At 36.9% G+C, this 144,179-nt stretch overlaps 8 protein-coding genes, 1 long non-coding RNA gene and 1 other non-coding gene across 26 annotated transcripts in view; 4 read left to right on the top strand and 6 right to left on the bottom strand.

The window, feature by feature from the left end:
* Positions 1-57,607: 57,607 nt before the first annotated feature.
* LOC121980500 (anthranilate phosphoribosyltransferase, chloroplastic-like) lies at positions 57,608-66,935 on the bottom strand. 4 transcript variants are annotated; one of them, XR_006111568.1, is made up of 10 exons: positions 66,854-66,935; positions 66,475-66,767; positions 66,230-66,373; positions 65,998-66,159; positions 65,828-65,911; positions 65,423-65,611; positions 59,310-59,400; positions 59,115-59,174; positions 58,125-58,940; positions 57,608-58,004 (listed from the first exon to the last, which is right to left on the bottom strand). XR_006111568.1 is itself a non-coding variant. In XM_042532577.1 (10 exons), exons 1-10 carry the CDS (start codon positions 66,685-66,687, stop codon positions 57,993-57,995), a joined length of 1,209 nt encoding a protein of 402 aa, XP_042388511.1. In that variant the 5' UTR covers positions 66,688-66,910; the 3' UTR covers positions 57,608-57,992. The 4 variants fall into 4 exon arrangements, 2 of the variants coding, with proteins under 2 accessions (XP_042388511.1, XP_042388519.1); XM_042532577.1 differs by having other exon boundaries at positions 58,125-58,259; positions 58,822-58,940; positions 66,475-66,910; XR_006111567.1 differs by having other exon boundaries at positions 66,475-66,921.
* Positions 66,936-67,521: 586 nt separating this feature from the next.
* Positions 67,522-73,001, top strand: LOC121980489. Of its 3 annotated transcripts, none has more exons than XR_006111564.1 (4): positions 67,522-67,590; positions 67,684-67,795; positions 68,288-68,346; positions 71,392-71,689. It is a non-coding gene; the product is annotated as an uncharacterized LOC121980489 (long non-coding RNA). The 3 variants fall into 3 exon arrangements; XR_006111563.1 differs by adding an exon at positions 72,125-73,001 and having other exon boundaries at positions 67,540-67,795; positions 71,392-71,475; XR_006111560.1 differs by having other exon boundaries at positions 67,540-67,795.
* On the top strand, positions 67,705-67,807 carry LOC121993266. Its single transcript, XR_006115149.1, has one exon. It is a non-coding gene; the product is annotated as a U6 spliceosomal RNA (small nuclear RNA).
* Positions 73,002-74,636: 1,635 nt separating the features above from the next.
* Positions 74,637-75,633, top strand: LOC122042417. Its single transcript, XM_042602534.1, has 3 exons — positions 74,637-74,717; positions 74,817-75,138; positions 75,296-75,633. The coding sequence occupies exons 1-3, from the start codon at positions 74,637-74,639 to the stop codon at positions 75,631-75,633; spliced, it is 741 nt and encodes a 246-aa protein (XP_042458468.1).
* Positions 75,634-81,445: 5,812 nt separating this feature from the next.
* Positions 81,446-83,347, bottom strand: LOC121980443 (alpha-1,3-arabinosyltransferase XAT3-like). 10 transcript variants are annotated; one of them, XM_042532494.1, is made up of 3 exons: positions 83,116-83,347; positions 82,966-83,013; positions 81,446-82,875 (listed from the first exon to the last, which is right to left on the bottom strand). In XM_042532494.1, the coding sequence occupies exons 1-3, from the start codon at positions 83,330-83,332 to the stop codon at positions 81,653-81,655; spliced, it is 1,488 nt and encodes a 495-aa protein (XP_042388428.1). In that variant the 5' UTR covers positions 83,333-83,347; the 3' UTR covers positions 81,446-81,652. The 10 variants fall into 10 exon arrangements, with proteins under 10 accessions (XP_042388428.1, XP_042388437.1, XP_042388481.1 ...); XM_042532503.1 differs by having other exon boundaries at positions 81,446-82,872; XM_042532547.1 differs by having other exon boundaries at positions 81,446-82,888; positions 83,196-83,322.
* Positions 83,348-90,136: 6,789 nt separating this feature from the next.
* On the bottom strand, positions 90,137-90,568 carry LOC122042410. The gene has a single exon (XM_042602523.1). The coding sequence runs from the start codon at positions 90,566-90,568 to the stop codon at positions 90,137-90,139; it is 432 nt and encodes a 143-aa protein (XP_042458457.1).
* Positions 90,569-91,214: 646 nt separating this feature from the next.
* LOC121980429 (probable LRR receptor-like serine/threonine-protein kinase At2g24230) lies at positions 91,215-94,400 on the bottom strand. Of its 2 annotated transcripts, none has more exons than XM_042532464.1 (2): positions 94,195-94,400; positions 91,215-94,116 (listed from the first exon to the last, which is right to left on the bottom strand). In XM_042532464.1, exon 2 carries the CDS (start codon positions 94,006-94,008, stop codon positions 91,432-91,434), a length of 2,577 nt encoding a protein of 858 aa, XP_042388398.1. In that variant the 5' UTR covers positions 94,009-94,116; positions 94,195-94,400; the 3' UTR covers positions 91,215-91,431. The 2 variants fall into 2 exon arrangements, with proteins under 2 accessions (XP_042388398.1, XP_042388402.1); XM_042532468.1 differs by having other exon boundaries at positions 91,215-94,108.
* A 26,307-nt stretch (positions 94,401-120,707) lies between these two features.
* LOC121980416 (very-long-chain aldehyde decarbonylase GL1-2-like) lies at positions 120,708-124,215 on the bottom strand. Of its 2 annotated transcripts, XM_042532454.1 has the most exons (11): positions 124,070-124,215; positions 123,750-123,967; positions 123,437-123,672; positions 122,971-123,190; positions 122,450-122,571; positions 122,123-122,379; positions 121,941-122,048; positions 121,648-121,854; positions 121,445-121,555; positions 121,188-121,361; positions 120,708-121,085 (listed from the first exon to the last, which is right to left on the bottom strand). In XM_042532454.1, exons 1-11 carry the CDS (start codon positions 124,121-124,123, stop codon positions 120,930-120,932), a joined length of 1,863 nt encoding a protein of 620 aa, XP_042388388.1. In that variant the 5' UTR covers positions 124,124-124,215; the 3' UTR covers positions 120,708-120,929. The 2 variants fall into 2 exon arrangements, with proteins under 2 accessions (XP_042388388.1, XP_042388379.1); XM_042532445.1 differs by having other exon boundaries at positions 123,750-124,200.
* Positions 124,216-133,696: 9,481 nt separating this feature from the next.
* On the bottom strand, positions 133,697-139,946 carry LOC121980408 (ADP-ribosylation factor 1). The gene is made up of 9 exons (XM_042532433.1): positions 139,903-139,946; positions 139,500-139,807; positions 139,384-139,422; positions 139,223-139,285; positions 137,869-137,887; positions 136,838-136,949; positions 134,477-134,524; positions 134,159-134,289; positions 133,697-133,991 (listed from the first exon to the last, which is right to left on the bottom strand). Exons 2-9 carry the CDS (start codon positions 139,600-139,602, stop codon positions 133,964-133,966), a joined length of 543 nt encoding a protein of 180 aa, XP_042388367.1. The 5' UTR covers positions 139,603-139,807; positions 139,903-139,946; the 3' UTR covers positions 133,697-133,963.
* A 587-nt stretch (positions 139,947-140,533) lies between these two features.
* Positions 140,534-144,179, top strand: part of LOC121980400 (CBS domain-containing protein CBSX1, chloroplastic-like) — a 4,854-nt gene continuing 1,208 nt past the window's right edge. Inside the window, exons 1-5 of the mRNA XM_042532422.1 lie at positions 140,534-140,847; positions 141,837-141,924; positions 142,000-142,064; positions 142,995-143,043; positions 143,893-143,945. Of these exons, the coding sequence (XP_042388356.1) occupies positions 140,653-140,847; positions 141,837-141,924; positions 142,000-142,064; positions 142,995-143,043; positions 143,893-143,945 (450 nt within the window). The 5' untranslated portion in view covers positions 140,534-140,652. The remainder of the gene's footprint in view (positions 140,848-141,836; positions 141,925-141,999; positions 142,065-142,994; positions 143,044-143,892; positions 143,946-144,179) is intronic.

Raw genomic sequence — 144,179 nt, 5'->3', positions numbered from 1 at the left:
ATAGTCCACCTAGTTACGGGTGACGTTTGACGAAGCCAAAGTACGTAACTCCTTATGTAGGGAACCATGATGACTTCAGGTTCAAGGACTAGTAGTCATACTAATAGCCAGGGCCTAAGATCAGGCTGAAAGGCATAGTCGATGGACAACAGGTGAATATTCTTGTACTACCCCTTGTTGGTCCCGAGGGACGGAGGAGGCTAGGTTAGCCGAGGATGGTTATCGGTTCAAGGACGCAAGGTGACCTTGCTTTTTCAGGGTAAGAAGGGGTAGAGGAAATGCCTCGAGCCAATGTCCGAGTACGAGGCGCTACGGCGCAGAAGTAACCCATGCCATACTCCCAAGAAAAGCTCGAACGACCTTCAACAAAAGGGTACCTGTACTCGAAACCGAATGACACTCATATAACGATCCATGATACTTTCTCATGGCGGGTCATTCAGTATACATTCTCCAATGCATACCCATGTGCCAACTTGATATCTCCATATCCATGACTTGTGAGATCAAGTCATCGAGTTGACCTACATGCTAGTCTCGTCGCATTAACATTATCCCTGAATGTTAATACTTAACTAGGAATGATTAAGAGTAGTGTTCCCTATATCATCTCACTATCGATTCAACTAACCGATTGATATAGGTAAGAACCTTCTACTCAAGGACGCTATTATACTTAGTTATTTCACACCAATACAAGTAAGCATAATAACTATAAACAAATGCCTTTATTTATATATAAGAATATGATACAATGAGTCCATACAAAAATCATCAAATGATTGGCTCTAGGGCTCTAACTAACAAGCCAGTGGGGATTCATGCAGATGCTCGGGTGATCACGGTCTGCAACGGTGACGGTGACAGCTAAAGCGTTCTGTTGCATCGGCTTCATTCGCAGGCCTGATCTCTTCGAGATCTGCGAACAGAACAATTTTGCCTTAAATCCTAGAAGTATAAGGGAGCGTTTGATTTTAGGGGAATAGGAGTGGGGAATATGTAGGGTTCTTTTGAGAGCATGAAACAAAACGAAATCAAAGCGGTAACCATTCACAGTGATCTCCTAAAGAAATCGTCGAAGAATCGCTGGAGAAGTCACTGCTGCTGTCGCCGAGAAGATCACCACTTGAAACTTCCTCGAACTTTTCTACGAACCAAATCCCAGTCTCTGGACGTTCTCTAGCGCTCTCTGATCACCTCACAACTTCGCTTGCCCCTCTTTGATCACCTTCGCATCAACTTCTGCTGCGCTCTTCTCCGATTGCTTGGACGCTCTTTTTATAGGAAGGTCGAGAAAGACGAAGGGGAAAGGGCGCCCCTTCGTCTCCTTAGCGTTTGCAGCAACGAGACGTTTGCAGCAACGAAAGAGACGACCCTCTTTGTCTCCTGTAACGCCCAACAGAATGGAAATGAGAATCATTGATTGTCATTGTTAATATTTGGATTATAGGAATACGAATACAAATAAGGGAATGAATCCTTGAAATTTGGTAATAACTCATTCCTATGTACCTCCCCTTCAATGAGCCATTACCCTATTTTCATCAATCAAAATATTCCCTTATTCCAAAAATACCCTTGACCTAAAACTAAAATTTTCTCCCTTAATATCAAATATCAAAATATATTTAGAGGGTGTTTGGTTCTTTCCTAGGAATAGGAATTAGAATGAGAATCATTGTATTGTGGAATGAGAATAGGTATGAGCATGAATATCACTCTTAAAAGTAATGTTTGGTTAGTTGCATATTTTATATCGGAAGAAATCAAAATTTTCTTTTTTACCCTTAAAGGAAAATAAGAGAAAAAATTAGATGTGAGAGAAAGATGAATGTGAGAGAAAAATATGATGAAAAAGAATGATGAGAGAGAAAGTGTGATGAGAGAAAATGAGAAAAGAAAGTGTGATAGGAGAGAGCATGATTAGAGAAGATGAGAGAGAAAATATGATGTGAGAAAATATGATGGAGGCGGATGAAGAAAGATAAAATGTAATGGGAAAAAAAAGAGGAGAGAGAATGTGATGAGAGAGATTGAGGAGAGAGAGAAAGTATGGTGAGAGAGAAAGTGTGATGAGAGAGAAAGTGTGATGAGAAAAAAAGAGAATAGTGAGTGTGATGGGAGAGATTGAAGAGAGAAAAAATATAATGAGGGAGAAAATATGATGAAAGAGAAAGTGTGTTGAGGAAAAAAATGAGGAAGTGTGATAAGAGAGATTGAGAAGAGAGAAAGTGTGATGAGAATAAAAGTGTGATAAAAAAAAAAGGAAAAGAGAGTGTGATGAGAGAGACTGAGAGAGAAATTATGATGAGAAAAAAAAGAAGGAAGAGAGTGTGATGGAAGAGATTGAGGAGAGATAAAGTATGATGAGAGAAAAAATATAATAAGAAAAAGAATGTGATAGAAGAGATTAAGGAGAGAGAAAGTGTGTGATAAAATGATGAGAAAGAAAATATGATAAAAAAATATGATGAGAAAGATTAAAAAAAATAATATGAAAAAAAAATAAATGAATGTTCATAGACGACCGAACATCATGAAGAATTGAACACCACAAACGTCTAAGATACCCACGTGAAATTGAACCCTCTTAGAAAACTCGTCCCAGCGCTCTGAGTCTTAGAGCATTAAATTGTAATAATCGGGAGAGTCATGTGTGTCTAATCTTGCCTTAAATTTAGGTTTAAATGAAATTAAAAAGAAAAACACATTTATAAATGAGCAAGCATTTTTTTTTTGCCAAAACGTCATACGGACGCGTTTTTTTTTAAAAAAAATAATAAATCAATCAATTGGACGGCCATTTAAAATGAATTGATCAAAATACCCCTCTCTAAAAATTAAAAAGAGTCAATTGGACACTCTATTTAAAATGAATTGTCTGAAATACACCTTGCTATATTTTAAGGTTACAGCTTACTGTTGGTGCAGCGGAGACCGGCAAGAAGGGGGTGAATTGCTGAAAACAAAAAGTAACTATACCCTCCTCGTACTTTCAACTCAGTTAGTGCAATAGTTAACAAAATAATAAAACAGTAAAAGAAAGACACAGAAGAATTAACCTGGTTACAACCAAGGAGGTTGTTAATCCAGGGCAATAGAAGCGCACTAAAAGAAACTCTTCTTTGCTGAAGGCGGAGAAGCCTTTTACACTTTCAAAAGCTCAGAACTATTGCTAGGAAACACTACAGATTGAATGCTTGAGTTGTTGTTGAATTCCTAGCTCCAGGGGCCTTTATATAGGCCCTGGAAATCTTATCTCGAGAGTCCAAGGCGCCTCCAGCTTGGCGCCAACTCGATCTGCGGATAAAACTTTATCCAGTCAAACTCAATTTGACCTGTTGAAGGCGCCTTCATGATGGAGACGCCTCCAAGCCTGCTGGAGGCGCCTCCAAGCTGGCAGCACAAATTCCAGCTCGATTTTTCCAGCTTCCGACGCTCCGTTCTTTTGGGTGATTTCGGCCAACCGGAATAGGGCTCACCCGAACCCAATTCCCGGCCTTCTCCTCGAGCAGCCTTCCGTCCTGGCTTAACGTCCCTTGAACGCCGCGCACGCTCTTCACGCCCACCGGAGTACTCCTCCGCAGCTCTCTCGTCCTTCGGACGCACCGAGCCCGTCGGCTCCTTTCCCGTGCCGTCCTTCTCGCTAGCTGCGTCTTCCGCTCGACTTCCTGTGCTCCTAAGCTCCTGCACACTCAGACACAGGGATCAAACACAGCAGGACCTAACCAACTTGGTTGATCACATCAAAACTACCACGGGGGTCCAACAATCTCTCCCTTTTTTATGTGCATAAACCCAAGTTCAAGTTAGGGTTAAAAATAGATAAAAAATAGTAATTTTAAAGAAAAATTACTAAACTAACAAGTTAAGAATAATTTTTACAATTAGTAAAATTGCAACACTTTTTTAAAAAAAATAAATTTTAAGTTTTCTCTAACTCCCCCTAAACTTGTACTTTTCTCTCCCCCTTTGATCATAGCAAAAATGGGGTCTTAAGAATATTCAAGTAAGATTGAGGTTTTTTGAAAATTTTCTAAGTTAAAAATGAATTTTTGAAAAAAAATTGCTAAGTTAAAATAAATTTTCAAAAAAAAAATTCTAAGTATAAAAAATCCTAAGTAAATATTCAAATGTTCCCAAAAAAAATTTCTAAGTCAAGTGAATGAACTTTTAGAATTTTCCAGAAGAAAATTTCTAACCCAAAAAATTAAGTTAGAATTTTAAAAAAAAATTCTAAGGAATTTTTTTAAAAAAAAATCTAAGGAATTTTTTTTAAAAAAAAATCTAAGGAATTTTTTAAAAAAAAATTCTAAGGAATTTTTGTTTATTTTAACAAATATTTGATAAACTTTCAAAGCATTATTTAATTTTTGTTTAATGCATTTTCAGAAAGTTAATTAAACATTTTCTTTCAATATTTTAGCTTCCAGGTCGTGGCGAGGCACTAGGCCTTCTTGGTTATTGGAGCAACAACCACTTCCTTAGACAAAGCTTCCATAAAGAATTTCAATGTTTAATTTTCTCATTGTAGGCTTTTAATTTTTGAAAAATTAATTAAGCACAAATTTTGGAACCCAATAGAGGTTCCTACCTACAGGGTTATTCAGATACTTAGGGGGTACATAATTTTTGGGTATTCTTCTAAGTTGACCCTGATGGTTTCTAATGTACCAGTTCAATTTTCCATAAACTTTAATTTTTGAATTTGGAAATCTATTTAAACATGTATTATTTCTTAACTTCTCAATTTCTAATTTTAGATTTTTATTTTCAGATTTTAAATTTTCATTTTCTTTTTCTAATTGATCTAATTCTTTAGACAAAGCTTTAATAAACTCAAAAGACTGTTTAGAGTTTAGGGAACGTACCTTACTTACCTCATCTTGCGATGCTCCCCCTTCATCATTGCTTTCTCCTTCTGATGTTCCTCCCCCTTCATCTATGCTCATTTCTGAACTGGATGTTTCTTCTAGCTGATGGTTCGCCAATAGCGCTAACCCTGAGAATTCTTCGATGTCCGACTCAGAGGTTGACGAATCTGACCAAGTAGCCTTCAGATTCTTGTGCTTGGAGGGTTCTGGTTTCTTGTATTTTGGCTTTGCCCTTTCTTTCTCCTTTCTCTTTAGCTTTGGGTAGTCATCTTTGATGTGTCCCTCTTCGTTGCAGTTGTAGCAGCTAACCGTCCTCTTCTTTCGATGATGCCTCTGCGATTTAAATTTATTAGTACTAAAAAACTTATTGAAGCGTCTTACCAGTAGTGCCGCTTCGGATTCGTCGACTGAGGCTTCAGAGTCAGAACTGTTCATGTTTGCCTTTAAGGCAATGTTCTGACTTGTCTTCTCTGCTCCATTGGGTTCTAAAACTCGAGATTCGTGAAGTTCAAAAGTTGAAAATAATTGTTCTAACGTACTTACCTCGAGGTCCTTAGAGATGTAATACACATCTACTAAGGAGGCCCACTCTGGAGTTCTCGGAAAGGCATTGAGCGCGTATTGGATAGAATCCTGGTTGGTTACCTCTTCTCCAAGGTTCGTTAGTTGCATTATCAGCTCCTTGATTCTCGCCTGGAGTTGCGCTACCTTCTCGCCTTGGTTCATCCGGAGGTTCGTTAACTGGTTCCGGAGGATGTCGCGCTCCGCTAGCTTCGCTTCGGAAGTACCTTCGTGAAGCTCCAGGAATTTCTCCCAGAGATCTTTCGCTGAGTCGTAGCTTCCGATCTGATTTACCTCCTGCGGCGGCAGCACACTGAGCAGGTGGAACTCTGCCTTTCCGTTGGCGACGAAATCGGCTTGCTCCTTCTTGCTCCATGTGTTTTCTTCTTTGTCTTTCGGCGCTGCAAAACCATATTTCATTGTAATAAGAATATCAAAATCCGTTTTAAAAAATACCTCCATTTTGCGCTTCCAAGTGGCGAAGTCTCCGTCGAACTTCGGGGGATGGATGTTCGCTCCGGCCATCGTCTTGATCGTAGTGCTTCAGTTGGCGGTTAGTCCTTCTGAGGCGATCAGGCTCTGATACCACTTGTTGGTGCAGCGGAGGCCGGCAAGAGGGGGGTGAATTGCTGAAAACAAAAATTAAACTATACCCTCCTCGTACTTTCAACTCAGTTAGTGCAATAGTTAACAAAATAATAAAACAGTAAAAGAAAGACACAGAAGAATTAACCTGGTTACAACCAAGGAGGTTGTTAATCCAGGGCAGTAGAAGCGCACTAAAAGAAACTCTCCTTTGCTGAAGGCGGAGAAGCCTTTTACACTTTCAAAAGCTCAGAACTATTGCTAGGAAACACTACAGATTGAATGCTTGAGTTGTTGTTGAATTCCTAGCTCCAGGGGCCTTTATATAGGCCCTGGAAATCTTATCCCGAGAGTCCAAGGCGCCTCCAACAGGGTTCAAGGCGCCTCCAACTCGATCTGCGGATAAAACTTTATTCGCAGCGCAAACGGTCAAGCTGGCCTGCTCAAGGCGCCTTGAACAGGCTTGAAGGCGCCTTCAAGCTACAGTAACTTCTGCTACAGTAACTTTCTGCTACAGTAATTTCCAGCTTCTTTTGACTCCTTTTCTTCTTCGCTTTGGCTTCCGAAGCTCCGTTCTTTTGGGTGATTGCGGCCAACCGGAATAGGGCTCACCCGAACCCAATTCCCGGCCTTCTCCTTGAGCAGCCTTCCGTCCCGGCTTAACGTCCCTCGAACGCCGTGCACGCTCTTCACGCCCACCGGAGTACTCTTCTGCAGCTCTCTCGTCCTTCGGACGCGCCGAGCCCGTCGGCTCCTTTCTCGTGCCGTCCTTCTCGCTAGCTGCGTCTTCCGCTCGACTTCCTGTGCTCCTAAGCTCCTGCACACTCAGACACAGGGATCAAACACAGCAGGACCTAACCAACTTGGTTAATCACATCAAAACTACCACGGGGTCCAACACTTATCACGTGTAACAACTAACTTTGATGGTGATACAATAATATTTATTTGAAATATAATAAATGTGATGAAGTTCGCTCACTATAAAATAATTTTTTTTTGATGAATTTTTTTAAAAAATGTTACTAAAAATAATTTGTGATGAAATATTTGACAAAAAATATTTATCATAGAAAAGTCGTTCCCAAATATTTGTGACGAAAACTATGAAATTTATCACAAAATTAGTTGGAAACATCGTAAAATTTAGAAATATAGATCTGTTATGAATTTTGTTCGTCACAAATTTTGCAACAATTTTTAAAATTTATTGTTGATTTTTGCGACTAAAATAAGAATTCGTCGCAAACTTAGTTGGAACATCGTAAAATTTAGAAATTCATATCTGAATGAATTTTGATTTTTGCGACGAATCTTGAAATTCGTCACAGAAATCTATAACGAATCTGAAAATTCGTCGCATAATCTGCGACGAATCTAAAAATTCGTCGCATAATTTACGATGAATTTTCAAATTCGTTGCAGAATCTACGATGAATTTTCATATTCGTCATAGATTTCTGCGACGGATTTCTAGATTCATTGCAATATGTGACGAATTTCGAGATTCATAGTAGAATCTGCAACGAATTTTAAGATTTATTGTAGAAATCTACAATGGATTTAAAAATTCGTCATAGAATGTAGCACTATTTTTTCAATACATTACGATATGTTTGTGATAAAAAAAAATTTCATCATAAAATTTGTCACAAAACGTAATAAAAAATATCCATAATTAATTAATTTCTACATTTAATCTGGTTAATAAAAAATATCTATCAAATTATACATCAAATTCATATATATCATATTTAACACATCATATCTAACAAAATAAAACTATACATTAAATCAAATCACAATTCATACATCAAACCCAAACATCACAAAATATTCATACAATCCAAACATTTCATACATCAAAATGCAAACATAGTAAAAGATATAATATCCGTACAATCCAAACATCATAAAAATCATTCATACATCAACAAATATCCAAACATCACTAAATCTTCTCCATCTTATTCCAATATCCTTTTTTCCTGTATCAAAATAAAAATATAAAAAATAGTAATGATTACAAGAAAGAAAAAACTATATATGAATATAAAAAATAATTTTTACTTACTCTGACATTAATATTCATTGTGTTTGACCAATCCTATTTCAAATAAATTAACAGTATTAACAAAAAAGAAACGTTCACAATCAAATAATTAATGTTCAAAAATACCAGTATGAGATAAATAATATTTATGCAAGAAGATTCATCACCACAGTCATCATCATCATTGGCGCCATCGCCATCGCCATCGCCACCATTGTCACAGAAACTAGAAGGAGCAGAACTTAAAGCTGTCTCATAATTAAATCTTGTTGTTGGCGTATAGATCTAATTTCTCCATCTCTAGCTCTCATTTCTACATCTCTAGCTCTTCTTTCTTTATCTCTTTCTAATATTATGCCCTTTAAATGTGCAACCTCTTTAGTCAAGGTATTGATATGAGTCGTGACTATGTAAACGAATCGAGCCGGTTCGAAAAATATTCGATTCGTATTTAAATTTATCGAAATTCGAGCCGAACTCGAGCCCAAATTATATTGTTCGATAGTTTGCGAGTTGCTCGTGAGCCTTAATATTTTATTAATATAAGTTAGATATATATTAAATAAATAAATTTTGAGTCTTTCGAGTACCTATTTTCGAGCAATAATTCGAATAGTTCTCGAACATGTTCGAATCTTTCGAGCCGAACTCGAACTCGAGCCCTAATTCAAACCGAACTCGAACACAAAATTTTAAATTTTTCAGGCTTCGAATCGGGCTTGAACTCGAATATACATATTTCAAGCCGAATTCGAGCCTTAAATTTTTTAGCATATTCGGCTCGATTCGGTTCGTTTACACCCCCTAGTCATGACTACTGTTAGGGAGGAAAAGGATTACTGACAGATGACTCAGTTTCCTCACTAGTATATGATTTTTGCTTAAAGAATTTATTCCCAATATCCTTTCCCCTTTCCATCCTCCACTAGCCTCCAGCCATAAGTCTAAATTATTACTGACAGTTTCCTCACTAGCACATGAACTTCTATATGCCCTCTCAAGCTCATCAGGTTTTTCTTGTATTATAATGATAAAATTAAAATAAATTTATTGTAACAATAATTTATAAACACATATATTTTTAATTAATCTAAACCTTTATTGCTTTTGCTCTAGTCCCGCTCCAAGACTTTCCCTTTTTATATATAATTTAAACTTTTGGAAGCTGGTTAAGGTCTTAGAGAGCTCAGAATGATATGAAATTAGTTCCAATGAGTTTCTATAAATCCCCTAATTCTATAAATCTCCTCAAACATTAATTTTCCCCAACCGATGATTTTTTTGAACGTGAAGGTGTCTAAAAATTTTAATCACCTTTAAAAAAATCACTGATCTCAATATATTAGATAAACTTAATATTTGAGTGCATTTATATGATCATGTGATTTATATTAACTCATAGGAACTGGTTTTTATCTCATTCTGAGCTCTCTAAGTAACCTCAATCGATTTCAGAAAGTTTATTTTTTAAAAAAAATATTAACATTTTGCGACGAATTTAGAATTCATTGCAAATTCTGCGATAAATTTCTAAATTCGTTGTAAATCTGTGATAAATTTAGAAATTCGTTGCAGATTTTTCAAATATGTTTCTATATAATTTTAAACTTTCTGAAGCCAGTTGATGTACTTAAAGATTCGGAATGACATGAAAGTAGTTCGTATGAGTTTCTATAAATCCCCTACTTTTATAAATTTCCTCAAACACTAAGTTTACCCAACCGATAATTTTTTTTATGCGAAATTGTTTTAAAACTATTAATTTCTTTCAAAAAACCACCGATCTCAATATATTAAGTAAAATTAATATTTAAGTGAATTTATATGATCAGGAGATTTATAGAAGTCAATAGAAACTGATTTCATCTTATTCTGAGCTCTCCAGATACCTCAACCTACTTTGGATATTTCAAAATAAGTGTAACCTGTTAAATTTATAACTTCTCATAGAAATTTTACTAAGTCTTAAGTGCATGTAATTGATTTAGCAAAGGAAGAAAAAATATATTTGGTCAAATTATTTTTTAAGGACACTAATATAATCAGGGGATTTATAGGAACCCATAGGAACTTGTTTCATATCATTCCAAGTTCTCTAGATACCTCAACCGACTTCGAAAAGTTTTTTTTTAAAAAAAAACATAATGTTTTACGACGAATTTAGAATTCATCGCAGATTCTATGACAAATTTCTAAATTCATCGCAGATTCTATGATGAATTTCTAAATTCGTCGTAAATCTGCGACGAATTTAAAATTTTATTGCAGATTAGCCAAATAATTTTATATATAATTTTAAATTTTCTGAAGTCGGTTGAGGTACGTAGAGAGCTCGAAATGACATGAAACCTGATTTTATAAATCTCCTCAAACACTAATTTTACCCCACCAGTGATTTTTTTGACATCAAAGTATTTAAAAAATATTAATTTCCTTCAAAAAGTCACTAATCTCAATATACTGGGTAAAATTAATATTTGAATGCATTTATATGATTAAGAGATTTATAAAAACTCATAGGAACTAGTTTCATCTCATTTTGAGCTATGTGCTTTGGATATTTTAAAATAAGTGTAACATCTTAAATTCATAAATTATTATAGATATTTTACTAAGTCTTAGGTACACGTAATTGATTTAACAATGGAAAAAAAAATTATTTGGTCAGATTATTTTTTAACGGTATTAATATAATCAAGAGATTTATAAGAACTCATAGGAACTTATTTTATATCATTCTGAGCTCTCTAGTACCTCAATGGATTTCGGATTTTTTTTTAAATAACATTCTGCGATGAATTTAGAATTTGTAGCATATTCTGCGACAAATTTCTAAATTTGTCACAGGTTTACCAAATATTTTTATATATAAATTTAAAATTTTTCAAAGCCGGTTGAGGTACTTAGGGAGCTCGGAATGACATGAAATTAGTTTCTATGGGTTCCTATAAATCCCCTAATTTTAGAAATCTTCTCAAATACTTATTTTACCCCACCGATGATTTTTTTGATGCAAACCTATTCAAACAATGTTAATTTCCTTCAAAAAATTATTGATCTCGATATATTAGGTAAATTAATATTTGAATGAATTTATATGATTAGGAAATTTAGGAATTGGTCTATCTCATTCTGAGCTTTCTAGTACCTCAATCGGTTTTGGAAAGTTTATTTAAAAAAATTAACATTCTACGACAAATTTAGAATTCGTCACAGATTCTGCGACAAATTTCTAAATTTGTCGTAGATCTGCGATGAATTTAGAAATTCGTCACATATTTGCCAGATATATATAAAAATTTAAACTTTTTAAAGTCGGTTGAGGTATTTAGAGAACTCAGAATGATATAAAACTAATTCTTATATGTTCCTATAAATTCTCTAATTTTATAAATCTCCTCAAATACTATTTTACCCAACCGGTAATTTTTTTTTTTATGCGATGGTATTTGAAAAATATTAATTACCTTAAAAAATCACCGATCTCAATATATTAGGTAAAATTAATATTTGAGTGCATTTATATAATGAGGAGATTTATAGAAACTAGTTTCATCTCATTCCGAGCACTCTACATACCTTAACTGTCATCGGAATATTTTTTTTTTAAAAAAAATTAACCTTCTGTGATAAATTTAGAATTCATCATAGATTCTGCAACAAATTTCTAAATTTGTCACAAATTTATAAATTTGTCACAATTTTACGACGAATTTAGAAATTCATCGCAGATTTATCAAATATTTTTATATATAAATTTAAACCTTCCTAAGCAGGTTGAGGTACTTAGAGAGCTCGGAATAATATGAAATCAGTTCCTATAGGTTCCTATAAATCCCCTGATTTTATAAGTATCCTCAGACATAAATTTTATCAAATCAATGATTTTTTGAACATGAAGGTCTCCGAAAATATTAATCTCCTTCAAAAAAATTCACCGACCTCAATATATTAGGTAAAAATAACATTTGAGTGCATTTATATGATTAGGGGATTTATAGGAACTCATAGGAACTGATTTTATCTCATTCTGAGCTTTCTAGATACCTCAACCAGCTTCAAAGAGTCTAAATCTATATAATTTTTTTTTTTGAATTATGTGGTGAATCCTAAATTCATTTCAAATTTTGCAACGAATCCATTATTTCTCACAGAATGTGTGACGGATCCATTTTTTGTCACTGAATTTGTGATGAATTTAGGATTCGTCGCAAGATATACGATGAATATGGAAGTTTGCCGCTAATTTCCAATGAGTTTTTTGACGAATCATAGTTTGTTGCTAATTTGCGAGGAAAATATTTTTGTCACAAAATTTTTTGCTAAATTGCCATAATTTATATTTTTGTGTCGAGAATATAGATTATTTAGGAAAGCTATGAGGTGTAAATTATGCTAGCTAGCTGTCTTGATTATTCTTAGCAAACTTTAATTAGCTTTAATTATTCTTAATTGCTGTAAATCATTGAGCTGTAATTATATTGTAAATTATTATAAATACAATCTCAATAGGAGAGATCATTATGCCCTCAAGTCATCTCTTTCAAGTGCCCTCAAGTCATCTCTTTCAAGTTGGTATCAGAGCCATCATTCCCTGTCCAGAAATGTCTAACACTCCAGCGAATCCACCACCATTCCTCAGTCCTCCTCACATCCCGTCCAGATAACCACCATCAAGCTGAACGGCGACAACTTCTTACGATGGCGCAATCAGTGAAGATGTATATTCGGGGCCGAGGAATGATGGGCTATTTAACGGGTGAAAAGAAAACTCCATCGGAAAAAGACCCAATGTATGCTACATGGGATGACGAAAATTCCATGGTAATGACATGGCTCGTAAATTCCATGGAAGAGGAGATTAGCGCAAATTATATGTGTTTCCCTACGGCATATGAATTATGGGAAAACATAAATCAGATGTACTCTGATTTGGGGAATCAGTCCCAAATCTTTGAGTTGACTCTCAAACTTGGTGAATTGCGGCAAGGAGAAGAACCGGTCACCAAGTATTTCAACTCCTTGAAGAGGATCTGGCAGGACCTTGATCTTTTTGATGCATATGAGTGGAAGAATGTTGAAGATGGACAGTACCACAAGAAAACAGTGGAAGACAGTCGTATCTTCAAATTTTTGGTTGGCCTCAATGTTGAGTTCGATGAGGTAAGAGGAAGAATCATTGGTAGAAGACCACTACCATCCCTCGGTGAAGTCTTCTCCGAAGTTAGAAGGGAGGAGAGCCGGAGGAATGTTATGCTTGGCAAAAAAAGGACCTACGACTATCATTGAAGGTTCAGCCCTTACCTCTACAGGCTCAAACATACGCAGAGGCACTGCCAATCTACGTAAACCAGAAGAAAAGTCAGTTCTGTGGTGCGACTTTTGCAACAAGCCACGTCACACCCGAGAAACCTGCTGGAAAATTCATGGCAAACCTACCAACTTTAAAAGCAAATCAGGTGAGAAAAATGGACGTATCTTTCCCACTACGAATGAGGCAATGACTACTGCCAGGACCATCACAAAATAACATATGGAGCAACTTCTAGCACTGTTAACTTCAAACCCATCATCCAGTACTCCTAATGCTTCTGTGGCGCATACAGGTAACGAAATAATTACCTTTCCATGTGGTTTCGGAATTTCTGCTCCATGGATAATTGATTCTGGAGCATCTGATCATATGACCAATTCCTTGAAATTGTTAAAATTATACTTACCCTGTCCTGAAAATAAAAAGGTTAAGATTGCAGATGGAAGTTTTTCACCTATTGTCGGAAAAGGTTCAGTCCAAATTTCTGAGAATATAGATCTTAAGTCTGTTCTCTATGTACCTAAACTTACATGCAATCTTCTTTCAGTCAGTAAATTATCCAAAGACTCTAACTGTCGTGTAGTTTTTTGTGACTCTCATTGTACCTTTCAGGACCGGAGCTCGGGGAAGACGATTAGCAGTGCTAAAATGGTGAATGGTCTTTACTACTTTGAGGACATTTTACCTAGTAAGGAAATTGTGCAAGGACTTAGTAGTATTAGTTCTCTTTCTGTTTATGATCAAATAATGGTTTGACATTGCCGTTTAGGTCACCCTAGTTTTTTATATATGAAACATTTATTTCCTGATTTGTTTAAAAATATGAACCCCTTAGATTTTCAATGCGAAAGTTGTATTCTTGCAAAAAGTCCTCGTAAAACATATGTCTCTAGACTTTACCTTGAATCAAAAAATTTTTACTTATTCCACAGTGATGTGTGGGGACCCTCAAAGGTAACTACATCATCAGGACAAAAATGGTTTGTAAGCTTTACCGATCACCATACTCGACTATGTTGGGTATTTTTGATGAGAAACAAGAATGAGGTTGAGAAAATTTTTAAAGAATTCTACAATTTGATTGAAAACCAATTTCAAACAAAAATAAGTATTTTGAGAACAGATAATGGTATAGAATATTTCAATCAATCTGTAGAAACTTTTTTGAGAACAAAAGGCATCTTACATCAATCAACCTGTCCTGATACTCCAGAACAAAATGGAGTATCTGAAAGAAAAAATAGACACTTACTTGAAGTTGCTAGGGCCATAATGTTTTACATGAATATTCCAAAGTACTTGTGGGGAGATGAAATTCTAACAGCAACTTATTTAATTAATAGGATGCCTACTAGAGTTTTAAACTACATCACGCCGTTGCAATGTCTGAAAAAATACTTCCCTGAATCTCGCATCAATTCTGATTTACCCCTTAAAGTATTTGGTTGCACTGCTTATGTACACATACCTAAGAGATCACGGTCAAAATTAGATCCTAGGGTAGAAAAATGTGTTTTTATAGGCTATGCTGCAAATCGCAAAGGCTATAAATTTTTTTGTCCTCTAAAAAAATGGTTCTTTGTAACAATGGATGCCACTTTCATGGAAACCAAACCATATTTTACCAAAAATTTGATTCAGGGGGAGAATCTAAGGGAACCAAATTTTTGGGAGATAACTAGAACTCTTCCAAATTTGGTTATTGACCAACCTCAAAAATCTCAAAATGAAAATAATGGGGAGTCCGAACCCATAATTGTCAACCATGAAATTGGTCTATCAGAAAAGGAAATACTTCGAATGGAAGAAAACCAAAATATCCTTGAACCTTTGGTTTATTCTAGGAGAAATGTCCTTGGAAGAAGTAGAGATGAATTAACCATTCCAGCACAAGCCTCATTAGAAGCCCCGGGCGAAGGAACACTGAATACTCCAGGTACCTCTTTTTCCCCTAACTCACATGAAAACTCCACTTTACCTATTATTCTTGAGTCTACTAGTCCAACCTCAATTGTTCCGCAAGAAAATGACCTTGACAACCTTGACCTCCCCATTGCTTTTCGAAAAGGTACCCGAACCTGTACCAAACATCCCATTGCCAGATACATAACCCATGACCATTTATTCGAATCACATAAGGCATTTACTATTAAATTTCAAAACTTGTTGTACCTAGAAACATTCAGGAAGCACTGGAGGACAAGGATTGGAGATTAGCAGTGTTTGAAGAAATGAATGCCTTACAGAAAAATGGTACTTGGGAAATTGTTGAAGCACCTAAGGATCAAAAGATAGTAGGGTGCAGATGACTCTTCACTATAAAGAGTAAACCAGATGGGAGTGTAGAGAGATATAAGGCAAGGCTTGTAGCAAAAGGCTTTATGCAGACATATGGAATAGATTACCAAGAAACATTTGCTCCTGTCGCAAAAATTAACTCAATTCGAGTTCTTCTGTCACTTGCGGTCAATCTCAAATGGCCCTTATATCAGCTGGATGTTAAAAATGTCTTCCTAAATAGAGATCTAGATGAAGAAGTACTTATGAGCCTCCCTCCAGGTTTTGAAAGAAAGTTCAGAGTCGGAAAGGTGTGTAAACTGAAGAAGGCCTTGTATGGTCTAAAGCAATCCCCAAGGGCATGGTTTGAACGCTTTGGCAAAGTTGTGAAGCGACTTGGTTATGTTCAAAGTCAAGCTGATCACACCATGTTTTACAAACACTCAAAGGAAGGTAAAACAGCTGTGCTTATTGTATATGTTGATGATATTATCCTAACAAGGAGTGACTACAAGGAACTTGAAGAACTTAAAGGAAAGCTTGCAAAAGAGTTTGAAATCAAGGACTTGGGAGTGTTAAAATACTTTCTTGGCATGAAGTTTGCAAGGTCCAAAGAAGGTATATTTTGTTGGTGCGGGAAGCATCTAACGATCGAACCTGAGTTTTGATAATGGCAAAGGATTCAAAGTTAAGGTGTGTTGTGATCTAACATGTTGAATAAGTATTTCAGAAAAAGTCCTAGCTGCTGTTAGGTAAAGGTAAAAACCCTAGGGGGTGATAACCCTAGGTCATAGGGGGTGGTAACCCTATGCGGAAAGTCTTGGCAGGTCGATGGCTTCAGGCAAAAGTCCTAGGGGGTGGTAACCCTAGGTGGAAAGTCCTGGTGTCGCGAACTAGGTGAAAGACTGGACTAGCCGGGAAGCGGATGTCCAGCAGAAAGTCCGGAAGCGTCGAGTGCTGAGCAAAAGTCCAGTCGATCTGGAGGATCGAACTGGCAACAGGTAAATCTCCTGAGTGGAGTAGGTGAGGACGTGTTCCCCATAGAGGGAAACCTGAAGTCAGACCCGGACAGTTCGAATGCTGTCAAAACTTTTATTATTATCATTCATTATGTTTCTGTGCTAACTTTGTTTTGCAGGGTATGTGTTTGGGACTAACACATTTTGCAGGAACAAAGGAGCAAGTTACAACTCGGATGAACAGTGTCCGAGGCGCCTCCATGGAGCTTGGAGGCGCCTCGGGTGCGAACCAGGAAAAGCCAACGCAGAAGGTTGGAGGCGCCTTAGATGAAGTTCAAGGCGCCTTGGGTCGAAGGTTGAAGGCGCCTTGGGTAGGCTGAAGGCGCCTTGAACTGGATGAAGTTCGACCAAGTCTGTGCTGATCTCCGCGGGTGACTCGGCCTGTTTAAGGCGCCTTGAAGGGCTTCAAGGCGCCTTGAACACCCTTTATAAGGGGTCTCGAGCAGCAGCACCAGTACAACGAATTCCAAGTCTTCTCTCTTCAACGTGCTGCTCCGAAAGACGCCCGGAAGTGCTGCAACAAGTCTCCGACGACCCGAAGCTTCAATATTCTACTGTTGTCGTCGGTATAACTAGTTTTTCCAGTTACTTGTACTTCATCTTGTAATCATTTTATCGAGCTTATAGTTGTTGCCCACCGGAAGCGATCAAGGATCGCGGGCCTTCGAGTAGGAGTCGATCAAGGCTCCGAATGAAGTAAAAATCCTCCTGTCTCTGTGTGTTTGTTTTGTTTTATTCCGCTGCTTAATTATTCCGATAATTCTTACGTTTCCGATAATCGAAAAACGATTTAGCCACGAGTGCTATTCACCCCCCCCTCTAGCACGTCTCGATCCAACAATTGGTATCAGAGCGGGGTTGTTTTAATTTGGTGTAACCACCATTTAAAACATTTTTTTTCGTGGTATTTTGTTCGGAGTCAATTAGAATTTAGTCTCATAGCTATATTCTAATTTCTTTTTACGAATCAATTTTTTGCCCGAAGTTGGTGCAACACCACTCGAGCTCGTAATTATTACTATTCTCTTCCCACACTACTAATCCAAGACTCAGTCTTGGAATAGATCTTGTTGTTTTTTGTTCTTTTAGATCTAAATGGCCCAACAAGAAGGATATAGCACCGTTCGCCCCCCACTATTTTCCAGAGAAGACTTCGGATATTGGAAGGGGCGAATGGAAATATATCTAAAGATCCAGTTCGACACCTGGATGATCGTCAGAACAGGATTACAACTACCAACTGGTACCGACGGTAAGCCTACACCCTGTGAAAATTGGGAGCCAGCATTTATCAAAAAGGTGGAAGCTGACGCAAAAGCCACCTGCACCATCCAATGTGGTCTTACCAAAGAAGAGCTCAACAGAGTCGGTCCATTCTCCTCCGCAAAAGAACTATGGGAGAAACTAATCGAACTACACGAGGGCACCTCGGAAACCAAGGTAAGTAAGCGTGATTTGTTATTAAATAAACTATACAATTTGAAAATGCAGGAAGGCGAGACGGCAAGCTCCTTGCACGCCCGAATTCAAGATATCCTGAATTCTCTACATGGAATCGGGCAGAAGGTAGAAAACAGAGATATAATAAGGTATGCCCTTAACTCATTCCCTAAGAGTACACTATGGGCATCAATGGTAGATGCCTATAAAGTCTCTAAGGATTTGTCTTCCTTAAAATTAGATGAATTGTTCAGTGAATTCGAACTCCATGAACAGACTAATGCACGGCCATCCGAGAAAGGGATTGCTTTGGTTGCAGGAACGAGTCGAACACGGGAATCAAGAGGACGACGAAAAGTTGAATCGGAATTAGAAGACGAATCCGATTCAGAAGATGAACTGGCCGGCGAATTTGTGAATCTTGTAAAGAAACTCTACAAGAAGAAGAAGGGATTCAACAAAAAGGATCTGAAGAAGGCAGTTCAGTCCAAGGAGGCCCAATCAAAGACAAAATTTGAAGTCACATGTTACGGGTGCAACCAGAAGGGCCATATCAAGACCAACTGCCCCAATCAAAAGGAAGCCAAGAAGCAAAGAAGAAAGAAGGCTCTAAAGGCAACCTGGGACGAATCTTCTTCGGAGGACGAAGACGATGAACTCAACCAAACAAGTTTACTCGCATTGATGGCCCGGGACCAGATCAGCGAATCCGAGAGCAAGTCAGAAGCCGACTCTGAGGAAAGCCACGGATCCGCATCCGTTTCCGAAGGACCAAACTCCGCTGTAAGTATTCCTAGACTCAATAATTTAGTCAATTATTTACTTCGCAAATTAGCTAAGTCAAATTTGAAAATTAAGTCACTTTTAAGAGAAATAACCACTCTTAAAGGAGTAACTAACTCAAAATCTTTAACTGAAGATTCAACTCAAGTACAACGACTTGAGAAAGAAAATTCAAATCTGAAAAATCAGTTAAACAAGTTAAAAATTACTCTAGAAAAGTTCTCTCTGGGTTCCAAGAATTTGGATCTAATTCTTGGGACACAAAGAGCTGTCTACAATAGAACTGGGCTAGGATACAAAAGTAAAAAGAAATATAAATCCTATTTATCTTTAATAAACAAACAAAGTAGTAAATCAGTCCAAGCATGGGTCCCCAAGTCCAAATTGATCAATCAAGTTGGATTTGGTCATTACTGGGTCCCGAAGGATCAAATATACTACCTCGATAGACCACATCGAGGTCGTGATCCAGGGGGAGCAAAAAGAAAAACGATACTAAAAATAAATTAAATTTAAATTACAAAATCTAAATTTAAAATTCAAAATTAAAAAATACAAAATTAAATTACAAAATCTAAATTTAAAATTAAATTCAAAAATTCAAAAGTCAATAGAAGAAGGATCCAGAATAGCTGGCACCCCCAACTAAATTACCCGACTGGGTAACCAAACGTAATCTACCCGGAATGGGTAAACAAGAGTAGACTACCCGGCAGGGTAATTAAGGTTAGATAAATGGGCGAGGTTTAACTTGACCCACGGTACTGGTGAAGTTTTTGGATGATAGTACGTTAGGGAAACTTGGGCATCGCATGTCTAGGAAGATATGGCTTCGACCTGGTGTATTTGGCCAAGTGGAACTGACCGAAGCTACCCTTAAATGGATCCTAACTAGTTAGACCAGGGTTTAGTATTAAGTTTAATGGGTAGGACTATTTGGGAAACCTCGAAGGCATTGTTACTTTAATGAGTTCCTTGTGACTCACCATCGCCCAGAAGTTTATCCAAAGAATGCTTACTTGTTGAACCCAAAGCTAAACCTGAATCTAACACAAAGTTAAACCTTACCTCAAAATTCAACCATAGTTCATCTCACAACAATTATAGGGTTCCCTGATTGACAATTTAGATCGAGTGAGATGACTAAGGAATTAAAAGTTCAAATTCAAAATCTTTTAAAAATCTATTTCAAAAATCTTTCAAAATTATTTCAAAATCTGTTAAAAATTTATTTCAAAAATCTTTCAAAATTATTTCAAAATCTTTGAAAATTATTTCAAAATCTGTTAAAAATTTATTTCAAAAATCTTTCAAAATTATTTCAAAATCTTTGAAAATTATTTCAAAATCTTTTAAAAATTTATTTCAAAAATCTTTTAAAATTATTTCAAAATCTGTTAAAAATTTATTTCAAAAATCTTTCAAAATTATTTCAAAATCTTTTAAAATTATTTCAAAATCTTTTAAAAATTTATTTCAAAAATCTTTTAAAATTATTTCAAAATCTTTTAAAAAATTTATTTCAAAAATCTTTTAAAATTATTTCAAAATCTGGTAAAAATCTATTTAAAAAATCTTTCAAAATTATTTCAAAATCTGTTAAAAATTTATTTCAAAAATCTTTCAAAATTATTTCAAAATCTTTTAAAATTATTTCAAAATCTTTTAAAATTATTTCAAAATCTTTTAAAAATTTATTTCAAAAATCTTTTAAAATTATTTCAAAATCTGTTAAAAATTTATTTCAAATTTATTTCAAAATCTTTTAAAAGTCTATTTCAAAAATTTTCAAATTTATTTCAAAATCATTTTAAAATTATTTCAAATTTTTTTTTAAAAAAAAAAAATTATTTCAAAAATCTTTCAAATTATTATCAAAATGAATTTAAAAAAAAAAGGCGCTTTTTGGAGGCGCCTCCCACACTGGAAGGCGCCTCATAAAGCGGCGGGAAAGTTCCCACCACATTACCTTTAGGCGCCTCAGATTAATCCGAGGCGCCTCCTAAACCAACTCAAGGCGCCTTAAACAATTTTAAGGCGCCTTCAACACCGAGCTTTAGAAAACGAACAGATTCTTTCTGTTCGTCCTTCTGCCGACGCCGAAAACCTCTTCCGCGTCTGATTTCAAGCATCCAAGGCGCCTTTAACCTGTTTAATCTTCCCTCATCACGTGGCAATGCCTCCTAGGTATAATCCCAATCCTTTCCGATCAAGTTTTACTTGGAATTTTTGCTTATTTCTGTCAATTTTTGCTAAAATCGTCAAAAATAGGAAGCGCTGACACATTGATCCTAATCCAGCTAGAATTCCATCAGCAGATATCAGATTCCCAACTATATATCTTAGGGATACCTTTGCTAGCTACATCTTTGAACCTATCAAACCTAGATATGTAAATAAGACTTTTTATACCCAGTATTGTCAACCAACTATCCAAATGATAGAGCATTATCAACTAGACCAATTGGTTTACTGCACTGATACAGTAAACCAGGAATTATGTGCACAGTTTTATCACAACCTTGAGAGGGTTGATGATAATAGGTACAGCACCAGAGTTGCTGGCGTTGACATTGAGCTTACTCCCACTTTGCTACGCACCACCCTAGGACTTAGGGTTTCAGAGTCTGCCTTTTTATGCTACCCCAGTAGGGATCTGCCATTTGGCGATCCTTACTCCCACGTTACGTTAGATACTATCTATACGTATTTCTTTGGGGGAGTGAGACCTGCTGGCTTGACTGAGTTCAGGTCAGTTACTCTTCGGGTTCAGGACTACGTGATGTATAGGGTCCTGACAGCATGTATTCTGCCGATCTCGTCTCGGGATGTTCCGAAGATGAGGTCTTCCCACTCATTTTTCTTGTACGCCCTGTGTCATCGATTAGATATCGATATAGCCCTGCATATGTTCCAGAACATTATCTGTGCATCTGGGACAGTCACCTCCAAGATAGTTGGTGTCGGCCTTTTTGCATGTCACAAGGCGCTCCAAATTAATAAAGATTGGAACCCATTTAAGCTAAAGAAAATGCGTGTAGTAAGGAGTCCCAAGTCGTATTTTTCCAAGGTTAACTAGTGAATGTGTGTGTATCCTAGAATTAGTTCCAATCCAATTCCTACATCAACAAGATCAATTTAACTTTTCATTTAATTAACACTTCAAACTGAATCCTTACACAATCACAAATAGATCAAAGAATGTCCATTCTCACCTCAACATGATTAAACTTCTCCTCATCAAATTAACAACAATTAAACTCAAATTCTTAAGTATCAGCTCATCAAATAAATCAATTGAATTCCCTTCCATTCAAGTTCACAGAAATAGAGCCTTCAAGTATTTAACATTGACACTCTTAGTAGCCATAACTCAACTCAAATTCTCATCAAAGTTACAAGAACCGAAAATAACAATGCATTCTCTATCACAATCAAATTCAACACTTACTTGATCACCAAATCTTGAATTCACTCCACAATCAACAAGGTTAACAGAATTTATAATGAAACTAAACTCAAGAATTGAAACTAAACTCTAACTTGTTGAAACCAAAACATGACTTAAAAACTAGAAATAAGTTGAAAACTAAGTTAGTAACTGAACAAGATTTGGATTGCCAAAAACTCAACAAATCCAGAATGCAAGTAAGAAACTCAGAAATGAAATTGCATAAACATCAAGTAAGTAAATCGGGGCTTAAATTGCTGAAATCTAAAGAAATCAAAGATGCAAGCAAGAAATGAGAAATGAAATTGCAAGCTAAGTTAATCAGATCTTCAGATCTGAGCCAAATTATGAACAATTAAAAGACAAGAACAAGAAATATAAATCCTAACATTCCACAGTCCCAAACCCGTAGCAACCTTCTTCAATCTGCCAGGAAACCTCCAAAACAGAAGTGCTCTCGGAAACCTCCTTTCAAGCACCCAACAAACAATTCCCGAGCTTCCAGCTATTACCAGATGATGATCACAGCATCTTGGAAACCTCCCTTCTGCTTACATTTCTCTGATAACCTCACCAGCCGAAGAACAGAGCTCAGGATCTGTGAAGTTGCAAACCAGATCAACCGGCCAAATTGACCCAGGTTTGCTGCGGCATGGCAATCGGAACAGGATCAGAAGCATCCGAGAAACCTCTCTTCAACTCTGGTGGATGCGAAAAACGCCGATCGGGAAACCTCCCTTCAATCAGGTACGCGGCGGTGGAACAGACCCCAAAACGCAATCTGGAAACCTCCTCGATCGCTCTCTGCCCTCGGAAGATGAACGCCGGAGCTCAGTGGTCGTCGTCGGTGAAGAAGAAGAAGCCACCGGATTGGGAAATTGGAATGGGAACTGCGGCGCCGCAAGGAAGAAGAAGATGGCACTGTAGCAAAATCGCGAACACGCTGAGCCCAGCTACTGTAGCTTCTCACGCAGGTTTTTAAACCTCCTCAGTTCAGATCCAACGGCTGAGATTCATTTGGGCTAGATCAACGGTGGAAAGTCATCCAAAATCCGATCTGAATGTACTGATGTTGATCTAGGGTCTGGATCTACTCTCCTGTAGGTCGGATCGATCATATCATCTCTGGATGGTCCAGATCAGCCCAGTCTTCAATGAACGGTCCAGATTAACCCGGCTGGATCAATGGCTGGATGAACTCAGATCTGGATCAAAACTTCTGGATCTTCATAAATGGCTCAGATCTGCTCCCCTTTAAGTTGGATCGGCCAGATCTTCAACGGATGGCTCAGATCTACTCAATCTTGGATGAACGGCCTATAATGCTCCGAGGCTTGATCTTCTTGTTTAGCCCTTGATTTGAGCCCAAATGCAGCCTGATCTGATCGGGTCCATGACCCTTTTGATGCCTACAAAATAATAAGCAAATATTAGCATCAAATACCATGAAAATAGACTAATTTGCAATTAGGTCCAAAATTGATACAAAGTATAAAAATGTAGTGTAAATGTGGATTCTATATATGAAAACTACATCAAACCATGATTGTGTGAATGAGAATAGTATAGTAAAATCATGGTTATCAAATTCCCCCACACTTACTCTTGAACGTCCCGTGAAAGTAAAGAAAACTAAAAATCATCTCCATAGAAAATTCCCTAGCAATACCTAAAAGATAGTAAAAAGAATTTAACTAAGACCATATTAAAGATCACAACAATCATGAATACAATCCAAACAATATTCAGTAGGTATGGTAGTTTCAATCCAATTAAAAAATTAAGCAAGTTGCAATCTCACAAGGGATTTACCTAATCTATCTCTCACACTCAAGCATGTGTATAAGTGGAGCTCACTCAATGCAACTCACAACATTTCACTACCATAAGCTTGCTTATATTCTACTTCTCCACCACTATAAAACATAGCATACATGAATCAAAAGGATAATATCATGAAGAATTGAAATTGAAGTAAAAAGAACAATTGAAATGGATGAAATAGGCAAAAGAAAAGGTATTAATGAAGAAAATGAGAAGATGAGAGTATTGGAGGAGTATACTTGATCAGTTGACCAATTTTGATGTATAAAATGATGAATACCATTTGTTATTACCACTTCAAAGTATCAAGCTAACCTCTCCTTCAATTTGAATGCAACCATAGAATCTTGATACTCTATCTCCAACTTTGATACTCTTTTGATACTCAATCAAGCTAACCTCTTCTCTTTTGTCTCCCCCACACTTAAAGCATTGGTCGTCTCGAGCAATAAAATACATCACATGTTATCCATTTGATACATTTTAAAACCACTATTACCTTGTCCTCATTTTTGCAGATTCTTCTTTCTATTTCTCTGTTTCTATCTTTGGCAGAATCAAACATCAAACTTTTGTTTTAATTCTTCTATACACAGTATCTCCATCCAATGTCAATCAAGATGCAATTCCGATTCAAAACACTTCACGTAGTCAAAATCATTAGAAGTGATGCATCACACAATTCCACAAAAAAAAACGTCTTCAACAGCAACAAACTTCCTACAACTCAGAATGTAGCTGAACTGCATTCAGCTTTGATCCCAAAGTACTCATTTAAGGATTTCAGAATTGATATCAAAGTACTCTATAGATGAAACTCATTTCTATACTAATGCCCACAACAGAATTCTCAATTAACTTCTGGTACTTCTAATCAAGATTTGAAGGATAAAAAATAGGAGAGAATATCGCTTGGCAATGCAGCAATTTTGAAGATCAGCAGAAACCAGAATCAGAGTACTGTTTGCAGAACACAGCTTCAAGTACCAGGAAATTCATCTTAAAAGCAAATTCTCAAGTTCAGCAGATCATTATTTAGTTGCTCCTGATCAGCAACTAAATTGAAAAGTTTGTACCATAAAAAGAGCACACATATTTGGCACAAAATCTGAAATGAAAAACCAAATTCAAGGAACAAATCTAGCTTGATACAACACTAATATTTTTCTGCATTTCCAAGTTCAGTCTTCAATTTTCAGAACTCATCCCATTCGAGATTCCCAATTCATGGAAAATGGTAGATAATTTACACTGAGAACACAACAACTCTACTTGAATTTCTTACTAATTTAAGAATCACATGGAAAAATTAGCACGCCATTGGCACATTGATTCCAATTCAATTTCTGGTTTCAATAAAAGAGTTTCAATTCCAGAATTCTGTTTCCTGTTTTTGCTCCAGTTTTGCACTGCAATTTTCAAATGCAGATTGAGGATCATTCAGTTTTACACAAATTCCGGCCACCAAAATTCCAGCATCAATACCAAATCTGTAACGTTCCAGCTCCTGAGTTCAGCACATGCAGATTCTGCAACTTTGATTTTAAGTTTCAGAAATGAAACTTCAATATAACTTCAACTCAGCTTATTCTTAAATCCAGCAAAAAAAACAGATCATTACAGCTCTTCCTGATCAACAAATGAATCTCTTGAATGCTGAAAAACGTGGTTCACAGACTCAAACAGTTCGCAACTCTATTTACAGCAGCAACTAATTATCTCAGAACCATAGAATTCAATTTCCAAAAAAATTTCTGCAAACACAAATTTTAAACCATTGAAGCCAGTTCCTGAATTCTATAACTATAGTCTTCAATTTCAGAATTAGACTTTACTGTAACTTCAGCTCAGTGCATTACAATTTCAGTTTGCAACTGAAGTGACAGTAGCTAGACATCAGTACATTTCTGATCAGAAACAGCTTGAAGGATTGACACAAACTTGCACATCTCTTGTTTATTTGTTGTTTGCAGAAATTCTGTAATTTGCCTTGCTTTCATTTCCCTGCAGATTCACGTTCTGCACCAAGTTTTGTTGTTGAATTTGTTTCCCTTTCTGTTTCTGCCATCTTCAATTTCCTTTTGCTTCTATACCCTTGAATCTTGATACAAACTTGATACACAATCAGATTTCCTGGACAACTTTTAGTCATGAAGAAATAAGCTTCATAGAGCCACATGATATTATTATCATCAACCCTTGTAATTAGAATTTATGCTACACAACAACTTAATTCTGCAACCCACACTGCATGTTCCACCTAAGTGTTTAACTAGTCAAAAATTTGCAGCAAGAAATTGGCACAGCAAACCGAGATTGATACCTTCATTTCACCACTTCATAATTTCATTGATTCAGCTTCAGCAAACTACAGCTAGTTGGAAAGACTTCAATTGGAATTTAAATGATCACACTGTGAAGAAAACTTTGCACACAAAATCTCCAAATTGCTGCAAATTTACAGATAAAGAACAAGCTTCACAGAATTCTGATTCAGCTTCTAGTTTCAGAAAATAACACTTGAAGAAATTGAAGTTCGACTCATGTAGAGTTAAATTAAAGAGAACATTTCATTTGACACTCAACTGATTAGAACTCAAATCCTTAACAATGCTAATCCGAAATAACATCAGGATTTGGCACACAACATGTATCAAACATGTCATTAATGAAACTTTAATTCCAAATTTTTGGTTCTGCATTGTATAAAATTCCAGCAACAAAATCTAAATCCAGCAGCAACTTTTCCTCTGCCTTCTCATGTTTTTTTTTTTTATAACTGAAAGCCATTAGATTTCCCTTCAGTTATTTTCCCAACACTAGCAAAGAAAATTCTGAGCCAAAACTACTCTATACAATGAATGAATTTCGAAAATCACATGAAGCTCAATTTTGAATTCTGAAATCAGCAGCAGATTTCAGAACAGAGTTTCAAAAATAACAGCCATTTTCTATATCAATTTCCTATCTAGAACTCCACAGCCAACATCCAATTCTTTCTCACTAATTAACAGCTATCAGCTGAAACTTTCAGAGAATCATTTGGCACAGCATCAGCCTCTCGGAAACTCAGTTTAAGAAACTCAAATCTGTGCAGTTTTATTGCTGTCCAAATTGTGTACCAGTGCAGATTTTTAATCAGCTCCATACTTTGCAACAAGTTGTTTAGATAAAGAAATCACCATTTCTTACTTTTCTTTTCAAACAACACCTGATTTCTACATTTCAGTTCCTAAAATCAAATTTCATTTTGATTGCTCAGTGCAGAAGCAGTAAGTATTAATTCTCTGGATTTAACAGGTTTTGGTGGCACAAAACTAATTGTAACTTATACAACAATTCCCGATTCCTTAATGACTTAAAAGTGCCATCTCAACTTCCATAATCTTCCAGAATTCAGTGTAGACTTTACTGGCATCAATCAGAATACAAATTCATAACTAGTTTTAAAGTATCAACTTCGACTTAAATCCAAGAAAACTTCTATCAGATTTAAAGAAGCAATAACTAATTCCAGAACTAGATGCAGAATAAAATCATTTTGCATTGAGATGATAGGAGCTTGAGTTACATTCATTTCCTGATCATGGATAACATAATAATTTGGCACAAAACAGGGCTTCTCAGATTTCAATAAAACTGAAACAAGTAATGAAAACCTTGCCCAAACCTGTTCAGCATCATTGAACCCCAAGTAATTGCAACCGTCAACTTAAATTCGCAAGTTCAAGAACTTCCAAACAATTAAATTCCTCCATGAACCTCTAGCATATGCAATTCTCCCCCACACTTAACCTTTATCCACATCTTGGTCGAATTGACTCATCAAGAAATTAATCCATAACTCTCAACGAAAGAATGACAAGCAAAGTTATCAAGAGTTAGTATGCTGGATGAAAATGTTTTTAGAAAATTGTGGGGAAAGAATTAGAATTAATGAGGGAATAAGAATGAAAACAATCCTTCGTTTCCATGCATACATATGCTATTGTGACTTCGAAAAGAAACTAAGCAAGTTCTAGAGTTCAATTGCTATGAATGCATGTCACACAAAGATAAATTAATGTTTAGGCTTAAAGTGGTCCTCTCTAGGTAATATCCATGGAATCATGCCTAATCAATCAAATTGGAATCCACCACCAAATCAACCAATATCATGTAAGAAAAACATCCAATCATGTCACATGACCTAAAATTGATGATCAAATTTAAGAAGCTTTTACCATCTTAAAAATATTACTTAGAAAATTTCCATGAAGACTTTTATTCAAAATAAAATGCTATGTATTAAACAAAATGCAAAGTATGGAAGTAAATGTGCAAATGTAAGTATGAAACTAAGGAAAGTAGCACAAAAAGAATTTATTAACAAAGAATGAATTAAAATGCATAAGAAAACAAAATTGGAAACAACTCCCCTTAAATTCCGGTGGTCGAAGAAGATTAAGCCACAAAATCCACACCGGTAATGGAGTACTTTTGGTTGCAATCAATTCCTTTTTATTCATCATTTTTCCTTTCAAAGCTTTTTCTGGAGGACGGAGGCGGTTTAGTTCAAGCATCCACTCCGGAAGCTTATGTTCTCCTACAACATCAATCAAAGAAAACGTCTCCCACACGCATGTGAGGTAAAAAGAAGATAGGAGAATATTAGTGTGGTTATAAAATTTATCAAGACTTGAATCACAACTAATGAAATCAACAATTGGTACCTTAATTAAATTTTCTGATAAATCACAAGAAATACTCACCTTGTCATTTTGAACGGTACCTGGAGTGGTGATTGTTTCCTCCTCTTCATCATGATATTGTGGCTCAAGCTCTTGTTCAGGTGATGGTTCAGGTGAATGTACATCCTCATATAGTGATTCTTGGGTGCTTGGCTCCATAGCACAAGTCCCTACACTTACATCTTCAACTTCATCACATCCAGGTGATTCTTGAGGTAATGCTTCCAGTAAGCATTCCCCTACACTTAAATCATCTTCAAAAACATGTTCAGAACCTGATTCACTAACAACATCTTCAACAACAATATCAGTAGGATCAGAAATTTGCATAATCACATAATCATCACAAAAAATATTAGAAAAATCATGTGAATTAATGGAAGTAGGGTCAGGCCTGACAGAATCGCTACTTTCCATCTCTCCACTGGAGTTTTGTGCTTGCGGCTGATTAGTAGATGATGCAATTTGATCTAATTGAATCTGTATGTTTTGAATCCTTGAAAATTGTTGCTCTTGATGTTCGATCATTTGTTGCATCATCTCTCTGAGTTTCCATGTTGATTCATCCATCTGAGGTTCGTTTTGTTGAAAAGGTTGTGGGATAAAATTTGTTGAAACTTCTTGAAATCCATATGAACTCTGGTAGGTAGGATATGGCTCAACCAATGGTCCTTGTGCACTTTCATACTCGGGCTGAAAACACTGATAACTCTCTATTCCACCTCCAAAATTCTGAAAATATGGATCCATGCTAAAGAAATCTCCTGTTCTTACAAAACAACACTACAAATCAATGTTAGAAGATTCTAGAACATAAAGTTTCAATCTCATGAAAATAGGAACAGTAAAAGCAATTAATAATTCAAGAACAACCCAACATGAAAATTCAAAAGAGAAATAAGCAATCAAATCAATCAACATGCTAACAAATAAAATCAATCAATACACAATATAAAATAAACACACACTACTAGTTAGTTGCTCCCCGGCAACGGCGCCAAAATTTGGTGTCGGCCTTTTTGCATGTCACAAGGCGCTCCAAATTAATAAAGATTGGAACCCATTTAAGCTAAAGAAAATGCGTGTAGTAAGGAGTCCCAAGTCGTATTTTTCCAAGGTTAACTAGTGAATGTGTGTGTATCCTAGAATTAGTTCCAATCCAATTCCTACATCAACAAGATCAATTTAACTTTTCATTTAATTAACACTTCAAACTGAATCCTTACACAATCACAAATAGATCAAAGAATGTCCATTCTCACCTCAACATGATTAAACTTCTCCTCATCAAATTAACAACAATTAAACTCAAATTCTTAAGTATCAGCTCATCAAATAAATCAATTGAATTCCCTTCCATTCAAGTTCACAGAAATAGAGCCTTCAAGTATTTAACATTGACACTCTTAGTAGCCATAACTCAACTCAAATTCTCATCAAAGTTACAAGAACCGAAAATAACAATGCATTCTCTATCACAATCAAATTCAACACTTACTTGATCACCAAATCTTGAATTCACTCCACAATCAACAAGGTTAACAGAATTTATAATGAAACTAAACTCAAGAATTGAAACTAAACTCTAACTTGTTGAAACCAAAACATGACTTAAAAACTAGAAATAAGTTGAAAACTAAGTTAGTAACTGAACAAGATTTGGATTGCCAAAAACTCAACAAATCCAGAATGCAAGTAAGAAACTCAGAAATGAAATTGCATAAACATCAAGTAAGTAAATCGGGGCTTAAATTGCTGAAATCTAAAGAAATCAAAGATGCAAGCAAGAAATGAGAAATGAAATTGCAAGCTAAGTTAATCAGATCTTCAGATCTGAGCCAAATTATGAACAATTAAAAGACAAGAACAAGAAATATAAATCCTAACATTCCACAGTCCCAAACCCGTAGCAACCTTCTTCAATCTGCCAGGAAACCTCCAAAACAGAAGTGCTCTCGGAAACCTCCTTTCAAGCACCCAACAAACAATTCCCGAGCTTCCAGCTATTACCAGATGATGATCACAGCATCTTGGAAACCTCCCTTCTGCTTACATTTCTCTGATAACCTCACCAGCCGAAGAACAGAGCTCAGGATCTGTGAAGTTGCAAACCAGATCAACCGGCCAAATTGACCCAGGTTTGCTGCGGCATGGCAATCGGAACAGGATCAGAAGCATCCGAGAAACCTCTCTTCAACTCTGGTGGATGCGAAAAACGCCGATCGGGAAACCTCCCTTCAATCAGGTACGCGGCGGTGGAACAGACCCCAAAACGCAATCTGGAAACCTCCTCGATCGCTCTCTGCCCTCGGAAGATGAACGCCGGAGCTCAGTGGTCGTCGTCGGTGAAGAAGAAGAAGCCACCGGATTGGGAAATTGGAATGGGAACTGCGGCGCCGCAAGGAAGAAGAAGATGGCACTGTAGCAAAATCGCGAACACGCTGAGCCCAGCTACTGTAGCTTCTCACGCAGGTTTTTAAACCTCCTCAGTTCAGATCCAACGGCTGAGATTCATTTGGGCTAGATCAACGGTGGAAAGTCATCCAAAATCCGATCTGAATGTACTGATGTTGATCTAGGGTCTGGATCTACTCTCCTGTAGGTCGGATCGATCAGATCATCTCTGGATGGTCCAGATCAGCCCAGTCTTCAATGAACGGTCCAGATTAATCCGGCTGGATCAATGGCTGGATGAACTCAGATCTGGATCAAAACTTCTGGATCTTCATAAATGGCTCAGATCTGCTCCCCTTTAAGTTGGATCGGCCAGATCTTCAACGGATGGCTCAGATCTACTCAATCTTGGATGAACGGCCTATAATGCTCCGAGGCTTGATCTTCTTGTTTAGCCCTTGATTTGAGCCCAAATGCAGCCTGATCTGATCGGGTCCATGACCCTTTTGATGCCTACAAAATAATAAGCAAATATTAGCATCAAATACCATGAAAATAGACTAATTTGTAATTAGGTCCAAAATTGATACAAAGTATAAAAATGTAGTGTAAATGTGGATTCTATATATGAAAACTACATCAAACCATGATTGTGTGAATGAGAATAGTATAGTAAAATCATGGTTATCAATAGTCCACATGCCCTATTGTCATATTCTGACACGATTCTTTTCGACCATAAAGGGTATAGATGTGACCAGAGGAACAGTCATTCCACTTACTATATATGATGAGCTAGGATCCCGTAGTTGTAGACTAGCCAGTGCCGATATCACAGCTGATGGAGTTCTAGCGTGGATAGGACGACCACAGCAGGCAGCTGCCCCTATCGCTCCGGCAGCCGAGGATATACCAGGCGAGGGAGAGGAGTGGGCTGATTTCTTAGCTGAGGATCTTTTCGCGGATCCCTCCCCGTCTGCCAGACCATCCACCTCAGCTGGACCTTCGACCTCTTCCTCACTCTCCGTCGAGGACAGACTTGCTCGACTCGAGGTTGAGTCCATCCAGACACGACGAATAGTTCTCTCTATTCGATCCGAGATGGCTGCCAGATTTACGTCTCTTCGTGACGAGATACGACGTCTAGGTCAGCCAGCACCTGAGCAGCCCCATGATCCTCCAGCTGATTCTCCTCGAGCAGATGATCCTGCTATTTGATATGACCCTGTTATGCATTGTACTGTGGATTGTTGTTTCACTTCACCACCTATTTTTGTTTAGACTTCCTTGAAGTAATAGAGACTTCTGTGCATGTTTAGTCAGTTTCATAAAATCTGAGTTTACTTCAAATTCCAAAAAAAAAAAAAAAAAAAATTGTCAAAATTCCTACTTTTCTAGAATTTCAAAAATTGGACTTAGCCTAGGATTTTTCCCTAGAAATCATGTTCCCCTAGGACTCAGCCAGAGCATCTCACAAACACCTAGGTTTACCTTGATTGTGTTTGTAAAACATAGAACGGCGTGAGATGCATAGGGTACAGCCTGGACTCAAGAATGCTTATATCTGTGCATCGATATGAGTCTGGGCGTTAAATATGCAATAAACATTAATCAAGTTAAGTTCTCCAGCTCTAGTCAAGTCTATCTGGACCAAATTAACTTAACTTGACTAACCAAGTAAAAGTTATTGTCCTGTAGACAATCAGCAAGTAACTCAAGGTTAGACAGTTGGTAAAGGATACTCAATCTTTTAGTTAAAAACGCCTATACTTTAGGGCTCTGATACTTGATCAACACCAATTACATTTCAACTTGACTCATGCTTGGACTTAAGGACCAACTGAATAAATAACCTAAATTAAATCTTTTAGCTACTCTCTCTCTACAACTTAAAAATTAACAAGTTTTTTCATTAAGCTAAGTCACTTTTCACTTAAGATAAACCTTCAAAGTTCAATGTTTGCAAAAGGCTTAGCTAAGTGGTTCATAGAGCAACTTTCAAATTTTTTTCAAACTTAGCCAACCTTGAAACCTAACGTTATATATTATTGCTAAGATATTTTCTAGGTTACCTTTCAGATAGTGTTGCAAAATTTTAACTCAGTACTGTCAAAATTTTAGGTGAAAAGTTATTTTTCAACTTAGCACTTATCCTGTTGTTTTGTCTAATTGATTTTTCAAAAATAAAAATTGAAACTGGCTTATTTTTTGATAAGGCAAAGGGTTGAGAATGAGAAAATTCAAAAGTAAAAATTTTAATAGAAAATTCAAAAGTAAACTTTAAAAAGTAAAAAATTTAAAAAGGAAACCCTGCATTAAGGGGGAGCTTCACAAAAGTTTAAGTGTTAGCTTAAGTTAGGCGTTGATTTGATTTTATATACTTAAGCCTGCTCACTTAAAACCGGTTTATGCATTTGTTTTTACTTAACTTTGAATTTGGGTTGCCATAATCAAAAAGGGGGAGATTGTTGGTGCGGGAAGCATCTAACGATCGAACCTGAGTTTTGATAATGGCAAAGGATTCAAAGTTAAGGTGTGTTGTGATCTAACATGTTGAATAAGTATTTCAGGAAAAGTCCTAGCTGCGGTTAGGCAAAGGGAAAAACCCTAGGGGGTGGTAACCCTAGGTCATAGGGGGTGGTAACCCTATGCGGAAAGTCTTGGCAGGTCGATGGCTTCAGGCAAAAGTCCTAGGGGGTGGTAACCCTAGGTGGAAAGTCCTGGTGTCGCGAACCAGGTGAAAGACTGGACTAGCCGGGAAGCGGATGTCCAGCAGAAAGTCCGGAAGCGTCGAGTGCTGAGCAAAAGTCCAGTCGATCTGGAGGATCGAACTGGCAACAGGTAAATCTCCTGAGTGGAGTAGGTGAGGACGTGTTCCCCATAGAGGGAACAGTAGGCGTCGGGTCGACCTAGGGTTTCCGGGGGGAAACCTGAAGTCAGACCCGGACAGTTCGAATGCTGTCAAAACTTTCATTATTATCATTCATTATGTTTCTGTGCTAACTTTGTTTTGCAGGGTATGTGTTTGGGACTAACACATTTTGCAGGAACAAGTTACAACTCGGATGAACAGTGTCCGAGGCGCCTCCATGGAGCTTGGAGGCGCCTCGGGTGCGAACCAGGAAAAGCCAGCGCAGAAGGTTGGAGGCGCCTTAGATGAAGTTCAAGGCGCCTTGGGTCGAAGGTTGAAGGCGCCTTGGGTAGGCTGAAGGCGCCTTGAACTGGATGAAGTTCGACCAAGTCTGTGCTGATCTCCGCGGGTGACTCGGCCTGTTTAAGGCGCCTTGAAGGGCTTCAAGGCGCCTTGAACACCCTTTATAAGGGGTCTCGAGCAGCAGCACCAGAACAACGAATTCCAAGTCTTCTCTCTTCAACGTGCTGCTCCGAAAGACGCCCGGAAGTGCTGCAACAAGTCTCCGACGACCCGAAGCTTCAATATTCTACTGTTGTCGTCGGTATAACTAGTTTTTCCAGTTACTTGTACTTCATCTTGTAATCATTTTATCGAGCTTATAGTTGTTGCCCACCGGAAGCGATCAAGGATCGCGGGCCTTCGAGTAGGAGTCGATCAAGGCTCCGAATGAAGTAAAAATCCTCCTGTCTCTGTGTGTTTGTTTTGTTTTATTCCGCTGCTTAATTACTCCGATAATTCTTACGTTTCCGATAATCGAAAAACGATTTAGCCACGAGTGCTATTCACCACCCCCCCCCTCTAGCACGTCTCGATCCAACATATTTGTCAACCAACGAAAATATGTCCTTGACTTGCTGACTGAAACTGGTATGCTGGGATGTAAGCCAGCTGAGACGCCTATGGAGCCTTACGTCAAACTACAACCAGCAGCGGCAGAATCAGTAAAGGAAAGGTAGCGCTATCAAAGACTTGTCGGGAGACTGATTTATCTATCACACACTCGACCTGATATAGCATTTCCAGTAAGTGTAGTTAGCCAATTCATGCACTCGCTTGGGTCTGAACACTTCGATGCTGTGTATCGGATCCTAAGGTATCTAAAGAGAACACCCGGTAAAGGACTTCTGTTTAAAACCCGGGGACATCTACAAGTTGAAGCTTACACTGACGCTGACTGGGCAGGAAGTCTAACTGATAGAAGGTCTACTTCAGGATATTGCTCGTTTGTGGGTGGTAATTTGGTCACTTGGCGTAGCAAGAAACAAAATGTGGTAGCTCGAAGCAGCGCAGAGGCTGAGTTTAGAGCCTTAGCTCATGGAATATGTGAAGTTTTGTGGATCAAGAGACTATTATTGGAATTGAAGATATCATAGTTGGCGCCAATAAAGATGCACTGTGACTGTTGGTTGCTACTCGGAAAGCCTAGAGGTTCCACTGTACAAAAATTTTGTACAAAGGTCTGAACCTTTTCCTAGCTACCATGTGTTCTTTTAAATTAAATTTTGGATCGCCTGCGGAACTTAACACGTTTGATCCAAAACTTAATCTATTCGTTCTTTTAGGTTTTGACTTGGGTCTCCTGCGGAACTTAACACGTTCGACCCAAATCACCTTAAGTTATTAATTCCATTAAATATTAATTTCCATAATTGGTTCCCAGTACTGACGTGGCGAGGCACATGGCCTTCTTGGATATGGGAGCAACCACCACCGACTAGACAAAACCTTTTATAGAAATCTAATATTTAATTTCCTAAAATAACTTTAGGTTAACCGAAAAGAACAATCAAATCACAAGGAAAAAATAAAACAAAAGAACACAACTTCGAAAAACATATTCGAAATACTAGAATCGTAAGTCTCTTGTATTTGGTATTATTTCCAAAAATAACTAGTATGATGCGGAAAGAAAAATTACTAGTTATACCTTTTTGAAAGACCTCTTGATCTTCTACCATATTCCTCTTCTAACCTCGGACGTTGTGTGGGCAACGATCTTCCGAGATGAGAAACCACCAAAGCACCTTCTTCTCCTTTCTTCAAGTTTCGGCCAAGCACTATGCTTCCAAGAGATGAAGATCTTTTTCCACCAATCAAGCTCCAAGGGATGTAAGCTTTCTCTCCTTCTTCTCCAAGCTAAAATCCGGCCACCACTTGATCTTCAAGGAGGAAGAGAGGTCCGGCCACAAGATGGAGAGAAGAGAAAGGAAGGAGGCCGGCCACACCAAGGAAGAAAAGAGGGAGAAAATAATAGAGGTTGTTCACACATGAAGGCTCCTCTACCTCCTCTTTTATAATCCTTGGTCTTGGCAAATAAGGAAATTTTAATAAAAACTTCCTTAATTCTTTTGCCATGAAAAGGAAAAATTTATTTTAATTAAAATAATTTTTCTTCTCACTAAAACATGGTCGGCCACTTATTTCCTCAAATCAAGGAGAGTTTTAATTAAACAAGAATTAAAACTTCCTAATTTGTTTCCGGAAATTTATAAAAATTTCTCCAATAATTTTATCCCTTCATGATTGGTTTATAAAAAGGAAATTTAATAAATTAAAATCTTTCTTTTAAACATGTGGATAAAAGAAAGTTATCTCTAAAAATTAAAATCTCTTTCAATCTACAAATAAGGAAAGATATCAAATCTTTTCTTAATCTTTTTAGAAACTTATAAAAGAGAATATTTAATTTTAAACTCTCTTTTAAATCATGAACATGTTTAAAAGGAAAGTTTTCTTAAAATTTAAAATCCTCCTTTAATCAACAAATAAGGAAAGATTTCAAATTTTAAACTCTCTTTAATCATGTAGATGATTTACAAATAAGGAAAGTTTACCAAAAATTAAAACCATCCTTTTAAACTACAAATAAGGAAAAGATTAATCTCTTCTCTTAATCTTTTGTAGAAAGTTATAAAAGGAAATTTTTAATTTTTAAACTCTCCTTTAAAATCATGATATCCACATTAGAAATAATTTTAATAAAAATCCTTTTTAATATTCTAGTGGTCGGCCACCTAAGCTTGGGACCCAAGCTTTGGCCGGCCACCTACATGGCTCATCCACTTGGTCTTGGCCGGCCCTAGCTTGGGTTCCAAGCTAGCTTGGCCGGCCCCATTGGATGGGTAAGAAGGTGGGTATGCGGTGGGTATAAATCTCTATATACTAGAGGCTACGATAGGGACCGAGAGGAGGAATTGGTTTTGGTCTCCCGATAAAATTAAGCATCCCGTGCTCGCCCCGAACACACAACTTAATTTTATCAATAATAATTCATTCCACTAGAGAACTATTATTGAACTACCGCACCAATCCCAAATTACATTTTGGGCTCCTTCTCATTATGAGTGTGTTAGTCTCCCTGTGTTTAAGATAACAAATGTCCACTAATTAAGTAAGTTACTGACAACTCACTTAATTAATATCTAGCTCCAAGAGTAGTACCACTCAACTTCATCGTCATGTCGGACTAAGTCCACCTGCAGGGTTTAACATGACAATCCTTATGAGCTCCTCTTGGGGACATTCTCAACCTAGATCACTAGGACACAGTTTCCTTCTATAATCAACAACACACACTATAAGTGATATCATTTCCCAACTTATCGGGCTTATTGATTCATCGAACTAAATCTCACCCATTGATAAATTAAAGAAATAAATATCAAATATATGTGCTTGTTATTATATTAGGATTAAGAGCACACACTTCCATAATAACTGAGGTCTTTGTTTCTTTATAAAGTCAGTATAAAAGAAACGACCTCTAATGGTCCTACTCAATACACTCTAAGTGTACTAGTGTAATTATATAGTTAAGATAAACTAATACCTAATTACACTACGACCTTTCAATGGTTTGTTCCTTTCCATTATGGTCGTGAGCTACTGTTTATAATTTATAAGGTACTGATAACATGATCTTCTGTGTGTGACACCACACACCATGTTATCTACAATATAAATTAATTGAACAACTACATTTATCATAAATGTAGACATTTGACCAATGTGATTCTTATTTCTAGATAAATATTTATACCAAAAGCTAGGCTTTTAGTATACACTCTAACAATCTCCCACTTATACTAAAAGACTAAGCTGCCATATCTGCTGCCATTCATCTGATTCCCAACCCTTCAACATGTCCATCAAAAGCTCTCGCCTTAAGGACCTTAGTGAAAAGATCTATAGATCATCATCTGATGCATTCTAGGCAGCAACAACTTCTCCTCGTTTATACGATTTCTCGTATTGGGTGGTACTTGCGCTCTATTGTGTTTACTTGCCTTTATAGACTTATGATTTCTTCGAGTTTGCTACTGCACCAATATTATTACAATAAATTGTAATAATCTTTGGACAAACCAGAAATCATATCTAAGTCTATCTTGAGGTTATTGAGTCATTCAGCTTTTATGACTACCTCAGAGGCTTGCCATATACTAAACTTCTATGGTGGAGTCCAGAAAAACACCTATGCTTATCACTCTTCCATAGTTATGACTTTACCTCCTAAAGTAAACACAAAACCCCGATGTTGACTTATTATTGTCCCTATCCGATTGGAAGTCAAAATCCATGCAACCCACAAGGACCAAATTAACTGCCTTGTAAGCTAGCATATATTCTCTAGTACCTCTAAGGTACTTCAATATATGCTTTGCTGTAATCCACTGTCCTTGTCTAGGGTTATTTTGATATCTGCTAACTATGCCCTTGGCAAAACAGATTTCTGATCTCGTGCATAGCATACATTAGGCTTCCGACAGTCGAAGCATAAAGAACTGCCTTTATTTCCTTTATCTCTTTTGATGTCTAAAGTTACTCCATCCTGAAAAGTTAAGATACCTTTCTTGGAGTTTTGCATGCTTAAAACGAGCAAGGATTTTTCTGATATATGAAGCTTGGGATAAGTAAAATATTCTTTTCTTGCGATCACTTATTACTTTGATCTCAAGAATATATACATTCTCCCAAGTCCTTTATATCGAATTATTTGGACAACCATACCCTTACTTCTGACAACATTTTGATATTGTTTCCAACTACCAAAAATGTTATCTACGTATAGTACAAGAAATACCACCACGCTTCTATCACACCTTTTGTATACACAAGACTTATCCGGTTACTAAATCCATAGAATTTGATAAACCGGGTGTTCTAAGGCCTTGAAGCTTTGCCTCAGTCCATAGACTGATTGAGCTTGCACACAAGATGCTCTTAGCCCTTTGCAATGAACCCTTCTGGTGGCTTTATATGGATGCTTTCTTCAAGACTTCCATTAAGGAATGCTGTCTTGACATCCACTTGCTAAATAGATAAAAGAATCTGGATAGACTTAAGCATGGCCACCAGCGAAAATGTTTCCTTTTTCATCAAGCCTTGCTTTGAAAGTTACTATCTTCCTGTCTATCCCTCTTTCCCTATTATAGACCTTTTTACACCCAACGGCTTTTACACCATTTGGTGATTCTACAAGCTTCCAGATTTTATTAGAATACAAATATTCTAATTCTGTTATTCATTACTCTTTGCCAAGATGCTGCATCTTTATCTTGGAGTGCTTCATTATATGACCGGAGATCAAGTTCATGTCCTCCAGGGATCGAGTCCAAAAACTCTCCCAAAACATGAACCTATTTAGGTTGCCTAACAACCCTCCCACTACAACAAGGCACTTTCTGTAATTGTGTATCATTTGTGATACGTGTTGCAGTTTCCTTGTGGTATCTCATCTTGTACAGTTGGTACTAGATTAGACATGTCTTTTATTATTTCCTTAAGAACAAATTTTCTTATGGGCACATGGTTTATTACATAGTCCTTTTCTAAAAATCGATCATTGATGCTAACAATGACCTTCTGATTTTTAAGACTATAAATCTACTTTCATTTCACTAGGATAACCCACAAACAAGTGAATTCCTGTCCAACTTATCATTGTCTCTCTTCTGCATATGTGCTGGACTACCCGAATCTGAATATGCTTCGAAATAGGCTTACGCATATTCAGCAATTCTATATGAGTAGAGAGTTCTGACTTTGGAAGGTACTATATTCACTTCCGTTTCCAGAGTATATCCTTAAAATGATTTTGGTAATATTCTAAATAACTCATCAATCTTCTTATTTCCATAAGAGTCCTATACCTTCCTTTTTCTACACCATTCTGTTGGGGTGTACCAGGTGCAGTTAGTTGGGATTGAATCCCTACTTCTGATAAATGACTCCTAAATTCTCCCAAGAGGTATTTGCTACTACAATCTCACCGTAGTGTCTTGATACTTTTACTTTTGATGTTTCTCCACATCAGCCTCGTACTCTTTGAACTAATCAAAGCACTTAGACTTGCGGCACATCAAGTAAATATATCCGTATCTCAAATAGTTGTCTATAAAATAGACGAAATACTTGAAACAACCTCTTGCCTGGATGCTTATAGGATCACACAAATCAGAATGAACCAATTCCAATATATCTTTGATTCCATACCCCTTAGACTTAAAAGCTTCTTGGTTATTTTTCCTTCCAAGTAAGACTCGTAGGTTGGAAAGATTTCCACTACTAATGAACCCAAAATTTCATCAGCTACCAATGAATCCTACTTAAGTTAATATAACCTAGCTTTAGATGCCAAAGATATAATTGGTTCAATTCCGAAGGTTGCAAGATGTGTTAATAATTTCCATTTGTTGCATCGTGGGAGTTATTGGATTATAAATTGTCAACCATCAGAATAGATAACTTCCCTATTTTTCTTGATAACAACTTTGTTATCAAAATAGTCACAATATCTATTCTATAATAGTTTAGAAACTGAAATCAGGTTCTTTCTAAACTTGGTACGTAAAGACAATTACTTATAATCCATATTTTATTCTTATCAAAGGATAAACATCTCCCACTGCAACAGCTACCACTTTTACAGTAGTGCCCATGTGGACGGTGATTTACCTTTCATTTAGTTGTCGGATTTCCTGGAACCCTGCAATGAATTGCGGACATGATTAATGACATCTGTATCTACATTCCAGGTTCTGGTAGATAACACCACTAAACATGTTTCAACTAATGAATTAAATACACCTATGTTGTTCTTAGTTCTAAGAAGACAGTCTACCTTAATGTCCAAGTCCTATTTCCAATCATTACAATTGGGACTACTAAGTCTTTTCTATAGTATAACAACTAGGGGATTGACAAACATTTTAAATCCTAAGAATCACAAAAATATTTGGTCAAGATCAATTCTTTAAACTCCCCATGAATTTTGTATGCCACGATAGTGTGGACGTATACAAAATCAAAGAGGAGATTTTATCCATTAATTTTATTATCTCGTCAACTTTACTTTATGACGAATAAAATTAATAGTTGATCTGTCTTTGATCAAATATTTGGTCAAAACTTTTGAATTTAAAATAAAATATTGATTCCTCAAATAATATTATTTAAATTCACCAACACCTCAAACACCGTGAATTTTGCATGCCACGTTAGTGTGGACGTATACAAATTCAACATTTGTAAAAGGAGGGTTTTACCCATTAACTATCTTGTCAACGTATCTTTATGACAAATAAAATTATCTCAAACACCGTTAATTTTGTATGCCACGTTAGTGTGGACGTATACAAAATCAATCATTTGTAAGAGGGGTTTTAACCCTTTAATTTTATTATCTTGTCAACCTAGTTTTATGACAAATTAATAGTTGGTTTCATTTGGTCACACAAATAATAGCAGTGACTCCGATGGGGAGGATACTATTAGATGTGTCTAAGTGTATACCATTACTTGACACTAAGTCCATTAATAAGATTATGCCCCTTCCGTTGGGGAAGATCACACGCTCTTAATTAACTTCCTATAGTCATCCAAAAATGGAAGTCTGTTCTAGTGATCCACAAACAAGCTCATCCGTTATGGAGGAAGGCACTCAGAGCCAACGCGCAAGCTTGTTTGCATCACTTACAAACCAGTAATGGAGACCATGGGATTTATTTAAAAATCCCTCTCCCACTTAGTTATTTATAAATGAGGAATTTTAACTATGCTAGCCTACTAGTCATGTATACTAACATGCACACATAGCACAATATAAAAGCAATAAATAGAAAATCTAATTTTCAACTATTATGGCTTTTATCTCTAGTTGTCCTCCGTGTGTTGTCATCCCAAGCTGCTGCCATATTTGGCCACCGCCACCGGGTCTCTCTGTCGCATCTATCTTGCTCCTAGTTCCGCTGCGCCTCTGGTCCTTAGAAAGTTCCACGCTTTGCAAGATTCGATCCGCGACATAAATAGAATTTTACATTTTGATCCTATATTCCATAAAAGGAATGTACATGTATCTAGATCAAAAATAAAATCCTAATAAAACTAAATACAGCTCCTGCTGTATTTTAATACAATCATGCACACACAGATAAATGCCCTTGACATGTCCAAGGGTCCAATCACACACATAATAACTAAAAGCCATAATAGTTGGATCCTGCATCCACAAAGTTAGCACATCCTACTATTAACCTGCCTAAATTATGTATGACATGTGCATAATTAAACTAATACCAAATACACAGAGGCAAAACCCTAGCTCTGATACCAATTGTTGGTTGCTACTCGGAAAGCCTAGAGGTTCCACTGTACAAAAATTTTGTACAAAGGTCTGAACCTTTTCCTAGCTACCATGTGTTCTTTTAAATTAAATTTTGGATCGCTTGGAACTTAACACGTTTGATCCAAAACTTAATCTATTCGTTCTTTTAGGTTTTGACTTGGGTCTCCTGCGGAACTTAACACGTTCGACCCAAATCACCTTAAGTTATTAATTCCATTAAATATTAATTTCCATAATTGGTTCCCAGTACTGACGTGGCGAGGCACATGGCCTTCTTGGATATGGGAGCAACCACCACCGACTAGACAAAACCTTTTATAGAAATCTAATATTTAATTTCCTAAAATAACTTTAGGTTAACCGAAAAGAACAATCAAATCACAAGGAAAAATAAAATAAAAGAACACAACTTCGAAAAACATATTCGAAATACTAGAATCGTAAGCCTCTTGTATTTGGTATTATTTCCAAAAATAACTAGTATGATGCGGAAAGAAAAATTACTAGTTATACCTTTTTGAAAGACCTCTTGATCTTCTACCGTATTCCTCTTCTAACCTCGGACGTTGTGTGGGCAACGATCTTCCGAGATGAGAAACCACCAAAGCACCTTCTTCTCCTTTCTTCAAGTTTCGGCCAAGCACTATGCTTCCAAGAGATGAAGATCTTTTTCCACCAATCAAGCTCCAAGGGATGTAAGCTTTCTCTCCTTCTTCTCCAAGCTAAAATCCGGCCACCACTTGATCTTCAAGGAGGAAGAGAGGTCCGGCCACAAGATGGAGAGAAGAGAAAGGAAGGAGGCCGGCCACACCAAGGAAGAAAAGAGGGAGAAAATAATAGAGGTTGTTCACACATGAAGGCTCCTCTACCTCCTCTTTTATAATCCTTGGTCTTGGCAAATAAGGAAATTTTAATAAAAACTTCCTTAATTCTTTTGCCATGAAAAGGAAAAATTTATTTTAATTAAAATAATTTTTCTTCTCACTAAAACATGGCCGGCCACTTATTTCCTCAAATCAAGGAGAGTTTTAATTAAACAAGAATTAAAACTTCCTAATTTGTTTCCGGAAATTTATAAAAATTTCTCCAATAATTTTATCCCTTCATGATTGGTTTATAAAAGGAAATTTAATAAATTAAAATCTTTCTTTTAAACATGTGGATAAAAGAAAGTTATCTCTAAAATTAAAATCTCTTTCAATCTACAAATAAGGAAAGATATCAAATCTTTTCTTAATCTTTTGTAGAAACTTATAAAGAGAATATTTAATTTTAAACTCTCTTTAAATCATGAACATGTTTAAAAGGAAAGTTTTCTTAAAATTTAAAATCCTCCTTTAATCAACAAATAAGGAAAGATTTCAAATTTTAAACTCTCTTTAATCATGTAGATGATTTACAAATAAGGAAAGTTTTACCAAAATTAAAACCATCCTTTTAAACTACAAATAAGGAAAGAGATTAATCTCTTCTCTTAATCTTTTGTAGAAAGTTATAAAAGGAAATTTTTAATTTTTAAACTCTCTTTTAAAATCATGATATCCACATAAGAAATAATTTTAATAAAAATCCTTTTTAATATTCTAGTGGTCGGCCACCTAAGCTTGGGACCCAAGCTTTGGCCGGCCACCTTCATGGCTCATCCACTTGGTCTTGGCCGGCCCTAGCTTGGGTTCCAAGCTAGCTTGGCCGGCCCCATTGGATGGGTAAGAAAGTGGGTATGCGGTGGGTATAAATCTCTATATACTAGAGGCTACGATAGGGACCGAGAGGAGGAATTGGTTTTGGTCTCCCGATAAAATTAAGCATCCCGTGTTCGCCCCGAACACACAACTTAATTTTATCAATAATAATTCATTCCACTAGAGAACTATTATTGAACTACCGCACCAATCCCAAATTACATTTTGGGCTCCTTCTCATTATGAGTGTGTTAGTCTCCCTGTGTTTAAGATAACAAATGTCCACTAATTAAGTAAGTTACTGACAACTCACTTAATTAATATCTAGCTCCAAGAGTAGTACCACTCAACTTCATCGTTATGTCGGACTAAGTCCACCTGCAGGGTTTAACATGACAATCCTTATGAGCTCCTCTTGGGGACATTCTCAACCTAGATCACTAGGACACAGTTTCCTTCTATAATCAACAACACACACTATAAGTGATATCATTTCCCAACTTATTGGGCTTATTGATTCATCGAACTAAATCTCACCCATTGATAAATTAAAGAAATAAATATCAAATATATGTGCTTGTTATTATATTAGGATTAAGAGCACACACTTCCATAATAACTGAGGTCTTTGTTTCTTTATAAAGTCAGTATAAAAGAAACGACATCTAATGGTCCTACTCAATACACTCTAAGTGTACTAGTGTAATTATATAGTTAAGATAAACTAATACCTAATTACACTACGACCTTTCAATGGTTTGTTCCTTTCCATTATGGTCGTGAGCTACTGTTTATAATTTATAAGGTACTGATAACATGATCCTCTGTGTGTGACACCACACACCATGTTATCTACAATATAAATTAATTGAACAACTACATTTATCATAAATGTAGACATTTGACCAATGTGATTCTTATTTCTAGATAAATATTTATACCAAAAGCTAGGTTTTTAGTATACACTCTAACAGTGACAACAGAGCAGAAATTTCAATTGCACACAATCCAGTACTTCATGATCGCACAAAGCATGTGGAAGTCGACAAGCACTTCATCAAAGAAAAAAATAGACAATCATGTGATTAGTGTGGACTATATTCCCACCACTGAACAGGTTGCTGATCTACTTACAAAAGGGCTACACAAGAGACAGTTTGAATGTTTAGTAAGCAAGCTGGGTATGGAAGATTTCTTTAAACCAGCTTGAGGGGGAGTGTCGAGAATATAGATTATTTAGGAAAGCTCTGAGGTGTAAATTATGCTAGCTAGTTGTCTTGATTATTCTTAGCAAGCTTTAATTAGCTTTAATTATTCTTAATTACTGTAAATCATTGAGCTATAATTATGTTGTAAATTATTATAAATACAATCTCAATAGGACAGATCATTATGCCCTCAAGTCATCTCTTTCAAGTGCCCTCAAGTCATCTCTTTCAAGTGTCGCAAATTAGCGACATAAATTTTTGGTCGCAAATATTCATCGCTAAATTATAGTTTTTTTTGTTGTCAGTTAGTTTATTTTGTTTATTGAAATATTATTTTAACCAGACTATCACTCTCCAATAAACAAAATCAACATAAAATAATGATATTATTGTAAAAACTAACAATCAATTGTTACACGTTATAGTATATCAAGTACTTGCTAGCTTCTACACAGCTGATCGTCATCAAAAAATGTTCATTTAAAATATAGTAGGTGTCATAAAATTCCCTCAATTTGTTTGCTCATTGAAATATTATTTTAACCAAGTTATCACTATTAGAATTGTGAGACATCAATAATGAACTAAAGGATGCATCTATAACGTAATCTAGCAATCGTCAATTTCTAAAGTAATATTAAAATTGAAACAATAGCTAGCGAAGATCTGACCTGAATCTATCGCAAGACTATTGCTTCTTACTTATCGTCGAAGATCCTACAAACGCAGCATATATCTTCCATAGGATTGAGCTAGCAACCTAAGGTTATTCTCAATGGGGAAGAAGGAAGAGGAAGAGAACACAATTCAACATGTCTTAAATGAATCGTATCTCTTCCTTTATATAACTAGTCCAACCTATGGGAACTATCCACTATAAAGTCCATCTTCTATTAACAACCCATAAATGTTAATGAATTGGGTTATTGGATCTATATATTGAATATACATCCATTTAATCCAAACCCCCTTTATATACAATCAAGCATTAAATCATTTAATTGGGATTGAGTTTCCTTAGTGATAATTAGTAGTGTGTGTGTTAATCAAGTGTAAACCTACCTTATGCAGACTAAGCTCGTCCATGTGGACTTAATTGGATTTAATCCACCTATGTGGACATAATATTACAATCTCTCACTTGGGAAATCCACATCATATTTACAGCAACCAAATGCAAAACTTTAATAGTAAATATAATATTCATATGTTAGAAAAAATTAAAATCATGTACACATATAGAAAATCTATAATATATGCAATTAGCCAAAACATGTGTTCATGAATATAGAGCATCACATAAAATACATATTCCTACATAATTGGTACTTCATCAAAAGAAAGAATCCTCATATTCAGCACATGCTGATGAAATATCTTAAGTAGCAAACTCTTTATGAGTGGATCCGCTAACATAATATCTTTCCTATTATGCTTTATCATTATTTGACCTTTTTGAATTCTTTTTTTAACTGTCATAAATTTTATATCGATATGTTTAGATTTCGATAAATTCTGGTTGTTCTTGGAATATAATTATGCAGTTTTATTATCACAGTTGATTCTCAATGGTCTGACAATGCCCCTAATGATCTGTAAATCTGCGATAAAGTTCTACATCTATATCTCGTGATTGGAAACTTCATAGCAAACTATAAACTCCGACTCCATAGCGGAAGTGGTTATTAGTGTTTGTTTGATGTTTTTTCATAATACAACTCCTCCTGCCATCATTAAGACATAACCTAAGGTGGATCTCTTACGATCCAAGCATCCAGTAAAATCAGAGCCTGAATATCCCTCTTTACAGTTTTCCAATGCTCTAGTCCAAGATTACTTATCTGCCCAACATCTCCACAATGTCCATAAGATTCGGACGCATACATATGTTGGTGCAACCTTAGGTCAAGGTTGACCTGGTTGACCTGACTCGAGTTGACCTGACTCGAGTTGTATTTTGATGTTTGATGAGAATAGAAAAGTTCTATTCTGATGTTTGACGAGAATAGAAAAGTTCTATTCTGATGTTTGACAGAATACAAACTTGGGAGATTGTGGGTGCAGTCTTTGGTCAAGGTTGACCTGGTTGACCCGAGGTGAGTCGACCTGATTCGGGAAATCCTGGTAAGTGAAGTCAGGTGAAAGTCCTGGTGAGTGAAGCCAGGAAAGTCCCGTGAGTGAAGCGGGCAGTTGGAAAATCCTGTAAGTGAAGCAGGTGAAAGTCAGGTGAAAGTCCCGGTGAGTGAAGCCAGGCAGTTGGAAAGTCCTGGTGAGTGAAGCCAGGCAAGGGAAATCCAGATAGGTCAAGGTTGACCAGACATCTGGTGAAAAGTCCAAGTATGGAGACTTGGCACGGGAAAAGTCCAAGTATGGAGACTTGGCACGGAGAAGTCCAAGCAGGGAGCTTGGCACGGGAGAAGTCCAAGTATGAAAGCTTGGCATGGGAGGTCAGAGAGGGCTCAGTAGCTCGTTCTCAGGACCAGGTAGGGTTTAGGGCTGGGAGCTCTAAACCTGGATCGGTCTGGTGACCGATCCAGTGATACGCTGGTTGACTGATCGGTCTGGTGACCGATCAGTAACCAAACAGTGTGTTTCTGTGAATTACCTGATCGATCTGGTGACCGATCAGTAATCATACAGAAGCGAAGAAGATCGGGAGAAGAAAGAGGGGGATCGGTCTGTGGACCGATCCACCTGAGTCCTTATCGGTCCACAGACCGATCAGAGAGTTGGGCAACTCTCTGTGAAGTGTGTTGATCGATCTGGGGACCGATCAGCATAGGTCCTGATCGGTCCCAAGACCGATCGAGAAGTCCGACCGATCGGTGGAGCTCGATCGGTTCATTCAACCGCTGAGTCACACGCTAGATTTACCGCCTTCCGCCTCTTCGCAGTTCGCAGTTCGAGGATATAAAGGGTCGAGTGCCTCTGAAGCGATTGCTTCTCACACTTCTTCCCGGTTCCTTCGCTTCATCGAGCTTTCGAGCTCATACTTCTTGAAGCTTCGAGTGAGCTTCCTTCGGTTCACTGTTGGGCATCCGTGAAGTTGTTGCTTCATCAACGGACTCCCGTCGATGAGAAGGCAAAGTGTTTTTACATTCGTATTGCTTTTTGTTTCTTGCTTTCTTTCTTGTACTCCTATCTTGCTGTTGCAAGAGATTGTGGCGAGGTTTCTCCACCCAGAAGGAGTTCATATTAGCCGGTTATCCGGGGTCTCATCCACCGACGGATTGATAGGCTTCGTCCACCTTACGGACACGCCGAGGAGTAGGAGTATCATCTCCGTGTTAGAGTGTATACTAAAAGCCTAGCTTTTGGTATAAACATTTATCTAGAAATAAGAATCACATTGGTCAAATATCTACATTTATGATAAATGTAGTTGTTCAATTAATTTATATTGTAGATAACATGGTGTGTGGTGTCACACACAGAGGATCATGTTATCAGTACCTTATAAATTATAAATAGTAGCTCACGACCATAAATGGAAAGGAACAAACCATTGGAAGGTCGTAGTGTAATTAGGTATTAGTTTATCTTAACTATATAATTACACTAGTACACTTAGAGTGTATTGAGTAGGACCATTAGAGGTCGTTTCTTTTATACTGACTTTATAAATAAACAAAGACCTCAGTTATTATGGAAGTGTGTGCTCTTAATCCTAATATAATAACAAGCACATATATTTGATATTTATTTCTTTAATTTATCAATGGGTGAGATTTAGTTCGATGAATCAATAAGCCCGATAAGTTGGGAAATGATATCACTTATAGTGTGTGTTGTTGATTATAGAAGGAAACTGTGTCCTAGTGATCTAGGTTGAGAATGTCCCCAAGAGGAGCTCATAAGGATTGTCATGTTAAACCCTGCAGGTGGACTTAGTCCGACATGACGATGAAGTTGAGTGGTACTACTCTTGGAGCTAGATATTAATTAAGTGAGTTGTCAGTAACTTACTTAATTAGTGGACATTTGTTATCTTAAACACAGGGAGACTAACACACTCATAATAAGAAGGAGCCCAAAATGTAATTTGGGATTGGTGCGGTAGTTCAATAATAGTTCTCTAGTGGAATGAATTATTATTGATAAAATTAAGTTGTGTGTTCGGGGCGAACACGGATGCTTAATTTTATCGGGAGACCAAAACCAATTCCTCCTCTCGGTCCCTATCGTAGCCTCTAGTATATAGAGATTTATACCCACCGCATACCCACCTTCTTACCCATCCAATGGGGCCGGCCAAGCTAGCTTGGAACCCAAGCTAGGGCCGGCCAAGTCCAAGCGGATGAGTCATTTAGGTGGTCGCCAAAAGCTTGGGTCCCAAGCTTAGGTGGCCGGCCACTAGAATATTAAAAAGGATTTTTATTAAAATTATTTCTTATGTGGATATCATGATTTTAAAAGAGAGTTAAAAAAATTAAAATTTCCTTTTATAACTTTCTACAAAAGATTAAGAGAAGAGATTAATCTCTTTCCTTATTTGTAGTTTAAAAGGATGGTTTTAATTTTTGGTAAAAACTTTCCTTATTTGTAAATCATCTACATGATTAAAAGAGAGTTTAAAATTTGAAATCTTTCCTTATTTGTTGATTAAAGGAGGATTTTAAATTTTAAGAAAACTTTCCTTTTTAAACATGTTCATGATTTAAAAGAGAGTTTAAAATTAAATATTCTCTTTTATAAGTTTCTACAAAAGATTAAGAAAAGATTTGATATCTTTCCTTATTTGTAGATTGAAAGAGATTTTAATTTTTAGAGATAACTTTCTTTTTATCCACATGTTTAAAAGAAAGATTTTAATTTATTAAATTTCCTTTTTATAAACCAATCATGAAGGGATAAAATTATTGGAGAAATTTTTATAAATTTCTGGAAACAAATTAGGAAGTTTTAATTCTTGTTTAATTAAAACTCTCCTTGATTTGAGGAAATAAGTGGTCGGCCATGTTTAAGTGAGAAGAAAAATTATTTTAATTAAAATAAAATTTTCCTTTTCATGACAAAAGAATTAAGGAAGTTTTTAATTAAATTTCCTTATTTGCCAAGACCAAGGATTATAAAAGAGGGGGTAGAGAAGGCTTCATGGTGAACAACCTCTATTATTTTCTCCCTCTTTTCTTCCTTGGTGTGGCTGGCCTCCTTCCTTTCTCTTCTCTCCATCTTGTGGCCGGACCTCTCTTCCTCATTGAAGATCAAGTGGTGGCCGGATTTTAGTTTGGAGAAGAAGGAGAGAAAGCTTACATCCCTTGGAGCTTGATTGGTGGAAAAAGATCTTCATCTCTTGGAAGCATAGTGCTTGGCCGAAACTTGAAGAAAGGAGAAGAAGGTGCTTTGGTGGTTTCTCATCTCGGAAGATCGTTGCCCACACAACGTCCGAGGTTAGAAGAGGAATACGGTAGAAGATCAAGAGGTCTTTCTAAAAGGTATAACTAGTAATTTTTCTTTCCGCATCATACTAGTTATTTTTGGAAATAATACCAAATACAAGAGGCATGCGATTCTAGTATTTCGAATATGTTTTTCGATGTTGTGTTCTTTTGTTTTCTTTTTCCTTGTGATTTGATTATTCTTTTCAGTTAACCTAAAGTTATTTTAGGAAATTAAATATTAGCTTTCCATAAAAGGTTTTGTCTAGTCGGTGGTGGTTGCTCCCATATCCAAGAAGGCCATGTGCCTCGCCACGTCAGTACTGGGAACCAATTATGGAAATTAATATTTAATGGAATTAATAACTTAAGGTGATTTGGGTCGAACGTGTTAAGTTCCGCAGGAGACCCAAGTCAAAACCTAAAAGAACGAATAGATTAAGTTTTGGATCAAACATGTTAAGTTCCGCAGGCGATCCAAAATTTAATTTAAAAGAACACATGGTAGCTAGGATAAGGTTCAGACCTTTGTACAAAATTTTTGTACAGTGGAACCTCTAGGCTTTCCGAGTAGCAACCAACACTCCGAACCCCGTTACATCGCTGTGCTTGAGGTTGATATCTCCATTTATGTTTCTGTTGTTATTTTTCCGCTGCGCTAACTTGATTTGTAGAAAGAAACGCGAATTTGAGGTCGGCTATTCACACCCCCCCTCTAGCCATCCGAAGGTCCTAACAAGTGGTATCAGAGCCAGGTTGCTCTTCGTCGGATTAACACCCAAGGGAGCACAAGCTAGAGAATGGATGGACTTGGAGAAGACGTCACGATTCCACCCTTCTACGATCGCGACGACTTCGCGTTTTGGAAGGTAAGAATGAAGTACTTTCTTATGACTAACTTAGTTAATTGGAATTGTGTACAAGTAGGTTTTGTTCCTCCAAGGGATGAAGAAGGAGAAATTCTTGAGAAGAAGAGGTGGACGAAGGAACAAATCCACCAATCCGTAATCAACGACGAGGTAATGAAAATTTTTGAATTCTCATTACCTAACGATATCTTGTGTAAGATAGGTGGATACAACAATGCCAAGGAGTTGTGGAACAACTTGGCTAAGTTCCATGAGGAGAGCTCCACTTCAAGTCATGAAGAGGAGTCAAGTGAGCCAAGTAGCTCACATCATGGAGGAAAGGAATTAGAAGTTGAGGGCTACTCAACATCTAAGGAAGAGGAGGAGGAGAGTTCTTCTTCAAGATTGGAGCAAGAAGAAGAAGCCTCTACTTCCGGAAGGGATGAAGAAGAAAGCATACAACCATCCTCAACCCTAGGTAACTCAAGCAATTTACTTTCAAGTAAATTACATATAATGTGCTTTGAGTGTAGGGAATTTGGGCATTACAAGAGTAAATGTCCAAAGAGGATTAGGAAGACTCCACCGGCGCCAAAGGTCAAGAAAGCCGGAGTCCCGATACGCAAGGGTAAGGAGCACGTGGTGTGCTTCCAATGCAAGCGAAGGGGACACTATAGGAGCCAATGTCCGAGGGGGAGGCAATCTCACAAGGACAAGAGACCGAGCACATCGATAGGGGGAGCTAAGGCAAACCCTAAGGTAACCTTTAAGGCACATTCTTGCAATTTGAATAAGACACATGTTAATAGTAGTTTTGTTGCAATTGTCAATAAAGATAGGCATGACAACAATAGAAATCAATACATGTGCTTAGGTGTCAAACATGTTAGCCTAGGTAAGGACAATTCTAGAAATGCTAACCCTAGAATTACCTCATCTAAGGCTAAGGAGAACCTAGGTAGAAATCCCAAAACAACTAGACATATGCCTAGGAATACCTCAAAGAAAAATGACAAATTAAAACTTGAGGTATTAGAAAAGGAAAATCAAGTCTTGAGGTCAAGACTTGACAATTTAGAAAAGGCCCTTAAGAATTTAGAGAAGTCAACTCAAGGGTCTAAAGGTCAAAAATCAAAGCCCACTTATCATAATGTTCCATTCGATTATGGAACAAGACCTAGGGCTAGAAAGACCATCACCAAGGTCACAAGGGGAGTCACCCCTAGAGTTGATCTTGATGAGTCCCAAATGACCAAGGCTTTAAAGCCTAGGAGGGTCATTAGGAGGGTTGCTAGGGAAGTCATCCCTAGTGAATATTTAGTGAACCCAATGAGCTCCAATAGGTATTGGGTTCCTAAGAGCGTGATTCCATCACGCTAGATGGTTTAGGGTGTGCCAACCTTACTTGAATAGGTAGTTAACCTAATCATGGCAAAAGGTGGCACTTTAGGAATTTTCAAGGTGTAATCAAGCCTTGAAAATGAAATTTAAAATTTTACTTATTCCTAAGGTGATTAGGATGTGCCAACCACACTTGAGGAATTTTCTAAGGTCAATCTAATTGGCACATAGTGATCTAAAAATCTTTAGTATATGATTTTAGATCTATTACACTTAGGAATATAGAATTTATGGAAAAATGATCAAAATTATCAAAAATGGCAACTAAAGCTAGAATTAGGTATTTTCTATACCTTTATATGTTATTTGCCATATATTGTTTGTCATATGCCATGTCATGACATCATATTTAATTTACTATCATTTGAAATGTCATGATAATGCTTAGGTTAGTTATATGTCATGCCTTATTTAAGTTTCATACTTTATGCCATGACATCATGACATTGGCACATGTTTCCACTTATGATATTATTTTATGCCATGTCATCATCTCTTGCATGTATGATCAATTAAATTTATTTAAGGACAAAAACACAATTTGATATGGAAATCAAATTGTTGTTTAGAAAATGCATGAGAACTTAGCTTAAGATGACCTAAACTCATATCTCACATCAAAATTGACTTGGATGTGTTTGATACACCTTAGATGTGTGTGAGATATTAGGATTATGAGTTAGGATCAAGGTGCATAGTTCTTGTACCTAGATGAGCCTAATTCGAAATGGAGGATCATAGGGAAAGCTTGCGTACAAGTCATGTACACTTAGCCCTAAGATTGTGGTCCTAAATTGAATGGTTTAAAATCATTTCAAAATTGATTTGAAAAACCTTGATGAAGCTTTTCTAGTGATAGCATTCATCATTGAGCAAGTTGATACAAAGTTGAGGTAAACTTGAACTATTTCAAAGTTTTTAAACTTTGTATCAAGATTTGAAAATGGAAGTTATTTTCATAGAAAACTATTTTTCCATGATAGTATATGTTATGAGGAATGTATCCTCAAAATTTTATAATTTTTGGAATTTTCTGTAATTTTGTAGGGGTTTCTGAATTTCGGGAGGAAGAATTCAGAAATCAGACATGTGTGACCGATCAGGAGGTTCCCTGATCGGTCCAGATCCTGATCGGTCTGGTGACCGATCGGGCGTGCCAAATTCTGTCTGAAATTTCTGAAATATGTTGTCTGAAATTTCTGAAATTTCAGCTGAAAGTTAAAACACAGTTTGTGTTTTGGATTTCTAAAGGTTTGAAATTCTCCGAGACATTGTTGGTGCAATGGTCAAGGGGGAGTTGACCTTTAGGGGGAGTTTTACCTATTGGTCAGGCGGGAGTTGACTTTTAGGGGAGTTTTTACTCGTCATGATTAGTGATATGGGGATTATCACTAAGTTGATTGTTGACTTTAGTATCAAGGGGGAAATTAAGGGTTTCAATGAAATGTATGGGACTTTCATTAGGAAGAAACTCTTGACCTTGAATCACTCTTTTTGATGTGTGTCAAAAAGGGGGAGAATGGGAGAATGTCCAAAGAATGTTCAAGGAAGAACATTAGAGTTTGGGGAGAATGTTCAAAGAAGAACATTGGAAAACCTAAGTTAGGTTATCGGGTTAACCTAACTTGATTATGGTTTTTGTCAAACATCAAAAAGGGGGAGATTGTTGGTGCAACCTTAGGTCAAGGTTGACCTGGTTGACCTGACTCGAGTTGACCTGACTCGAGTTGTATTTTGATGTTTGACGAGAATAGAAAAGTTCTATTCTGATGTTTGACGAGAATAGAAAAGTTCTATTCTGATGTTTGACGAGAATAGAAAAGTTCTATTCTGATGTTTGACAGAATACAAACTTGGGAGATTGTGGGTGCAATCTTTGGTCAAGGTTGACCTGGTTGACCCGAGGTGGGTCGACCTGATTCGGGAAATCCTGGTAAGTGAAGCCAGGTGAAAGTCCTGGTGAGTGAAGCCAGGCAAGGGAAAGTCCTGGTGAGTGAAGCCAGACAGTTGGAAAATCCTGGTAAGTGAAGCCAGGTGAAAGTCCTGGCGAGTGAAGCCAGGCAAGGGAAAGTCCTGGTGAGTGAAGCCAGGCAGTTGGAAAGTCCTGGTGAGTGAAGCCAGGCAAGGGAAATCCAGATAGGTCAAGGTTGACCAGACATCTGGTGAAAAGTCCAAGTATGGAGACTTGGCACGGGAAAAGTCCAAGTATGGAGACTTGGCACGGAGAAGTCCAAGCAGGGAGCTTGGCACGGGAGAAGTCCAAGTATGAAAGCTTGGCATGGGAGGTCAGAGAGGGCTCGGTAGCTCGTTCTCAGGACCAGGTAGGGTTTAGGGCTCGGAGCTCTAAACCTGGATCGGTCTGGTGACCGATCCAGTGATACGCTGGTTGACTGATCGGTCTGGTGACCGATCAGTAACCAAACAGTGTGTTTCTGTGAATTACCTGATCGGTCTGGTGACCGATCGGTAATCATACAGAAGCGAAGAAGATCGGGAGAAGAAAGAGGGGGATCGGTCTGTGGACCGATCCACCTGAGTCCTGATCGGTCCACAGACCGATCAGAGAGTTGGGCAACTCTCTGTGAAGTGTGCTGATCAGTCTGGGGACCGATCAGCATAGGTCCTGATCGGTCCCAAGACCGATCAGAGAAGGTCTGGACCGATCAGGGTGGAGCCTAATCTGTCCAGCTCTAGCCGTTGAGTCACAACGGCTAGATTTCTGCTGTCTTCTGCCCTCTTCGCAGGTTCGCAGGTTCAGGGATATAAAGGGGTCGAGTGCCTCTACAGTAAGCAGTTGCTTCTCACACTTCTTTCTGGTTCCTTCTGCTCTTACTGAGCTTTGCTGAGCTCATACTTCTTGAAGCTTCGAGTGAGCTTCCTTCGGCTGGTTCAGCTGCTATTGGGCATCCGTGAAGTTGTTGCTTCATCAACGGACTCCCGTCGACGAGAAGGCAAAGTGTTTTTACATTCGTATTGCTTTTTATTTCTTGCTTTCTTTCTTGTACTCCTATCTTGCTGTTGCAAGAGATTGTGGCGAGGTTTCTCCACCCAGAAGGAGTTCATATTAGCCGGTTATCCGGGGTCTCATCCACCGACGGATTGATAGGCTTCGTCCACCTTACGGGCACGTCGAGGAGTAGGAGTATCATCTCCGAAACTCGTTACATCGTTGTGCTTGAGGTTTGATATCTCCATTTACGTTTCTGTTGTTATTTTTCCGCTGCGCTAACTTGATTTGTAGAAAGAAACGCGAATTTGAGGTCGACTATTCACACCCCCCCTCTCTAGCCATCCGAAGATCCTAACAGCATACTGGAACATACATCAAACTTCTTACTATCAATGTATAGGAGAACCTTAGATTTGACAAATACTTTTTTCCTTCGAAAATATCTCTTTCACGTGGCCCAATTCAATCAACAATTAGATGTGATGAATTGAATAATTTTTTTTTTCAAATTCAAGTATCCACTAATCTTGAAAATAATGGATCGTTGCTAAAATTATTTTCATCGGCTATAAAAATTAATTTAGAAAATAAAAATGAATCCTAACAAATGACTCAACGTCACGAGTGATTCAAATACTATGATATATCACGTTAACATCATGAGTGATTCAAGTACTATGATATATCCTACGTGAGAATCGAATCCTTAGTTTGTTACATGAAAGTTAATCCCACCTCTTACTATCGCATCGAGTCCTGGGCATTAAATTGTAATAATGAGGAGATTCATGTGTTTAAATGAAATTATGAAGGAAAAAAACATATGTAGCATTGTTATAAATGGACAAAAATCAAAAGGCAAGTTAAAACGTCATTCAAGCGCCCTGGTTTTCTTTAAAAAAAAAAACTCAAATGAACATCTCCTTTAAAGTGAAGTGTCTAAAATACTCCTGGAAGCAAGTAGTTATTACTTACACAGTTGATACCTATTAGTTTCTATACCATTAGACATTATAACAACTACCTATTAACTTTACACAATTGATCACGTGTGCCAACTATCTGCTAATTTTTACATTGCCAATCAAAATCAAATAATATTCATTTGAATTATAATGAATATCATAAACTCTCCTTAGTTTATTTTGTTCTTTAAAATATTATTTTAATTAGATTATCGTTCTAATAAAAATTAATATAAGATAATGATACTAGATAATAATACTATTTTAGAAACTAGTAACTAATTGTTACACATTATAACAACAACCTACTAACATTTACACAGACGATCATAACCAAATAATATTCATTTAAAATGAAGTAGGTGTCATAAAATCCCTTCAATTTATTTTCCTTAATAAAATATTATTTTAACCGTGTTATAAGCAAAATCAACCAATAATGACACTTATAAATATTAACAACCAATTGTTACACGTTATAGCAGTTAGCAGCTACAACTGTTCTTAAAATTCGATTCAGAGGTATTTCGGGTTGCGTCTGACACCATAATCATGAAAGATCACAAGGTCATCCGTCATAAGATGGAACTTTTATTGCGATGGTAAATATTTCTGGACTTCGAAATCAACCTTCACCTCAGCATGTCGCAACAAGGCGCTCGAGTAATTTATCGCATACCGATCGAGATACTAATCATAGAGACCTCGCAGCTGCTTATCCTGATCTCTGCATACGACAATTGATATCTGAGAATCTTTGGAGGATAAAAATGCACAAAGCAAGGAACAACTTTCTATAAGCAAGCAGAACTAAAGCAGCGAATTCAAAGAGAAACTATGAACTGACGTTGGAGACTGCAATCCAGGAAGTGAGTGTGTCGATGGCCTTCCCAGATTGATGCGTCTCTTGAGCTAGTGCTACACCTTCGCTAAAGTTGCTCACATGACCGGCGACGAGAAGAGCAGCGGCAGCATTAAGAACCTGCATTTGAAGAAATCATAGAAACCAAGTGCAATCAAAAATATGTTCATGGTATACTTCTATTCAAATTGACATGAGTTCAAGGAAACTATAGACCTGGCTATAAACCACTGGAATATTTGGTGTCGAGAAGCTTACAAATTTTACTAAAGAAGGCCCTCGTGTGAGACAATAGATGCGATAAAACCCCTCAAAAGGATAAACTAGCTATGTAGAGAATAGACAGACAGGTTGGCAGAAATAAAATAGAAAGGTGCTAAAACTGATTTGAGTGGACACAGAAAACTTCTATAGCTGCTACAAATTCAAAGTTCCATTATCAAATTGCCACCGGTCAGTTTATTTGCATGCTTACTGTGACTAAAGTTATGTGAAAAATGTAACCACACACTTCTCGAGCAGCACGATGGATAGTCAGACTATAAAAACTAGCCAAGCTAGCCAGTATTTTGTAAGACAAAGCATTTTTACCTATGGAAATTATGATGCTGCTAAGACAATTGAAACATAAGACTGTAATTGCAACCATGTCAGCAAAATTAACAAAAAGGAACTGACTTACGAGAGCATCAGCAATTGGGCCCTTTTCACCAGACAATACTCTTCGAAGAACTTCTGCATTGAACTGTGGGCCGCCTCCTTTAAGATCATCTAGCGTGCAGCGGGGAATACCAGAGTCCACTGCATCGTATGTAATTCATTTACTATGAAATTAAGGGGATGTAAGATTATAGGAATGGAATAACGCATTGTTATTAATAAAAAGTTTTGAGGATTTAGTTCTGATTCTGCCAATATTTAGACTGAATAAATCAAATTACAATGTGGAAAGAGATGCACAAATAAGTTGCCTACATGGATCGAAGTATAGTTTGTTTATTGCTGTGGGCGTGACATCAAGGAAGTATCCAGATCCTGCAGGGAAAAATAGTTTGTAACATAATCAGTTAAAAACTGAAACCAAAGTAGGTGAGAGAAAAAAAAACATGGACAGCTGTCCCAAAATCAATGAAAACTAACAAAGAAGGCACATTAAAAATTGGATCGTACCAAGTGGACTTATCTCATCTAAACCTTTAGAATGAACTACTAATGCTCTCTTCATTCCAAACTTCTGCAATGCATTAGCCATTTTGAGTACCTAACCAAGCAAAGGAAGAATTCAGCATTCATAATTTCTTGTCCATTCTCTAAACACATGGGAATAAACTTATTTAAGGATAAACTATTAGTTGAAAAAAAAAAGTTCTTTGAGACCATTATGGTCTAGACACGAATAAAAATCTTCTGGAACAAGAGTTGAACCAAAGTGCCACTCCTTTTGCTCAAACCCAGGTGATAGAGAAGCAGTTAGGACATGCTGTAAGCTACTGGACTTTCTGACCAGTGACTGATGGACTTCTTGCCCAATTATTCTGACTCAAGTCTGGTTTGCATAAACTAGTTTTCTCAAGAATGTAATATTGTAAAATTCAATCCTCATATAGGCTCGATAATAGGCATTGGACAAGCTCTGCCTAAGGACTAAAATAAAGACACATGTCCATTGGCATTTAATACGTCAACAAGCCAGTCATGACAACATCAGAAGGTTGCTTTTAACTATGGAATTAAGTTGATTAATGTCAACATCAAACAATTCAGCATCAAAAATTCCATTCAGAACTTATTTTCAACAAGCCCAGAGAACGCATTTTGCAGAAAAACATTAAAAATAATTAAGGAAGTGTATCTCATTAAACCATAACAATTCTATGTCATTACTTGTGAGCATGATAATTAAATTAATGGTTGTCCAACCACCAACAACAACAATAACCAAACCTTATCCCAATAAGTGGGGTTGACTATATAGATCCCTTTACGCCATTGAGTTTTATCTCCCACTATATCATCATCATCATCTATACTTAAATAAATTTTATCTTATTTATTATTGTTAACCAAGTTTTTTTTAGTCTTCCTCTTCCTCGTTTGATATGCGTGTTTGTCATAGTTTCACATCACTTAATTGGAGCATTTATGGGTCGTGTAAATATATGCTCGTACCATCTTAAACGTGTCTCTCAGAGTTTTCCCTCAATAAATGCAATTCCGACTTTTTCTCTAATACTCTCATTTCTTATTCTGTCCATTCTCGTATGTCCACATATCCACCTTAACATCCTCATCTCTGCAACTCTCATCTTCTACTCATGTACTCAAGTCATAGCCTAGCATTCAGCTCCATATAACATAGCAAATCTAACTGCGGATTTGTAGATTTTTCCTTTAAGTTTTAAAGGTACTTTATGATCACATAAAACACTCGATGTTCTCTTCCATTTCAATCATCCTGCTTGTATTCTATGTAAGACATTTCTCACAATCCCTCTATCATTTTGCAAAAATGATCCTAAATATCAAAAGCTCTTAGTTCTAGGCAACTCGTCATCTCCTATCTTAACAACTGTCTCATTATATCTAATATTGCTAAACTTAAATTCCATATATTCTGTGTTTATTCTACTAAGCCTAAAACCTTTACCTTCTAGTATTTCCCGCCAAGATTCTAGTTTAGCAATTTTCCTTCACGTGTTTCATCTACCAAAATAATATCATCTGCAAACAACATGCACCACAGTAATGTGTCTTGAATATGTGTAGTGAGTTCATTCATAATTAGTGTAAAAAGATTGGGACTTAGAGCTAATCCTTGATATAACCCTATCTTTATTGAAAATATTTCAATTACTCCGCTTGAATTCTTTACTCTAGTCATTACATCCTTGTACATATCCTTAATTAATTCAACATATATTACGCTAACACCTCTCTTTTCTAGAATTCTCCATATAATTTCTCTTGGAACTCTGTCATAAGCTTTTCTAAGTCAATGAATACCATGTGCAGATATTGTTTTTACTCCCGATATTTTTCAATTAATTGTCTAAGAAGTTGTCAAGACATAAACCCAAATTGATTTTCGGTCATCATGGTCTCCTTCCATAATCTTTTTTCGCTTACTTTTTTCTAAAATTTCATGATATGACTCATTAGTTTAATACCCCTATAGTTTACACAATTTTATACATCTCCCTTGTTCTTATATAAGAGAACTAGAGAACTAGAATACTTATCCTTCATTGATCAGACATTTTTTTCATTTTCAATATCTTGTTAAATAATTTTATAAGTCATTCAATACCTTGTTTCCCTATGCACTTCCATATCTCTATCAGAATATCATCTGGTCCAATGACTTTCCATTGTGCATCCCATTTAAAACTTATTATACTTCTGAAATTTAAATTCTACGATAAAAATTTAAATTTTGATGCACATTTGGCGTACTTAAATTACCTAAGTTAAGTTGGTCACCTAAATCTTCATTAAAAAATTGATGAAAATACCTCTTCCATCGTTTTTTTATTTCTCCATCATTTACTAATACCCTATTGCATTCATCTTTAATACATTTATTTGGATAAGATCTCTTGTCTTCTTTTCTCTCAGTTTAGTTATTTTATAAATGTTTCTTTCCCCTTCTTTTGTATCCAATTTTTGATATAATCATTCAAAAATTTCATTCTTTGCTTCATTCACTACTCTCTTGACTTCTTTCTTGGCTATTGTATATTTTTTCAATTTTCCTCGTTCTTACAAATATATAAATCCTTATAAGCTATTCGTTTTTTCTTCACTTTCTCTTGTACTTTCTCATTCCATCACCAAGATTTTTTACTTAGTAGTGCATGTCTCTTTGACTCACCGAATATATTCTTAGCTACTATTTTCAACTTTAATACCATCTTATCCCATGTCGTATTAGAATCACCGTCTATTTCACCTAATACTTGTACTCCTACCTTCTCTTTAAATATATTTTGCTTCTCATCCTTTAACTTCCACCACTTAATTCTAGGAGTCGTATATATTTTATTTCTATTGATACTATGTTTGAGACGTATATCCAACAATACTAACCTATGTTGGATAGTTAAGCTTTCTCCAGGAATGACCTTGCAATTAAAAAAGTCAATTTGCGATTTATTATAACTATAAGAAAGACAATTTTCTATTGATAATTTGCTTTAAGCTTTCTATCCTTCTTCCTAATCCTAAGAAAGTCAATTTGCGATTTATTATTCTCACTTTTGAACGTGACTAAGTATTCTTCTCTTTAAAAACGTATTAGCTAATATAAGATCAGATGCAATCATAAATCTAATGTAATTTTCTCTTCCTCATTTCTCGTTCTAAACCCATAACCTCCATATATCCTCTCATATTCCTCATTTTTCACTCTGACGTGCCCATTTAGATCACCTCCTATTAAAATCATTTCATTTGGCGGAAAGTTTTATAATATTTCATCTAAGTCGTCTAATCCTACTTTCGATGCATATATGTTAATTATGTTCATAGTTTCTTTCGCCACTATTATCTTAAGGGCTATAATTTTATTCCCTTTTCTAACTACTCCTACAATTTCATCATTTAACGAACTATCTACAACAATACCCACTTCATTTCTTACTTTACTCTACCATAACTTAAAACCCGAGTTCTCTATCAATTTTACCTTCTCGCATACCTAGTTTGTCTCTTGTACACACAAAATATTAATTTTTCTCCTAATCATCGTATCTACTACCTCTATTGATTTACCAGTGTTCCATGTTCCAAATATTAGATTATTAGTTTTTCTATCAGATTTATTCTTATCCAACCTATGGTGTGAGAACTCTTGCCTATTTAACACTAGACCCAAGTTCTCATGGAGATGTAGCGGTCGTTATAGTCAGCTCCTGCAACGCGAACTCTTGTATATTTAGCACTACACCCAAGTTATGGAGATGTCGCGGTCCTTATCGAGACGTTACAGTCAGACCCTGCAACCCGTTCCTTCGGGGAACAACCTAGCATTAGCACAATAGTTTAATAGATTCATTCATTGAATATTTGTTATAGTTTTAATGCTGGCTGGCAACCTAAAGCAACGCTCCTCCTTTATCCGGGTTTGGAACCGGCCATGACTGGTTCATCACGAATTGTCCAACAACCCTTGGTAAAGAAGTGTTTAGGACGGTCAAAACAATTGATTACTTAGATGAACAAGCTTCTACAGTCTATCTGAATGACAAAAGAAATAAAAGAAAAAGAAAATGACAAAAGAAAGAAAAGAAAAAGAAAACGTAGAGCTAAACCACTCACCCTAAAAATCTCTACCACTACAAATATGTCACAGAGAAAGAACAGAGGTCAATGTTCTTTTGCTCAATCAATGTGAAATGTCCAATCAAGAAAAGCCCCAAAAAATAATGCAAAAATATTCAAACAAGAAAAGCCCCAAAAAATAATGCAAAAGAATGACCTACCCATACTCTTATTTCAGTTTCAAAGGGGAATGAATACACACGAAACTAGATGTACAGAACCACCATCTCAGATGTTTCTCCTCTCTTCACATGCTTAGACAATTTTGTCTCGGTATTTTTTTTTTCTGTCATTTGTGTTCAGAGGATATATTCCATGATGAAGTAACACGAAAAATCAGAACATCAGTAAATTCCCCCTTCACCTTTCTTCTCTAAGATGCAGATTCTTTGTTTTCCTCTCCACGGTCTTGAACTTTCCCTAAGACGTTCTGGCATAAGTGTTAGAATGTAACCTCACCAAGCATGTTGCTATTTACAAGACCCCATCTTGCTTGAGTTTGTGATCCTAGTTGATCCTGAACCAATCTCTTATTTGACTCCGATAACATGAAGCAGCATTGTCATTTGTCAATATCCTCATGTTCATCATTGGTTCTAGAGGACTTTCCCAAGAAAAGATAAATCCAAAATATGCCAATGAGGACCTAGTCAGAAAACTCTTGTATGATGAATCCTAAATCAATTCCTGCAACAGCCATAGCTTTGCCAGAACAGAAGGTTCAAACTGTGCCAAGGAGAAAGATCGCTATCTTCTTTCCCTTCTCAGGGGCCTAAAATAGAGAGAACGGAAAAAAGAGCAGATGTCAAGGTAGACAAAAGCATCCTCTTTCTCAGCCAAACTACTCTTGTCAAGTCCATCAAAGCTATCAAAAGGAGAACAAATAAAAAAAAAAAACCATATACTCTGAAATCAATATCTTGCTATCAAAAGGACAACACAAGGCTCAACTAAGCTTCATTTACTAATGATATGAATACAAAGGTAGGAAGGTCAAAAATCAATATTATGGCTATTGAAATACCACCTGTGAGTGAAAGGACCATTTCACAAATTAAATAAATATCTAAACATTCTAAGACTGGGAATTATGTAACTTAAACTGCAAGTAGATGCAAAGCCTGAGAGTCCATCTATTGAGTGCAATTTTGTGGGAGTAAAATGATAGAATCTAATGGGAAGAAAAAGAAATAGAAAAGGGAAAAATGCAATCTGGACATGAATATGTGCTCATATACACACAGAGGGAGGAATAGTTGTGGTATCTGAAGAAATATTGAACAGACATGATATACTCTGAATGAAACTATCATTGTAAAGCATCTCAATCCCAGTAAGTAACAGTATGAAATATATTATTCATCAAAAAGGGGATATTGATGAACATATCATTAATAGAATAAAGAATAAGGGGTCAAAATAGAGAAGAGTTTCTGGAATATTATGTGATCATAGTTCATAGAAAATCACTAAGGTTAAAGGGAAAGTTATATATGAATCTGGTACGACCTGCCATACTACATGGATTGGAGTGTTAAATTGTTAGAAAGCACCATGTATAAAAAGTTAATTTAGTAAATATGAAAATGTTGAAATGGATGTTTAGTGTTACTAGAAAGGATAAAGCAAAACTATACCAGTACTAGAGAGAAATTAAGTGTAGCTTCTGATAGAACAAGACCTTATGAACACCTCTAAAGGTGACTAATAAATTCTGTAGTTACAAGAATTAAATCAGTTAGTCAAAGGTGTAAAAGCGCCGAGCAAGACAAATAAAGCATTGGCTGGTGTATTAAAAAATGATTTGAATTGATCCAAACAGAACTTGTAGTATGGACTTCACTAGATCTCAATGGAAGGATAAAATTCAGGTAGTCAAGTCCAACACAACTTGATGAGGATGATGCTATGTATATCATGAAGCAATTTAAAATCCTATTATCACATATAAAAAAGGCACTTACTATGTCTTCATGGTATACACCAACAACGGTGTATGGAACTCGTGCTGGATTCAACATTGGCCCCAGAATGTTGAAGACAGTCTTCACTTTGAGCTTTTTCCTAACAGGACCAACAATTTTCATTGCTGGGTGATAAAGTGGAGACATCATGAATCCTATACCTGCTTCCTTCACGCAGCATTTTACTTCCTTTTGCAATAAATTAAGACTGATCACTGAACCGATACTCAAAGTTTATACAAGAGAGAAAAAAATTGAACCATTTCTAAACTTATAAATCGTACTTCAATCGCTTATATCACATTAGTAGTTATATCTAAGAGGAACAGGACAAAAAAGACACCAGGTTTTAGGCTAAAGAAGGCCTGGCGTTAATGGAAAATAGTATATCTTCCAGAGTACTACCTCAGGGCCTAACTGGATGTTCACCCCCAACGCTTCCAATACATCAGCACTACCGCAGGCAGAGGAGCTGGATCGATTACCTTGCTGCGACAAATAGGGAAGTATCTTCATTATTATCTCTGCATACTTTTTATGACCTTTACATTGCAAGAATCATGAAGCTTGTCTACCTTGGCGACATTCAGACCAGCTGCTGCAGTAAGTATAGAAGCCCCGGTAGAAATGTTAACCGTATTAGCCCCGTCTCCTCCAGTACCAACAATGTCAACCGCATCACCTATTCCATTGACCTTCACCGCGCATTCTATCATCGCCCTCGCCAATCCAACAATCTGCCTTAAAGTTAGAAAGAAAGCAAAGGATCCGGAATTACAGCATCCAAGGTCTCAGTTTTAAGCATACCTCCTGAAAGGTCTCTCCTTTAGCACGCAAAAGCACGAGGAAGGCGCTAATTAAAGCCTCGTTGGCTTCATTGAGTAGAAGCTTGAGGCACGCTTCCGCCTCTTCTTCCGATAGATCAATTCGATCCACGAGCGACTCAATTACCTGAGCCACACAATCTTTAAGAACCTCAACTAAAAACAAACAAAGACAAGAAAGCGCACGAAAGAAACAAGCCCAGGGCTCAATGACAGCGAGAAAGTCACCTCGTTGAACCGAACCTCCAAAGGGCCGGTCCCCAGAGCGCTTGTGGTGGACAGGGCCCGCAGGGGCCGAACAGCCACAGATCCGTAACTGCGACCGGCAGATGCAAGATTGAAGAAGCAGCGACGAGTTTGCCAATTCAAGTGCCGCCTACGACTCCTGGTCACCGACAAAGAAGAGGCTAGCTGCCCGCAAAATGACGCCGTGGACATCATAAACGAAATCTGCTAACGATTCCACAGCTTTAGGGCGAAATGCAGTGAGAGATTTGGGTCGAAGGCAGCGAGCGCAAAAACTGGAATGGAAATTGACGGCGGTTGCCAAAATTAGAAAGAAAGTCGACTTGAGCGTCAGAGATCTTCCGGTCTCCTGAGAGATCACCTGGAAGGGCATTAGATTTTGGGAAGCCGGCCGGGCGATAAGGCAAAGAAAAGAACGGCAAAATTCTCTTCACCTACACAGAAAAAAAAAAAAAAAAAAAATTTAAAGAAAAATGATATACATAAGAAAAAAAACTTAATAAAAATTCCAACGATAGACACATAAAATAATGGGTAAAAAAAAATGAAATGATGGATCATGATTTTATATATTTATCTTAAGATTTTCATTAAATCTTTTTCCTTATATATCATTGTTCATATTTAAATTTGCAGTTTAATCTCTTTTAGGTTCTGGACTTTTGATGCTTTTTTTCACCCACTCAAAAATTTCTCACGAGAAAAAAAAAACATTTTTCAACAACTAATTCTACATAATCACAAGATTTTTTTTAAAAAAAAAATCCATAGCTTTAATTGCTTTGAAACAAAATTACGTTGAAAATTAACTCAAAAACTTCTAAAATAAACCTCTCGTACTTTGTGGCAAATAAAATACTTTTAGCTTTAATAATTCTGTCGTGTGCAAAAAAAATTCATGACAAATCGATCACAGATAGAGAACCATTAACTGATGACGTGTCAATTTTTAAAAATTAATCACTTGTACAGATCATGTGCCATGTCATCTGCCAAGTGGACAAGCAAGGTATTTCTCTTCGTCTTTTCCGTCTTCTTCGTCTTCTCCGTCTTGTGATTTTCTACTCTCCTCGCATGTTTCGTCGAGCTTGGGAACTGGTGCTACTTCAATACCCAAAGAGGGCAAAATGTCTAATGTGCATTTTTTAGTCCCGCATCTTTAGTTTCTCTAAATTTTTACTGTTTTTATAGAATTGTCGCGAAGCAGGAGTTGTCTCTTCGGAGACATCCGATAAAATTGGAACGATACAGAGAAGATTAGCATGGCCCCTGCTCAAGGATGACACGCATAAATCGAGAAATGGTCCAAATTTTTTTTCTAAGCAGACAATCAATTCTCTTCGTTGGTGTTTTTGCCATTTTCTTTTTGCAAAATCTTCTTTTTCTTCTTCACACTTCTGCATTATGATTTTTGCTTCAATGTCTTATTTCCTGCGTAGTCGTTATTCATCTTTAGTTGATCCATATTTGCCCTTTTTCCTCTTGTAAGGTGTAAATCCTAAACCCTAACTTTAACTCTAATTCCCAAAACATTTTTTCCCCCAATCTTTCGATGTTTTGTTGTTTCTATTTAGTTTTCATGATGTGCTCTCGTGATTCTTTTTCAATGCCCCTTTTTGAGTTCGTTTTAGAACAGCAAACTCTAATTGGAGTTTGGAAGCAGTAGATTGTGTGCTTATGGATCATATTACTTTTCTTAAATCTGAAGCATCAAACTGTTCAAAGACAATTCTTTGTTAGCGTTCATTATTTCTGTTTCAGTAGCAATCTGATTAGATGCTTTGTATGGGCATAGGAATGGAACAACATTGAAGTGCACGGTCTGTGACCCGGTTAAGTAGAATACTTATTGAGGTATGTTGAATAGTTCTTCAACAGATTATTTACTTGCAAAGAGTATTATATTCAGTCTATTTGATTCCAACTTTTTAATAAAGTATGTTGTCTCTATCCAACAAGCTGAATTATATAATGTTAATGTGTTGTTTTTCTTATGGATGATTGTTAAAGATGGTGATCGTTTGTACACAGGATATTAGAGGGTGATTTTTCATTAGGAGATTGAATATCTGGTTTCAGGACTATTGGGCATGACTATTATGTATACTTGCCATGGCCCATGCTACAAAAAATTGTTTTGTTTAGTTCATGCCTGTATATTTAGGCATTGACAAGAAATGATATAAGAAAATGAAACTTCCATGTGAATCTATTTACTACCATTTCATCCAATAATGTTAACATTGATTGCTCATCTACTTCAATTTTGTGCACTTTTGATGCTCAAGGTTGTTTGATTCCATCAAAGCTTACCGGTTTGCCATTAATACTGGATTCTCCTATTAAGTTGCAATTAGCAAGTCGATCTTTATCGTTTTCCTAGTATTTATAGTAATACTGGATTCTTCTATTAATACTGGATTCTTCTATTAGTTCATGCCCTTTATATTTAGGCATTGACAAGAAACGATATAAGAAAAAGAAAACTCCATGTGAATCTATTTATTACCATTTCATCCAATAACATTAACATTGATTGCTCGTCTACTTCAATTTTGTGCACTTTTGATTCTTAAGGTTGTTTGATTCCATCAAGGCTTACTGGTTTGCCATTAATATTGGATTCTTCTATTAAGTTGCAATTAGCAAGTCGATCTTTATCGTTTTCCCAGTACTTTTTAAAGTTGTTATTATCATGGTTAGCAATCTTAATTCTGATTTTGAGGGTTGACATTATGTGATGTACATGAAATTACCTTTGTGAAATTTTTTTATATTGATTTTATGATCTATAGCTGTAACATAACTCTATGGCATAGATTGGATGTTAATAATGTTGGTGTGTGCGAGTCTAGAAACTTAGAACAAACAAACTAGGACTTAAGTATCTGATAGCAGCTTTAATAAATCTCAATAAACTTGGAACAAACTAGGACTCGTTCTCGGGTCCCAGCTCAGCTTTTCCTCAATTACCTATATTCCCCCTTCCATCCATTGTCGGAAACATGGTGTAAATTTTAATCATTCTTAGCACTTTACCACAAGGTTAGGGTTATCTTTAACCTGATAGTGTAACAGTTGCTTGAATTTGTCAACCTTTCAATCTTTATTACCATGGTACTATCATAAGTTCATTAAATTAAGTGCACTTATTAATCCTTTGAATAAACTAGGATGTCAATTTCCCAAATCCCAAGTGGGACTCAGTTCTCTTACATTTTACAATTATTTGATCATTAGCATGTTGTTCATGTTTTACAGATTTTTCAACTTTTTATTTATTCTTTATTGTCAAACCATAAGATAACTGTTTTTCCTCAACTTGATAAAAAATGTGGATGTTGTGCATGGTGATTTTTTGGACATAAATACAAGGGATCCTCTCTTCAAGAGGAATTTTTTCTGAACATAAAAACTATTTTAGTGAACTTGCATAAAGTAATTTGTAGGTTGGAATATGTCCAGATTATTTTCTTTAGGGAAGCAAATTACAAATTTGTGATTGGTGTGTTTAAATAATAATGTTAATGATGTGCCAATGGAATGCTTCATTTATAGGAGTCTCTTATGTTTTTGATGGTTTGTCAGCTTTGTGTCATTCTGTTAGACCCATCATGTTTTGGATTTGGAATTTCAGCAGAAAGATTAGATCATCTCCTTCCATCCTATGGAAAAGGTAGATTTAGTATCATCACGGGGAGTTTAAGTGAATTTGTTTTATTAAAATTCCATGTTTGTTTCTAAAGGGGAAAATTTTGATAAATCATTCAACACAAATGCATGCTTTTTGAATATGTATTCATCTGTTTGTGTCCGCCTACGAGGTTTGGGAGTATAAATGCTTCCTTGTTTGAAGTTTGTTGTTGTCACAAGGTCTCGTGATTCTTACTTTCTCAACTCAGAGCACCTTATAGTTTGTTTCTTATGTATTTAATGAAGTTTGATATTGTCACAAGTCTTTGCAATTTTGTAGTTCTTACTGTGCGAACTTGGAAGAACTTGTTTTCAATATAAATTAGGAGTCAAACAAATAGTAATAAAATTTTAGTCTTTTGATTGTGTAAGCATTCAATATGATATTTGCATGATTCTCTTCCTTATGTGGTTTAATGTATACAACATGCGCCTTAAGGCAATTCATGCATTGCACTGTTGAAAAAGTTCTTTTAGCTTAAAACCCCACCTTGAGGCTTTATCATTTATTATCTTCTGTTGTTGGGTGTTTCTCTATTAAAATTCATTATTGTAGCAGGACAAAGGATAGTCTAATGTGGCCAGTGCATTGTTTATGACATCGAGAGTTAGATCCATAACATGCTTTCAGGGAGAATCACCTATGGCAATGCTAATTGACTTGTATATATCATTAGAAAAATACTAATCAAGGAAATAAGTACTATTGCTCAAGTAAGGAAAGCTACAAAAGGTGGCGATCATAGCAGAGGTACTCAGTGATGCAGAATCCAGAGTGGAATGCGTTTGGTTTGCACCGTTTTCATTTTCATTTTCTGGAAAACGAGCGTTTTCTAGAAAACAGAAAACGACATTTTGTCATTCTCTGTTTTTCTAGAAAACGATAGCCAATTTTTTAGAAAACGCGCACGGAAAACGCAAACCAAACACCATTTTCCAGAAAACGCGCGTTTTCCAGAAAATGAAAATGGAAAACGCGCGTACCAAACGCCCCCTTAAGAGTTTTAGCAGATTGTTCATGTGTCCCCTAAGTTATGAAAGCCAGCAGTCTTGGAGAGAGAATACTTGTTCTTCCATTTAAATATATGCGAAAATCCCATGTTTTCATCTTGAATTTTATGTGACAGCAAGGAATGGAAACCAAGATAATCTTTTGTTCAGAGTGATCGATTTATTATGTTTCTGGGCTAAATCGTGTTTGAATAGGTGAGGATGCTGATGCTTGCAAGAGTGACAGAGTAAAGAAGCTTGCTGCTTTTCAAACAAAAGCTAATCTGCATGCACTCTCATGTAAGTTGCTCCAGTGAAACACGCACTCAAGCTGACTTATTTTCTTTATTGCATTATAGCTTCCTATTATATTAATTTTCAGGTGCTTGTTTATATTTTGATATATTTTATTAAGATATTGTAATTATAGATGATGACTGATGCTGTTCGTAGTAGCATTCCTGCTCTTTTAATTGTTCACAAACTCACACGTGTGTGCACGCCAACGTTTAAAACTCGAGTTGTGCTGGAAATTTGGCAACCGGAATGATACATTTTTTTTAAGTGTGTCCATCGTAGTGTTGACACATGGTGTTGCTTCCAAATTAGAGAAGAAGAAGAAAAGAATGCAACTATATACCTAGGGGCAAAGCTTAAAGTATCATTCCATACTGGACTTTCAATCCTTAGATGGAATGATATGATTTTCGCACTATGTTGGGTGATACTTAGCATATTTTGACATGCATTGATCCATGCTTAGAGAATTTAGATTAAAAAAATTTCCTTTATATTTTATAAAAGTAAAATTGAAGCAACTAAATAGTTAATTGAATTAGATTTGCCATTTTATGTTGTATAATCAACATATGTTCAATGATGTACGCATTTGGATGAGTTTTACTTCTCTAGACGATCCTTTATAACTTAGGAATTTTACTTTAAATAGATTTGTTCTTGTCTGAAAGATGGAGATGATGTGCTGGTAGATGGTTGCAATGTTGAGGTAAAGACCTTCAGATTGAATCAAAAAGTATGGGCTGATGCACTAAGCTCCCTGGACACACTTAATCGAGTCAACAGAATGTCAATGCCAATAACCAGGGAAGGGGTCTCTGATGAAGGCCCTCTGATGTTCAAGTTGATATATTGTCCGAGCTGAAAGTAGAACCAACGAAGGGGTCCTCGTGGTGACAACTCGAGGCACAAGCGATACAAATGACAATAAGTCAGATTTGAATCAGATTCTATATTCTCCATCCTCATACCCATCAGAGATCGAATATCAATTTTCATATCCATATCCATTGGGGATCGGATATTCATCCTCATATTTTCTAATTGTGCTTTAACTCCATTACTCGAGCACACTAAGAATCATATGAATTAGTCTATTAGACAAAGAGTTGTTTGTATTGGAGATGGATCATCTTATTGATTGATGATGGAACATCACTAGTGATACACTATCAGAGCATCCACATTGGTACATTATTAGAATGTAACCCATATATTGGTGTTAAAACCACTGTGACATGGTGTTAATGCCAATGTGACTTTGAACACATTCAAAACATTTGTTTATATAAAAAAAGTTGCCATCGACAACTCTCAAGCCCTGCACAGGACCTGAAACAACAAGCCCTACACAGGCCCTGCGCAAGACTTGAAACATCATATCTTTCGCCTCTATTTTTTCTTCCAGTGGAATAAAAATAGCTAGTAGATCTACAACGGCTAGTAGATCTACAACGGCGGATAAATTCATATAACAGCTAGTTAATGGCTATTTTAATAAAAAAAAATAATTAAAATTTCATCTATAAATACTCATCATCTTACACAACTTCTTTCAATCATACAAATACCTAAGTCCTTCTAAAAATCTTCTGTCTACTATTTTCCTCCAAAATGGATGAAAATGGGCGAAGATTCTTTAAAAAAATTTTAGAAAATGCTTCTTCCCAAAATTTTCAAATTTCACCAAATTATCTATATTTTCTATATCCATCAAATTATTCACATAATCCATACCCACCACATAATCCATATGGTCCATATCCATAAATTATCCATATCCACAAAATTATCCATCTAATCCATATGCAACAGGTATGCTTTTTACATCTCCGACAGAAAATGAACCATTTACTCCAACTTTTGTTCCGGGGACTCAACTGTCTGACCATGAATCCCCAATTGAACTCGTAAATTTAGAGAAGGCAAATCCTAGCGCTGTAAATAGAAGAAAGCGGTCAACATGGAGTAAGGTTAAAGATGAGGTTTTAGCAAGATCATTTGTCACTATCAGTGATGATCCAATCATTGGCAATGATTAGAAGGTGGATGCTTTCTAGAGACGTATTGCAAACTACTACAATGAGAATCATCCTCCAGGTACACCCAGTAGAATTGCAAGTATCATACGATCGCACTGGTATAATACCATTCAAAAAAGGTATATCGCTTCAATGCAAATTATAATAGTGTTTACAGTGCGTATCGTAGTGGCCATAGTGATGACGATATATCGCGGCTTGCGTATGAAAAATACTGCAAGGAAAATAATGGCATTACATTTAATCTCGAGCATGTTTGGAGAATCATTAAAAACCGTCCAATGTTTACGCCACAATCCGTTGATCATCTTGTTGGCATGAAGAAGGCAAAGACCTCAGAGTCGGGGGCAAGCAACACCTTATCTAACCAAGATGCGAGTATACATGTTGACCTAAATGAAGAAGAAACTTGTCCAATGGATCAGAAGGCAGCAAAAAGAAAGGGAAAAGGCAAAATAAAATCGGACATTGAAGGTATGACAACAAATTTGAACAATATGATTGCAAAGTTTACTGAGTATACAAGTATAAAAATGACTGAAGTTGAAATGAAACAAAAACAACTCAAAGTTGAGGAGATGAAAGCAAAAACTGTCTTAGCCAAAGTTCAACTAAATGAATACGCAATCCTTTCGAAGGACACTTCACAAATGACAGAGGAACAACTTATCATCCACGAACATCTATGCCAAGAGAGTAGGGGGATATGGAATATGTAATTTTCATTATTGTAATTTTCAATTATTGTACACTTTTAATTAATGTAATTTTCAATTATTGTACTTTTTCAATTAATGTACAATTCCTAATCAATTAATATAGTTGTTGCAAAGTACCTGTTCAAATATTATCGTTGTAATATAGCCGTTCACTAGAAAAAAATAAATAGACACCTTGTGTTCTAATTCTTCACTCTAAGAACATATCATTTCCTAAACACAGACTTGAATTCATTTCCTCCAAAATGTCTCAATATTCAAGTAGCACCAGCTCTGACTCGACAAGTGAAATGAAGTCCAAGTTGAAGTTGTTGACGAAGATTATGATCCGGGGAATGAGCTAATGTCATTGATACTTCAACAAAGCAGACAAATAATTGAAGCATATCAAAGTAATAACGAGATGCGGCGAAGAAGGTTCATTCAAATAAATCGTGAAACCGGGCATGCGGGGTTCTTCAATGATTATTTCTCCACAAACCCGGTGTATCCAGATCAAATATTTTGAAGACAATTTCAGATGCAAAGGAATTTATTTTGTCGCATAATGAATGCACTTGAGAGTCGTTCATCATATTTTTAGCAGAGAGATGATGCTACGAGAAGAAAAGGCTTGACACCACTACAAAAATGCATAGCTGCAATTCGCCAATTGGCTTATGGAGTTCCAGCCGACCATCTTGGTGAATACCTACGCATGGGTGAATCAACCGTCATCAAGTGTCTTTTCAAGTTCTGTGGTTATGTGGTTGAACTATTTGGTGATCGATACTTGAGAAGGCTGAATGCTTATGATGCTCAACATCTTCTTCAAATGCACGATGAGAGGCATAACTTCCCTGGAATGTTGGGCAGCCTTGATTGCATGCATTGGGAATGGAAAAATTGTCCAGTTGCTTGGAAAGGTCAGTTTACAAGAGGTCATGGATCACTAACAATCGTGTTTGAAGCGGTCGCGTTTCAAGACTTATGGATATGGCATTGCATTCTTTGGTGTCACAAGTTCACTTAATGATATTTATGTGTTATACGAATCTCCTATATTCAATAACGTCTTGCAAGGAAATGCTCCGGAGATTAATTTCACGGTCAACGGGACTCGATATAAGAAGGGGTATTATCTAACAGATGGAATATATCCAGAATGGACTACTTTCGTGAAGGCTTTTCCTTGCCCGGAAGATCCCAAGAGGAGGTTGTTTAAGGAAAGACAAGAGGCGGCAAGAAAAGATGTTGAACAAGCATTTGGGGTCCTCCAAGCTCAATGGGCAATTGTCAGAGGTCCAGCTCGTTATTGGTACAGAAAAAAGTTAAAACATATTATGTTAGCATGCATTATTTTGCACAACATAATTGTTGAAGATGAGGGGGGGTTAAGTGACAAATTGGTACAACAATGAACGTGATGAACCCGCACAACCTGTCCAGGGTTCAAATCGAAGATTTCATGATTATCTCCGAACAAATTCTGAACTACGTGACAGTCATGTGCATCATCAATTTCGTACCGACTTAATTGAACATATTTGGTTACAATGCAATAACAATTCTTGAAAGTGTTGTATTTTAAGTTTATGCAAGTGTAATTTTTTTTATAGGTTTTACTTCTTCCTTTGAAATTTATAATAATATTTTAATTTTAAATAAATATATTAATATTATTATTTATTTTAATTTTAAATAAATGTATTTTAATTTTATGTAAATAATATATTTAAAAATAATATTATTATTCATTTTAAATAATAATAATTTAATTTATGTAAATACAATTGAAATTATATTTATTTAATGTATAATAAAAATAAAGATGAATGGACAACGAGACCCATAAATAATGAGGGTCAATGTTAAAACAAATGTGAGAGAATGAATATATTAATATATTGTGTATGTAGCATGTGAGTCCTACACTTTTTGATTAGGTTGTGGGTGTTATAACATCCACTAATATGGATGCTTTCAGTGACACAGAGTTGGCTTTGTTAGTGAGAAACGACTTTCCTCCTAACAATTTTTTGGGGTCTATTTTGTAGGATTGAAAGCGCTAGAGGGGGGAGGAGGGAATAGCGTTCGTGGTTTGCACGTTCGTTTTAAAATAATCGAGTAATACGCAACGGAAAAATAAAAACAATACTAACACCAAGGTTTTTACTTGGTTTGGAGCCTGTAGCGACTCCTGCTCCAAGGCTCACACTCGTTGAGTGTTTACTTTGGGCAATCACTATCAATTTGAAAAATTACAACTTTGAAGTACAATATAAAGCAATAATGAAAATTATACCGACAACGAAAAACAAGGAATTTTAAGGCTTCTGGTCGTCAGAGTCGAGTTACAGCTTTGTCGGATTGTTCTTTGAGTAGCACATGGAAGAAGGGTTGCGATTTCAAGTGTTGTTTTAGCTGCTACTCGAACCAGGCTTAAATAGCGCGTTGAGGGTGCCTCCAACCTCAATGGAGGGCGCCTCCAACTCGTCGAGTCAGCCACGTTGATAAGCTCCGCAACGCTCGCTGTTTATCCGCCTGAGGGCGCCCTCCATCCAACGTCCAGGATGCCTCCAAGCTCCATGGAGGGCGCCCTCGCGCCTTACTGTGGGGCTGTCGATCAAGTCACTCGAGGCGCCTCCAAGCTCCATGGAGGGCGCCTCGGAATTGTTCATCCGAGGTTTTTCTTATGCAATTTCCTTCCTGCAAGGCATGTTAGTCTGCAAATAAAGTATACCCTGCAAAACAATGTTAGTACAATAAAATAAGATAAATAGAAAGTTATTTTGGCAGTCTCCGGACTGTCCGGTTCTGACTTCATATTTCACCTCCGGAAACCCTAGGTCGAACCGACACCTACTGTTCCCTCACCGGGGAACGCATCCTCACCTACTCCTCTTAGGAGAGTTTACTTATTGCCAGATCGGTTCTCCAGACCGACTGAACTTTCTGCCTAGGGTTATCACCCCCTAGGACCTAGGGTTACCACCCCCTAGGGTTTTCCTCAGCCTAGGGTTACCACCCCTAGGACCTAGGGTTATTACCCCCTAGGATTTTCCACCTTCCTTGCCGCAGCTAGGACTTTCCACCACCTAAGATTACCGCTCCATAGGAGCTAGGGTTACCACCCCTAGATTTTTCACCTGCCTAGAATCTACTAGGACTTTTGTCTAAGACAACTTAGGATTTTCCTGTAAACTCAACAAATCTTGTCAGATAACAAGACAACTTAACTTTGGACCCTTTGACATAATTAAAATACAGGTTCGATCGTCGGATACTTCCTACACCAACATATTTGTATATTTTTCCTTTCCTTTAACTAGAATTTAAGGTCATAGGTTGAGAATAAAAAACTTTAGCATACCGTGTGTTTGAAAAAGTTTTTAAAAACAAAGGTAGATTAAAAAGAGCAAAGTAGATTTGTAAACTTAATTATAAGCATTATATTGCTGATGTTCTTCTTTCTGAATCTTTATACTGATTAAGACCACTGGCTAAGGAAAGAAGACGCAGTAGGATTCTTTATTGCATTATTTGTCAAGAAATCTGGGAAAACAAACAGAGAGAACAGGCCATCTTCAGCCAAGAAGCTTACGAGACAGAATAGATACATGCCTTAACCCTTTTGTAAACTATCAGCATTTTGGTTCCATAAACAATTGACGTAGCAAGGATCTAAGAAAATAAAGCGCTGAAATGGTAGTTGGACCATCCTTAAAGTTAAACTATGAAGGCTAATAACGATATGTTCTTAGTGGTCATATTTAACTTATTGCCCAGCTAGGATAGAGCCTTTTTTGCTCATCTAACTGAATTAGTTGTGAGCCCAAAATGGGCATGTCTTAGACATGATCCTAATATAATGTTTTTAATAAAATATCGATCACTTATAATGAAATTTATTTTATTTTTAAATTTTTTAATAAATTTTTATTTAGGCCTTTTCCTTGTAAACTACTAGGGTTGTAAATAAATCAAGTATTGATGAACAAGCTTGGTATTTGTTTTGGTAAAAATTTATTTATATTCGTTCAATATATATAAGATTAATTAAATAAACAAATTTGAAGAGCTCGTTAAACTAAACAAACAAGTTTCAACATATATGTGTTCAATTCGTTAATGTTCATGAACAATGTTTGTGAATAATGTTCAGGAATCATGTTCATTAAAAAAAACTTTTTTTAATATACTAAATAAACAATAAAATAAATAAATAAGTTTGAATTATCAAACTCAATAACCAATCAAACAATTAAAAGTTTCAAACAATCAAACAGCTTGAATTGAGAGTTTGATAATATCTAAACGAACCAAACTTAAACCAAGCTTAAATTGAGAGCTCGATAACATATAAATAAACCAAGCTCAAGCTCATAAAAAATAAACTAAACCAAGTTTGGACAATCATTTCAAAAGCTTGGTTCATTTTAAACTCGGCTCGACTCGACTCGACTCGGTTATTTTGTCAAACAAGCTTGAACACTCCAAAGCTCAACTCGTTTACAGCTCTAAAAATTGCCTACAATTTGCTGACCATTACAACTGTGAGAAATATGGTGTGCCTAGCTCCTATTTATCTCAATTTCTCTATAATATTTTTAAAATTTAAAATAAATTATCTATTTTATTAAATTTAGATAATTATTTTTCACTACACACTATATTAACTATCCTAAAATTTCTATTATTTTTATCTTCCTTCTATTTTTTATTATTATTATTTTTTCTCTATGTAATATTTACTTTTCATTACTTAATCCATTCCTTTTATTTTTTTTCTCTCTTACAAATTAAATGATATTTTAATGTTTAGAGAATGAATTTTATTTCCTAAATTTAAATAAGTATTATTTATGAAATATAAATTTAGAAAATGAATAGAATAGTTGATGTAAAGATTTTTTCACGTAAAATGTAAAATTTAAGGTAAATTTTGTATTTAGGGAAGTTGATGTCAATGCTATGACAATAGTAAATTACTGACACATAGTGAACGTGGTGGAATATTCAAACATAGGTAGGTGTCTATCATCACAATAATATTTTAAATTGATTATTAAAAATTAGATTCATATTCAAAAACTTACTGCTCCGTGTATGGAAATGATATTTAAAGACGAGATATAATTAAAAAAACTAGATGAATACATAGAACTTGGTTACATATTGTTCTGAGTACTCCAAGTCCATAAGTCAACTTCAGTCAAAATTGACTCATGGCCTAGAAACTTCAGAATGATATGAAACTAAATTTGATGTATTGATCTAATTCTCATAATTATATCTATACCTTTAAATGTCATTTTTATATGTTATATTGAGAATAATAATTTTTTAAATATGAATATATTTGAAAATTTTAATTCGTATTTAGAAATTTATTAAAACTAACTGATGACTTTAAAGATATCGGAATAATATGAAACTAAGTCCTATGTATTTATCTAGTTCTCTTAGTTATATCTATATCTATATTCTTGTACATTATTTTTATATGTCACAGTGAGAGTATCAATTTTTTAAACCCAGATCAGATTTTTTTTTTATTTGTAACCGTTGATTTAGGATATTATTGGGGTGATAAATAGAATCCGAATCGATTTGCAATCAATTTGAAAGGGAAAAAGTGAAATTAAGTATTTATCTGGGTGATTAAAATATTAGGTAATTTCTATCCAGTAATTTGCCGATCTAATAATAAATAATGAACTGATTGACATTTTGTTTGTTTGTTTATTTTAGCTACGAACAAAACACTTACGTGTAATGTGACTCTTCTATTCTTCTTATTTAAACTGTCGTCTGTCTAGGGCCATTTTCTATTTAAACGAGTCCTCTTGTTTAATTTGTTTATTTTATCAAACAGTTACGTGTAGTGGGACTCTTTCTATATGATTCTTATTTGTCCTTGCACGACCAATAAACTAATAAACGTGTCACACTGTTTTAGAGAAAAAGCTTGCTGGTGTACTATGTTTGTTTTGTTTCAGTCATTTTTCATTATATTTCTTATTTCTCATTTCTTTTAGCACTACAGAAAGTATAAAGATTTATTTTATTCGAAATTTACTTTTGTACGGGACATGAATTTGTATTAAAGAAGAATATCGCGTCAATTATTGTACCGGGTTGGCATCCCAAGCCCATGAATGGCAGGGCAGCCATGTGGCCGTATTGATTAGCAACGTCGACGACAAATTAAGTTTTTCTTTTGCAAGGAGAGGGGACAGCAACGTGGACAATTAAAGTGGTCTCTAATGTATCACTATCGGTGAAAAAAAGTTGGTAGAAAATAAATAAATAAAACACTTTTAATTCAAGTATCAAATTGATAATTTTAAAAGAGGATAATATCCTTTTAATTAGGATATAGATAATTCGAGTATTTTTTTTCTAAAAAAAAACATTTCGGTATAAAATAGTCTCTCACACACGAGTTACATCATGGTTGTCAGTCGACTTGGATGACTGAAATATCTAAATAAGTATATTCAGTTGACTCAATTAACCTCATTTGAATCATGTTTGGTTGATCAAATCATCTCAATCACTTGGTCAAGTAATCGTGTTGGTATAATGGTGCGGCCTAAGTAAAACAACAAGTTGAACTAAATATCAAGAGACTCACATGCACCCCCATGGTTTTGTAGACCCTACTCATCCCGTCCTCTTGTTAAGATCTTGCTTGCTTGCCACTGTGGTGGCCTCTCTAAAAGCTTTGCTTTCCTCTCCGTATCCATCTTTGATTGCGCCACACCGCAAACTTAATGTACAGCATTCAGATCGTGAGAGCGAGGTCTACCTATAAAATTCTTACATTACATGTTGGTTTTGATTCTTCATCTCTTAACCCCGGCCCCAATGCATGCCTAACGAGGCACACTTAGATGGCTGGATCACAAATTTAATATATGATAATTGATTTATCTATAAATAAATAATTTTTAATTAATAGAATATTATTATTATTTATATATATTTTAAAAACATTTAAATTATTTATTATTTTTTAAATACCTAACGACCCATGCCTAATGCAGATGGATGATGATATCACTATGTTTGACTGTTCAGTGATTGATACGGAGAGTTAATATTTGCCTAAATCACAAAAACAGAGCACACGATTAATGGTCCCTGGTCCCTTTGGCCTTGTTATTTATTTATTTTTATTGATAGAACTGGCCTCAGTTAATTAGGCAACTCTGAAAAACTGCAGACACCAAACCAGAACAGTCGATCTGAGTTCCTCTATTTCAGTTTGAAAATCCAGTACACTTCATCATCTCAGAGACAACTTAAATTCTTTGATCACTATCTTAATTTTAAGCACAAGGTTCACTGTATATATATATACACTAATTTTGTGTATATTGATCTTGATACAACAATGAATACAAGCTTTAATTTGGAAGAGAAAGAAAGCGATTACTGCGCCATGGCGCGGCCGTGGGGCAGAATATTGAGGGCTTCCAACAAGGTGAGCCTGAGCCTGCTCAGGTGCGGCTTCAGGTTCTGGTTCTCCAAGTAAACTCTGCTGAGCTCGTCCCACCCTTTCTTGTGAATGGATTGGGGATCTGTAAACACGGGATGGTCCTTGGGGTACTGGTCGCTCAGCGTGCTCTCATCGGCTTGGATCTGGTAGCTCAAGTACTTGAGCTCCATCTCCAGCGATGGATTCTCGAACGTGTTCTTGGTCAGCCAGTCCAGCTTCCCTATAGGCACTACCTGGATGAAGACGGCGCCTCGGGGGAGGAAGACGATGTTGGCGAGGCCGGCGCCGTGGACGCCGATCAGGACGTCGGCGGAGTTCACTAGCCGCGCGAACTTGCCGATGTCGGTGGCGACGTCGGGGTCGGCGACGCGGACGTCGAAGCCCAGGCTCATGGCCATGTCCGACATCCCCCGCTCGTTGAGGAAAACCCGGGAGACCATGCGAGAGATAATCAGCAGTCGCGGCTTCCGGCGGATGTCCCACTTGTCGTCGGCGACGTCTGCGGCCTCGCGCTCCAGCCCGTACGCCTCCCGCAGCATTGCCTTGAAGTCGGCCATGGCGTAGCCGGTGGGGGACTGGGTGGAGTCGACGCCGAGCTCCTTGTGGAAGGTCAGCCCCGCGACGACGGTCGGGAAGCAGCGCACTGCGTCCTCGTCGGCGTCCGCGTCGACGATCTCGTAGTTGGAGAGCTTCCGGAGGACAGGGCTGAACTTGCTCAGCCACCAGGCCCTGGCGTCGGCGACCACGAACTGGACCTCACCGCGGAAGCGGCGGGCAGTGAGAAACAGCGGGACGAGCACGTCGGTGAAGTCGTGGAAGAGGTTGCCGGCGTAGCCACCGATGGAAAAGACGACGGCGGGGACGGTGTGGTTGTCGGTGCACGCCGGGAGCGGCGTCTGGCCGGAAACTGGTTTCACGGTCCACTCCTTGACGTTGGCGAGCGCCCTTTGGTCGTGCTTCCGGGCGTAAGGCTTCATCTTCCATTCCTGGTTTGTGAGATCAGGACTTACAAAGATTGTTTGGGAGCTTCCTCGCACCCTTACGTCGCCGGAGGCCTCGCAAACATCCGATCGCCGGTTTGTTTCCGCACACATTGGTCGCTTGGCTTCTCTCAGTTCTTCGAGCAGCACTCTGTTTCCTTCATCGTCTTCCCCTGCTATTAAAATAAGCTGTTTTATTCTTTAACAAATATAATTGCTGTTCCATTTCAGATGATTTAGTGCTAAAATTTTCCTTAAAAATTTACCTATCGATACAAGGCGGCGACTCCTATCCGACAGATCCTGTGACTTGCCTGCAACGGAATCAGGGTATTTTATTAAGAACAAAAGATTCATAATACGTACAAAAAACAAAGAGAAATAAGAGGGAGCAAAAGGGGAGGAACAATATCGACCCCTGATGAGCGAGAGGATGCAGAGAGAAAGAACCATGGAGCCTATGATTAAGCCATTTACGACTCTCCTTGGCTCAGACCTTGGATATGACCTGACAGTCTTCATCTCTTCCCCTTCTCCTTCCTGATCTCTTGCAATTCTACCTTGTCCTTCTACCTCCCCTCTGTTTTCTTTTATACTTGCGAGTTGCGATTTCTGCGTCCCGAGGTCATTCATTCCTTGGCGTATTCCGTGCCCACTCCAAACCAATGATCACCTCGTGCTTGTCTCTGTTAGAATCAGACTAGCTCGCCGACAATTTTTTTCTTCGATTAAAACAAAAATAACACCGATGCGAATTGTGGTTTTCACCTGCGGTAAACCTCGTCTTGCTCACGTTCCAGCTTTTGCATGAGTTATTTTTTTCCCCATGATTGATAACGACGCGTCAGCGTCGCTGAGAGCAACCTCTGCAGCTCACTGTTGATATCACCTTCCAATCATCAATCATCCGTACGTAGTTGAGTCAGAGCTACTGTCTAGATGAGGTGGCTGGAAAATTAATTGAATGGTTATGGCTCAAAGGAGATATGTTGGGCTGCCTTTTATATTCTCAAGTAATCAGAAGTTCTTTTATCAAATTTATTTATAGTCAGTGATCAAGTTATCTCGATCTTTGATGGATGTTTGAGACAAATTCAATGAATATATAAGAAACAGAATCAATAGTAGAGTAATAAAATATATATAAAATAAGAATGAAGAACGTACCATGATCTAGGGGATGCCCTTTGGTGGATCGCTGAGTTGATCAAGACGCTACTCGAGTTCTCGTGATTTAGAAGAGTAGATGACTCCAAGCAAGATGAAGAGCTAGATCTGACGGCACCTAGTTGAGCGCGACCTGGATCCGGAAGACGACATGTAGGTCGGGAGCTCGCAGCGATATGCATGCCGGGATATGACATCGACATACAGGCCGAGATATGATATCGACACGTATGCCGGGATATGATATCAGTGCGCATGCCGGGATATGATATCGGCGCGTAGGCCGGAATACAATAACGGCACGAAGACCGAAATACAACGGCGACTCTACAGTTGGAACACAACAGGTCCTATCAAACCACAATATAGCGATGAGGGCTCAAATGCCCGATCAACGATAAAAGCTAAAGGTACTAAGGGAGTGCGCGACAATGGAAACTAGAAGAGCCGATCGACATTGAAGGCATACTACTCTGGCAGAACCGCACCGATAGTGGAGGTTCTAACACCAAATTGATGGTGGAGGCAGCTAGCAATTCTAATCGAAGGTCGACTTGGTGTCGAGAGGGTCGGCTGGTCAAAGCAAGGGTGCTGGTTGGCAGACGAAGGTGACACAAGTGGCGTCTCGTGCAGGGTTGTGGTGGCCTGAGGGGGAGAAGGAGGCGACGGCGAGGAGGGCGGCAGCGCGACGGCTGTGGCGACCTCGGCGACATCGACTTGGAGAAAGAAGAAGACGGTGGACCTATCTTGCGTTGCTGTGGTGACAGCGATGCTGGGATGAGCGGCTTGGGGTGTTCGATGACCAGCGACGGCGTCGATTGTGGCAGAGCAACGGGCATGAAGAGAGGATGGAGCTAGAGATAGAGAGGGAGAGCGGTGGCTCACCAGCGACGAGGGAGATGGCGAGCACCCATTAATGACAACCTAGTTGCGGGAGAGAGAGGAAGGGACGATGGCATCCTCGTGTAGGTCCATGCGGTAACGGTGGTTTGAGGGGGAGAAGACATCGACGTGCTTGGCTTTCGTCCCCTCCTTTCATCGATCCCAAAGACCTAAAAGGAGGATGCACAGTGAAATGACAAAAATGTCCCTCATTTTTCCCTTAATTCCTCCTAGGCTCTTAAGCTATATCCATATCACAAGTCTCCCTTTCAAGTCTAATCGAAGGAGCCGCAAGTCCGACTGACTAGGCCAAGCCTCACGTAAAATGGAATCGCTACTGAATGCGGAATCAGATCACTGGGCTCATCGTATAATGTCGAACGAGTAGCTACGAACGGTGAGCGCCTGGTAGAGCAACGAGAAAAATAAGTGTTGACTGAGTGACGAAAAACAATGTCGAGCGAATGTCAAGTAAACGATCGGTCGAATGCCGAGGGAGATCGAGTGATATCGAGAAGACGGTCGGGCGATGTTGAGCAAAGCGATTGGGCTATTATGCAAATGCCAAGCAAGAAGTAAAAAACAGGTGTCGACCGGGTGACGAATGTAGGGGCAGAGCGACAAGTAAGATGCGAGTGGCGAGTGAGACGTAAACGATGAGTGCCGAGCAGAGCGGCGAGTGCTAGACAAAGCAGCAAGTGAGACACGAATAATGAGTGTTGGGCAGAGTGACGAGTGAGGCATGAGCGATGAATGAGGTGAATGTCGACCAGACGACTAGTGTCGAATAGAGTGGCAAGTGAGACCAGCACCTGATCAGGGAGAGAGCCCAGCCGACTAGTTATTGTGCCCGACCGAGAGGTCATTGGCCATGAGATTCCTACTCGCTTATAACTCGCTCTCGAGCGAGAGTCTGGAAAGTCGACCGAGAGAATTCGATCGAACGACCGAATGGTACACAGCGGATGCCAAGCAAATGAAAGAATGCCGAGCGTGCGTATAAACGAAACAAAGTGAAAGACTGAGTAGTGTCGAGCGGGAGACCAAAAAAATACCGACCGAACACTCAAGAGAGCACCTAACGGCTGGAAAGACGACGAGCGAGGGGTTCCGAGCACGCGATCAAAAAAATGTTGATTGAGCAATAGGAAGAATGTCGAGTTGGTGGAAAGACGACGGGCGACGAGAAAATGTTGATCGGGAGACAGTGAACCACAATCGGGCGACTGAAAAATGTCGACCGGACAATAGAGAGAATACCGAGCGGATGGAAAGATGACGGACGAGTGATTCTGATCGATCGGCTAAGAGTATTGACTGGGCGCCCAAAAAATATCGACCGGGTGACCGTAAAATGTGACTGGGCGACCGAAAAATACCGATAGAGCAATAGGGAGAATGCCTAGCGGGTGGAAAGATGACGAATGAGCGATTCTGACAGATTGGCTAAGAGCATTGACTGGGTGCCCGAAAACTGTCGAGTGGGTACGAAGCCTATGTGCTTTGTGAGCTGAGTTAGGAGCGAATCCTGAGAGATAGAAGGGAACAACGTTGCTGCACCGAATAGGCGTGAAGCCCATGAGCCTAGTGGGCACGAAACCCGTGAGCCTAGCAGAGAGTGGGACGAGTGCTAACCGAGCAACAAGTGTCAAGTACAACGGTGAGTGAGATGCAAATGGTGAGTGCTAGGCAGAGCGATGAGTGAGACGCGAATGGTGAGTGTCGAGCAGAGTGGCGAGTGAAATGAGTGTGAGCGTCGGAAAGAGGAGCAAACCCGACCGACTAGTCATTATGAGGTCATTGGTTACGAGAGCTCACCCGAGAGGTCGTTGGTCGCGAGAGCCTTGATCGTTTATAGCTCACACTGGGGTGAGAGTCTGGAAAGCCGACCGGGAGGTTGATGGTCTCGAGAGTCTTGCTCGCTTATAACTTGTACTAAGGTGAGAGTCTGGCAAGTCGACCGAGAGGTTAATGGTCATGAGAGTCCTACTTGCTTATAACTCGCACTAGGGTGAGAGTTTGGAAAGCCGATCGGGAGGTTGATGGTCGCGAGAGCCCTGCTTGCTTATAACTCGCACTGAGGCGAGAGTTTAGAAAGCCGACTGGGAGATCGATGGTCGCGAGAGCTCTACTCGCTTATAACTCGCACTGGGGCGAGAGTCTGGAAAGTCGGTTGGGAGGTCGATGGTCGCAGAGCCCTGCTCGCTTATAACTTGCATTGGGTAAGAGTCTGGAAAGCCAACCGGGAGGTCGATGGTCGAGAGCCCTGCTCGCTTATAACTTGCACTGACGTAAGAGTCTGGAAAGCCGACCGAGAGGTCGATGGCGATACTCCGGTCTGAGACCGATGGCGATATTTTAGTTCGAGACCAATGGCGATACTCTGGTCCCAGACCGATGGTGATACTCTGGTCCCAGACCGGTGGCGATACTTTGGTCTGAGACCGGTGGTGATATTCCGATCCGAGACAGGTGGCGATACTCTAGTCCGAGACTAGTGGCGATACTCCGATCCGAGACCGGTGGTGATACTCTAGTTCGAGACCGGTGGCGATACTCCGGTCCAAGATTGGTGGCGACAGCTCAACCCCAAACGGGGGAGGTTGGGCCTTGATATTAGTGAATGCTGAGACCGTAGTAATGACTAGCCTAGGAGCTATGTCGCCCGACCGATGATCTATCTCGATCCCTCGACTCCTGAATACCCATGAAGTCAGGGAAAAAATATAATGAAAAAACTAACATGTTGTCCAGCTGAAGTTTCAAGTTAATCCCTCTACTCCCGAATACCCGTGGAGCAAGAGGAGAAGATAATATGTTCGTTAGAATCCTCCAGGACTATAATAATGGACGAGAACTTTTCAACGTTGTTCATATTCACATTCCATAACAGGTGGAGACGTTCTCACATACGGTGTCAAATTGATTCTATTCAAAAGTTGAGTCAGACGAAGGTCGGTGAAGGTGGTGTCGGTGTTGACGGAGCGACGACTTTGACACTCCCTATATGCGTGCGTCGGAAACTTGGACCCCACGTGGTACTAGAGGCTTGTGATAACTGAACCGGTGATACTTGGGTCGTGCACACACCCAGACAAGCACACGGAGTGTTTGAGACCAAAAACCAGGGAAGAGGACCCTGGCACCGACCCTCTGACACTCAAGCCAGGTCCTTTTTCTAGTGAAGTAGTGTACAAAGGAAGGAAAAAAAGGAACTGCTGAAGATGTGTGCGGATGTGCGCGTACCTGACCAATGAAGAGGATCCCCCTTTTTATATGACTCTGCCTGCCTCTTGAGCATACATGCTACCAGAGAATGTCGGATGTCAGGGCGTGTCGGGTGAGGGAGGATGTCTAGCAGCCTCCCATTGGTAGAAGGAAAGTTCCATTCTTATTGTGTGACGACACACTGGAATATTCCCTGACTTACTGCAATTATTCTCTTATACGAGATTACGATTCTTTGACAATGTTGTCGCTTAGTGTTATCGGTCCTGCCCAAGTTCAACCGTAGACAGCTTGAGATGATTGCTCAAATGCGGTGCAAGAACTGAGCCTTGATGCACTAACCCGTGTACAGCCGACCAAGGAATATCAAGGGACTACGCCTGATCGAGATGAAGAGAATGAGTTGTGTAGAATCTGTCGGGAATCATCTGAGACTGTAATTGAGTATTAAGCCTGCATAACTCGATCGGGGAAGAGTCGGTTGGGGATTGCCTAGCATATGTGCCAGGGCCATATGTAGAGACTGAGCTTGGATAACCTGAGCAGTATGTAGCAGGCCGGGAACTAGTTAAAACCTCGGTCTGGGGCTCAGCCCTGAGGACCCGACCTATCTGTGATCGATCGAAAATTACGGTGGGTGAAATGGAAAAACTGAACTACCACCTCTCCTTGATTGTTGGCTATCACATCCTCTTTACCCTTAACTTTATTATATTATCAGATCCTCTATTTACACACCGGATCAATCTAGTTTCTTACTTTTCTTGCTCAGCAAAGCAACAGAAATTATTTTCCGAAGCAACAGAGCAGCTTAGATTTTGACAGAGGAAGACAGGAGAGTTGAGATTTTAACACCATTCCAGTACGATGTTTCCAGATGATCGTGCTCCGAGGTTTTTCAAGAAAAGAATGAATCCCTTGCCCTTAATTTCTTATTATTGTTCTTTTATAAACATTTCCCTCTTTTTCACCTTTCTTATTAATGAGGCTGTCACGTGCACTTCTTGATTTATCTTGGTGACCAATAGAAAATTTCTATGGGGTCGGACCGATCACCCTCAGAGATAGTTAATGAGACTAATTGAGATTATTATTTTTTATTAATGAGACTGTGATATTATATTTATTAGAAAAGATCTTTCGCCTAGTGTCTATATACATGACTATTAATTCACTTCTTTTATCTGTGCCTATTTTTCACGTATCTATGAGTTTATAATAAACACTTCATAAGGAGCGTTGGATATTTAATGTAGGTCATAATAACATATCGAGTTAATATAGTAATTCTTCTGGCAATAATTCTACTAATCAGTTATCCATTAATTCTACCGATTGGTAACTTAGTAATCGCCCGAGTGACAAGATGCTCGAGTTATGATACGTTTTCTCAAAAAACCTAAGAAGGGTACCTGAGCACGATGACTCTACTTTAAACCCGCTCGGTAAAATTTAGAAACGATAAGAACTTCCCTAATAAATAAATTGTCCACTCTTGATTGATAATTACCCTGTGTGATGTATTATATTAATTTTGACTGCCACCTCAGGTACCATTAACTTCTGACCCCACGTGGCAACTCATGTGGAAGGCCACGTCACTAGATAACTAGGATTCTTCATTATTCAACTGTCTCCGCATTTTATATGCAATATCAACTACAAAATGCATGTGGCCCTCGCGTACCTCCTACTTGAGTTGAGGAAGACTTTTGGAATATGGACAGCTCAAACAGGTCGCCTTGTTCGCCATGTGTTTGGTATATTGCAATCATCTACAGGGATGCTTGCGTTGAGTATGATAATCACAAGAATTGTAGTTCCATTATATTGATCTCAGATTCTCAGTGTAGAGAGTTCATCAATGGTACAAAGAACAAGGATCCAGTCCAGATATTTTTACCCAAAAAGACTCTTGCTCACTAAGTTACACTCTGCAATTCCTTGTTCTTGTGGCTTGGTGGAGTAGAACAGCTTGCTTTCTTGTTCTTGTTTTTACTCATCCTGCCAGTTGCCACCATTTTGTTATACGAGAGAGGAAATAAGGATCGATCTATTCTGTTTTGTCCTGAAAATTATTGAACAAAGAGGCATTTTATTAGTACGAAGCAGTGAACTTCTTGCAGGTATATCTCCTGTACATCAACAATCTCAATTCATTTACAAGTTGGGAACTACTGACGACGCGCGTGAAGCGTCACAGCCCCAGAAGCTGCCAAACCAAAACAGTCCTTCATCCCCTATCAACTCCTCCCACACCTTCTCTGATTCCACCCACACTCTACCTTCATCATCCACCAGCAGTCCCTGCAGCACCTTCTCAGCTTCATCCGCAAAAGAGCTCCCCTCGCAGAGATCGCAGAGGTGTCCTTGAGCTCCGTCAACTGCTGCTGCTTTCCCGTCCATCTCCTGCCTGCTCCTGCCATTCTTCTTCAGCCTTTTCCTGATCCGCCGGAGAACAATTCTCGTCGACTTCACCGGTAATCTGATGAAAAGGAAGAGCGTAACTCGGAGGAGCAAGCAGGGGCAGCAGCAGCATACCACCACGCAGTCGACGGCCAGCAGGCCGCAGTCCTCCGCAGCAGTCTGCATCGGGCTCTCTGATCTGAAGCAGAAGAAGAAGAAAGAGAGAGAAAGGAGAAGCCATTGCTTAAAAGAATGGCGCTGGAGATGAGATGCAACAAGCGACTAAACTTGAGGAGGCTCCCAAGGCTTGTTATTTAAGTCACTTGGAGAAGGCCACACGCCATTTCATGCCCTCTCTTGCATGCTAATACTTAAATTCTCCAAAGGAACACGATATCCCGACGACGACGTATTCCCTACAATGAGATTCAACGATGCGATATGGAGTGTTTACGCAAGCAAATCAGAGTGTTTACACTGCGCACAGATTCTCAAAGTCCCTTCCATATACACAGATGAGAAAATCATATGCAATGTAGTTGAAGGATGACTCTAGAAATATTAAAAGCCTGAAGTTATTCATATATATGTAGCAGCACTCAGAGAGAATTCGGATGCAAAAATATAAAGAGGAGGAAGAAAAAACTGAATGCCTTTCGATCTGATGAGAAAATTATTCAGCGAAACAAATTGCCACAGAAGTCAATGAGATCTGACCATCTTCCATGATTCTATGAAACTGCACTAATATATCCCAACTCAACCTCGATCACTATTTCCTGGCAAGGATTGACATCTGACATGCTGGTGAATGGCATTTTTTGAACAAAACTGTAGAATTCTCAAGTCAGGAATACAAGTCAGTGACTGGAACATGAAGATGATAGAACACTTTTGCTTAGCTAGTTTCTGCTAGAAAAAAGTGGTTATATACCAAGTTGATAGAGAATAAGTGAGAGAGGATTATAACAAAAAATAGACAAGAACACCTTGCTTCAGAGAAGCTCATGCCTGCTATATAATTGCATAGCTGAATTGAAATTTGCAGTTCATTGTTCACCAATGACAGGCTCAATGTCCTTAAGAAGACCAACAATTTGCTGCATGGATGGCCTCTTGGATGGCAAATCAGCTGTACATAGATAAGCAATTCTTAGTGCTTCCTCCATTTGTTTTTCAGAAGCTCCTGTTTCCCTTATTTTCGGATCGATCAATCTTGCTAGCTCATTTCTCCGCACCAATGCCCGTGCCCAGCCGACAAGATTAGTCACCTTGTCTTCGGAATACTCATCGTCTCCAATAGGTTTTTTCCTTGTAAGAAGCTCAAAAAGCACCACCCCAAATGCATAAACGTCAGATTTCATGGTTGCTGATGCATTTTCTGGATCTGAAAACTCTGGAGGAGCATAACCTGCAGATCCATGAAATGTCGCATTCCCACCGTCGGTGCTAAACCCGACCAAACTTGACAAGCCAAAATCAGCTAGCCTTGGTTCCATAGACGAATCAAGGTAAATGCTACTGGCCTTCACATCTCGGTGAACAATCATGGGGAAGCATCCATGATGAAGAAAAGCCAATGCCCTCGCTGCGCCCAGAGCAATTTTGTGTCGGAATCTCCAAGTTGTCAGTCCATCGGTCGTGATGCTCTGTGCACAGGTATTATCTTGATCCCACGTATCACTAGTCCAATCTTCAGTTGATTGTACACCTAGTGGTAAATCATGAAGTAGATTCTGTAGGTTCCCATTCTCCATATAATCATATATCAAAATTCTTTGTTCTCCGGCTAAACAATAACCAGTTAAGGGCACTAGATTTGGGTGCTTGATCTGCCCGAGCCTCTCGAGTTCTTGTGCAGCTTCCTCATCTGTCACAGATGCTACATGAACCAGAACCTTCATGGCGACATGAATGCCTCCGGGAAGAAATCCTCGGTAGACTGGCCCAAACTTTCCCTCTGCCAGTAAGGTTCCTCTATCAAAATTGGAAGTTGCATTCAAGAGATCGGTAAAGGTCAAGTTCAACAGTGGCTTTTCAAAGACGACGACGGGGACTGAGCTTGCAATCTTGACATCTGCAACCCAAGTTGTTGAATCAGTCTGAAAGTAGAAGGGACCAGAGACGTTCTGCTCCTCGTTGTATGACAGTTGCTTGATTGTCCATGGCCCTGTCCTCCTTCGGCATACAAGTGCAAGGAAGATCAGCACCGCTGACGAAAAGAACACCGATAAAGCAATGGCAAATCCTAACTTGAGATCAAGACGTTTCCTTCCCTTGGACACAACATTATCTGGATATACTGCAATGGGGCAGTCACTTTGTGATCCTATAAATGATGAATTCAGCATTGCTGATGGAAGTTTCTCAGCACAGTAAGTAAGATTGTTGAAGGAAAAATTGAACTTTTCAATCCTGGGTAGAGTCTCTTGCAAGGACTCTGGGATTTCACCCGTGAGATTGTTCTGCGAAAAGTCGATCACTCGCAAGCTTCTGGCGCCAAGCTCAGGAATGCTTCCAGTGATATGATTCTGTGAAAGGTCTAATACCTTCAAGTTAAGCATTTGAGAGATACCAGATGGAATACGGCCAGTGAGATTGGTTCTGGAGAGATTCAGATACCGCAGTGCAGAAGGCAGTTCTATGTGAACAAATTCTTGGCTAGAAAACTTGTTAAATGCAAGATTGAGATGATTCAATGATCTCAAGTCTCCCAAACCGAGGAAGAACTCTCCGGTGAGTTCGTTCATTGACATATCAAGATAGATCAGCGACGACGAATTGGAGGTGAAGCTTCGGTTTACCTGAGAAATGAGCCCGCGGAACTGGTTCTTGCTCAGGTCCACAACCTGCAATGCCTCTCGGAGCCCCTCGAGAGACAAGTCCCGGAAGAGATTTCCGGAGAGATTGAGAAAGGCGAGCGAAGGTAGATTGGATAAATCCGGCATCTTTCCAGCAAACCGGTTCCCAGAGAGATCCATAGTGGTTAGGTTCTTGAAGGAAGAACCGAATCCAACTGGAAGATTTGCCCCCAATTTGTTATTGGAGAGATCGATTGAAACCAGCGCGACGCATCCAAGAAAAGTCTCCGGAATGCTCATCTCCAAGAAGTTGCTGCTGAGATTAAGAAACCTTAGGTTGGTGAGTGAGCCCACCTCCCTGGGGATCTCGCCGGAGAAGCGGTTGTGAGAAAAGTCGAGGCTTTCCATCAGCTTGAAGTTGCCGATGTTGCCCGGCAGCGACCCCGCGATGTTGTTGGCGGAGAGGTCGAGGCTGGCGAGAGAGCCGCACAGCTCGCTGAAGTCCGATGAAAGGGCGGTGATGTTGTTGCCGCTGAGATCCAAAACACGTAGCACGCTAAGCTTCGCGATGGTGGTCTCGGGGATTGGGCCGGAGAGACCGACGCCGGAAGCCACCAAGCCGGTTACTTTCCCGCACTGGCACTCGCAGGAGACCCCTGGCCACGAGCAAACGTCCGACGAACTGTCATTCTTGCTCAGCGGCGGCGCCCCCATCCTCCGGAAGAACTCGGCGACGAAGAACGCATCCGTGTTCGGCTCCGGCGAGGCCGAGCACCTCAGCAGAAGACAAACGGAAAGGTAAACGGCAAGGAATCCAGCGGCCATTCCGAGCCAAGGATAGGCAGCGGGAGCAACACAAGGCGATTTCACGCAAAGATGAGATTTTTACATCTCCTTTCTTTCTCTTCGTTCCCGTCCACCATGGCTGCAAGCCTGCAAGCCTCGTAAGAATTCAAAAAGGCGATTAGAAAGGAGACCGACCTTACGGAGATAATCATGGCATCAGAGCACCTTTAGGCACCAAAAGGCTCCCTCCGTCTTTAAAGAATGGCGAGATCGAGGAAGCTCAAGCCGTGGTTGTCTTAAGGCTGACACCAAGACACAAGCACAGCACGCGCAGGTGAAGGAAGTCAGATGGAGGAACTTGAGGTTTTTGGGCGTGAAGAAAGCACCAAGCTTTTCTTCTTCACTCAACTTCAATCTCTGTTTTTGATCCATGAGAGCTGGACGAGGGCTCGTAATAAATGGGGAGGTGCGAAGTAAAAAGTGGTAGATTGGTAATCCATTGTAGACTTTATGGCTTCAGCTGGATAGCAACTGGCGCCACTTGAATCGCATTGAGCAGATTTAATGAGATTGTACTGCTTGCTTAAATCATAAAATTTGGAAAAGCAAAGCATTCAAAGCAGGACCCATCGCCCATCAATAAGCTGGGTTTCATACTTTCATCTTCTTCCAAAATGTAAATGCTCAGAACTGACCATTTCCAGCTGTGAGCTGTGTGGGTGGGGCAAAAGTGAGAGGCTAGATTTGGGCACCCAGATTTAACCCCCAACGTGTTATATTGTGACTGGATTCTCATAACTTGGACATTTAGGCAGCCTCCAAATATTTTCGTCGAATGAACATTATTCAACATATCTTTCAGAGTGATCCGTCCAACGTACTTTTAGACCATTCCATGGTGTAGAAATTAACAACTAGTTACAAGCATTATATAAGCTAACATGTCATCTAGCTTTTAGAAGTTAGTAATTTTGACCATGTAGAAGCTAGGTTGTTCCATAGAAACTAGTATCTAACTTCTACAATTATAGAAGACAACATCTAACTTCTAAAATAGTAATCTTATATCATTTTAATTTTATTTTTTTAAGTGATATACTGATTAAAACAACATTTTAATGAGTAAATCAAACGATTTAAACTTCATAATACTCATTACATTTCAAATGAATATAATTTAATCATGATCGAACGTGTATAAGATAGCATGTAGCTTTTATAACATGTAACAACAACTGACTAGCTTCTAAAAGAGAATAATTCAATACGCTAAAATAAAATTAGGATCTATTAATTATTTTTTTCATAATTGACAAAGTCTTATAATATTTTCTTTGTTTATTATTCTATCAATTGGCGGAGTCTTATAATGTATTTATAAATTATCCGTTTATGGGCAAACCATAGCAATCAATAATTTTATTGTTTCATCCTTCATCGTTTCTGTCCAATCTCATCTCTTTCATGGCACTCTCGGAGATGCTCCTCGGGGTCTTTTCCATTGATTTCTTCAAGTTCTGCATCTCACACATGAATAGTTGGAATTATGGATTTCTTGGAATGTCTCAAACTTCGGTGTTGTAACGTCTGTCTTCTTCCACATGTTGTTGCCGTCGTCACTCGAAAGAGGAGGCCAGCGGTTGTTGACCTCCCCTTCCCTCAGCCTTCTCCACCAATCGTGTCATCATCATCACCACTCAAAAGAGGAGGCTAGCTGCTACTGACCTCCCCTTCCCTCTTTCTCTCCATCGTTCCATAGTTTATTTTCTTACGAGCTAAGTCATTCTCTCTTTTTTTTTAATTCCTCATTTTTTTCCAGCAAGCCTAACAAAAAAAAGCCGAAAAAAAAACAAACGAAGCTGCCTTCACCGTTGCAATCCCACCTCAAAAATCATTCCTTTCCGCTACTAGCCGCCCTCCTTCCCATGTCTTTATTCCTTTTTATTTTATTTACGATGTCAGATAATCAACATCATGGCCAAACACAAAGTTCAGAATAATATCAAAGTTGTCACATCATTGGATATATTAGAAATTAATGCTCTAGTAAATTTGATTGGTCATATACTCAGAGAAAATGTCAAATTTATCTTGAAATTTGGCATATTGGTATTCAATGTCCTAAACAATTTGACGTAAATTTCATTAATGGTCCTGTAGTTTCAAGACAACCAACTGCTTCACAAGTCTATCCTAAAGTCCTTTCGTCTATGCCAACTCGCGGTATGCCCCGAGAATTTAAATTACTAAATGGTATATTGACACTAGAGTAATTCATCATTGTAGGTCTGATGAGACTGGATAGAGGGGTGAATAGCCTGTAAATTAAATTTAAAATTACCTCTTGCTATTTACACTTAGCAAAGATGAACACACGTTAGTCGAACAAATAAAAACATAAACTAAATAAAGAAGATGCAAAGAACTTTACTTGGTTACAATCGAGGAGATTGTTAATTCAAAGTAATAAGAGCTCATTAAACTTCTCTTTCAGTGAAGCGGAGTTGCCTATTACAGACGTTTGACGACCCAAATTTACAAAGTAGTGTAAAGAAATGAAAGTGCAGAGTTGTTAACGAATATTGTACTGAACTATGAGGACCAGAGTACTATTTGTAGCCCATTGGTCGAAAATAGTCATTTGCTGACGTGTCGCATTCCGGGCGTCTAAACTGGTAGCCTTGATCCACTTCGCAATGGCTTCCTAATAATCTTCTTATCATTGTCCGAGCATCTGAATCCGATCCAGGTGCCTGCAGAGTCGTACCTGTCTTTGACGAGGCCCGAAGCGAAAATAAAAAATGGCCCTTTTGTTGATAAATAATTGTAATGTTCAGTTTGCAAATAATAAATACACAAAACACACAAATAAACCAAAAATAATGTATTACATCAATAAAAAGTTAATAAATATTTGAAATAATTACATAAACACTACTCGTCTAGCTGTTTTAGAAGCAAAAATGTTTATTAAATCTGCATAATCTAATTGCCGGACTATTTCTTTCTCAATCGATAACATTGCTAGCCCATTTAGCCTATCCTGTGACATTGTTGATCGAAGATAATTCTTGATTAACTTCAACTTCGAGAAACTTCTTTCTGCCGATGCAACTGTTACTGGTATGGTTAACAAAATCTTATAGGCAATGTAAGTATTTGGGAATAAACCATTTAGTTTTGCCAGAGATTGTAGCATATCAATTGCTCTTTTTTCATTTGTTAAATAGCATCTCACGACCATCAACTCTGAACACAACTCATCACCATTAATATCTGAACGTCCATCGTGACTCAAAAATTGTTGAAGCTCCATACAAGACTTCATCAAGCTAGTTAAAGGCTCACTCTTCAACTTCTCCAAATTCAATAAAAACCCAAAAATCTCTTGATATTGTTTAAATTGTTCAAATCGAACTTGAAGAGAAGATCGAGCTTGATCAATTATAAATAGAAAATATTCAACTCTAAAAGACTCTTCACTTGATCGTGTCACATTATCATTGTCACTTTCATCAAATTGTTTCTTTCTTCGAATGATGCGTTTTTCTTGAAATTTAGGTTCAATCCCCATTTCACTTGCCATTTGTTTAGCTTCATTCATGGAACTAGCAAACCCTTCTTCTCTGAACTCATCAAGAAATTGATCAAGTCCTTGTAACAAATTGATCGCAATATCAATATCCATATCTTCAGATTGAATAAACTTACTCACGGTATTTATTGCTCGTAACAAGTTATACCAGATTACTATTCCAAGCAAGAACTCAAAACTCTCAAGATCATATAGGGCTAAGGTCTCAGCATCACTCTTTGTTTTAGAATCTTCAGCAACTTCTGCCAAGTCAAGTAAAGCATCTCTTATATGTACAATTTGCTCCTTTATGGCTTTTACACTTTCAACATGACTTTCCCAGCGAGTATGTGACAATGGCTTAACAGTCAAACCAGGCACCTTATCTTTAAAAATTTTCCATCTCTTTGTAGAGGAAGAAAACAATATGTAGATGCGTTGCACCACTCCAAAGAATGACTTGGCTTTAGGACAACATTCCACCATATCAACTAAGGCCAAATTAAGACTATGACAACCACACGGTGTATAAAAAGCTCTAGGATTTATTTCAAGTAATCTTTTTTGTACACCTTTGTGTCTTCCACTCATGTTAGATCCGTTGTCATACCCTTGTCCTCTTATGTCATCAATGTCAAGCCCAACTCTAGTTAACGCATTCATAAGTTCACTTGATAACCCAAGACCTGATGTGTCATCCACCTTCAAAAACTCAACCCAATATTCTTCTACTTTTGGTGTGTCTGTTGAATCATCCAAGCATCGTAGCACTAGAGACATTTGTTCTTGATGACTCGCATCTGGAGTACAATCAAGTATTACTGAAAAATATTTTGCATGTTTAACTTTTGCAATGATTGACCTTTTCACTTCATTTGCCAAAGTTTCTATCAATTCATTCTGAATTTTGGGACTAAAATATGTATATTGAGATTCCCTTGCTTCACAACGTCGAACATGCTCTTCCATCACTGGATCAAACTCAGCAATCATTTCTATCATTTGCAAAAATAGCCCATTATTCTCGACATAAAGTTTCTCATCATCCCCTCGAAAGGCCAAAGTATTTTTAGCAAGTACTTTCACAATGGAGATTATTCTTGTTAACACTTGCCTCCAATGTTGTCTTTCTTTGTTGATTTGAAGTTGCATACTGTAATCAATTGTTTGATTTTTTTTCAGCCTCTTTTCTGATTCAACCCAAGCAATCATGCAATCCATATGATCTCTACTAGCTTCATGTTGTTTAAGACTTCTATGCATATTACGCCAGTCTTTGTATCCATCATTAGCTAAATTCCCCATTCTACTCATCATTTGTTCAGTCTTGAACAACTTGCAACAAAAGCAAAATATTTTATCCAATGAAATAGAATATACAAGCCATCTTCTATCTATTGTTTGTCCATTTGTCATTACCCGTGTATAATGCGATGAATCAAAATGTCTATTGTTACTATCCTTGGGAAACAAAAAATCATTCACTCTTTTTGGACCCATTTCTATTAAGTAATCTCTCAATTTTTGACTGATGTTATTCCAATTTTCAGGATCCTGCAAATTCAGAGTTGAATCTAATTTTTCATGTTGAGAGTCTTCTTCTAAGTTTTCATTCGACTCGATCAAATTGGTAGCCTCAACCAATTCCTCATTTTCATTGTGACTTTGTTCTTCAATCACCAAATTATCACCTAATTCCTCTCTTTCTATTCTGCTATTTCTCCTAAAATATTTGTTAATATCACCGGCTTGACTTTGAATTAATGCCTCCTCTCTTTGTTTCATTTTTTTCTTTTGAGCTCCAGACATATATTTAGGAGGCATTTTTAATATTCTTTTATTATACCTGCAAGGTATTAAAATTAAATATTAACTCAATAATTCTCTACATTCAAGAGTAACAATATATGATGTTAAATTTTTTTGGATAGTTTTCTGATAAAAAATTGATTAAACCAAACGACATTTAATAAAAAGAGGCCGCTACAATTAACTGACAATGTATATAAGAATACTATTAGACTAATTTCAAATTTTCAATGAATAAGAAAACACATTATCTTACAATTTACATAATATATTTATATAAGCTAATTGCATATTCAAAAGATTTGATCACCTAACTGATTTTCTAATAGGTGATATATACAAACAACGTAACAAAGTAAAAGACGTAGCATGGAAAATCATCAAAAATGAAAAGGAGTTTAACATTTTCTAGAAAATCATCAAAGTAAACTAATTGCTAGTTCAATTATGAATTAACAAGTCTGAAACTAGAATTGATAAAAGAAAAAAAAATCTGTGAAAATGATAGCACAAAAAGTAAAGCAGAGATCAAGAACTGATAAAAGAACAATGGAGAAAAGAAATACCATCCAATGACCTAACTAACCTTTTTATGCGAACTAATAAAAGAAATATCATCCAATTATCCAATACAAAAGTAAAGCAGAGAAAGTCTTAAAAAAAATTAAAATTTAAATATTTAAACTTAATGATGCACAAAAATAAAATCTTATCAAATTGTCTAATGTAATGTTGAAATCCTATGCTAAGTCTAATATTCAAACTAAACTCTTTCTTTGCTTTCTGCAAGTTGAAGCACAAGAAAGAACTTTGTTGTAGAGGTGATAAAAATGAAAATAACTAATTGATTAAATGTGAACTGAAATTGAGCTCTTATCTTCATCAAAAAATATGCCCTAAACAAAAGGCCAATGCATGCTTCCACAATTCATATTAGACATAACATAGTAATTTGATTTGACATTAGCTGAAAACATTCTAGAGAATCGTTCAATGTACTCACGGCATATGAAGATTGAGAAAAAAAAATTGGAGGCTTTCCTAAATCTCGAGATAAAACAAAATAAAAACTTTATCGACCAAAAAGAGGGGGGAAATCATCGTCGTCATTCCAGATCTAAAAGAGCAAAGCAACAAAAAAAAAAAGAATAGGAGAGTTCGGAGGAGGAACCTGATGCAAAAAACAAAAAAAAAGCCAGCAGAGATCGCCGCTCCAGGGCACAAATTCGGCTCGACACGACGCAGTAGGGAAGAGAGGCCGGGAGAAAACTGAAAAGGGTTTAGCCTTTTACTTTGTATAATAAAAAAAAAATTTTTTTGGGCCCCTTCCTGGGCCGGGCCTGAGGCGGTCGCCTCTCTCGCCTCGTGAAAGGTCCGGCCCTGGGTGCCTGGATGCTACTGACGTGGACTCTGAAGTGGATCCTCATTGCAACGACTTGAATAGGCGCCTGACTTGGCCCCAGCTGATTCGGGTGCTCGGATCTAGTCCGGGCCCCTGGATAAAGTCAACTTCACGTTGACTTGTCTAACTACTTCAGTCTCTTGGGTGATTCTCTGGCCATCTAAAGTTAAGCTCACCTGAACCTAACTTAGACCTTTTCCTCGAGAAGTCTTCCTCTTCGGTTTCTCATCCTTCAGAAATGTTGCACGCATCATTTTCGTCCACCAGTGTACTCTTCCGCATCACCTTATCCCTTGGATATACCAAGCCCGTCAACTTGATTCTCATGTTATCCTTCTTGCTAGCTACGTCTTCCTCTTGACTTTTTATATTTCTATGTTCCTACATACTTAGACATAAGACATCAAAATCGCATAATTTAACTTAACTTGGTTGATCACACCAAAACTAATTTGGAGTACATGCAATCTCCTCTTTCTTAATGTGCATCAATCCAACTTAAGTTAAGGTTATAACAAAACAATAAAATAGAATAAATTTAAAATTATTAAAAAATTTCAATCAATTCAAAAGCATGTAAGGGAAAATCAAATAATATATCTCCTCCTTAATTTAATCCTTAATTTTCTTCCCCTTTGATCACATTAAAAACATATCAAGGAAAATTGAAAAAATAATTAGAAAAATAGTAAAAACTTTTTCTAGGGGTTTAAGACCGAATTTACAACTATTTGTATTGTTACCGAAATTATTTTTCAAAAATAATAATTTTTAACAATTAATTATATGTTTTGATAAAAATAATTTAAAAATTATTCTTAAGTTTTGAAAAATGTTGAAAAATTTGTTTTTGGTCAAAAAAAAAAAAAAATCAAATCAGGAGAATATTTTTCCCAGCAAACAAATTTTATTTTGACCATAAATATTGAGCATAAATAGCCATTTTCAAATTTAAATGATTAAAAATAAATTTAGAGTCTTAAAAATCTAGTTGATTTTTCTAAGCATCCAACATATAACAGTCTTCATCTGAAAAATTATTTTTTATAAAATTAATCTCTAAAAAATTTTTAAATTCCCTTTTTTATCAAAAATTTATAAAAAATCATATAATTGTAAAAAAAATCTTCATTTTTTTTATTCTAACATAAAACCTAATTCATTATCATAAAAATTTAAGTTGTTGAGAAATAAATTTTTTAAATATTTTTAATCATTAACATTTTTTGAAAGAAGATTTAAAAAATAATAATATAACAGTCAGAAAATTTTAAAAATATTTCTGTGACTAGATAAAATCATCATTTAACACAGTGAAATTTTTTAACTCAAAACATTTGTAAGTGTATGAAACAATTAATTTTTGTAAATAATGTTAAAATTAAACTAAATTGGCATTCAAAGCATTCATAAAAATTAATTGAATTTTGACTAAACATGATTTAGAAATCCAAAATAAATTTTTACTTACTTGATTTATCAAATATTTTTTAGGAATATAATTTTTAGCTATTTTTATAATTTGACATTTATGGTTTCTAATATACCAATTGAATCCTCCTTGATAATTTTTACAATTTGATATTAGAATATATTGAATTTTCACATGCAGAAATTTTCAATAGTTCTATTTCTTCTTTTTAGTTTTCTATTTGAACTTTATCAAAATGTTTTAATAGACAAGATATTAGTAATTTAATTTTTAGATCTAGATTATCCTTTTTCAATCCAATGCATTTAGTTCTTAGTTTGCATAATGATTTACTTAACAATTTAATAACTCATATAATTGGTTTGGAGAAAGCTAACGTACCTCACTTATGACGTCGTCAGATTCGTAGTTAGATTCTCCTCTTTCATTATTGTTTTGTTAAGAAGTGGCTCTAGCTTCATCGATGCACTCTTCTTGATGACTTGCCATCAATGAGTTCGGCGTATGCTTCTACTTCGGATTTTGATGATGATGGTTCATCCAAAGTTGCCTTGAGGTTCTTGTGCTTTAACCATCTTGTCCCTCCTTCTTTCTCCTTTACTTTGCTTTTAGCTTTAGGTAGTCATCCTTGATATATCTTTCTTCTTAACAGTTATAGTATCGAACCTTTCATTTGCTCCGAATAAGCTTCTTAGCCCACGACTTATGAAAATTGTTAGATTTAAAAAACCTTTTGAATTTTCTTACCTTGTACGCTTCTTTATTTTCGTCGAGTGAAGTATTTGACTCCGATTCATCCTTCTTATTGGCTTTCAATGTCAAGTTCTGACTTGGCTTCTTTTTTTTTTTCATACCGGCACATCTGTAGACTCATATAATTCTAATGTAGAAAATAAGTTTTTTAAAGTACTTACTGTTGGGATATGCCCGATGCGGATGCGTGCTAGAACATGTTTCATAAACATGCGCAACGAAAAATAAAATAATAATAATTCCTAATTATTACATTACACATACCATACACATATAAGAATACAACATGCCAAACATGATCGCATAATTAAAATTTTACGAAAAGTAAATTTACGCTAGGTGTTCCTGTCCGAAAGCTGAGTCGATGGACGCTTGGGATGTGGTGCTCCCGTTGACTGGTTGAAGACTCTGCAAGCGTAGATCTTCCGCTAACATGGACCTGCAAGCACAATGCCAAGCCGGGGAGGGGTTCCCTAGTCATGATGGTCCTCCGACGCTCAAGTAAGATCTCTGGTAGAAAAAAATAGAGCAAAGGGGAAGCGAGAATTGTAGCTACAGTAAAAAAGTGAGCATCCCTCCGTCGAAGTCTGGGGGTCCTTATATAGGGCTCCCCAGAGGCGCGTGCACGATCCTCAATGCGTGCATGCTCCTCAAAGCATACCTGGAATGGACATGTCAGAAAAGCGTGTCTAACGCCATACCTCAATAGCACGAGCATATCTCTGACGTGACAGTGGAAGTTTTCATCGTACGATTCTCTGTCTGACCATGCCGCCGACCAGGCCTCTTGTAGGCAGCACTGGTTCCTAGGAAGATATTGCCAACTGCTCCCTTTGTCCTTTACCGGGTCGAGCGGAGGAACCGCTCGGCTAATGTCGTCCCTGGGCCGATCGGCTAACGCCCTCCAGGCAACACCAAGGTCGGGCCGATTTGGTTGTCCACTCGGCCGGTGATTTGATGTCCGACTCCACCCTGTCGAGCGAGGGAGCCTTAACTGCCGGGTTGATGTCGTGTCCCTTGTTAGCCGACCGTCCGACTAGTGCCTTTCAGGCGACATTAGGGCCGGACTGAGCGGGATGTCCGCCCGGCCAATCATCCTATTGCGTCACTAGGGCAGGACCAAGCGGGATGGCCGCTCGGCCAATCCTCCTATTGTCTTGGTTCTATTTCACCGAGCAAAGAAACCGTATTTGCAGGGCCGAAGCTGCGCTCCTCGTTCAATCGAGCGGGGAGGCCGCTCGGCCCTCATTCCTCCTTGCTAGTCATGCTTGTGTCTTCTTGATGTCGAGCTGTAATGTAGAATCGGGCACACTTACGTCTACTCAGTCGGATACTCACGGCGTTGACCGTTGACTTTCCACGCGTCATCGCCCCTACTTATTACCGGATCACTAGGTATACCTTACGGATGACCTATAACGAGAAGGGCATCAACCATAGCTATGTTGTCAAACCTCGCCTCTATTTGTATCTACGCTGAGCTCCTCAAAACAACTCCTTGAGTATATTCTCTCCTTCAAAAGTTACTAGCCAAGAGCGAAGAAGAGGGATCAAGAGGAAGAAGAAGAGAAATACACAAGGGAGAGTTTTTCTCCTTTGTGGTGGTCACGACAACAAGAGGGAGCACCCTCTTGTTGGCGGCGAGAGAGAGAGGAGAGGGAAAGGAGGATTGAGTTTCCAAAAGTCAGTCAACCAAATACTGAAACTTGTATCTAATTCTCTCCCAATTACTTCTATATATAATGCTCTTCAATGAGTTAGATTAGAAAGCTCAAATTCAACCCATTATCCCTTAACCAAAAATTAGCCCATTAACTCCTTGGTTTAATTCACAACTAAACCAAGTTGGTTCATGACTAATTCATAATTAAATCAAATATGGTTCAACTCTACCATAAGAGATATAGTCATCCGCGCTTTCATCATGACAAATATTTTCATATTTGTCTTATGTATGGTCTAACCAAATATTTATCTCTTGATCTAAGAATCATATTCTTTAACTTATTTTACGTCTTTTAGAGACTTGTTGGTGCATGTGATCCAATAGGTTCTTGATTTATCTTGGCTTTCCATAATTAACTACTTAATTATAGAACGATTATGAGTGGTACCTAGTAGTACATCATGATCCTCAATTAGCCGGAAAATCATAGTTGATTTTAGAACTAATTCTAACCCCTTTAGCAACTACAGTAAGTCATGTCTTGTTCCTTTCACTTATCTTATACCCACTTGGTTCAGGACATAACCTATGTGTCTGTCCCCACTAGACTGACTGCGTCACACCTAGCCCAAGTAATACTTCTTCGTTCTACAAATTCAAATTACCCGTATATATGTACAAAACTCTCGTACTTTTAACATGTGATACTTTGGCCAAAGACTTTGAGTAATAATCCTAACAAGTGACCATATGGTATACGTCTTCTCGTAAGGAGTGGTAAATCCTCTGTGAGCTATCCAAACATCTTCGGGTATTTTGACTTATACCCAATCATTCCGGGTTCACACTTCAATAAGGTGCTTACTTAAGATGTCAAAATATAAGTCTCCATGACCAAGATGATTTGTATACCTCAAGTCGAAGGAAACTTACACTCAAGCTGCAATAAGAACTTCACAGACATATCTATATATATAGATAATCATATGAAGTCTTTCAGTGAGTCACTCCAATGAACTAGTTACCATAATTAGCATCCACGTTTAACTCTCGACATTCTAATATCTTTAGCCAGTGAGAAAACAGCTATTTGGCGAACCAAGGAGTATAACTTATCCTAGTCTTACAAAATTGATGATGTCCGAATACATCAATTCGATGACTAGAGAAATTTTAATACATTCATAATTGCACATGTAAAGATTATCACTATTTGTGATCCAATCATAATTTCTCTCATGCAATAAATTATATTGTAGGCATTCTGTAAATGAGTTTAAAATAATCAAACATATAATATGTACTCAAATAGTGAGTATATATTTAGTAAAAATCGTAAGGTGATTGCCTTAGGACATCCCTCAAAATCTAACACTTACCTCTAGGTCTTTTGAAATGTAATAGGTATCTACTATTGATGTCCACTTTGGAGTTCTCAGAAAAATATTAAGTGCATAATAAACTGAGTCCCGATTGGTTACTAATTTACCAAGGTTTATAAGTCCGGTGATTAGCTCCTTAATCTTCGCGTGTAGTTAAGCCATCGTATCTCCTTTTTCCATTCGGAGGTTTGTTAACTTACTTCGAAGGATGTCCCATCTTGTTAGCTTTGCTTCCAATGTACCTTCTTGAAGTTCCAAGAACTTCTCCTAGAGTTCTTTGGCTGAGGTATAACTATTGATATGGTTGACTTCTTGAGATGGTAGTACAACAACAGATGGAATTCTGCTTTTCCGTTGGACGCTAAGTCGCTCTGCTCTTTCTTATACTAGAGGTGCTCTTCCTTCTTCTCTCTAAGATGATGTCTAGGTACTCCAAAACAATATTTAATAGTTAATAAAATTTAAAAATCCATTTTAAAAATACTTCCATCTTCTTCTTCTATATAGTGAAGTCTTCCTACAACTTCGGTGGATGAATGCTCGTTCTGGCCATCTCCTTGTTACTTCTGTTGGCAATTAGTCCTTCTGAAATGAACCTGGCTTTGATACTAATTGTAGGTTCGATGAAGCCGGCTGGAGAGGGTGGATAGCCTACAAATTAAATTTAAAACTATCTCTTACTATTAAAATTTAGGAAAGATGAGCACATGTTAGTTGAACAAATAAAAACATAAACTAAATAAAGAAGTTGCAAAGAACTTTACTTAGTTACAACTGGGGAGATTGTTAATTCAAGGTAAATAAAAGCACACTAAATTTCTCTTTCAGTGAAGAAGGAGTAGCCTCTTATAGATATTTGACAACACAAATTTACAAAGTAGAGTAAAGAAATGAAAGTACATAGTTGTTAAAGAGGGTTGTATTGAACTATAAGGACTAGTGCATTATTTATAGGTCAATGATCGAAAATAGTCATTTGTTGATGTATTGTATTCTGAGCGTTTGGATATGGTCTCGGTGCTTGAAATAGTTGCCTTAATCCACTTCGCAACAGCTTCCTAATAAGCTTCTTATCATTGCCCGAGCGGTTGGACCCAATCTGGGCACCTTGATGTAGCTGACGTGGACTCTGAAGTTAATCCTGGCTACAACGACTTGAATAAGCGCTTGACATGGCCCGATCTAATCTGGCACTTGGATATGGTCTGGGTGCCTAGACTTAGGGTGCCTGGACCTGGCCCAGGCACCTGGATAAAGTTAACTTCACATTAACTTGTCTGGATGGTGATTATTCGACTATCCAGAGTTGAGCTCACCGGAACCCAACTCCGGCCTTCTCCTCAAGAAGTTTTCCTTCCCGACTTTTCATCCCTCAAAAATGTCGGGCGCATCCTTTTCCTCTATCGGTGTACTCTTTCGCAGTACCTCCTCCCCTGGATGCATCGAGCCTGTCGATTCAATTCTCGTGTCATTCTTCTCACTAGCTACGTCTTTCGCTCAACTTCTTATGTTCCTAAATTCCTACATACTTAGACACAATGCATCAAAATAACAGAACCTAACTTAACTCGGTTGATCATATCAAAACCAATTTGAAGTACTTATAATTATATCACATCAGATTATAATATATTTACAGACGTAATGTTGTATTATGACTCAAATATGATTCACATAGGTGATGGTTCAGGTTTATAAATTGCTAAAAAGAAACACATATATTCATTTAACTAATCGTACTTTTCATATGTGCAATGTCTTTCATATTCCATCTATTACCAAAAATTTAGTTCACACGTCAGTTTATCTTGATAACAATGCCTTTGTTGAATTTTATCATAATTATTATCTTATAAAAGATAGAGGAACATATTCTATTATGTTTTATGGGAGAATCAAAAAATGACATCTACTATCTTCAAAGTTCTTCAATTAAATCTTTTGTTGATGAACGTACAAATAAACCAGCTTGACATAATCAACTTAGTCATCATTCTCTTCGCATTATTCAGCCAATCATCAATAGGTATAGTTTACCTACTTCATTTACCTCCTCTCCATCTCGTTAATGTAGGGCTTGCATGGAATCTAAAAGTCATAAGCTACATTTCTCTTCATCCGATCATGTTTCTAACTTTTCACTTGAAATAATTCATTTGAATATTTGGGGTGGGTCCTGCACCTATTTTGTCTAACTAAGGTTTCTATTATTATGTTACCTTCATTGATTATTTTAGTAAATATTCTTGTGCTATCATATGAGAAAGAAATCTTATTTATTAGATATATTTTATAATTTTTAAAATTAAGTTGAATGATATTTTAATCGTAAAATACTCTCTCTTTATTCTAATTAGGGAGGTAATATCAAGCTCTCCATTGTCAGCTTATTTCTTATAGAATTGTTCATCAAGTCTCTTGTCCTCACACTCCAAAATAAAATGGCTATGCTAAGAGATAACATAGACATATAGTTAAAACTGTCTTAGCTCTTCTTCATCATATATCAATTTCGTGTAAATTTTGGGATGAAGTTGTTTGCATTACAGTATATCCCATAAATCAACTTCCTACACTATTACTCAATCATAAGTGTCCTTTGGAAAAATTTTATAATTAGACTTCTAACTGTACCTTTCTTCAAATTTTTGATTATGCATGTTATTTCGTGGTTACGCCTCTACTCTATACAAAAACTTGACTCTCGTTCACTATAATGTGTTTTTCTCAGTTATAGTAATTTACACCATGGGTATCAATGCTTGTACATACCAACAGGACGGATATATATTTCACAATATATTACTTTTGATGAATCTCTATTCCCCTTTTTAGTAGCTTTTTCAATCTCTCCTCCAGATATAGGTGACACCTTCTTAATGCCATTTAACATTGTTGGAAGTGATGGCATACTAAGTCTTGCATCGGAGCTCTCTGATAACTCCCCTATACCATCGAAATCACCTCAAGCTGCTACTCCAATCTCAGAAGCCCCACCAGTCAAAGATAATATGCTTTCTAGCTCTGGATCCTTAGATAATACAAGTCTATCACCAAAATCACTAAGTTAGTCTACTTTCTCATCGCCATCAACAAGTGATTCAGATGATAATTCTCATCGTTGCATGCTTTCCTTAAGTGACATCTATGCACGTGGGCAATGATAACTTGGCATCCCCTTCCATGAGTTATAGCTAGTGGTCTCTTAAAATATATTGAACCAACTTATTTTATACAAGCGAACAAAGATCTAAATTGGCGTAGTGCAATGACCACAAAATTTGATGCACTTCTTCACAATGAAACATGAAGCCTAGTTCGGCGCACTCCCTCCATAAATGTTGTAGGCTCTAAATAGGTATTTTGTCTAAAGCATTGATTTGATGGCTCTTTTGAATAACACAAAGCTTGACTTGTAGCCAAAGAATTTAGGCAATAACCAGGTATTGACTTCAATGACAGTTTTATCCTAATTATCAAAATTATATTTATCTAACTATTATTATCAATAGTTGTTAGTTCTAATTGGATTGTACGATAATTAAACATTTCCAATGCATTTCTTCATAGTCATCTTGAGAAAAGTGTATTTATAGAGAAATCATATGGGTTCATTCATCCACAATTTTCATATCATCTTTGTCAACTCAAAAATCCTTATATGGTCTTTGACAAGCTCCTCATATATGGTTTCATCGATTATCTAATTTGTTACAAGCTCAATAATTTTTTGGATCACAGACGGATTCATCTCTATTCCATAAATATAATGATAAATCTATGATATTTTTTATGTGGATCATCCTAATAACTGACAACGATCACAAGAATATCACAATTTTATTAAGTCTTCTCAATCAAGAATTTCCTACTCAAGATTTAGGTAATGGTCATTTTTTTCTTGGTATTGAACTTATTTTACATGAAGAAGACTATCTTCTTTCTCAAAGCAAATACATTACTGGACTTCTTCAAAGAGCTAAAATAGATGGAGCACATCCGGTCTTTACACCAATTTTTATAAACTTCTTTGCAACTTTATCCTCTCTTATGATGTCTGATTCTCAAATTTATCAAAGTATTGTTGGAGTCTTACAATATGTCACTATCACACCCCATGATATTACCTTTGCAGTAAATCGTGCGTGTCAGTTCATGCATGCTCCCACTACAAAAAATTGGGAAGGTGCGAAAAGAATATTTTGCTATCCAAAGGTACTATTCTACAAGGTCTTTTTTTATATTGCTAATCGTTTCGAGATTTACATACCTATAGTGATGTGGATTGACCAAAATCTCTTAAAGATAGATGCTCTAGCTACTAGTAGATATGCAATATTTCTTGGATGAAACCTTATCTCATGAAATTTGAAACAGTAACCTATAGTATTTCATTCAAGCACTGAAGCGGAATATAAAACTATAGGAAAGACAACATCTAAAATTATTTGGCTTCAATCACTTCTCTCTGAACTTCGTCTTACATTAAATATTGCACCAAAAATTTAGTATGATAATATTGGAGCAGCATATCTCTCAGCAAATCAAATATTTCATGTTCATACAAAATATGTGAAAATTATTTTTCATTTTGTTCGAGAGCATGTGGTGGCTCAACAGTTATCAATTTTTTTATATTTCTACAAAAGATCAAATTGCTAATATCCTTACTAAGTTATCATTCAAAAAGTGTTTCAACAAGCTAGCAAGCCCATTGATGTGTGTGTGTGTGTGTGTGTGTGTGTGTGTTGGGAGGGGGTGAAAAAGAGAATCATTCAATATGCCAAAATTAGGACCTATTAATTATTTCTTTCATTTATTACTGTATCAATTGGCAGAGTCTTATAACATTTTCTTTGTTTATTACTCTGTCAATTGATAGAGTCTTATAATGTATTTATAAATTATCTTTTTATGGGCAAACCATGACTTTCTTAGAAAAAAGGGCATCAATATGATATTTCAGTTAATTTGATTCTTAGAAAAAGGGACATCAAAATATATATATATATATATATATATATATATATATATATATATATATATATATATATATATATATATATATATATATATATATATATATATATATATATATATATATATACGCACACACACTCTTGTTATGCTATGCACCTCCCGAGGCACACCCATGCCCACATATGAGGGGCACCTACCCACATGGGCACCTACCAATGGGTGTGCGCACTTGAGGGGTACTTGCCCACATGGACACCTACCACCCCCTTGTGTGTGTGTAGATAGGGCAGGGATATGCTACACACCCCCTTGTGTGTACCCCCGTTACACTTGAGGGGTAGCTGCCCACATACTCTACACTCATCTATGGGCAACTCATGATCACCTAATGTTAATTTTTTTTAAAAAAAAAAAAATCACTTCCTTTACCTTAAATCCTAAACACTAAATCCTAAATCTTAAAAAAAAAAAAAGTAACGCTAAGTGTTCAACATTAGGAATACAATCAAAGTTTCATATTAGAAATACATGAAAAATATCATGCATTTAAAAAATGAAAGATATTTTCATTGGAATAAGACCTTTTGGATAAAGCTCAAAAATAAATTCATAAGGGCTTAGGCCCAAAGTAGACAATATCATACTATTGTGGCGATATATAATTTTTTTGTCCTAACAAGTGGTATTAGAGTTATGGTCTAGATCGAGCCGTGTGAGTGGAATCACTACATTGAACAAAAAAAGTGGGATGTTTGGTGAAAATTCTGGGGGAGTGAACTTTAGGTGGTGAAAAAGTCTTAGAGGGCTGAAGCAGGTCAAGAGGGACTGAATGCTTGAGGAGAGGCTTGGAGCATGTTAAGAGTGACAGGATGCTTGAGGAGAGGTCTAAACCATGAGAATTATGGTGGTCATTTATTTGAGGGGAGAATTATTGGAAATATAATTAAAGTCTCACATTAAAAATACATTGAAAAGATCACGAGTTTAAAAGATGGGAAATATCTTTATTAGAATGAGGCATTTTGGATAGAGTCCAAAAATAAATCCATAAAAACTTAGACCCAAAGTAGATAATATCATACTATTATGAAGATATGTGAATTCTTTTAGTCCTAATACTCACGAGTTGCTCATAGATGGAGGTACAGGGTAATAAAACTATATATACATATATTATAACCGAGTATCCCATTCTTGAAAGCTCACTAATTTTGAGATAGACGGTCTAATCTCATATTTTACCCTCAAATAAACTCAAGGAATATGGTGGCTCCTAGCGATCCAATTAACATCACCACTAGTTCAATCACCTACGTCTAACCCCGCATTCCACCCACCAAGCATGTGGCTCTTGACGTGACGATCCAATATCACAAGTAGTTCAATCGTTGTAGATGTGTCATATGTGAAAATGAAATCGTGATTACTTGAGAATGCATCCCGCTTCTTACCACTAGTCCAAGTCTCGAGTCTTATCAGCCTTCAAACTATTGGAGCTGAAAAGATGAAGTCGTTAACTTAATTAGCAGCCCCTCCAAGGCGGCCACATTTTATGAAATAGGATAAATCACGGGGGTATTTGTCCTACCAGAGTGACCCTTTTTATGGGAGAGGTCAGACACTCAGTAAGACATTTTGTACCCGCTAAAAATTAACCCAAAAACTTATTGAAACAAGAACTCATGAAGATATCAACTATGTTATCTGCCTTCAAACTAGAACAATTGCCCCAATGGCTGCTAGCTCAGTTGGTAAGTGCATGAGATAATCATGATAGTAGTGGGTGTCAAAACTCATAGAGAATTTTATCACCTATGTGGATCTTGCTTATATACTTATTAATTTAGATTTTTATTGAACTCCCTTTCAATAAAGTAGGATAGACATGAGTGAATCACTAACGTGACAGTTTTTTTTAAAAACTATTTAAAGCTGTTATGTATCAGCATTTAATCACTCAATTTTATACAATACGTACACTTAAATTAGTATTTACCAACAAAAAATAAATATGTGTATTTTTGTAAAATACCCCCTTACACTTATTGTATTGATTTTTTCTAGTCTGAATCAAACCCAATCTTTTCTCGATCTCTTTTTGAATATTTTTTCGAAAGTGTGTAGTATGGTAAATTGCTCATTTAAAAGTATATATAAACTACTTAAACATCACGATCTTGAGATTTTTTTTTTCTCGGTAAATCCTTTTGAACGGGAACTTAGACATTCACCTCCCTTTCAAAACTTGAAAAACTAATGCGTGGTCACATGGAAGTGTAATATGAGAAAATTTTTAGGGGAAAATGAAAATGGTACTCTAGGTTTTAAGAACCATTTCTTTTTCTCATGGCCCTTTTAACCCCTGGTAAACTGCTAATTTATATTTATATAAAAAAATAAATTTAAAATTATTAAAATCGTATACATTCGTAGATTTTATTTTGCAAAACTTGAAATCCGTTATCATAAAATTCGCCATCACAAGGAAGAATAATTCTTCAATCTTTATCAATTCTTATTCAATTTTATAAACTTATCAAATGATAACTAATTTGACTATGCCCTTAAGCTACATTCATATATTCTAGTTTTATACAACTGAAGTCTAATTCTCGTAAATTAACCTTTACAGTAAATTTTATTGTTTTAGATTTTTAATTTTATAAAATTTTAATTTTCAAAATTCTACTTTTTACAGTATATATTTACAAAACATTTTATGCCTCTAAAATTTACACTAAGCTTTTACAAATTTTATAATTTATTTCTACACGAAGTGAGAGATCTCAGATCTAGTATTTTTTTTTAAGTTTCGTTTCCTTTAAAAAATAATAATAAAAAAATTAACATGTTCACAAGATGCTCACGAATATATGTAATTAAATGAGTCGAGACTTTTGTTATTAGGTTGGTGGACCAATGTTCTTATTGCTTGTTTAACATAATAGTGGATCTTGGATGGCTAGTTTGAATTCAATGGACCAATAGAAGAGAACCCTAATCAAATGCCAGAAATTTAATAGTGACAGAAGGGTCACGTTGCCATCAACAACTCTCAAATTAAACTAATTTACCAACAATGCATGTAGACTTTGAGAATCAAAAAAGTCATGATAATATTATATATTACTTATATTATTGATAATAAGATAACTTCTACTCCAAGTATAAAGTCATGATAAAATCTATTACCTCGAATGCTTTGATTTCTGATCATAAGCTAAGCACCAATGCCATTTGTATTCAGCTTATTATAAATATTAAAAAAAACATTTGACATTGATCACTGCTTAACAATAACAGCATTTGGAGCATGTTGACATGCATGCTGCATGGATTCAGTGAGATCCATCTTATGATCAGTATGTTAATTTTCTGTTTAATATGTGAATTTGAAGGGTAAATTAAAGTTCTTGCCTTTAAACAACTTTCACTGAACCACCATGAGCATGTCTGAGAGAAAAAGGAGCTCTCATCATGGTGCTTGATGCTCTAAATAAAGTTTGCTTCGGCAATGGCTAGTGCGGCAACACCTGCTTTGGGAAGAAAAAGAATACGACACGTTGTTCATGTGATGGTAGGGTAGGGTGGGTTCTCTTTGTACCCTAGCAAATGATTTTCTCTTTTTATTTTCCTCAATATTTATTTTCTTTTTATTTACGTTCTTACTGATACTTTTTTATGTTGCCTTTGCTATTCTGGTCATAGCAAGTTCTTTGACATTTAGAGTTGTTTATAAAATGTTTTTTTTGGTAATATTTTTTCTAAATCTTGTTTCACTATTTATGAAGCAACAATAAGTCCAGGAGTCTTCCCTTAACTTTACTCCCTGAAATGGGTGATAAAACAATACAGTTAGCAACATTTTAATAGAGATTATGTATTACAAACAGTATATGACAACGCGCGAACATAAAAATTGCATATATATATAGAAAACATTCTGAGTATTTGATGCGTCTTTGGATTAGAAATTAAATTTAATTTTATTGGTAGAGATAAAATATTATACGATGTGAAAAGTAGTGGAAGATCCTGACAAAATAATAGAAATGATAGTTAAGATGATGTGATAGTCAAAAATCAAGAATAAGTAATAGTCAGGACTAAAGACTATTGGTATTCCAAGGTTATTTTAATGTGATCAAACAAGTTAAGTTAGGTTCTGTTGTGTTGAACCATGTGTCTAAGTGTGCAGGAACTTAGGAACACAGGGAGTCGAGCAAAAGATGCAGCTAGTAAGAAGAACGGCACGAGAAAGAGTCGACGGACTCGGTGCGTCTGAGGGACGAGATGTTGTGGAAGAGTACACGTGGGCGAACGAGAAAGAGGCGCGCGGCGTTTCCGAGGGATGAGAAGCTGGAGCGGAAGCTTGCTCGAGGAGAAGGTCGAAAGTTGGGTTCGGGTAAGCCCTATTCCTGATGACTGAAATCACTCAAGCGAGTGGAGCCGGAGCGGAAGACCCGGACTGAAGCAAACGGAGCCGGAGCGGAAGGCCCGGACTGGAAAAAGTCAACGTAGTTGACTTTCCTGGTCTGAGCGCCCGGAACGGAGTTTTATCCGGATCGCGTTTGACCACAATCCGTTGCGAAGGGGATAAAATTATATCCCCTCCAGGTGCCTGGAACCCTTTCAGGCACCCCGACCAAAGCTATAAATACAGTTTTGGTCCAAGAAGCTAAACACAACAAGCATTCTTGCAATAACACTTGTACACATCTCAGTTTTTGTTTAGCTTCCAATTTTCTGTACTTTCACTGCTGTAAAGAGGTTTTTCTGCCTAAAGTAGATATTAGTGCGCTCTACTTCCTTGGATTAACAATCTCCCCGGTTATAACCAAGTAAAACTTTTGTGCCTCTGTCTTTTTTATTCCTTATTCTTTTATATGCAAGTGTTTGTTTAAGTTAGTTATACGAGAAATGTATTTTTGTTTTTATTTGTGCAGGGGCTATTCACCACCCCCTCTAGCCGACCACCAAGAGTCCTAACAAGTGGTATCAGAGTCAGGACCCTTCCGGAGGACTAACAGCCGATCGAAGCATCGAATTGATGGCCGGACTGAGTATATACCCACCGAAGTTCGAGGAGGAGTTCGCGAGTTGAAAAAAAAATGCTTGTATTCTTTAAAATTGATTTTGAATTACTTTTAATAATGAAGTTTGGTTTTGTAGCACCCGGAGGTAAGGAAGAATACCAGTGGACAAAGAAGGAGCAGACCGATTAAGTGGCAAACGACAAATAGAGTTCCATCTGCTGAGCGTCCTACCACCACAAGAAGTCAACTGGGTCGACGCCTACAACTCAGCAAAGGAGCTTTGGGAGAAGTTCCTTGAGCTACACAAAGGGACGTCCGAAGCCAAGCTCGCGAGACGGGACTTACTTCGCAACCAGCTCACTAACCTTCGATTTGAAGAAGACGAATCCATTGCACACCTTCACTCGAGGATTAAGGAGCTCATCACCGAACTTTCGAATCTTGGAGAAAAGTTGAACAACCGAGATTCGCTAAGGTACGCTCTAAATGTTTTCCCTAGAAATACGAAATGAGCATCATTAGTAGATGCCTACTATATCTTTAAGGACTTAGAATCTGTTACCTTAGAAGAGTTATTTTCAACATTTAAAGTCCATGAATTGAGATGTGCAGATTTAAAGAAAGAGTCGAAGCACAATATTGCCCTCAAGGCAAAGATGGATGAACAAGAGTCAAAATCTTCTTTCGACAAAGAGGAAACGACGATGATGGTAAATCAATTTAAAAAGTTATTTAAATCTAGAAAAACTAATCATCTGCAGGGTAGAAAGAGAAGAAAAATCAGATGCTACCACTACAATGAAGAACGGTACGTTAAATACAACTGCCCTGAATTGAAGGACAAAGGCAAGAACAAGAAGCCCGTCCAAACAAACAAACATAAAAACTTGAAGGGGACGTGGGACGAAACGTCATCCGAATCAGAGATTGAGGCTTTCTCCAGGCTCACGTTAATGGCAAGCTATCAAGACGACGAAAATGAAGCAAACTCGTCCGAAATGAGCATCGAGAGCATCGATGAAGGGGGAGCGACATCGGAAGAAAGCAACACTTCAGGGGGAGCTACAAATCACGGGATCGACAAGGTAAGTCAAGTACAATCTCTTCCTCATGATAAGTTGTTTAAGTTTATAAAATATTTATTAAAGAATTATTGCAAGCTAGAAAAAGAAATTAAAGAGTTAAAATTAATTCTGGTAAAATTTTGTCCATTAGAAGAATTTGATAAAATTAAATTGGAAAATGACAATTTACAAAATGAAATAAAAAACTTGAAAAATCATGCATGCTTGAATGTTAGAACTCAAAATTATAATAGACTAAGCTAGCATCTTAGATTTCATAAGGAAAAAATTAGAAAAATTTCAAAGAAATATATTCCTAAAAAATTCTTAATTAATCCAATTGGCTGGAACCTATATTGGGTTCCAAAGTCTTGTCTAACTTGACATGACAAGGAGTATTCTCAAAAGCAAGAGGCTACCAAAAAAACTTTGGGCAGAAGCGGTTGCATGTGCAGTATACTTATCCAACTGATGACCAACAAGGAGTGTGTGAGACAAGACACCACAAGAAGCATGGAGTAGAAGGAAGCCTGGGATTTCTCATCTAAGAGTTTTTTGGAGTATAGGCCATGTTCATGTGCTTGATGAAGCTAGAAGCAAATTGGATGATAAAAGCAAGAAGTTTATTTTTATTCTCTATAATACTAACTCAAAAGGGTATAAGTTATACAATCTAAATACTGGGAAGACAATTATCAACCGGAATGTCATATTTAATGAATAAGAAGAATGGAATTGAGAATATCAAAATGAATATAATATTACAACTTCTTCCCATATTTTGAAGAAGAAGATGTGGAGCAACCAAGGGTGGAGCAAACAAGAGAGGAGCCTACTACTCCACTAGTAACACCAGCATTAAGTACTCAAGAAAATTCATTAGTATTAACTTTAAGTGAAAATTCAAATGAAAAAGTATCATGCTTCAGGAGCTTACGGGACCTTTATAAGATATTTGAAAATCAAGATAATATTACTCTATTTTATCTCTTTGCCGATTGTGAGCCTATGGATTTCCAAGAAGCTATAAAGAGCAAAAAGTGGAAAGATGCGATGGATGAAGAAATCAATGTAATTGAGAAGAATGGTACATGGGAATTAACTCTACTTTTTGAAAGACATAAGGTGATTGGTGTGAAGTGGGTTTATAAAATAAACAAAAATGTCAAAGTAGAAGTTGAAAGATACAAAGCAAGATTGGTGGTAAAAGGCTATAGTCACAGATTTGACATTAACTATGATGAGATATTTACTCCCGTTGCTTGATTAGAAACTATCAGACTAATCATTGCTTTAGCAACCCAAAATAAGTAAAGAATATATCAAATGGATGTAAAATCTTATTTTTAAATGGAATTCTCGAAGAAGAAGCCTATATTCGGTAGCCATCAAGTTATAAAGTCAAAGGACAAGAAAATAAAGTTCTAAAATTGAAGAAGACTCTCTACGAGCTAAAGCAAATGCCAAGAGCATGAAATAACCGGATAGACAAGTACTTGCAAGAGAAAAGGGTTCATCAAATGTCCTTATTAACATGTACTATACATTCATAATAAGGATAAAAATGTTTTGATTATATGCCTATATGCCGATGATTTGATCTTCAAGGAAGTAATCCAAATATGTTTGGAGAATTCAAAGAAGTGATGACTAAGAAGTTTGAGATAACTGATATTGGATTCATGACATATTATCTGGGCATCGAAGTGAACTAAAGGAAAGATGAAATTTTTATTTCACAAGAAGATTATGCAAGAGAGATATTAAAGAAGTTCACGATGGATAGTAGTAATCCCATAATTATCCCAATAGAATGTGGAGTCAAGCTATCAAAGCATGATGAAGGAGAAAAGTTGATCCATCATTTTTCAAGAGCTTGGTTGGAAGTTTACGATACTTAGACATGCACAAGGCTTGATATCCTTTATGTTGTTGGACTTATTAGCCACTATATAGAAGCTCCAACTACTACTTACCTTAAGATCGCTAAGAGAATTTTACGCTATATCAAAGGTACGATAGATTTTGGATTGCTTTATTCAACATCTAGCCATTTCAATCTTGAAGGATATAGTGACAGTGATTGAGGTGGAGATATAGATAATAAAAAGAACACTACAAGATTTGTGTTCTTTATGGGAGATACAATTTTCACTTGGATATCGAAGAAACAACATATTGTCACACTTTCTACTTGTGAAGTGGATTATGTAGCTAGACCTTGTGTTTATCATGCTATTTAGCTCAGAAATTATTGTATGAGCTAAGTTGGCCACAAGAAGATGCAACCAAGATTTAAGTTGATAACAAGTCTACAATAGCACTAGCAAAGAATCCAGTTTTTCATTATAGAAACAAGCACATTGATATGAGCTATCACTATATCAGAGAGTGCATTACAAAAAAGATATACAAGTGGAATATATAAAATCTCAACGTCAAGTTGTTGATATTTTTATCAAATCATTCAAATTTGAAGACTTCATCGAGATGTAATATTTGCTTAAAGTCACAAAATCAAGTTTAAGAGGGGGTATTGTAAATTAAACTTAATTTTATTGACAGAGATAAAATATTATAGAATATTATAGATAGAGATAGAATGATGAGGAAATTGTTGATAAGAATGAAAGTTTGTGATATGATAGAGATAGAATATGATGAGATGATAATTTTTTTATAAGAATAAGAATTCGTAGAGATAGAATATGATGAGGTGGCAAAAGAAAAAAGGTTTAGATTTAATGTATTTGAGATAAACTAACGTGGAGTTAATAGTTATCCAATAAATCTATAAATATGTAACTTTTTCAATGAATGAAAGTAAGTTGAGTTCATATTTTTTTTCTTATTCTCCTCTTCCATGTAAGATGTATTTTTTCTCCCATAATTTTTTTTTCCAACACTTTGATCATTCCTTTCCAGTTGGAGTAGTATAACCGAGACAATTAACAAACTTTCTTAATGTCTTTATATATAAGAAGATGTATACAAAAGCTTTATCCCTTGAAAAGATGTATAAAAAATTTGTCGTTTTTTTCATGCATCTTTAACTATACCATAAGACTGCAGCATAGATGAGTTACACACTTACCTACATCAATAGCTGGTATAGTAGTTTGGAAGTTAGCTAGCTAGTGTTCATTATGATGATGTATCAAACTCAGTGTCACAGTTGAACTTCCTGCTGGAGCAGTTGTATTGAGTCAGGGCCATACAGTCACCTTGGTCGTGAGGAGCAGCTGCTTGCTGCCCCAGACTTGTTAATGGGGAAAGCCATGCATCTTCACCTGCATCTTGTTTGGAGAGCTTATTGTTTTTGAGGACCACATATGAACAATCATTAAAATGAAACCTTTTTTTTTCAGTTTCCTAAATTCTGACTTCATATTAATTTTATCATACAATATCAAGTCTAGTATCTGCAAAAGCTGCTCGATAGGCTTCTCTACATTTTAAAAGATATCACTCAGCAATTATTATTCCTCAAATTAGCTCTACTAATAAGTTAGAATCGAAACTCTTACTTATATTGTGCCAACAAGGATTGAATATGTTTGCTTAGTGCTAAGTTCTCTTGATTCTCACTTACAAATTAGTTCCTAATTATAGGGAATTGAATTCGATACTCATAAATTAATTTTTGGGAGATTAATTAATTTGCTTATTCATTTTATTTTCTTAGGAAATTCTCCCCCAAACGTTTAGTTCTTACACGCACACATACTAACTTCTTCCTAGCTACACCGAATGAATTACATTTCTAATTCTCGAATAAATTAAAGCATCGATCATGTGTGTAACTTGTGGTGATCACAAGTCCAGAAATGTCGAGTCGTAGCGAACTTAAATTACAACGTCTTCAAGCGGGTGTCAGCCCATGCTTCAACGCAGCTCTCCACACCACATCAATGCGTTCGACATCGATCGCACCGACCTCATGGTGCGTCCAGCCTTCCAAGCTATGGACTACTCCACCAGCATGGCAAGCGTGCACCACCCCTCGCTCCATCGTGTACTGTTCAGTCAGTAATATAATTATATCATTGAGGCTAGCTAGCTAGCTCACATAATTAATATTGTATTGTATTAAAAGAAACCTAATATATAACGTACGCACCTCACACGAACCTAATCCTTTCACGTCCTTGGGGAGTCTCATGGCGGCTAAGTTTCCATAGGTGCAGTCCCTTCGGAAGCCAATGATGGGAGGCACCACGAATTGGTGGAAATGTGTGCCGGCAGGCGCCCACTGCTGATCCCTCAGCGAGAGCCATTTGCCCACTATCCATGTCTGCAGCGATATATTCACTGATTAATAGGATTGTTTATGGTTGGAACTCGATCGGATTGAGTCAATAATAATTTCTGTGTCACCTTGCAATTTTTTGCCGCTCGATACTTGGTGACTTGTACTAGATAGTGTTGGTACTCTGTCGGTGCCTCCTTCTGGATCTTTAGAAATCTTTCAGTCGATAAAGTCAACATCTATATATTGGCGTAACGCAGTCAGCGATCGGTGAGGTCTTATAGTTGATGAAGGTGATAGATTGATTGGAAGTTAATTAGAGTTGGCTTACCATCACTCGTATGTTTTTTCTGCAAAGGTAGAGCGCAATTGCTCTCCCAAGCTTGGACGTAGCTCCAGTCAAGATGACCTCCTTTACATTCCTCGGGAGCTCATTTAGGATGACGGCGGCCGTCAAGGTGTTGCCATGGACGACTCGAACTTTTAAATCCGGGTGTTTGTTCACGAACAGTGTCCCGCCGCCATTTAGTGATTCATTCTGTATATATAGAAAACAGAGACGATCGATTGTGAAGTTAAGTTATAAGTTTAATTCGATGCATTGATAATTCATTTGCCCAATACCTTGTTCAATGCTGCAAGGCTAAGGACTCGAATTCCCAACTTGTCGGCCCTAAGTATGGCCATCTCAATCTGCTCATTGATGCCCTGTCTCGCAAAGGGCAAGAAATACTGCAAGAATGGCACAGCAACAAGCATCGATCAGACTGTCATTAATTCTTAATAATGATTTATTTAATTTTCACCTGAAACCCATATCTTGGGACGACCCAAGTCTGATGCAAGCGACCTCTCAAGTGGTAGAAAGAGAGGGAGAAGGTCTTGGAGAGCACCCACATCAAGAGCATGGTAGAGAAGGCACAGGGCCAAAGGACCAGCAAAAAGGGATTGGCCACAAATGGCTTAGAAGAGACCGAACGAAACACGAACGGAACGTGCATGGACGAGATCACATCCACGACATGGACCAAGAAGACAAAATCCGGAACCCCTCCGTTCTTCCCTGCTCAATTAATTAGATATATTAACAAATTAATTGGTACACTAAATATACAATTCCAGAAAAAGTTTACCTGAGCTTATCTCTTTCTGCAAGTCCCACGACTTGTTATTCATGGTGTTCCCCAGAAAATCAAAGAGAGGCATGAAAAGGCAAAAGTTGCAGTCCTTCTCCGTGTGATGGATGCTTAAGTACCTGTCAAATATTTTCGACCACTCTAATTAATTAACTGTAATCTGAATCGATGATCATATATAGTTCCTTATACTTCGAGTTCTCAGTATAAGCTTTTGAATTCAATTTAAAACGAAGAGCGCCATCGAAAAATAGGACGATGGTGGGCAATTAATGGCAGTTGTTGGATTGTAATAAATCGTTCATTAATGTGACCATAAATTCTTACAGGTGAAGCAGCACATGTTAACGTTTTCCGCCATACACATGCGATTAATTCACATCAAACAACAGACGCATGAATGCAATTAATGTAATGGCAGTAATTGAATAGTAGCCCAGATTAATTAATTGTGATTGGGCAATAAATGAAAAAATAATCAATGGATGGTATGAGCTATTCCAATGAGGATGACTTACGTGGGAGTGTAGATGAGGTAACGTAAGAAGGGCAGTGAGTGGAAGAGCTGCGAGGGGAAGATCTCCACGTTGCTGTAACCCAAACACCTCAAGAAATCGAAGGCGAGGACGTAGGAGTACACGAGGCCCACAGAGCCATGGCCGGCGGCGAAGGCTCCGAGTAGAGGCGCCGCCATCACCGCCGTCATCGCCAGGTTCTCCAGTGGCGTTCCGAACGTGGCTGCATGCTCCACCAGCACGATGAGTACAAACCAGCAAGATTAATTTTTATGCGATGAAAGTATATATATATATTCTAAAAAATAATTATCAGGTAATTAAGCAAGCTTAATTAACCAAGGTAGCTCGGCGTGGCCATTAATTCAACGATAAAAAAGCAAGTTTTTTATAACCCTTCTCCATCGAATTCATTATATAATAAAATATTAGCATTAATTACGTTTTTTTTAATAAAAAAAGTTGCGACCTGTCATGGGCTGTGGCACAAGTGACGAATGGTGAATTGAATGGTAGTGAGAGAAGAGGTAGTCTCCGTGGAAGCTTCTGTGCACCAAGTAGAACACAGGCTCGGATACCAGCACATGCACCAACAGAGCTATCAGCCATCCCTTTGACTGCACCACAGGAACCCCGTCCGATCCTGGCACTACTTGCCACACCGCCATGGATGCGACCAGAGCTTGCAGTATCAGAAAATTGTCCCTGCCCAAAAAATCTCAGAACGATTAATTAAACTTATTCGATGATTCAGGAGATCTGAAGGTTAATTACGTACGTACCAGTCCCACTCTCGGTCGATCTGGTGGAAATCCAGGCCGTGGGGGATGACTCTGCGCCTGCGTGTGTAGTAGAGCATGTTGGAGAAGCTGTGCCAGAGCTGGAAGACGAGGCTCCTCAGGCTGAAGAGGATGAGAAGGTGAAGAGACCACCCCGCTCCTTCTCCTTGGCTTTTCCACTCGCTCACAGCTTTGGCAACCAGTGGCGCACATAACAGATACTGCACGATCAAGTTCTCTCTTCCGAGTCGATTAATTAGATCACAAGAAGACATTAAGAATATAATACAGAGAGGGAAAGAAGAAGAAGATTGCGTGCATGCCTTGTAGAGTCCCAAATTGAACCACGGCCAGGAAGACAGAGGAGCAGCCACCATTTTGATTTCGTCTGCAGAAGAGAAAGGAGAAGGGACGAGCTAGCCACGGAGAGACGGATGCGTTCTGCAGCACAGCATCTTTGTCGCCCATATAAAGGAAATCGAAGTTGGAGCATTAATATTATTTACTTTTTTTTAATTCTCTTTAAATAAAAACTATCGAAAGGATATCCTTTTACCATGTCTTCTCTTCCTTGTTTTACTTTTAAATCGCTTTTCATTTTAAATAATAAAAAATATATAAAACAAAATTGCGATCTGCTCTTTTATAGTTGACAGGGACTCCACTCGCTTTCAAGTTTCAAGTCTACCCCTGGAGTCACGTTGCCACTCTTGAATAATACAAGAGAGAAATATGCACATAAAACATACATATAAAAGAAACCCATAATTAGCAACTGCGCATCTCCCCATCAATGCGGAAAACAGGAAATCACAGGTGGGCCCGGAGAGAAAAAGGAGAGAGAGTGAGAGAGAGAGAGAGAGATTGGGCACTGCAAATGCATGCATGAGATTGATTGCGTAGACGACCCAGTTGCATGGTACCGTTTTAATTGGGCGAGCCATGTGTCACTGTCACATTCACAGATGCGGTTGGTCAGGCCATTTGCAGCTGTCATTAATGCGCACAGATAGCAGCATGAGCCATGCCCACCGGCCAAGCGATAATTTGAATTTGATTCAAGCTTTATCGGATTCTAAATTTATATTTATTTTTTAATTATTTTACATTTTTTTATGTTAATCTTGTTTACTTTATTGTAGAGTTTAATTTTTAAAATTTATATATCATAAAAAAATTATTGAGGGAAGGAATATAATTCATAAATTCTAAATGTTATTTATAAATATTTATTATTAACAAAAATCTCAATATTAATTTAATAAATTTTAAATTTTATTTATTTAAGTAATCTATATATATATATATTGAATGATGAAAACGAGAGGGAAAGAAATTCAAATAAAGAAATCTCAATGGAAGGGAATGAGAAAATAAAAAAGACATAGGAAGAGAACTGCAGTGCAATCCCGCCCACAGCTTTAATTTGTGAGGTCCCCTCAGGCCCTCACGCAACCTCATGAGCGGGATGCCTCCCGGAGTGGTCACCCATGGCCGTGCAGGGCCATCATCCAGGTCGCTTGAGTCCAGTCGTAGTCTCGTAGAGAAATTCGATTTGCACTGTTGACGGAGGAAATTGTTCTCCGTCTGATTTGGACGAAAGAAAAAATATGAGTGGATGCATTTATAAAATCCATAGGTCCATTAGAGAAATAAAAGATATTTTCGAAATAAATAAGGGAAGAAATTTCACATGAAAAATATTACTATAATTTTTATTTTCGTTCTCCTAAATAAGCAAAACATTAGTACTCAATGAAGAAATAGACAACTAATGTGTTCCACTTGTTAATACGTCTATGGTCGATCCATGCCCTAGATGTTAAAGGCATCTTGGGGATAATATTATAGTTTCCACAAGGTGTGTAGATCACGCGGTGGATCCATGATTTTTTTTTCTCTTCGTTTTTTGTCATATTTAGCTCAAAGGGTAAAAGGGCTCTGATATTCATTTAAAATAGGAGTGACAATTCGATCGAGTTTAGGTTAACATGTTAGGATTGACGAGTTGATGGATTATAACATCAAAATTTAAATTCGACCTAATTAATATTTTGAATCAAATTATTTGACCCGAATTTGATATATTTATTTGTATTTGATCCGACCCCGACTTGAAATAACCCATAACCCGAATCCAACGTGAACTCGATCCAACCTGAAATGATCCATTTACAAAAATATATTCATTTTAACCTGAACCCGATCCGAAAAGACTCATTTTATTAAAATATACTTATTTTAACCCGAACTCAATCAGAATCCGACCCAAACCCAACCTAAAAATATTTATAAACGAATTTGCGGGTTGTAATCAAGTCATTTCAGGTTGACCTGAACCCGACCCGTTTATTAATAATGTCAATCAGGTCGACCTGAACCCGACCCGAACCCAATAAAACCTGACCCTAACCTGACTTTTTCGTGTTCGATTCAAGTTGTGTTTTCGTGTCAGGTGAAAAATTGTCACCCCTAATTTAGATGTAGGATTGATCCAACAAGAACTTTAAAATGTCATAATTTTTTACTTGTGATTCGAAATCAGTCTTTGTCGGTGGCTATGCATGTAGAATTCAAATATCAACATTTATTGCAGCATAATTATAACTCCCAAGTTTTGGGTCCAAAAAGTAACATTTAGACATTCGTCCGAGGCTCCAAAGATTTTATTAATGATGTAAGGGAATGGTAGGGCCTCCACGTGTTTTTCACAAGTCAAGATATCCGCCTACATGTATAGAGAAGTCAAAGATAAACCGACTCAAAACCTAACAACCGAGAGGAGGATCGCCAGTTGACCGGGATGAAGATTGATTAGCTGACTAAGAAGGTGATCAAACAGGCTCAACCTACCGACCTGGATGAGGATCGCCAGCCGACCAAGATGAAGATTGCTTAGCCAACCAAGCAGATGATCGGACAAGCTCAACCCGTCGAGCGGGACGAGGATCACTAGCTGACCGGGACAAATATTGCTTAGCCGACCGAGGTGATCGAACAAGCTCACCTTGCCGATCGGGACGAGGTTCGTTCAGTCGTCTTAGGTGCTCATTTGCGATCACCCAAGTGGTTATACCCTGGACCCCTGACCGGTGAGGTCCAGGCTCTCTTGAGTAGTTATGTCTTTGATGTGAATGGGTCCATCAGGTTGATAGTTGGTATGCGATAGTATTCAATAGGTTGAAGATGAAGGATTGAGGGTAATAATGATCATCCTTAATACTCCCACTACATGATAATGATTAATGATCACCCTTAATATGCCCAATAAATGATAATAATTAGCATACCAAAAGATGTAAAATAGATAAGAGAAATAAATTTTTACTAACACAAGGAAGATTAAAAGTCATCAAAGGTAGCATAAGGGGAGCAAGCAGGAAACAACTAGGTTCTACTTTCTTTTCTTTTTTTTAAGAAAATCACTCTAAACTCTTCATTAGCTAATTTTGTTTCCTATATCTTACTTGGGCTTTGGAGTGGCAATAGCATCCTGACATAATTTTTAAAAGAAACTAATTATATTATAATTGTAACGCCCTGGTGGGGGCGGGTCCCATCCGGACCGAATCGAGAACGCCACCAGAATTGTCCATCGGGCTGACGACTAGCTCCACAGACCACCGGAGATCCTTTCAGAGTGCTTTGTCCTCACTCGCACGCACCTTGGAAAACTTTCCAAGATGTCACCCATCCTCAGATTTCTCCAAGCTAAGCACGCTTAACTTTGGAGTTCTTAAGTTTGCGCTTCCAAAAAAAGAGATGCACCTTGGTAATATAAATAGTATCATCTAACCTTTTAAGTCATACTTAACCAGAATCTCAGAATCAGGGTATTACAATTACCCCCACTTAAAGACACAACGTCCTCGTTGTGTAACCACGAATCATACCACAGACAAATCCCAGAATCTCCCTCGCTAGGCGGTGCCCTGGGTGCTCCTGCCATAGGCGCACTCACGGTCGCAAGGTCGCTCTGATACCATTTGTAACGTCCCCGCCCGGGCATGCCCACCCATCCTCAGATTTCTCTAAGTTAAACACGCTTAACTTTGGGCATCCGAAAAGGAAGGTGTACATTGGTGATATGGATAGTACCATCTAATCTTTTAAGTCATACTTAACCAAAATCTCAGAACTAGAGTATTACAATAATTATTAGAATAATTCTATTATTTATTAATTGGTCACAAATACTTTTTATATATATACTATATATTATACTGTCCTTAGGGATAACATCAATAAACAATAAAATTTATTATTGTTGTCCTATTCTTCGTCGTCCACTTCCTATTCTTCTTCTTTCAATTCTAACCCTTGTCTTCAATTTTTGTCATTCTCCAAGTACTCCAGGGATGATGGTTCCTCCTTTCGTTCTTCTTCCTCTAATGGTTTTAAGTGACAACAGTCAATATATTTGTCACATCGCAGGTAGATCTCCCTCCTAGAGTCTTGGTGCGTGGGTCAATTATTATTTTTAATAATTTTTATTTTCATGATATTTAAGATATTTTTGAAATTTATGAATTTTAATTTGTAAATAGTTATGTTATGTTAATTTTAATTTCTGCCCAGAGTTTTTTTTTTTAATTTCTCTATAAGATTAGAATTAAATTTTATATATAAAGATTTCTTTGTTTTCTTAATATTAAGGTAATGTTCCTTTATTAATAATAAAGTTTTTTTTTAAAAAAATCAAAACTTATTGAAATATTTCTAATGGTTAAAGCTCTAAGTGAATTTTTTTTTTTTTTTGTAATTCTCTACATGTAATTATATGGCTCATGCATATTAATTCTCTCCATAAGTAAACTTATTATTAATTATTTATAAAATAAAACATTATAAAACATTATGGCAATCATTGACATTAATTATTAACTCTATATTTAAGAGAAAAAAAATATGTTTGAAAATTCAAATCTGTTATTAAATTAAAAATCTTAAATCTTATATACACAATCATAAAAATTCTTTTTTATAATTTTTTTTAATTTTACAAATCTCTAATAAAATTGGTATTGGAGATGCTCTCAGTTAATATTCAGAACATGACTATCAGTGCTTTAATATATATTGACCCACTGAGAAAAAACAGGAAGAAGATGCATGGCGGTCCCATTAATGGTTTTTGACTTTACGGTTGGGGACATAAATTTTGAATTATTGCCAGCTCCAATAGATACGGAGGAACGGACACAAACACCAGCTACGGAACTGTGCATGCATGCGTCGCTATAAATAATCACATGAACGGTTGGACAGAATTCAGCGCCATGAATTAGTTATATTAATTGATCCGATTGACAATTTCAGTCGGTTGTGAATGTTCGGAGTTTGAAGTCAAGACGAGCGTCATGTGGGTGATGATGATGTGCATAGTTATAGATCGCCACTGCCATAAAGCTTCCCGTCCTTAATTATTACATGCATCCTCTGGAAAGAAAGAACCAAGACTCAAGCACATCGATTATTGTTTGACAAAAATTGGAAGGTCATCTTTCTTTTTTCTTTTAATCATTAAAGAGATAATCTCTCTTTTATTTTTTATGCGAAAAACTTCCATTCGGTCGGCCCTTGTAAAATTATATAACTAACCTCCAATTTAGCGCTCGGTCTATTTTAACTTTTTAATACGCCGATTTCAGATTTAAATTCTAAATGGATCGAACAGTCATGTGAATAAGATCAATTTGAACTGTAGCTGTTACGATTTAGTAATTACTATAATTTAACCTATTATAACAAGTATAATTTTATAATTGTTGTAACCTAAATATTAAATAAAGCTATCAAGTCTAAGTTTTAATAATTACAATTTCATAATCGCTATAAGGTTAAGTATAAAATCATAATGGCTATGAATATCGTTAAAAAGGTTAAGTTAGTAAAAAAATGATCAAATTGATTTTAACCACGGGAAAAATTATCCTAAAAAAATACCCTCAACTGCCTCTCAACAGCTAAGAACCACTGGTCTAACGGTCCTAAAAAAAATAAATAAAAGCGATTCGTTGATTTTGGGAGCCTGGAATCGGAACCGGTCCGGAGTTCGGCACGATAGCCAAGGTCAACGGGCAAATAGCACATTGACCTGATTACAAGCATGGGGCAGATTTAGCCTGGACTCGACCTGTGGTTAGGTCTACTCTAAATTGATCAGATAGGTATGTGAATATGATAAATTTGAATGGTAATAATTAAGATTTCATAATTGTTATAATATAAATATCGTTGAATAAAATAAATATGTTAGAGCAAGCTCTACCGTTTAGTTGTTATAATGTAAATATTAAATACAATATATCAAATTTGAGTTTTAATAATTAGGATTTCATAATGTGAATTTTAACAGGTATAAAGAATATTGTTAACATCAAATCGATTCAGGATTTAAACTTGAAATCGATTATCAAAAAATTAAAATCTATCTAAAACTATAGATAGGGTAAGTATATAATTTTATAACAGTTGCTGAGATGGGACATCATTTGATTAAAAAACACTAAAAGAGGAACGCCACATCTATCGGTGCTTCTTTGATTTTTTTTATCTATATTTATAATTTTTTTATTGATAGTTGAAAGAGAGATTCTACTACTAAGGCAGAGTGATATAGTTAGTAGGTGGGATCCTCTAATCATATTTATCTTGGTCTATTTTTAAATCAGGGACATTGATAGATAGATTTAATGATCTTTATCTGTTTAATAGGTAAATTTTATTTATCATTGCAGTGGATCAGAGTCTTGGTCCGCTAAATACAGACCATCCCTCACTCTATATTTAGGCCTTCAATAATAGATTAAATATTTATAATTTAAGATTCAGTTACGATGTATTGCGAGATATTTTTTCTTCAATGGATAGTAAACCTAAGAATACTAGTGGTAAGGATGAGTCTCCATATCTAATCACTATTCCAAAGACTAGTAGTCATCCATAATTTATTTCCTTCGTGTTGACTCTAGGATGGATTGACGGGGACGTTAGGAACGAGCATATTCATCTTTTATCACCAGGATAGGTCTCCATATGAATACTACTGATTTATCTTAGTAGTAAATCCAAAAATACTAACGATAAGGATGAGTCTCCACATCAACTTTATAATTTATCTTAATAATAGTTAATAGAAAATTTTATAAAATTAATCGGTCCGAAGTCTTCATAGCTAATATCAATTAAAAATGAGAGATTGTTCTTCTATGCCTTGATTATGAATGTCGCATAAGATAATTTAAATTAGATATTTTAATTTTAGAGTATATTTATAAATTTAATAATTCTATTACGATGAGACTTTGGAGGCAACCATTCTGTTGCTGCAATCTGGTAGATCAGCATAATATTCATCACTGAAATCTAAAAAAAAAAAAAAATTGAATCAGATTAGATAACGTCGAATTTTGGATGATCGATTTGATTTTATAAAAATTTTTCATTAACTATCAAGATAAATCAAAAAATATTTGTAACGAATAGTTGAGAAGTCGAATATCCTTTAATTACATGTCCCATTTAAAAAATAAATAAATAAGTCATCGACAGCAGGGTATGGGATCTAGGATACTATGATGATGGGCATCATTCTTTATGGAATTATTATTTTTTTCTTTTAAATTATTATTATTTTTCATTTCAGGAGCATGCATGAAAAAACAAAGAAGGGATTTAAATGGGGATTTTAATTGCAGATCTTGAAGGACCATCATAGAGGACAATAATGTAGAACACTACTTTTATTTATTTATAAAAAAACGATATACATTATATGTGTATTTATATAATCTAAAAAAAACCTTGTTTTCATTAAAAAGTCATCATTTTTTTTTAAAAATCAAAATCATACTTCATCCTATTTTTCTTCTAAAAAATATTATTATTTTCAATATTATTATAATAACTTTAATTAAAGCTACTAAATATGTAATATTTTTTTTGAAAAAAACTGATACAGTATAAATTATATACATTATATGTGTATTTATATAATCTAAAAAAAACCTTGTTTTCATTAAAAAGTCATCAATTTTTTTTTTTAAAATCAAAATCATACTTCATCCTATTTTTCTTCTAAAAAATATTATTATAATAACTTTAATTAAAGCTACTAAATATGTAATATTTTTTTTGAAAAAAACTGATACAGTATAAATCAACTTGACTAGTATTATTTGTTTGCAATTTTAATCCAAACTGCTATACATAATATTGATGTGAATTTCGACCAAGTTTAAAAATGATATTTTGATATAATAATATTAAATATGTAGTAATTTTATTTAAATTAAAGCATAATAATATTGGGAAAATGATATTTTTAGATAAAAATAAAATAAGATATTATTTTTTAAACTTGAAGTGTCCTTTTGACAATTACAAAAAAATAAAGGACTCCCTTTTTTATCTTTTTTCCTAATATAATTTAGCACCCTTTATATTCGGAGTTTAATGACAACGTATTTGACTAGCTAATTGGGATTAATTAATGACTTATGGTTGCGATACATTAATTATTATTGGCCAGTGGGAGTTGAGAGGGATATGATGAGAATGATATATATGGGCACTCACAATGATGAATCTATTAATTAATTAATTAATTCCCAACATGTCTCATAATATTCTACTCCCTGCATTAATCCTAATTTATATTAGATTGGTAATAGAATTAAATAAGTCAGCAGATCAGAATTATTTTAAAAACTAATTCCAAATATTTTGGTGGTTGAAGAAGTTCAAACGGCATCACAACAAATACATGTTTTGGTGGATCAACCTTGCCTTCTCTTTAACCTTTTGTTTTTCCTTAATTATAATTTCAGTCTTTTAAAATAAATTTAAATGAGAATACTTATCCAGATTTCTTGAATATAATCATTTCGATAGGTTCTTCTCTCATTTAGTGTTTTGATATTGAAATAGTTCGTTTTGCTAATAAATCAATGGTGCTTGTGACATTATATTGCTCATTTATCCTCACTTCGGAACATAATTAAACATTCTTGTATAACGAAAAGAGTCTCCTAATGGGCGTCCCCTCGGATGGGTCTAGTGGCTAGCGCATGAGGTGTTGTCACAATGAGGTCTGGGGTTTAAATCTCGACAAAATCGAGATAAATATCTCCCTTATGTGCTAGCCACTATTCCAAAGGCTAGTAGTCGTCCATGATTTACCTCCTCCGTATTGACATTAGGACGGATTGACGGGGACGCTGAGGACGAGCGTATTCACCTTTTGCCACAAAAAATCTCCTGATGGACAATCCGGGTAGCATGGATTTTAGAAACCCTGATAGCTAACCACGAGATACTCAGTAATATAATTGTTTATAAATTCAAAATATGAACTTTAGCTCATTGCTCAACTTTTCACGCGTGCACGGGTTGAATGCCGTTAATTTTCACTGAGTGATTATGAATTATAACTTTCTCCGGTGAAATCTCACAAAGAACAACCATATCATCGTGCATCAGTCCTCAGCCAAGACATCATTTGCATGATCGATTTTGTCAGAAACAGTAAGAACTAGATCGATTTTGTCACAGCTTCACAATGTCATTTCAATTAGACCATGATTCTGCAATTAGCTTACAAGGCATCATTTGCATGATCCATTAACCTTCTACAATGCTACAACTTAATGGCCTCCTTTCCCTATGGGCGTACCTTGCTATGCAAAAAATCACCACAGATGCAACAACCTTGTCCAAATCTAATGGGAAAAAAAAACAAACACGAATTGGAAACTAAGTTTTGTTTATGGCAACACAACAAATAATAAAGAGTTGCATCACTTAATTGTTATTCCATCACGGCATCACAAGACACGAGAATATTCGTCCGGATCTCTAGTCTACTTGTACGTTTCTCTGTTGTATAATTTCTAATTTTGAAATGAAAATTGACTCTAGTCATTTCCAACGGGATCACTATAACAACATTTCAGGTGGCTGATGCAGCCAATCAAATTTGCTTAAGAATTGAATTTCTTGTTGGTTCCAAAGAAAATTTCGTAGAATAAAATAAGGTAAAAAAAAATGCACTCCAATGACTTCAACCCTTTGCATGTAAAATTTCTACTATGATATCTCCGACTAGCGAACATCGAAACAAGATGTTAAATCAATATTAGTTAACATACAACTACAAGCAGCCTTTAGAATACACCTGAGCCTGACTGACTGCGTCCACGAGGTCTTGCAAAAAGTTAGCCAGATTTCAGAGTGTTGCTAAGCCTGCATTAAAAAAAAGAAAAAGAAAATAAAAGAAAAATGAACAATCATTCCAAGTGAAGCAGATTATGTTAAAACACTCTAAATTTTTTTTTTTTTTTAAAACTTATTTATGTGATCCTCATTTGCTAGACTTAATCTGCATATCAAAAAGGGTTTATAGAGCATACCAATCCAAACCCTCGAATAGACCTTCTCCTTTTATAGCTGAAGTTTTGAAGATAGCCCACTGCCGATTTTTTATCTTGTGAAGTTCCAAGGCTTCTGTTATTGCAGCATCGTCCAAAGCACCAGGAAGATCCTGTGCATTTATAGATAAGATCTCATTGCATCTTTAGTGACAACATAATACTTCAGTAAGCTCTCAGACAATGGAAGGAAATGAGTGAAAAGCATCAAAAGATTATAAAACTCAACTTCCCTGTGCAGAAAAAGTAGGGAAAAGAAGAGTAATAAGTACTTGTGTCAGACAGGAGTAATTCACTCACCTGTTTGTTAGCATACACAAGGACAACGGCACCTTTTAGCTCTTCCTCCTACAAAAAAAAATGATGGATTACCATCATAAATATAGCCATAAAATAAATATGTAAATTCATCCAATGCAATATATTTGATAGAAATCTATGAAAATTTACAGTGCTTTGCCAGCATACATAAGACTGATGGAGTGTTACATGCCGTTCTGCTGAATCCAAATTGTAGCTCTAAATTATATGATCATCATATGATATAGAGATCAGAGATTCGATCATGATCATGTCCGTGCGGAACTTTTTATGTTATTGTTCCATCAAAATAACGGGTTAAGAAACTAATAATCCAAAAACATAAGATGGTTTCATAGTTCTTTAATAGATAGTATTATGACTCATTCCCAATGCTCTTAACTTCCACAAGTTATTTATCATCTTTTGAGGTTATTATATTTAGAAACCAGATGGACAAAATGACCACAACTACATGTTATAAATAAGATTGTAGCATGAACTTCTCCAAGTGTGACAAGAAAAGATAATAAATAACAAATAAAAGTAAATAAGGATCAGAACTCATCACAGCATGCTGAAATCTTCTAGTCATTTATATTCTAAATCTCTAAGATCCAATCTATGAACAAGATTTCTAAGATTCCAACAATGTTTGGCACTTAGCGCTACAGGTGCTAAAAAATTTAGTTGATATCCATATCTCTTGCAGCTATCTTCTTTGTTGAATCTTGTAGTCATTCATATTCTAACAAACTAAGATCCAAAACTAAAAGCAAGACTTCTAAGTTTCCAACTCCTCTATTTGGCGCTTAATGTGTATAGGTGTCAATTTTTAGTTTAGGCTTTCTGTTCCCCAATTCTCTCATAAGTAACTTCATTGTTCTCTGCAGCTATTGGTGATGGGTACCATGGTTTGCAAAATGGCAATCTGGATTGTAGGATATCCGGGATCAATTGGGATTGGGTTTTGTAGTGGAATCGTACAAGATCGCTATGATTCTACACTTTGAGCACAAAACACACAATATATAAAATTGAAGGTCATTTAGAGATCTCCATTTATCAACGGATGTAACCTGTAACTACCCAATCTTAGGCCCAAAAAACATAGTTTAAAATCTTTTCGGAGACTCCAACCAATTTGTCATTGTAAAAAGGATATTTTTGTCTTTTGCATCATTAGGGGTTTGAGACTATTTAAAACATTTGTTTAGTTGATATTCGGCAGTTTTGATCCTCACAAATATTTTCTCTCGCTCCTTTCTCCAAAATTACAAATTTTGGATGTCTATTTCCTAATATTCTACTGAATGGAATGGTCTTTAGAAGATTGTTTCCGGCATGTGTTCGAATCAACATAATCAATATCTAATCCACCTATCCAATCCTGATCCTACCGATCCAATCCTAACTCCAAATCAATCCTACGTAGGATCACGATCCTACAAACTATGATGGGGACCATTACAACAATCACATAATGGTGATTGTGAAAATTCAACTATGAATACATTCTAAATGAGTTCATTGTCGATAAATCTTTATCTTTGATAATGCATTAACAATTGAGATTAAGATGCACGAGAAATGGTAATTTTCATGCACACCAAAATTTGAGGCCAAACACAGAGACTAGCATATATTCAATCAGCAGGTGAACTAAATGGTATGACAATAAAAGACACAAGAAGTGACTATCGACTTGTGACTAACTTTCCCAAAGTATTTATCCTTTGGCATTTGAAGAAATCATCAAATCTATGATGCTATCGCCTATGATAATCCTGATAAGTGGTACTTTCTTTCTGTTATCAGAGTCATGCATGCAAATGTTATTCAGTTCTTCAATCAAGTGACTATATAATAAAATTCTATTGTCGGGCAACAAGATTGTAAATGGTATGCAGCAGCACATAGATTCTAGGTCTTGCTTAACTCATGCCATTTAGAATCCATAGCTAGTTCAAACTAACAAAACAGTGGTCTTCAAGAGATGAGTTGGCCTTCAAGGATGGAAGCCAGTAGATTTTTTAAGTGTTGCAAAAGGTTTGCCAGCTTCACAAAAATAAACACCCTACCATACATGAAGAAAATGATACATATTTGGATGCAGCAGCATAGTTCCTTAAGGACATAATAAACCAGTGATGTCAAAAATAAATATGATAACTATACATTTGAAAACAATGTGTGGACACAGAATCAAGACCATTAAATTCCTTATTGAGTATAATGATCATCTGATGTGGACTTAATGAATTTTCTTAGTAAAATTTCTGATTGCCTAATTTAATTTCAGGTGCAATTGGCTGTCATCTAACTACAAAATAAAAACATATATTTGCAACTTATGTGTACCTCTAAGATAGCATGGAATTCATCCTTAGCTGTAACCAGCCTGTCAGTGTCACTCGAATCAACAACATATATGATAGCTTGAGTGTTTGGAAAGTAGCATCTCCAATATGGTCTACAAAGAAAAAAAAAAGCATGATGACTTTAGTTATTTTAGTGCATCAATAAGTTAGTATATATGCCAAAATAAATAAAACAATATCTGTGGGTATACATTATTAGACTTTGACTGACCAATGACATAATCCAGCTATGACTCACTATTAGTATATTGGTCAAACTAGTGGAATCAATAAAATCATATGTTTATATTAAAATATTCAAACATCTGAATGATTTCTGATATTATGAGAAAATTTAAAATATCATAATTCACATAATATTAAAGATAATACAAATTTTTCTCAGAAATTGAGTTCATGCATGTACAAACTAGGATAATACTCTCACAGAAAAAAATATCCCTTCCAATTTTTCAAGGAGACTAAATCCAATATGAAACATAATGAAGAACCAGCACGTGTTGATGTGCAGAATACGAGCTCCAATCAAGAGTAGAATTATTTGAGATGAGAGTTTAAAATTGTGTTCCCATAGAGAGGTAGAAACTAGAAAAGAAAGAAAGATAGGGATGAAAAATGAAGGAAATAAATAAAAAAAACCTATTTTTCTCTAGAAAGGAAAGAATGGAAATAAAGAGGAATCAGGAAATGTATTATATCCTCATTTATTTTCTAAAAAAGTAAAGATCAGACAACACTTGAAGTGATGGCAAATGGACACGAGTTAGAGCATTGTGAGGTAGTTGTGATGATAACTTTCATATATTTGAGAGAGTGAAAGGGGAAAAAAAAACCTCTTGGTTCCTTTCCACACCCCTCTCTCCAAAAAAATGCAGATTTTTTCTATCATTCTTCCTCCTTTCTCTAAAAGGAAAGGCACCCCAACAGGAAAGAATTTGACAATGGACAAGTAAATTCAGAAGATGCAGAAACCATGGTAACATTGACAGGTAAAAACTGGAAAGGGGCTACCTGATACTTGTCTGTCCACCTGTTCAGTTAAGCAATAAAGTCATGTCAGAAACAAAATCATCAAAAGATACAACAGCAAAGAAGGCTTGTAATATATAAGTCAAGATCACTTCATATCTATCCTTAGAAGAAGCAAAAACAACTAAAAAACAAACAAACCATGAATTCAAAGTAACTAAAATTACATATCTATCCCATAATTTAATTCTCGAAAGGCCACATTAGCTACTAATATCTAGATTTTTCATTTTTGATTGTGTTTACTAGTTAAGAGTGCCAATGTAGTCTTACAATAAATAAAATCAAGATCCAAGTTCATGAGGTTGACTCAAATCCTAATGAAATTCTAAATCTCTTTGAACTGGCATTGGTGTTATCCTCAACAGAATGCAAACATCCACTAGGATAGTCAACTGTGCATCCATTACTAAAGAATTGAAAGTTTTAAAGCAAAGAACTGCTTTATTTTATGATAAATCTCTGCACACTATAAATAAATACTAAATCATAACCAAACCCAAAATGTTATGGCTGGCATTAAGCTTGGTAGGGCAAACTTCAACAATAAGTACAAAGGGGTTGATTAGGTTAGCATCTAGTTTAAGAATTCATCAGTGTGGCATTCGATACAAGCTAGCCAATATATCAAATGTAAACAAATGGAACAATCAATTATACAAACGCCAATGGGTTTTGAAGGAAGAAGTAAGCGCTCCTCAACAAAAAGCAAAGCAAGAATTACTTTGATTCCAAAGTGAATATTTTTATATCTAACTTGAATCCAGGCAAGAAGGGATCAAGTAATGCTCATCAATTAGGTAAAAAAAAACTATGACTAGTTTTATGCAAGTCTATCAGTAACCCCACTCATTACCATAAACTCGCTTTGATTCCTACTTTTTTTCTTAGCATTGCGCCATTGAAGAACAAAATTTTTCTTTCTAAGTAATATTGATCCATTTCCTTAACCCAATAACCAGTACAGAAGCTCAAAAAAATGTGCCAGCAATGAGCACCAAACCCACATTCTATAATCAAGAGGCTCCAATTCACACTTGGTAGATCTAGTTCATTTTCATTCCTGAATGAACCATGAAGCTCGCTAAAATGAAAAGTGGCATGCTTACATCTTAAAAGATGATGTTATCACAAATATGCATCACCGTCATCATTCTTGGATCCTATCCAAACATCACTAAGAGAAATGATAACACCATCTAAACCTAACTAAGCATCAACCACAAGTGTAGCAATAAAATCTGATCAATCTACCATGTCAATTTAAAGACAGTAGTATCTACTAACAGAAAGCATCTAGATCAAACAAAGAAATATCAGAGAATGAATGACGTACCCAAATCCCAGACTTGCAACTTGATATTGTTGTATTGCACGGTTTCTACATTAAATCCAATCGCTGAAACAAAATAGAAATGGAACAAGACAACCAATAGTTGGAATCTTCCAAACTTCAAAATGGAGAGAGAGAAAGAGAGAGAGAGGAAATTCACCGACTTGGTATCGTAGAAACAACCTCGCCCATCTGAAGCCGATCTGAAACAAAGCACCAAATCAACCCCACAGATCCAAGGACATAGTGAAGGAACAAGGGAGGGCGGGGTGTAACTCACAGAGGATGGTGGTTTTCCCGGCATTGTCGAGGCCTAGAACAAGGATCCGCGCCTCGCGGTTGCCGAAGATCGAGGAGAGCATCCGAGTAAAGAGGATGCCCATCTCCTTTATCCAGGAGGTGCGCCGAAGATATGCTCGAAGAGATCTCAGATCCGAGGAGCAGAAACCCTAGTCACTGAGATCGGTCAGGAATCAATTAGAGCAACCGCGAGGAGAGCATCCGGGTGAAGAGGACTCCCGTCTCCTTAATCCAGGAGGTGCGACAGAGATATACTCGAGGCGATCTCAGATCCGAGGAGCAGAAACCCTAGTCATTGACATCGGTAAGGAATTAATTAGGCATCAGAGAAGAAGAAGAAGAAGAAGAAGAGAGGTGAACGAGACAGTGCAAGAGAAAGAAACCTTGGAGCGGGTGAAAGGAGCTCGCAATATTCTTCCCTTCCGACGCTAAATACCCTTTAAATACCCCTCATAATTAAATATTTTTTAAAAATATTTAAAATAGAATAAAAAAATACCTCTTATTTTTATTATTATAAAATAACACTTCATTTTTTTTTAAAAAAAATTATAAATCTCATTCTGCTTTGGTCGAAATCATTAGAAATTAAAGTAGTTACTTTATTTAAAATGGCTTCGAGTAAATTACATATAATATTTTTAACCAAAACTGGTTGAAGTAAATTTGGTCAAATGCTTTAGGTTATAATAGTTTTAATACAAAATGGTTAATAGTATTTAATAAAATTGTTCTATTAGTATTTAATTAATTTTTTATTAAATTAGCACAGTACATTTATGAAAATTTGATCACTATTAAAATAAATTTAATTATAATTATTTAATAATTTTAAGTACATTAAAATAATTTTTACCAAAATTATTACAAGAATATTTGGAGAAATAATATGAAGTGAATTTTTTTTAAAAAATAGAGTGTTTTTTAAAATTATTATAAGAATATTTTTATTATAAGAATATTTTTGGCAAAGAATGATGACGCAAAAAAAAATCACAAGATGTGGAGTATCCCGCGACGCCTTCATTTTGGACCACTCCCCAGTCTCCACGCCTGCACCCGCGGCGAGCCAACGACCTCTCTCTAGAGAGCGAGCGAGCGAGCGAGGAGAGAGAGGTACCGAGGGAGGAGATATGCTATCCATGGAGCTTGTCCTTGTCCGTTCTCCTCCCACTCTCGGCGTGAATGCATCGCCTTCCTTGCTCCCCCTCCATAGCCGGCGCCCCGCTCCATTCCTCTCTCCAAGGCGTCAGCGCTTGTTCGTTTTACGTCCTCCGGCTCCTGCATCACTACCCGTTGCCCTAGCTCACAACGGGACCGTCACATCGGTGTGAATCTCTCTTTTTCTTCACTTTTTCCGCGAGTTCCTTTTTTTGTGTCAATGAGGACTTAATTCTGAGCCCTAGATGGGGAAAGGCTTCGCCTTCACCTTCTCTTCCATGATTAATTCTTGAATTTGGGATCATATGCGAATTTTCTTCACTGTAGATGTCCACGACAGGAGTCATGGTGTACTAGAGAACAGTATTAGTATGGAAAAGCTTTTGTTTTTTTACATGAATTGTTAATTGATAAAGTTATGGGAAGGTTGCATATTTGTATTCTGTATTTCTTTGGTTTGCAATGCAAATTTATATACACAAGTTACCTCTCTGGCTTTCCAAATAGAAGACAATTTACATGGCCATCTAAAGAGAAAGGTGAAAATGGAAAGCATCGATCAGTAATGAAAACATGGGATTTGCAATAGCTGAAATCCTAAAATTTCTACAGCTAGTTGTTTCCATTAAGAACCACTTCTCATAATGAATTGTTAATTGAAGCTAGCCAATAATTCTCGTGTTTAAAAAAAAAACTTTTGAAAAGCTGATAATGTAGGAAGAGAGGCTTATTGAAGTAGGTTGTATTGTTTACAGTGGGAGGCTTACACATTGACCTTTAAATGATTTGCAAGTGGGAAATCGAGTACTTAGAGTGTCGTTTGGCTTGGGAAATACTAACAAGGGTAATCTTGGATCTATATATTTCTTGTGTTATTTTATCTTAGTTTCGATAGGGTGGACCTGGTGGTTACAACTTATAAGGGTTCTGTTTATGTTATATGGATGATCAAACAGTTATCAATTGATATGCACTTAAACTCATTGCACCTAACCTAGCTGGAATCTATTTCATCCCTGTGCTAATACTACTGTGAGAGTATAATGATTTCCATGTGGTTTTCTTAACTTCTTTTTTCCAATTAGTATTGGCTACAATGAACATGGTTCTGTAAATCATATTTGTTGGTTAAATTTTTGTACTTTTCAAACTGTAGCAAGACAATGGGTTTTACACAGTTGGTGATTTTATGACCAAGAAGGAAGATCTTCATGTTGTAAAGCCTTCTACATCAGTCGATGAAGGTAACAATTGTTAACTTTTTTATTCTTTTTGTCCATGGAAATTTTCTGAATGAACACATCAAATGAAATGAATAGCACTGGAGCTCTTAGTAGAGAATAGGGTCACCGGCTTTCCTGTGATTGATGATGACTGGAACTTGGTATGCAATTTTCTTCGCTGCATTTCTTTTGTTTTCAGTTATCAAATACTTCTTTGTGATAATCAAACATTTTAAGAATAACTTGTTGCCACAGAACATTTTCTCCATATCTTAACTATTATTTCTTGATGACTATGTGAAAATTGATTCATCCTTTTTCATGTTTCACCATATGACTTTTTTAAAGAGAGTTGATATGTTTCAGTTGATGGATTTGAATATTTAACTTGTACAGTTATGCTAGAAAAAATGAACTATGGAATAAAAATGTTGGAATAATGGAGAATAGAACAACGAATTCAAATGAGTTTATCATATCACCTTTTTTTTATACATATCACTTTCTTCTTGAGAGGTGGATATATTTTAGTTGATCATATAGTAATTATGCTAGAGCTGAAGATTCTATCTCCTCATTGAGGGTTGTTAGTTATGTATAAGGAACGCCACTTTTCTCCCTTTTATTCCTTGAGGTTCAGATATAATAAAGAATGATATACTACATCATTTAGATGCAAAAGCAATTATGACTTTTGTTATGAATAGTTGATTTTTGACAAATCCTCTTTAAGAACAATAGAAATGGAAATGAAGATGTAATAGATATAAGTAAAGCTGATCTAGGTGAGTTGCCTTTTGTCAAAGGAAAAAATGAGAGGGAATGGAAAATAAGGGCAAGAATTGATGGTGCCACACTCTGTTGCAGCAGTCTGCTCTCTTCTTTCATATCCCTCTGACTTTTAGTTCAGCGTTGTTGGGTCCCACAAATGTTGATTTTATTCTACTGTACCTTGATTCCTCTCTACTGTGTGGAAGTTCATCTTTCATTCACTATGCTTATTTTGTTTGCCTTATTGTTTAATGATTCACTTGTCCATGTTTGCCAATGAATTCTTTAATCATATGGTCCCTCCTCTTTTGGCTTTGCAGGTTGGTGTGGTTTCAGATTATGATTTGTTAGCTCTGGATTCTATTTCAGGTTTTGTTAATTATTTTTCATTGTCAAAACTGAATGTACTGTGTATGTAATTCTACCAAACTAAAATGCATATTCTGTCTTTTTAGAGTACTGAGATTTTTAGGAATCACTATCATTTTCTTATTTGTTATAAAAGTTATCTGTTGTGCCTCATAGGATTGTTATTCTTGAAGGTTTTTAACTCTTGCTTAAGGTTCTAAGTTCTTGATTCTAGTTCTACTATTTGCTTTCTGCATAGCTTTTTCTGAAGCAATATGGAACAGATTGCTTGATTGCAAAACTTTATGCATGTCATAATTCTATAATATACTAATTTATTACCATCTAAGAGTGTTCATCATGTGCCATGCACATGAGAGAGGTGCTGTAAATGTAATATGGTTGGCAACATTACATGAAAACTTTATGTGGTCTCTGGAAAGTGATACGATGTTAGTCAAATTACTCTTATTGCAACTGCAAGAATTGTGGTTCCTTTCGAATGGCCTTATGCTGTCTGGGTCCTAGTGAAGGTGGATGGTTGATTAAGTTGATGGTTCATAGGCTAAATAGGTCCTTCAAGAAAGCTGATATTTGTTGTCACTATCGTTTGCAGTTGGAATTGTGACTTTCACTTGATTTTTTTTTTTAAAAAAAATCTAGGAGTAATTTTCTATAACTTAGAACACTAAAGGTACCTAACATATTAGGAGAAGGTCATGCACTTCTATGCTTAAGGCATCTTGAAACCATTATTTCTCAAATATAATTATTTCCTTTTACAACAAGAGCAATGATTTAGATTTCAATTTATAGTTCTATAATTCTATCGTAGACAATGCACTATCTAAAAGTTCCTATTCTTCTCAGGTAGTGGACAAACTGATACAAGCATGTTTCCTGAGGTTGATAGTTCATGGAAAGTGAGTCATATTTGCTTTCTTTGTTTCCTTGTAATACATATTATTTCTCTGCTCAATATATTTTTTTCAGAACAAATATGGTTAGGTGATACTGCAAATTTGGTTTGTTTGAGATATTTTTTGAAACAAGGTGAATTGTTGCTTCACTAAGCAGTAAGCAACATGGTCTCTTTTTTATGGCCCAAATCTATAGTCAAAGATTGTTAACTGTTTGCAGATACTCTCCATGGTAGT

Source organism: Zingiber officinale, chromosome 1B (genome assembly GCF_018446385.1).
Source record: "Zingiber officinale cultivar Zhangliang chromosome 1B, Zo_v1.1, whole genome shotgun sequence".
Taxonomy (NCBI): Eukaryota; Viridiplantae; Streptophyta; class Magnoliopsida; order Zingiberales; family Zingiberaceae; genus Zingiber; species Zingiber officinale.
This window is presented reverse-complemented; position numbering and strand designations above follow the sequence as displayed.

Bases quoted from the DNA above. Each gene is read 5' to 3' on its own strand.
- LOC121980429 (XM_042532464.1), bottom strand. From the start codon at position 94,008: ATGGCCGCTGGATTCCTTGCCGTTTACCTTTCCGTTTGTCTTCTGCTG.
- LOC121980408 (XM_042532433.1), bottom strand. From the start codon at position 139,602: ATGGGCATCCTCTTTACTCGGATGCTCTCCTCGATCTTCGGCAACCGC. The intron at 134,290-134,476 runs GTGAGTGAATTA...ATAAATGCACAG, and splicing joins TTGTGTATGCTAACAAACAG to GATCTTCCTGGTGCTTTGGA. The intron at 133,992-134,158 runs GTATGCTCTATA...TTTTTAATGCAG, and splicing joins CTATTCGAGGGTTTGGATTG to GCTTAGCAACACTCTGAAAT.
- LOC122042417 (XM_042602534.1), top strand. From the start codon at position 74,637: ATGCGGCGAAGAAGGTTCATTCAAATAAATCGTGAAACCGGGCATGCG. The intron at 74,718-74,816 runs GTGTATCCAGAT...TCATATTTTTAG, and splicing joins ATTATTTCTCCACAAACCCG to CAGAGAGATGATGCTACGAG. The intron at 75,139-75,295 runs GTCAGTTTACAA...ACGTCTTGCAAG, and splicing joins TTGTCCAGTTGCTTGGAAAG to GAAATGCTCCGGAGATTAAT.
- LOC121980416 (XM_042532445.1), bottom strand. From the start codon at position 124,123: ATGGTGGCTGCTCCTCTGTCTTCCTGGCCGTGGTTCAATTTGGGACTC. The intron at 123,673-123,749 runs GTACGTACGTAA...TTTTTTGGGCAG, and splicing joins ATCGACCGAGAGTGGGACTG to GGACAATTTTCTGATACTGC. The intron at 122,380-122,449 runs GTAAACTTTTTC...TTAATTGAGCAG, and splicing joins GCAGAAAGAGATAAGCTCAG to GGAAGAACGGAGGGGTTCCG.
- LOC122042410 (XM_042602523.1), bottom strand. From the start codon at position 90,568: ATGCAGACTGCTGCGGAGGACTGCGGCCTGCTGGCCGTCGACTGCGTG.
- LOC121980500 (XM_042532577.1), bottom strand. From the start codon at position 66,687: ATGATGTCCACGGCGTCATTTTGCGGGCAGCTAGCCTCTTCTTTGTCG. The intron at 66,374-66,474 runs GTGACTTTCTCG...TGTGTGGCTCAG, and splicing joins TGGAGGTTCGGTTCAACGAG to GTAATTGAGTCGCTCGTGGA. The intron at 65,912-65,997 runs GTAGACAAGCTT...TATTTGTCGCAG, and splicing joins CTGGTCTGAATGTCGCCAAG to CAAGGTAATCGATCCAGCTC.
- LOC121980443 (XM_042532479.1), bottom strand. From the start codon at position 83,332: ATGAATGACCTCGGGACGCAGAAATCGCAACTCGCAAGTATAAAAGAA. The intron at 82,876-82,965 runs GTAAATTTTTAA...TTATTTTAATAG, and splicing joins TCGCCGCCTTGTATCGATAG to CAGGGGAAGACGATGAAGGA.